The sequence below is a fragment of the Aphelocoma coerulescens genome, unplaced genomic scaffold, assembly GCF_041296385.1.
Source record: "Aphelocoma coerulescens isolate FSJ_1873_10779 unplaced genomic scaffold, UR_Acoe_1.0 HiC_scaffold_128, whole genome shotgun sequence".
In the NCBI taxonomy this organism is placed as follows: Eukaryota; Metazoa; Chordata; class Aves; order Passeriformes; family Corvidae; genus Aphelocoma; species Aphelocoma coerulescens.
The window spans coordinates 2,709-146,887 of NW_027183483.1; the positions used below are offsets into that span (position 1 = coordinate 2,709).

Consider the following 144,179-nt stretch of genomic DNA (forward strand, 5'->3'; position numbering starts at 1 on the left):
TGACTCAACTGACCTCCCTTTCATGTGCCTTAGCATGGCTTCTAGGAAGATCTGTTCCATGATCTTCCCAACCTCAGAGGTGAGGTTGACAGGTTGGTAGTTCCCAGGATCCTCCTTTCTACCTTTTTTAAAGATGAATACAATGTATCTCTTTTTCCAGTCAGCAGGGTCTTCACCTGACTACCACAACTTCTTGAATATCATGGAGAGTTGGCTTGGCAACTACATCAGCCAACTCTTGCAATGTGTCTCACTAGGTCCCATGGACTTAAGTACAATCAGGTTCCTCAGGTGGTCATGAACTTAGCAATCTTCATTTACAGTGGGAAATGCCTTCCTTCCCCAGTCCCCATCTAATAGTTCATCCACTCAAGAGATGTGGGAAGAGACATTGCCATTGCAGACTGAGACAATAAAGTTTTTGAGTGCCCCAGCCTTCACTTTGTCCACTGTTACCAGTTTGCCAACCTTGCTTACCTTCTTTGACTTTTCTTTTCTGGCTCTCATACCTGTAGAAGCTCTTCTTTTTATTCTTTACCTGGCCAAGTTCAGGTCCAGCTTCACCTTTAGCCTTCCTCACCTCATCCTTACAAAACTGGGCTGTATTCCCGTACTCTTCCCAGGATACCTGTCCTTGCTTTCCCTGCCTGTGCATATACTTCTTGCTGTTTAGTTGGACCAGCAGGTCCTGACTCAGCCATGCTGGTCTCTTGCCTTCCTTGCCCTATCTCTTGCACCTAATGATCAAGAGGTCTTGTGCTCTATGGAAGGCATCCTTAAAACATCTGCCAACTCTGTTCTGCTCCCTTTTCCATGAGGGCAGTTTCCCATGTGATCCTATTGACTAACTCCTTGAAGAGCTGTAAGTTTGCTTTCCTAAATTCCAGGGTCCTGACTTAACTCTTTGCCTGACCCATATCCCTCAGGACTGCAGACTTCACCAGCACACAATCACTGCAGCTGAGTGACTCCAATCTTGACATCCCCAATAACTCACTTGCATTGATGGCCATCAGGTACAGTATCACCATCCCACTGGTAAGACTGTCTATTACCTGACTTAAGAAGTTATGCCCTATGCATTCCAAGAATTTCCTGTGCTACTTTTCCAGCATATGTCAGAGTGGTTGAAGTCCCTCAGAAGGATGAGAGCCTGCGAGTACGATGCCTCCTGTTGCTGGAGCAAGAAGGCTCCATCAATAGAATTCCCTTGATCAGGTGGGCTATGGTAGACACCAACCACAAGGTTCCCTTTGTTGACTCAGTCTCTGATTTTTACTCATATGCTTTAGACCAGCTCATGGCTGTTCCTCAGAGAGAGCTCTTTATATTCCATCCATCCCTTGATGTAGATGGTAACACCTTTGCCCCTCCTTCCTCTCCAGTCCCTTCTGAACATCCTGCAGCCATGCTCCAGTCACAGGATTCATCCCATCAAATTTTAGTAATGACAATGAGGTCATGCCTTCTAGCAACATGCTCAAGCTCCAAGCTCCCTCGGTTTTTTTCATGCTGCATGCATTGGTACAGCCACATGTTTGAGGCTCATGGGCTGACTCCCAGCACATGGTGTTATGACTGAATTATCTTCACATTTGGAGCACTGCAGTATCACCTCTATGCTGTAGACCAAGTGGCCAGAAGCAAGAGTTTACATCACCCACAACCAAATCAGAAATACGGAAAGATTAGCTGCCAGTGAGATTTAAAACCATAAAGCAGAACAGAAGCTGATAAGAAAAGCAAAACAAACTGGAAACATAAACTTTGCAGCTGACATAGGAAAAGCAACTGTTAAGGTAAGCAGGGGTATTACAAGCCTCAAGTAAAAAACTGGAACTCTTTTGAAAGGCAAAAGAAATTAAGAACATATGCAAGTCTTGAGCTGAAAAACAGTCTGACCTTGAAGGAACTGAATCTGCCTTTCTGGCTCCAAGGTCTTATGGCCTTGGTAACAGACAATATGCATCACTTCCTGGTACAGCATAGCTGCATAGGTATCCAATAAGGCTTGTCTGGTGTAAGACAGAGGGTCTTTGCCTCACCTGCTGCCTGCTACCCTGATTTGTCACTAACATTGCCACCTCAAGGCCCCAAGTACTAGATATAGCCAACTGAACTGCTCCAAGATTCCAGACCAATTTTACCTGTCAACGCAGGCCGTGGACCAAGGACAGGGAGGCCACTCTGAACATTGTTTGGTTTTTTTACAGATCAGCATATTCATTCTGCCCTGGACATCTCAGTCAGCTTGTATCATGGTATCTTCTGTCACAAGATCCAGCACAGTCATCATATCCCATAAGCACCATCACAGTCATATATCTCAATGCAGCGTTCCAGGTCTCCAGACACAAAATAACACTGAATCTCTCCTACACATCAAAACAAGTCTAGGAGAAATCATAACATCTTGGGCATGTGAAATTTTCAGCTAAAGCAGTGCCATCCACTTGTGAACCTTTGAATCATCCAGGCAGTAGTCTGGTGACAAAAGCAGCAGTTTCTCTTGTATTGTCTAACACAAAGAGCTTGCATAAACATATAGGTGACATTTGCAGAACAGTACCCAAAACTGTTTTTTGTTTCTATGCTCCCCCTGGTGGTTGCCAGCCCAGCATTATCAAAATGCCTGCTTGGGTAGTGCTTCCAAGGACTAGCACACACCAGTTAAAGCAGCCTATACATTTGTTATACAGCCTCTTTAACCGCTGTTAATTCTTATCTATACTGCACATTACAGCGATCTAGCAGATCAAAAAGCAGATTTAGGAGGAGAGTTACAGACTTCAGTGTAGGTAACCACTGATATCTCCAGCCAATATCCAGATTACACAGCCCTGAGAAGTCCATATGAATATTTCTGGGCATCAATTCACAACCTTGCACAGCTGTTAAAATATTACAATGATCATAGCTCCTGTAGCAGTGAACTTGCGTATTTGTGCAAAGAAAATGATGTGTCAGATTGGTTGCATTAAGAGTGGACCAAGAGGCTAATCACTTCTACGTCTCCAATTACATTTTTTCCCTTGTCAAAAAGGGATAAACCACCACAATTCCACTGTATTTTCAAATATAATTCAAATTTGGACCTGTGCTGTCTTTAATAGACAAATAGACCAAATGCCAGTGAGAAGGGATTTTAAAATCTGTATTTTAAGCACTGCACTAGTATAACCAGTCAGGACAAAAAATTACTTGTAACTGCTAACTCAGTACATTATGGCAAACAAGTATATACTACAATCTCTTTCAGAAAAGAGATAGTAAAATAATTATACCAAAAAAAAATCAAGACCATCAGAACATTTCTAATTATTAAAAGACCATGCACCATGTGTATTTGGGATGTAAAAAGAAGGCTGATTTAATTTGGTTTTTGCTTTACATCTGGATTATAATGGATTCTTACTGCAGGAAAAGTATACCTGAAAGCATTGAAATAACCACATTCCTTCTTTTATGTTTAAATGTGCTTCAAGCTCATATCTGGATGTTGATAGAATCAAATATTGACCTCTTCATAATTTTCCAAGCTACAGAAGATAAATGCACAGTAGAAAACAAGATCTAATACAAGATGTGGCAACTGGGATTTCATGCTGCTTATATATAGTCATTTAAAGCATAGAAAATCACAAGAAAGTGTGACTCATTTTAACATTGGAGAGACATTTCCTTAACTGTGCATGAAAGGAGTAGTGTTGCCATATACTGCTTTAACAGCAGTGAATCAGATACAGTAAGGGAATTGCTACATTCCACAGTTTTTTGCAGTCATATTCAAAAACAAGCTTTGGTTCTTCTTTCTGTGAAAGTAGTTCATCTAAGCTCAACACCACCCCCATCCCTACCCCAAGATTCAGTCATCAGATTCCTAATTAAGACATGCTAGACTGGACAACTTGTAAAACACATTTATTTTCCCAAAAGGCACCAGGGCAGCAAGATCTTCCCCTAACGTCTAGTAAATAAGAAACAAGGAAAGCCCTTGCCTACCAGGCAATCACTGGCATTCATACACAACAGTCAAGGAAGCACTTAAAGATCATGACACACATAAGACCCCAGTGAATCAAACATACAACCCTTCATACCAAAGATGCTACTGCCTCCTAAGCCCCAATTAGCACCATAATATCAAGCTAACAAACCAAATAAAACCAAATAAAAACACTGTAGCATTTTTGGTTTTATTTAGACAGTAATTACAATGTACTCTTGCTGGAGGTTAGGATTTTTCCTTTTTTTTTTTTTTTTCTTTCTCTCAGGGAATTTTGTCCCATTTTTTGTTAAGAGACAATAATGATGGATACCTAAGAGACAAAAGACATGGCCAAGGTGGGGGGAGGGGTGCAGGTGGCTGCACTCTCATAGCTGAGGGGTATTCTCTTGGGAAGGGAGAGATACTGCAAGATTTTGGCAGGGGGGTGAGGGGCTGGGCTCAGCTCCTCTCTCTCTAGCTTTTGGGATCAAAGGGTAACAGGCTGCAGTTGCTGTGGAAAGAATTCACTACCACTGTGGGGTTCCACCTCCTGCTGTCTTCTACTACCATGAGTGAAGCTCTGCTCATAAGAGCCACTATTGGACTGGGATCTTATTAACACCCTATCTCACTGGAAAGGACCCTCAGCATCTGCTTGGGTGCCTCAGGGAAAAACAGAGACCCCGAGCCCCGCTCCGAGAGAGCCTCTCCCAGCTGTGTTCGGGAACCCAGCTGCTGCAACCCAACCCCACCACTTCTCAGCCGGGTTTTTTGCTACACTGTAACCCCACACCTCCTCCCGGCTGGGACACCCTTGAATCTCTTGCTACAGCTGCAGAGTTTTTGCTGCATCTACTTTTACTACCCCAGGTGTGCCCACCTCTGCTGTTCCAGCTGCTGCTCTGAGGTTCCTGCTACAGTCCATTTTGCCATCCGGAGGGACACCAGGATCGGCTGTCCCTATGGGTTTGTAAAGGAAGCCCATTTTCAATCTCTTCCACTGGCACACCTGCCATTAACCACGTGGAGAAGGTGGCTGAACTCGTGCCACAGCGCCCCCTGCAGCCGCGGGGGAATCATCGCACCTGCCCTGCCCATCCGGGAGCCACAAGCGCCCCTGCCGGCTGTGGCCGTGACTACAGCAAAGAGGAAAGGGCCTGACAGCCAAGAGAAGGCTGGTACTGGGTTTCTGGTTTGGTTTGTTGTTGCTCCTGTTGTTGTTTGTTTGCCTTGTTATACAGATATATAGATTAGTAAAGACCTGTTATTCCTTTTTCCATATCTTTGCCTGAAAGCTCCTTAATTTCAAACTTACAATTATTTGGAAAGAAGGGAGTCATGCCTTCCATTCCAAGGGAGGCTCCTGCCTTCCTTGGTAGACACCTTTCAAACCAAGACAACCCTCTTATCTTCCACTCCTCTGCAAAGCTATTAAGCAAACACAGGGCTTCATTTCTCTAGAAAACTAGGCATTTACTATTTATTTTGTAACAACAATTTATCTGGATTGCCATCTATAAAACTCCCCAAAATGCCACATTATACAGTAATATCTATATTGACACAATACGAAGCTTCTGTGATGTTTATAAAGCCTTTTAAACTGTATTAGCAAAACTGTTTTCCTAAATTACATTTTCCAATTCATTAGTCCTTATTATGCTATACAATTTGAAAAGCTGTGACACTATTTTGCTGCATTAAATGTTTAAAATTATATTGACAATGGCAAGGTAAGGAATGCTGCTACCCAGATATTGTTATGAGAAGTAAAACTGACAAATACATCTCTTGAAATTATAGATTTTAAGTATCAGAGATACAAAGTTTTTAAAGTCATTAAATACCACAGGCCATCATAAGTGGAGGATCCAGGTTCTGAGCCCCTTGTCCTGAATCATTTAAATGTGAATATTAAAGAATGAAAATCCACTATGAAATTACAGGGTTATTTATATAGACTGGCATAAACTCAATTTATGGTATTACGCTTTTAAACATCAAGCAGTATGAACAAATATCTGAAATTGCTACCTAATATAATGACTCAATCAAGTACTTCAAAATAATAATTATATGAAGAGTGAAGTAAGTTTCACAGACCAGGTATAATCAAAATCACTATAGTCATAAAAATTTATCCAAATCAAGGAATATTTTTTTAAAAAATTGGTACGTTTAATACAAAAGAAAAGTAGATCACAGTTTTTCAACAACCAAAAAATATTCTCAAAAACATTTTGAAAAACCACTTCTGCCACTCTCTTTGCTTTTTCTGGGTGCACCAATTTTCACATCTCAGTCAAAAATCCATTGTATGCCCTATGGGTTCTCTATTTTACCTCACTTTGAGAGAAACATTTTCAGAAAACATTTCCAAGAAACATATGGCAACTGTACATAGACAGCATTAAATAAAAGAGTGGGAAACACAGATAGACATATATATACACACACACATATGTATATATCACACTTCAAAAACATAGATATTTCACTACACAATAGCAGAAATCACTTTTTTGCAAGCCCCTGCTCAGAGTTCTTCCCCTTCATATATTAATGCTAGACAGTTCTCAAGACATTACATCAACAGGAAAAGCTCTAACTCACCCTTGCATCAATGAAGCACATCATCTGACCTAAAGTGCAATTTATTCATCATTAAATCGCTTTCAAATCAAACAATACCAACCATCAAATGAAACAATACCAACCTTCAAAGACATCTTCATATAATGAGCTGGTTTTGGTGATTATTTTGACCAGTTACAGACTTTCTGCCTAGTAAATAATCTTCTAGGGAGGGTAATGAAGTGTGAGAAATTAAAGGCAAATGCAGTCAATATTATTTATGGATTTCTTTTTCCATTCTTTTTCAGTACAAATATATGCAGCATTACAGAATCTTTCAGTACCAATTTCTGCCACCAAACCCACACTGCAGATTTAATCTTAAAAAGACATCCTCTCAAAGATAAACTAAGTAAACCCATATCGGTCAGACCTGAAAGATGTTTTCACCAGTGCCTCAGGACTGTCCACTGGCGGTAGTTCATCTGCTAAAATTTCTTCAGGAGGTCTAGGGTCATTGATAATGGCCAGCTTTCGCCTTTCCTTGAGGTTGCCAGTCAGCCCACCGATAATGGGGCTCCACGAGCATTTTTGTGATTTAGACCCTGAAAAATCAAGAGTGACAAGGAAAATAAATTCATAGGCTTATTGCCCAGTGTGTCAGAATTCTGAAAAAAAAAGGTGGTCCTCTATCATTTTACCTTTGCATGACCACAGTTTGGGAATAAGCCTGAAAACCTGAAAAAAAGTTTGAAGTGGAAAGAAGCATAAACATTAGGGTCATTCCAAATGCAAAACGGTAATGCTTCCCATAAAAATATTTTATTACAGAACATGAAGCTTTCATACCTCTACAAAAAACATCCTCTCCGTATCACGTTTAGGTTGTAGCTTAGTATGTGTTGGTGTGGCTCTTTAGCCAAAGATCTGGCTAAAAAACAAAGTACCAAATCAATACAATACTCATCATTGACATTCTTTTGACTACAGTTAATAGTGGTTAAACTACAGATAAAAGAGATCACTGCAGGATTAGTACCCAAAAATACAATTCTTTTCTGTCAAACCTTCAGCTTCTCACAGTAGATATTCAAATGCCAAAACATTTCTATGGATTTTTTTTTACATTTATTTAGAAGTGCCATCAAGTGGCTCTCGCATGTTACTCAGAGAATCCATCCTTATTTGTAAGCCTAGTTCCACCGACAAAGTACAAGTAGCATCCTTCAGTCAGATGTCCTCCCTGCCTCACGAGACTTACATAACTTAAATTTCGTAAAGAGTCTGTTTCACATTTTCAAATATTTCTAAAGAGTTTCTGAATAAATCAGGCACTTCTGAAAATCCCAGCAGTACTACCATACTGAACACCTCTGTCATAGTCTAATTTTCAAGTATCATAGAATGATACATGACTGAGCTAGCAGACCCAAATAAGAACAGCTAAGTACTGAAATTCTGATTATTATTTCACACACATAATTTCCCACAACAGATTTCACACATTATTATTTCACACATTATTTCCCACAACAGAGGTGCAGCACATATTAATCTTACCACGTTCCAAAATAGGAATACAAACCAACTCTGCTAGTAGTCTTTCTCCAAGGACTTTGTAGCAATACACAAAATCTTTTAAAAATCTGAAAAATGGGGTATCTCTGAAGTTAGCAACTGATTTTAATTAGGGACTATACAGGTAAAATTTTCTAATATTTTCCCAGCTTTCAGATCAATTATCCAGTGGACCTAATACATGGATTAAGGATTACTTTTTGAGGCAACACACACTAAATACACAAGACAAAACCAACCAGAAGAGCTGTTATCCCATGCCTCATGAGAATAAAACACAAAAAACTATCCTGTCAGAAGCAGCAATATCTGCTGCTATGGACAGGAGCCAGCAGCATTTTTTTGCTGATTGTCTTAAATATCTTATTTTCACACGGTCTAAATGGTACAAAGACAGAAGATCAGCAATAATCCTCATTTCCATTCCATAATTATTTTCAGACCGTGAGGATTTTTCCCAGGTAATCAGGAAAACTCCATACTCTTCTTTCCTCTTAAATGTCAGCAGCTACCTAATGTGCAAGAACTATATTTATCCAGAGTTACAGGTAGCCTTGAGATTCTGTGCCGAGCCCTGTGCTACAACAGCTAGAAATAAAACTTTTCACACCAGGTAGTCCAAAGCCAAGTAATGACTACACAACAACAGCAGAAATAAACACAACATCAATACAATTTTATTATTCAAGGGCCTGTAATGTTATGGCTGTTTCTGTTCTTTAGACAACTGTTTAGGAAACTTTTCTGCCTAACCATCCAGGAGCCACTACACTCCAACCATCCAAGACTTTCATTGTTGGGACTGAAGCCCCTTTGCAGAGGACAGCTCCTGTGAATTGACAGCACCCCACTTGACTCACTACATACATCACAATCAGTCAGAAACTATTTCCCTCACCAGCTTGTCCCAAGGTTTCCCATAGCACATCTGGCTCCCATGGTGGTCAACATTATGACAGCTGAAGCTGGGTGCCTCCAAGGAAGTATCCCAAGAAAGAAATCTGTGGGCTTTTATACCCTTACAGTCCATCCATTTCAACGCTGATATTTATTCTGAGGTTCTCATCCTTCATTGGCTTCTGCAAGAGTCTCTGGGTGACCAGCCACTCTGACCCTCCTCCCCTCATTGGACTATGGCCCAGGTCCCCATGCCCATTTTTATGCAAATGGTCTGCACCAGGTCATTTCTTGTTGCCTGGGGCTCTCTTTTTCCCCACACCCATGGCACAAGCTGTAAATTGCATGCCCCACTACCTGCACTAGGTATAATCCTTAACAGTCTTCACTTCCTTTTAATTAAGCATACCTGCTAATTCATGAAAAGGAAAAAGAAAAACCTTTCAAGATATTTAACCACTACCCTTACATACCACATTATCACAAGTAACAAACATAGCAGAATTAAGGCTAAGATGATTGTCATAGGGGAGAGTACAAGATTATTGATTCTTGTGCACAAGTCCTTAAATAATTACCAGTACAGAAAAGGATTCTCAGAAGTCAGTTATTGCCCAGCTGGTTGGTTATCCACTACTCATTTGATGTGAGAATGGTGTATCCAATTTTCCTAACCTAAAATTTTAACAGCAAAATAGGAACACCCTAAAACTGAAGGGCCATTTAGAATCATAGAATATCCTGAGTTGTCAGGCACCCATCAGGATTATTGAGTCCAATTCCTGGCCCTGTACAGGACAGTCCCAAGGATCATATCATCTGCCTTAGAGTATTGTTCAAATGCTTCTTGAACTCAGACAGGCTTGGGGCTGTGACCACTTTCCTAGGGAGCCTAAACCAGTGCCCAACCATCCTCTGGGTCAAAAACCTTTACCTGATATCTAACCTAAATCTCCCCGGACTCAGCTTCATGCCATTTCCTGAAGTCCTGTCACTGGTCATGAGTACCTGCCCCTCCACTTCCTTTGCAAGGATGTTGAAGACTGTTGGGGAAGATGAAACAGGAAAGCCTTATAAATATGATTGCCTAACAAAAGATTTTGGGAATATGAAAACTATAAGCGACATTGAAATGAAGGCCACCTTTGAAGATACCAAGTCTTAGTTACTGAACAACTGGAAAACAATGGTATGGCTGACTGAAGGTAATCCCCTTTTGATTGAACAATACCCTCTGCTTGCAGACAGGTCCAAAGGTCAGAGCAGACCCTACTAGCTCAGCAGAAGGGGTCCAAAGAGTAGTTTTTAGGAGTTAAAATGTAACACTCTATGGTAATGTAATAACTCTTATAGGCTGTATGTAAATGCTATAGGATTTGTATCTTGTACTAGATTGGCTAGTGAGAATTAGAATATTCAGTACAGAAGAGGATTTATTGTATTGTAACGAGGACTACGCTCTCTTGCTCTCACTTCTTTTTACTTACTCTCTCGCCCTCTCTCTCTCTTTCTTACTTACTTACTCTGCTCTTACCTTGGGCCTGCTCCGAGCTGCGGCTGGCAGCTCTAAGCAGTGCCACCTGTACCCACGCCCTTTGCAATAAACCGCATGTTCCAAGATCTGACTTCAGAGATCTCTCGTCTCCGTCCATCCCGACCGTCCAACCCACCCAAGCTCCTACAGAAGACTACAATGGGGTCTCTCCTCTGTTTCCTCTTCTCTAGGGTGAACAAACCAAGTGATCTCAGTTGCTTCCCATAACGCTTTCTCTCCAGACTTTTCACCATTCTTGTGGACCTCTCTGATACCTTTAATGTCTTTTTTATATTGTGGTTCCCAAAACTGCACACAGTACTGAGACCTCACCAGAGCACAGTAGAGCAGGACAACCACTTCCTTTGAATGGCTGGCAATTCTGCGCTTAATGCACCCCAGGACACTGTTGGCCCTCCTGCCCCCTAAAGCACAGTGTTGACTCATAGTCAACTCACCATCTTCCAAGGTCCCTTTCCGCAGCACTGCTCTCCAGACTGTCATCCCCCAGTATATACACAACCACTGTTGCCATGTGTGAGAGGCTGGAAGGACTGCTGTTGCCCAGAGAATGGTGAATCACGACATAGGTCCAGGTTAAAAGACATGGCCAAAGCAGAGCTAAGATCTCATTTAATGAATTTCTCCTCTTTTATAGTGTAGTTCGCAATAAAGAAATTACATGATTGGCTTATTCACTCACCACCTCTCAAGGTGACAAGCTGAGCAGTAAGACAGCCATTTCCAAATATTATTCTCACAAGACTGAAAACAATTCTACAGTTTCCACAACAACTTGCAAGTGCAAATGGTTTACATTCTTAAAAATGTTATCCATCCAGTTCTCATGAGAATGAAAGCTCTCACAGAGAAGCTGTGAGAAGCTGGATTTCTCTGTTTCTCAGCTAAAGCATGAGAAAGGAAAAACTTCACAAACTACAGAGCTGGAAAATTTCTCTGCTCCTGCCTTTTAGCATCCACAGACTGTGGGCTCAAAACATTTCAGGCGTGTGTCGAGGAAGGGGAAGGTTAGGCCTTGCTTTGATGAGGTGATGCCCTGCTCCACACACCCGACTCCTCTGGACCTGTGTTCCAGCCCCACAGTGGTTGCCAATACCTGGCACTCTGGAGGCAATGGGCTGCAACCTGCCCCTGGAGCCCCAGTCTAGGCCCAGAGTAGCCAGATGACCAGAAGCCCCACCTCGGGGAAGGGCCCAGGAAAGCCAAGGGGTACTTAACCCAGGACTTGAGGCAAGCACATGACTTGATCCTACCTCCTCTTGGAATTTCTCTCAGTGGAACACTGCTGGAATGAGTACTGGTAGCTATATTTGTTCTTTTCTGTATCTTTTCTCTCTCTCTCCTTCTTCTTCTAATTCCCTGTTCTCAGAGTTTTTAGTACATTAAAATCAGATAGGCTTGTAGTTTGCTAAGTTGAATGGGCTAAGTTACTGCTTGGTAAAATGTTTTATGTAGATTGAATGCTGCTCTAGACTTTTGCCAAAGTTCTCTGATTTTCTGAAGTTGCCAGTGAAGTTTTTTTGTTGTTTTGACCTCTTAAGAATACTTTGTTGGTACATCTCCCACACATTTAACTCTGAGTACTCAAAAAAAAGTAAGCCCTTTTAAGTAGCTCATCAAGCCAGTTTTGGGGGCCTTACACCATGTCCCAGGTGCAGAATCCAGCACTTGACTGGTTAAACTTCATATGGTTGCTGATTACTCAGCTCTTTAATTTGTCGAGGTCTCTCTGCAGGGCCTCTCTGCCCACAAGGCAGTCAATAGCTCCTCCCAGTTCAGGGTCATCAGCAAACTTACTTAAAATTCCCTCAAGTCCTGCATCCAAGTCCTTAATGAAGAGAACTGGGCTGGGGATTGAGCCCTGCAAAACCCCACTAGAGAGAGGCCACTAGTCTGATGCTACCTCCTTCCCTATAACTCTTTGTGTCTGACCTGTGAGCCAGTTTCTCATCCATTGCATAACATGATTATCCAGCTGTACAGTGGACATTTTGTCGAGAAGGCTCCTATGAGAGACAGTATCAAAAGCTATGCCGGGAACTGATATCCCAGATAAGACCAACTTATTGGGTAGAGATGATCACTTGATTCAGTATGTTTTATATATGAAGAAAGGGTCTGAAGAGCAGAGAAAGTATGCACAATGATATAATAGAATTTCCTGAGTTGGAAAGGACCCACTTGGATCATCAAAGTCCAACTCCTGGCCCTGCACAGGACAGTCCCAAGGATCATACCATGTGTCTGAGAGCATTCTTGAACTCGGGCAGGCTTGGTGCTATGACCACTTCCCTGGGGAGCTTGTTCCAGTGCCCAACCACCCTCTGGGTGAAAAACCTTTTCCTGACAGCTAACCTAAACCTCCACCTCATACCATTCCTTCAGGTCCTGTCACTGGTAACCAGAGAGAAGAGATCAGTGCTTGCCCCTCTGCTTTGTGTTGTGAGAAAGCTGTAGACAACTATGAGATCTCCCCTCCTTCTTCTAGGCTGAACAAGCCAAGTTACCTCAGCTGCTCCTCCTATGGCTTCCCCTCCGGACTCTTCACCATCTTAGTAGTGGTGTGGTATCAGCCCACACCACCTGAAAAACAGGTACATAATGTACAGCCCAGATGGAAGTTTAAAATAAGGTACTGTCTAGAAAATCCAAATTAGAATCCAAATAAGAGGAAAAGAAGGGTAGTTGTAATAGAAGACTCCTTTCTAAGGAGAACAGAGGGCCTGGTATGCAGACTGGACCCAACTCACAGGGATGCCTGCTGTCTCTCAGCAGGCAAGGATAAGGGACATTACTGGAAAACCCTCCAGTGTAGTAAGATCCTCTGATTACTATCCACTATTGGTTGTTCAAGCCAGCAGCAATGAAATAACAAAGACAAGCCTAAGGGCAATGAAAAGAGACTTCAATACCTTGGGATGATTAGTTGAGGAATTAAGAGCACAGGTAGTGATTTCCTTGATCCTTCTGGTAAGGAATAACATTGATAAGAATGCATCAGGTCAATGTGTGGTTCTGAGCCTAGTGTACCGGGAAAATTTTGGGGTTTTTTGACTGTGGGATGATCTATTAAACACCTGGTCTACTGCCACCTGATGGGATGCACCTTTCTCAGAAGAGGAGTTCTAGCACAGGAGCTAGTAGGTCTCGTTGATAGAGCTTTAAACAAGCTTGGAAGGGCGAAAGGGAAAATACCAGGCTTACCAGTGATGAGCAATGGGATGGTATGCCAAAAACCTGAAGCAACTGAGAACTAATAGGATCCCTCAATCACCCTACCTGGGACATGGACTATTATAGAATAATTCAGGATAAGGGGGCAGCTCTTCTCCAATATTGTTGCTGTTTCTGCCAGTGATTTGGTATAGGCTGGTGATCCCACTGCAACTGGATCTAGTTGAACTAAATAATATACAACTGCCTTATGGTGAGGTCCACTGGCTATACCTCACATTGATGTACTTACAGATTAAAGGGGTTTGATACAATCTGGGAGCCCAAGAGCTGAAGCAGATGCCAAAGCTCCAAAGCTCTTTTCATTGCTTTAGAATTTCTCACTGGGCCCCATGCAATAGGCTCTAACTCTTCACTGCTGGTTGTCACAGAGACTTAATCAATTCTCCTAATGCAGGAATTCACAGCCAACAAAGTCCCACAGCTCCAAGAAATTCTCATGCCTGCTTTTTCACAACCAGACATGGGAGTTTAATTATGGCCTCTATTCTTTCTGGGTCTGTGTGAGGAGGCAATTTAGTTTTGATTTAGCCAATTTAGTTTGTCTCAACCCTGGTTTTTCCATATTGTCAGAGGTATGTGGGGGAAGGGAACGTACACCTGCAATATGCAGGAAGCAGCCAGGAGTGGGGGAAGCCTCGTCTGTGGGAAGACTTCTCCTGGGAATACCTCAGATTAGGCAGTCAGTGGGAGACACTACAAAGGGGCTTCTCCAATCAGGTCGCGAAAGGTCTCCACCAATGGACAGCAAAGAAAGGTTGGATTGGACCAATGGTCTCCTATCAACGGGCGGACTTGGGGGGGGGGGGGGGGGGGGGGGGCAGGGGATATAAAAACTAACTGCGTGAGGGGCTTGCTGCTGTTCACTGGCGTTTGTTGTCTCGTATGCTCCTTCCCTCCCTCTTTGGCTCTGGCCCCAGCCTGCCTTTTGGCTCTCCTGCCCTCGCTGGCTCTTGCTCGCCCTCGCGCCTGTCCTGCATCCCTTTGTCCCTGACCGCCGCCCTGCCGCTTCCCCCCCGCGTCCTTGCCTGGGCTGCCTGCATCCAACCCTGCCGCGCTGATCCAGCCCACCCTGCCGCCCTGATCCAGCTGGTCGCGGCGATCCTGACCGTGACCCTGTCCAGAGTCCTGGACCTCCGATTACGAGAGCCTACTCACAGCATGTCAGGCGCCGTCACCGCAGGAGCCACGCCTGTGAAGCCGTGCCTCTTCGAGAGCCGCGCAGGCTCATTAAGACTCAGCCCGTCTATAGGCAGGTAGCGTGTACACTCCCCAACGGCACTTCCCTGACTTGCCGGTAGTAGCACCCTCTTTTCCTCTCTGTGTCCTCTCCTTCTCTCTCTCTCTCCCCGCTCTCCCCCCCTTTTCCATTTTCCTTCCTTCTTTTCTGTCCTTTCCAGCCCTCTTTCGTTTGGGCAACTCGTTTTTCCTTTTCTTTTTCGTTACCAATAACGGTTCTCAGAATACAGTGTTTGTCTCATTTGACTTAATTTCGTTCTTGACCATCTATTTTTAAAAGAACTCCTCGCAGTTCCCCACAGTAGAACGTGACAGTCTCTCATTCATTGTCCCTTTACAAAATAAAGATGCAATACTGTAACTTTATTTTGAGAGAGCTGAAGTTAGAGATGCAGGCTGTCCCTTCTTTGCTAGGGCAATATATAAAGGTATAGCATCTAGTATACAAACATTCTCACCCCTATTTGCTAATAAGAAGTCATCTGCATATTGTCCAACAACCAATAATGTTACATCTTAATTGCACTGCAGTAAGTGCCAAAATTCACTGCAGATCCAATAGCTTTACCTCTTGAAAACCACAACAGAAATTTAAAGCATTTTCTTATGGAATTTTTTTCCATTTTTTCTTGTAATTCTAATTCTTTCCTTAAATTCTTCTAAGAGCAAGAGTATTTTCCTTTCCTTTTCACTGAAGGAGAAATACAAAGCATTAGGCAATAGAACCACAGTTTCCTGGCAGTACTCTTTGCATATTATTTGCTCCTCCCTCTAGAAGAAAATAAAACAGTGTCTCCGAAGTTAATATAAGTAACACTATTTTGAAAAGTGAAAAGGTTTCCTGCTGCTGTGACCATGCTATTAAATTGGGTCACAGGTGATACCCTGCATTTAGGAATAGAACTAATCAAATCTCCCTGAGAGCAACTACGATTCTCCTTTTTCTGGAGGAAATCTTCAAATATTATTTGCATGTTTATTATTCTCTTACCTAATATAAATGTACATGTAGAAAAATTTGCTTTTATAAATATTTTGTAAAAGGATACATAAGATATTGTTATAAACAAGTACTAGCTCACAGAAAATCTCATATGTTGTTTCAGCTGATGTGCACCTTCTGAAAAACCTGGTCTTGATATAGTGTTTTAAGTTTACATCCCAACAATCATTCACAGATAATTAGATCTAAATCTGAATCCACACAAAAAGTTAAGACACAAAGACCACACATTTTGAAGATGAGTGTGCCTCTACAAGCAGGTTTCCCTGAATCCTCCATTCTGAAGAGGCTCCAGGTGCACAGAGTAGCAACAGAACAAAGTGAAAAAACACTTTAACTAGTATTTTGTGGGCTCTCCAGAAATGTTTCATCTGCATACCAATTGCTTATTTGTTAGTTGTGAAAGAAGAAAATCCTTTAAGAACCCAAAAGAAAAGTCAAATAAACTCTTATGCTAGACTCTTGAAGGAATCACTGTATATTAAAACACTGTCTACAGCTCATTATTTTGAAAAGTTTTGCACATAATCTTGTAAAATGCTTATGTGCTTACTGGCACAAAGCATTCCTAGAAGAAGTTGGGTTGTTTTGTTGATGGTATTTGGTTTTGCCAGTTTTTCTTAAGTATAAACAACTCAGACTTTTCTCTCTGAACCAAGTTCAGCCAAACCCACAAAACATCCTGGAGTGTTTGCAAGGAAATTTTCCTGTCTGACCATCCAGTATTCATTCTGGCAGTCATACTCCCACCACCCGAAACTTTCACTGCTGGGATCAAAGCCCCCTCACAGCAGCCAGCTCCAATAAACTGACAGCTGCCCTGCTTGACTCCCTACACGTACCACTTTCGTGCAGTTAGACAAGATTTCTTTACCGGGTTGGACACAGGTTTCCCATAGCAGTGTCAGACATCTGGACCCTTAAAAGAATTTGGTTTGGTACAGACACACAAAACAGCTTGAGCTGGGTGATGAGGAGGAGGGATCCTGAACCAAGCAATCTCTGGGCTTTTATACCTTTACAGTCTATGTGCTTGATCCTCTGGAGACTTTCTGCTGAGCCATAGGCTCCCGCACATCTCTTCGTGGCCAATCACCTGGCTAGTGCCAAGTCCCCATGCCCTTTGTTGTGCAAATGTTTTGTGCCAGGTCATGGCTTATTGTCTGGGGCTCCTGCTATTTCCTGACATCCAGAGCACAACCAGCAGCTTGCACTACAGCTGCCCACCAAGCTACCTGCACTAGGTGTAGACCTCAACAACTTTAATTTCAAATCCTTGTGAATAAGTTGAAACATTTGCAAAAATGCTTCCCCCTCATTTTATTGTATCCTGTGAAAGATGATTATAGCTGAGCTGGAGGCTCAGAATGGCATCCTCTAGCTGTGCAAAATACTGCACCATAGATGTAAATTATTTTAATGTTTTCAGCTGCACTGCCCATGATGATGACAAATCCTCCTTTCCATAATGAAAAGAGGGGTTTTCCCTGCTAAGTGATCACAAGTCACCATGAAACTGCATATATTATGATTTGAATGTCCTATCTTTATCCTCATTTCTACATATTCTATCATATGTTTCTAAAAGTTCATATGGTCACAGTCACAGTCAGTTGGTGTTACATTACCAAATACATCCCTCATTTTTATTCAAATTTGGGTCAGTTATTCCAAAACCCAAGCCATACCTTCAGTTTTTAATCTTTTTGTGTGAAGTAAAGTGATAAAGGAGATACCAGTAAGGTTTAATAACATTTTTCATAGGTTATTTCTAAGATTTGACACAAAGCTCTTTGTAAGCACTGTAGTGAACTTCAGTGGCTTTGAGACATTTATAACTTTTTATGCTTGAAATAATAGTAAGGCCACAAAGCCTTCCATTCATTTAAATTTGGATCAACTCTGTTCAGTAAAATTGAATTTCTGTAGGTGACTTTTCCAATCAAGTATTATGTATCCTCAATTTAGTACTGTAAATGACACATAATATAGGACAGACACAATATGAGATCAAAATAATTACTAAATGTTTTTATTTTTACAGTACGTATAAAAATCAACCGGTTAAAATTAAAAAGGCTACTTACAGGCAAATTGTAAAAGTGGTCGTGGATGTTTGTCACCTGTCTCATTTGCAACTGAAAGAAGAAAATACAGAGGAAAAAAGCATTAAATTTTAATGTTACATTAAGATTAATGATAATATGAATTTTCATGCATATATAGGTGTCTTGGTTTAAGACAATTTAAAGAGGTGAACACTCTAAAATTACTCCCTTTAGTTTCAACCAATCTGTTTCCACCATTAAGAAATTAATATGAGTAGATACAAGTGAAAAAATAAGTTTACTAACAAGCAAAACAGCAATAGCCAAAAAATAGCAGTAAATAATCACTAGATACAAAATCATTAAATTTCACAAACCCACAGAAATGAATGGTGAGGTAACCCCTCCTTCCAAGATGGCAGCCCCTACAGACTCCTGTGTGGCTTGAAAGACAAAGGGAAAATGGCACCCTGATCGACTGTACAGTCTGGGAGACAAAGGGGAAAAAAGATGATGGACAAAAAGAACCCTCCAATGAAGGTAGAGTTTACAAAGCAGTTCTAGTGTCAGATGGGAATTGCCAGCGTGTGTGGCGTCAGCTCTGCTGCCCAGCACTTCCTGCTGCCACCCACTCGACTCCACCAGTGTTGGTGCTACTGTCCTCCATGCTGTGCGTGTGTTAGGGGGAAGAACCAGTCTCCAGGCACCGACGTGGGTAGGTCCAGCCCCAGGTACCAGCTCAAGCTTCATGCTGCTCATAGATATTGCAAAGTTCACTCTGAAACAGTTTTTGATTGTGAAATGCAGTTTTTCCAGGTGGCTGCTGATGCCTAGGTTTTAACTTTTATATTTTCCTGATTCTGTACTGCTTAGAGTGTAACTCTGAGGTTTCTTGTAGCTTGCTAGTTTCTGCTCACTTGTGCTAGGTAGACATAACAAAGCCTCTCCAGGCCTGCTCTAAAAGGTCACCCAGACTGTCCTAGGCCCGAAAAGTATAATCCAAAGAGCTTCTAAGGGGGGCAAGTGGAGGGGAAATTACATCATTGATCTGCAGCTTTAATTGGAGAATTAACCCTGATATGCAAATGAACCAAACCTATAAAGGTGTGAAGAACTCATGACCTGTCGTCCATCTTGGGGTCCATTTTTGGCAATAGCCTGTGGCTCCCAGGGTGTACCTTTGAAGGCCTTTCAAATAAATACCTATTTTATTCTTTTATTCCTGTCCAGTCTCTGTGTCTAGGAGGCCTCTTAAGGCATCACTACTATTGCCAGCCCAAAGCAACCTGTTCCAAAGCAGAACCTCTGCCATCAGCAAACACTGCCGGGAGACAGAGGTGGCTCTGTGCTTCCACGCTCAGTCTTGAAAAGTGACCATGGCAACACCCCCACCCCCCCATCCTGGTTCCATTTTCTGGCTGCAGGCTCTTAAAGAGTCTAACAATTTTTGGGCACAGATAGATATGGAATACAGTAACATTTTGCATTACCCATGAGAATAGGAGAAAAGACTGTTCACAGTAACACCAGTTGCATTAACAAGTACGGTAAGAAAAAAGTAAGACTATTGCACCTATATAAATTAAATGTTCTGGTAATTTTGGAAGCCCAGAGGTTGATTTAATAGCAAATTAAATTAAATTCCTGTGCAAATGAATCCTCTGACCTTTGAAACCTCATATAGCTGTCACCTAGGATAAAAACAATTCTGTACAAATACTGCTTTTTTTTCTGCCTCAGATTCATATTGGCATAGATCAACATTGCTGTGACTCCACAGGTACACAGTTAGTCAAGAGCGTAAACAACTCTGTGGAATTCTCCCAATATTAAACTACAGCTGAAAAAGAGAGTTTTCAAGGACAGTAATTACTATCCATGGCACTTTTTTTTTGTAGCTAAAGTAGTAATGAGGAACAACACTAATAGGCATATAGGGAAGAGAACATAAGTGCACACAGAAACCTTGCAAATTCTTTCTTTCTTTAAAAATGCTGCTTTCTAGAGACAAGACCAACCAAGCTAAGAAAATCCATACAAGGATGCAAAAGATCAGAACGGAGAGTCACAGGTTCCTAGCAAGATAATGTCAACTAAATTGTAATGGACCTTTTGAAGTCAGAAAAGACTTTGATGAAATTTAATTCTTCTGTCAAGGCCTAAAGTGGTCAGTTTAAATTTGGCATTATTTAAGACCCATATCCACTGTCACTGCAGCTTTCTTACTTGCTCTTCAATCTCTACCTACCAATTAAAGTGAGTACCTAGTACTCACTTTCGTAAACAAAGGGACTTTTAACAAATCTCTGGCTCATTTTGCTCCCATCAGCCAGCAGATGGTAGCCTTAAGACACTGGATGCCTGAATCAGTCTAGGGAACTCACCAGGCTGGCCAGACCAAGGGCACTGAGGTCTCTCAAGTCCTACAAGACACCCTTCTTTGGATTATGTCCACCACTGTAACCTGAAGCACAATCCCAAACCAAATAAGCTCTCCAGGGACATTATATGCAGGCGTCAAACTGACTGTACAGAGTTACACTGCTCCAGAGTAGTTCCTAGTTCCAGCATCAAATCCGTCTCTGCTTCAGGTGATGGCACGATGAAGGAGATGCAGTACCATCCTCCATGGGGCTGGTATCAACACAGTTGGATCCAGTGACATCAAGAACCATGCCAGAAAATATTGCTGTAGCAAATATGTAAAGCTCAAGCAGATAGGTTTTCTCTTTAACTCAGAGACTACAGTTTGCAGTGGTTAGGCTGAGATATCACCAGCCAGACCAGTCTCTTCTGGGGTCCTAGGTATCTCTATCACAGCAGAGAATGGGCAAATTAATAATATGTACTGATGTCTTAATTGGAGTATCAAGTGAACTATTAGATGGGCCTGCTAAGGGCCTTTAAACTGTGCTATTATTTGCTTTAGAATAGTTCCTCCACTTCCGAGGCAGATGGCACTCCCTGATCACCAGGGCCTTCAGGTGCACAGGTCTTAACTTTGTGCCACCCTCCAGCTTGTTGCAACAAGAGCGCTTCACCAAGGATCTGTGTTTGGCAGCTCAGCTCCCAGATTCACAGCACCCAGCTCAACAGGTGTCATTAACCCCTAAAAAAATTAACGTTTTCCAGTTCCAGGATGCATAGTTTTGTTTTCAGTTGGCACTACTTTCCAATGACATCAAATGGTGTCGTATATAGAGTAAAGCTCTTCCATCCAGAATACAGCCATGCAGAGCAAAGATGCGATTAGAACAGCAAAGGAACGATCAGGACAGAAATACAGGGGATACTAAACCTGCATTACTAGCAATATTCCTGGTACATTTGAGATAACCTTTGCCTGGGAATTGTCCAGAGCCAATACTGTGTAAGGAAGGGAAAGGATTTAAAAGCAAAGAGCATTTCTGCATTTGCTCATTGTGAAAATCTTAGAAGATTTTACTTGATGCAGTTTCTACTGTGGAAATTCTGCCTATTTATCCTACATATATGTAAGTAAGAATTTTTCTCCAGATGGCCTGAAATCTTTTCAACACTTCATTTATTCAAGTTTATTAACAGTAATATAATAAAGTTGGGGAAAGAAGATTAATTTCTGAGAGAAAAGTCATAACCCACACCAAAGATGATTTCTAGTATTTTTCAAGATTTCTTGTACCACTGTCCCTTTAGATATGCCTATTCTTCAGCCACGCTCTACCTGTGTAGACTGAAGTCTAGGCTGATTTTCATCTTATTAGATGAGACTGTCAGCATGAAAAATGTGGATATTTACTTTATTCTCCTAAATCGGTGACACCTTCCAACTTCCATTGCACCATTTTCTAATTTCCTTTTTACTAACATGCACATTTTGAAGTTATTTTCCCTTCCAGCCTGGAAGCAAATAAATCTCAGCAATGGTATAGCAAAGTGCAAGTATTTTGTAAGTAACTGCTGTTCTTTCAGAAAGACATCCATTACAGGCAGGAGATATCATCCTGTAATCAATCCATTATGGGAAAATAGTCACATGCTCTCTGTAATTCTTGTCCAAGTAAACAAAAAAATACTAGGCCTAGCCAAATTTCTTCCTTTTCAAAAGTTGTATCTTGTATCATAACTACTTGGAAAGTTCAAAGCCCTCAAAATGCAATTATTAAAATATCTTCATCAGTTCTTTGATTAACATAGATTACTCATTTTCAAGTTCACTATATGCCCACCTTAACAGGCAGGTTCCATTTTTTAATGATTACACTATTAAACTATTTCCTACAGTTTACCACCTTTTTCTACAGAAGGTATCCATTTCACCAGTATGCCACCTCAGTCTATTTAGCTTTCAAATATCCTTTACCTAACTCCTAGTACAATGCAAAGGAAAACATACCTGTGGTGATGCGAGGTTTTTATTGTATTTTCACATGTCTTCTGTACCCCTGTGGTTCATCCCTACCTTCCCCACTCCTATTCCCAGTTGGTGTGCCCCAGACCCAAGCCACTCCCCCGGTGCTCCCTATATGGTTGTTCTCCTCCCCTTTCCCTATCAATCACCCAAACCCCTCCTGTTGTTCCCGAAGGTTCGATGTCCATCACCTGAGCCCTCCCTAATTACCCTTATATGGCCCCCATCAGTCCCCCGAGATCCTGCCCCCTCGGATACCTCCCCTCTTGGAAATCCCCTAAACCTCCACGCCCCATTGGGGCATGTGACCCCTCTCCCTCCACCCACCAAGACCATTGGACCAGATGTGAGTCCATCCCTTCAGCGTCCCTCCCTCCTAATCCACTTATTGGTCCCTGGTTGGTGTACTCCCCTTGTTCACCCCCCCTTTGTAAGGCATGGGGGCGTTGCAGGCGGGGCTTGTCCTCGGTGGATTCCTTTGAATAAAGTTGGATTACCTCCCGCGGGAAGCCCCTCGCTACTTTTTATCTCTCCCTTCGTCGGGGGCTGCTGACTGCTACAGTGTCTGGAGCTGGTGCTCCGCAAGGTAGAGCTGAAGCTTCAGAGGAGCAGCTTCAAAGCTCCGTGCCTCCGGCTGCTCCCCACTCCTGCCACACAACATTGGAGCTAGCCTGGGCTGTAGACAGCAGCGGTCAATGTGACACATACCACTTCATAACATTGATTCATCAACACTAACAGACAATAACAAATCATCTATGTTTTGCCATTAAGCAGCTGAGAGTCTGTGACAAGAATGTCAGGTATTTTTCACCCATCAGTAAAGACATTCTTTCAAGGAGACTTCTTTTTTTAAATCAGTCAAAGGGCAGACAAACAACTATATATTTCATGCTTTTAGTAAATTGGTGTGTTAAGAAGAGGAAAAATACATTAGATAAGGTGAGAACACAGATGCACAGATGAATTTACATTGGATACACAATCTGAATAAACACTTCAGTAATATAATCTCTGAAAACTCCAGCAGCTTTTTCTCTAAAAGACTATGACATTAGATGTTTTATAAGCTCTGGGAGTGTGTTAGCTTAGTTCAGTCCGGGTCTCCCCCCTATGTTCTGTAAGTTTGGTGTACCCCAGTTGCACCCCCCCGTTTTATTTAAATCACCCTGTCTGTCATTTTTATCTCCTCCCAGGACCCTGTCTGTCACTCTGCCACCCCTCCCAGGCTTCTGGAAAGTTCTAGCCAGGGGGCCAGGTGATTAGTCCTGGGAAAGGAGTCCCTCCCTTCCCCTGTTATAGTTGGTTCCCTTATGTGTCCCTCGTTCTGCTTGCCGCACCCTTCCCTTCCCTGGTTGGTTGTTCTGTACACGCCCCCCCCATATCCCCCTCCCGCCATAAAATGCCCTGGCGCACGATCTGCAGGGGCTCTGGGTTGGGCACCCCTGGTGGTTGAGGTCCCCTCGTTCGGAGGACCAATAAACTTTCTGGATTTAACCCAACTCTGAGCCTGCCCCTTTCCTCCGCCGTCTGCCTTTATCACCACGGTCCCTTGGAAGGACCCACGAGCCAGACCTTTGATCACTCCGATATCAGAGGCTGGCCCCCGCAGCCTGCTGTGTCCCGAGCTGACCGGGCTGAGTGGGAACTGTTCCCAGAAGACACAACAGCAATAAGCTTGTGAAAAACGAGGTTCACTCTCCTGTGAGAATTTAAAGGGCTTAATATAAAGACAATAAGAGACACATAAAATAAAGGAAAGGGGTAATGGCCGGGTGCCTTGGCGCTCTGCCAAGAGCACACCTGATGCTAGAGGTGAGTCCTTTTTATACCATTTTTACTGTCTGTTCTCTATTAATATTAAAACTTTTCCCGGAGCTGTTCTGCATGGCCACTCCTTGGTTCCGCCTTTTTAGTGCATGCGTAGTCTTCTGCCTTGCGGTTTTATTTCTTTTGATTCTTGGGGTTGGGCCCGCTAGGCAAGAGTCGATGGTAGGGTGGATCTCTTAATTCTCCAGATAGTCAGGGCTGATTGCAGCTTTGGGCCTTTTCGTCTCCCCGGGCAGAGTGATGATAACGGCTCTTGGACTCTCCTGGCCGCCCGTTCTCTGGGCGGAGTAGCCTTTAGGCCCTTTTGTTCCCTGGACAAAGTGTTGATTAGCAGCTTCTCAGGCCTCATCCTCTGTTCGCTTGGAGGTCATCTTACTTGCTCACACTTGCTAACATTCTTGCTAAAAAGAGAGAAAACTACATCCACACAGCAAAAAGCATTTCTAACATTATATAATATCTACCTTTTTACTTTGCGAGAAGCCAATATTATAATATATGTTTAAAACAAGCTTACCAAACACAATCATAAAAGTACATTTCTTTTCATGCTTACCCATCTTACATGATGAGACCTTGCCAAAATCTGATTGTAGTGTCAGTTATGGCCTATCATTTAATTTGTGTCACTTTTTATAAATCTGTTCTTGCACAAGAAATCTCTTTAAATTGAAGTTTTTTGGAAGTTTCTGCTGGTGATTAATCCTCCTCTAATTTGGTTATGGAAAAACTGAATTTTCTCCTTTCACCATTTTTCTGTGGACTGAGCACACCATGACCTTTCAGTCTTGCCTCAGAGAATAGGTATCTTCATATCCCCTTCCCGTCTTTATTGAACCTCTTCTGTGTCAATTCATTTTCTCACAGATACCATACGCAAACATCCAAGGTAACTTATTCTTGCCTGGACACATATTAGTGGATGGCTGTGACACATCCCTTGTATAAATAATAGACTCTCACATCACAGCAAATCCTTATCTACATGATCTTTCACTCCATATATTCCATAAACTGAGTATGTCCCAGCTCTCCAAGTTCACAGAACAAATGGCTCTGGTCACACAAGCTTTAGGCTGCTCTCATTTCCAACCTCTGCCACGCCAGTCTTCAGAGTGTGAACAGGACAACCGCTTTGTTTCTCTGGCCCTACACACACACACACACACACACACACACACGCACACCCCCAGTTGCCAGCAGCCTGTGATTGATCTATAATTGCTTGCTAAAATCCTGAGAATGGCCAGCAGAAAAGTTGTGAATCAGAAGATGACTGAAGAATAACTGTATAAATACATAGACATTCTCCACAGCAAGAGAAGTGGAAAAGTTCTTTTGGCTTCTGGAATACGACTTTTTTTCTTTCTATTTTTTCAACCTCGAAGTGTCCAGACTGATTTTCTACACTTATAGCTGTCCTGGTTGCAGCCAGGACAGAGAAAAATTTTTGCAGTAGGTGGGAGGGGGTATGGCTAGGACATGAAGGTTATTCTGTACCACCTCACATCATTGCCAGGGGTGGGGGGAAGGAACTTTCTTTTGGGAAGAAGAGGTTCCTTCTAGTCGAGCAGGTGTGGCAGCTGGAGCAGTGGGATAATGCTGATTCTCAGCTGGAGGGACTGGTTTGGATGGTGCCAGTCTGGGAGCTGAAGGGAGTGGTCAGGGTGACATGGTGTGGCTGTGGTAAGGTCACAAGCCCCATGGTGAGCATTTTTGTATGTGAATCACTCTCTCTTTTGTACCCTTTTCTTATTGATATTTTTGCTGTTACTGTTTGTTTTCTTGTGTCATTGCTGTTTCCAGTAAGTTGTTCTCATCTCAACCCACGAATTTTGCCTTGTGGGCCTCCAATTCCCATCTCCAGCCACGAGAGGGGGGAAGAGGGAGGGGGGAAGAGGGAGGGAGGGAGGAGCAAGTGAGTAGCACATGAGGTTTGGATAACCTCAGTGGGGGCACTGAATTGGAGGCTGTCATTTCTTAACCATGACAAAAGCAAACCCACTCACACATTTCTCCTGAGGATAAATATACATCTGGAAAAACAGGTCTAGGTCATATTTCTGTGCAGTGAATCTAAGCCACATGGATGGAAATAATAAACAATGGGATTTTTAGAACAGGAATCTTCCCATGTAGGCTACCATGGCTTCCAGCTCACTTCTATTAGAAAACACATCTTATAAACAATAGTATGGTGATTAGACACTTGAAAATTTTATCAGACTGTGGTAGCCTGCGTATCTTCTGACTGGCATACCCTTGAAAACCACCTTTGTGAGCTTCTTCACCCACTCCTCCATTTCTCATCATGTTCCCCTCAACTTGTAGCATTTGGGTGGAAGTACAGTCATTAAGTGTGTTTATATCTCTCTCACATTGCACCCCTTGCCCTTTTTTAGTTATACTTCCCCTCTACAAAGACCCAGGTACATTCCTGCATAGCTGAGATGTTAAAGAAGCTTTCCTGTCTGACCCCACCAGTCATGCTCCCACCATCCCAGGCTGTCACTACTGGGACTGAAGCCCCTTTGCAGCAGATGGCTCCAGTGAACTGACTTGACTCCCTACATACATCACACTCACACTGTCAGACAAATTTTCCTTACCTTCTCAATGCTAGGTTTCCCATAGCTAATTCCCTGATGTCTACTAATTTAGTAAAATAAGTAATTTAATCATGGTGCAGCAACACAATAAAAGCCTAAGGTAGGTGTCTCCAGGAAGGGATCTTGAACAAAGAAATCCTTGAGCTTTTATACTGTCAGAGGCTGGAAAAGTTAATCTGTTTCAAGACATCTTGGGAGCTTGGTATGTGTGGTAGGGGGTGGCTCAGACCTTGCCCTGGTGAGGTAGTGCCCTGCCCCCCATACCCCTCAGCCCCACAGTGTCTATCAATCATGCACACTGGAGGCAGTCCCAGTTTTGCCTAACCTAGTCCCTGAGTGGCTGAGAGACCATAAGTGCCACCTGGGAAGAAGGTCCCGGATGGGCCAAGGCTTTAAGAAGCCTGACCACAAGGCAAGCACGTTGTCCTTTAACCCTGCCTTCATCCTGGAGCTTTACATCACTGGAACCCAGGAGCTGATAGCTATGTCTGTTTTTCTATATCTTTCCTGTCTTTCTGTTTTTCTCCCTTTCTTCTTCTTCTAACACTCTTCTCATGGAACATAACATCAAATAGGTTACAAATATGTTCAATGGGCTGTCTATAAATGGGCTGTGATAAATGATGTTATGTAGTATTTACTCTTTTGCCAATGTTCCTTAATTTTCTATAGCTTGCCAGTAAACTTCTGTGTATGTTTATCTCTTGAGAATATTTGGTTGTAATTTTCTCCTTTGTGTCTACCCAGAGCAAAAGAACCTTGGTTTAGCACTAGGTTTGAGTGACCGGGATGTAACATTATAGTCTGTGAACATTATAGTCTGCAACATTATAGTCTTCCCTTCCCTTCCCTTCCCTTCCCTTCCCTTCCCTTCCCTTCCCTTCCCTTCCCTTCCCTTCCCTTCCCTTCCCTTCCCTTCCCTTCCCTTCCCTTCCCTTCCCTTCCCTTCCCTTCCCTTCCCTTCCCTTCCCTTCCCTTCCCTTCCCTCTCAAGGCTCTAAAAAATAAGCTCATCATCCTGTACTTCTTGGCCACCATCTGAGGCAGACCACTTGTCATGGGTTAGCAAAGCATAGTCCCAGAAGTGATGTTCTTGCAAAGGAGCGCTTACAGCTCCTCTATTACCTGACAGAACCTATCAGCTGGCCAGTTTGAATATGGACAATTTTTTAAGCCACCTAAATTCTGACTGCCTCTGTGATCCACAGTTAAGAATAGACAAACCCCGGGCAGAGCTCTGTCTTGTTTCTGGCGCTGGGACAGGTAGCTGCAGGGCCCCATACGGGGACCCGGCAGGCCTGGCCCAGGCCCTGCTTGGGCCAGGCCAGGCCAGGGCCATAGCCATCCTGGAGCCAATGGGCCCTGTTCCACCCCCACCCCCACCCCCACCCTGCTACGTGCAGACGGAGCGGCCCAGCTCCCCCTCTCCAGCGCGGCCAAGATTCAGCTGAAGCTGCCCTGCTCTCTGGCACAGATCATGTGACCGACAGCGATAAGGGAAATTCCAGCTGCAAGGCCTAGGTGAGATTAACCCTTTTAGTGCTGTGAAGAGCTGAAAACCTGAAGGAAGAGAAAGAAGATATGCTTAAAGCTGAAATTCTGTTGTAAAGCTATGATGTATCAGAGTACCCGTTGTAATTTCATGAGGGCATGGGGGGTGGAGCATTCAACTTGTACTTGTGAGCAAAAGCACCTGCGCTGAGATAAGCAGATGCTGACGCAGCTGTAATTTGATGAGAAGTTTGAACAGGGAGAGATGAAAGTGATGAGGACTTTCGCTCCAAATGGAAAGGAGAAGACCTCTGTTCCTAGAGATGCTCCCAGAGATAGTCCTAGAGATTAAGATGAGGAGGACCCTTTGCTCCCAGGGAAGGAGAAGGGCCTCTATTCTTAGAGATGAAATGCTCCCAGAGATGGGTGAAGAGAACTTTTGTTTCTGAACAGCTCAACCTTAAAATGGTACCCCAGTAACTCAAGAGTGGACCCTCGAAAGCAGTTGTGGGAAAAGCTGCAAGTCGTGGGAAGGGACTTTCACACGATGCGAGCAGAGAACCAACCCAGGCGGCTGTCGCGTTGTGATAATTTCTCCATAGCATGGGCAAGAGAGACTCCTCTTCCTAAATGAACTGAACAAGGCTATTACAGAAGTGGTAAACAGACTGAACATCTCTTTTTACCTTGTCAGTGGGAGAAGGGAGAAAGGTGGGAGGAGGAGAAGAGTTCTGAAGGTGTTGTATGATTTTATTTTTTCTTTTTCCCTCTTTTAGGTCTGTTAATAAACTTCTTTATATTCTTTCAAGTTTGGTGCCTGCTTTGCTTTTCTCCTAGTTCTTATCTCACAGAAGGTAAATAGTAATGAGTATTTTGGACCAAACCACTACACTAAATTGCCATTTCTGCCCGGTTACAAACCGAACCCGCTACACCACTGAACTGCCTTAGTCTGGTTCAGATCAACAACACATCTGTTTCTTAAATACTGGCTTGTCTATCACATATAGCCCTTATATATAGTCACCAATTATGATGTAGTCATACGTATGTAGACATCAAGTCATATGACTCCAAACTAGCCCCCTTGTGCAGGGGTGGCTTGGGGTGGCTTTGTGATGTGTATCCCCTATTGCTGCCCCATGCCCAGAAATTAATTTTGTGCCTTTCTGTGCTTTTAAACTGAGCCTGAGAGGGGGGAGGAAAACCTGAGCAAAACTTCTTCAAAGCAGTTTGCAGCTTGTTCAAGGTCACACATAGATAGAGACTATTTTTTTCCAGCTGCGGCAACAAAGCAAGAGTGGGGAAAGCACCCTGCTTGCTTTCGGCCAGTTTTTCAGCTCCTTTTTCTTTCTCCAGAGAGAGACGGAGAGTTGAACTTTTGTTTTCCTAGGACTTTGGTTTTTTGGTTTTTTCCTCTGCTGGACTGTTTCAACATCAGAATACATCAAGAGGAATTCCCACTGAGGCCTTGGCCCTGGAGGTGGGCCCACTGCCCCGTCCCAGCTCCAAGGAGGGGGAGAGAGACTATGGAAGGACTCTGAAATTTTCCCAGGTTTCTCTCTGCAGAGCGAGAGGTTTTATTATTTAGCATTATTATCCTATTCCCATGTGTTTGTTAAAGAAATAGTTTTTATGTCTTTCACTTTCCTTTGAGGAAAATTAATTTTTTCCCAAACCTGGTGGGGGAGGGGTGGTTGTGGCCTGCCTTCTCTCAGAGGATATATTTCTGAGTTTGGCCAAACCAGAACAAGGGATATGAGAGCCACCTCCATGAAGCATGAGCTGCTGGCATCTGGTCAAAATGGCCCAAAGGAGCCCTGGCAAGTGGCTGTGCTCAGTGGTATGGAGGAAGGCAAAAAAACCTGAAAACGCTTGCTCACCTTGAGGGGATAAAAAATGTTCCTCCCCAAAGCTCCAGGTCACAACAGACCATCTTCCTGGTGCATGAGCAGCAGGCAGCAACCTAGCCAAAAGGGATTGGAGAAGGCCTTACCAGTAGTCATTCTCAGTGCTGCAGAGGAGGGCAAAAACCCCTGAGGACCAGTGCCAATCTGCCCAGAGGGGAAATTCCTTTCTAATCCCAGCTCTAGTGACCAGCTGTTTCCTCAGCATGTGAGCAAGACCTGCCTCATCATCATCCCACAGACTGGCCACACCTCCCTGGAGATGCCCAAGCCCTATTCTATGTCAACCTAGGGCCATCTCAAGGACTTCTGAGAGTGGCCAAATGCCCTCAGTCTGATCACATTTGGGAGCAAGAACCCTTTCCTTGCCTAGCAGGGTGTTCCAAAGCATTGGGAACCCTGGCAACATCTCTGCATCCCATTTCTTATGACTGCTGCACCAGATTCCAGAGGGGATGAGGATGGAGAGCTCTGTAACGTTCCTTGGGAAGGCATTCCCTTGGTTTCACCAGTGTTCTCCAGATGAAAAAGCTTTGGACACCTCCAGGGACTGGTGATTCTTCTCATCTCCAGCAGCCTCGTCCAGCCTTCTCCAGTCTTCCTCCCTCAGGCCGTCCAAGTAATTCCACCAGCTCCTCAAGGACTTCCTTTCAGACTGGCTCACCCCAGTCCAGCTTTGACACTGGGACAGGGGAGGATGCTCCCTTTTGTCCTGCCCCAGGCAAGCCAGTGACTGCTGTATTGCAGGGTGATGGCACTGAGATATGGGGGTGATGGGGCCCCCCATGCCCAGCCCTATCTGCAGCAGCCTCACCCACTGTCTCTCTACCCAGTGTCCTTTAGAGCCTTTGGGGAAGCTCAGGGAAGCCCAGGATGCTGTCCCTGCCCTTGGTTGCCATGCACTGGGCACAGCTGCGGGGCAGCCCTGATGCATCCTCTGCCACTTGGTTCTCAAGCACCAACCCATGCTGTTACTCATCTCTCACGGCACAGCAGAACCCAACCCTGCAGTCTAGAAACCACCCATAATAGCAGACCCCTCTCTGCATCAGAGCTAACCTCCCCAAGACCATGCCACAAATTACTTGATCTGTCTGGACACAAACCCTTTTCCTGGAGCACAAGGGGACTGATTTTGGCAACTGCAGTTTGGTGGAAAGCCAAAGTCTAACCAGAGCCATAGGTGTGGATGTATGCTGACAATGGACCACCAATGGAAATTGCACAGGTTTGAAAAACAAGTGAGAGGAGATAACACTGGTGAGGTGAAAATGTCAGTCATTTTTCAGACCTTGAACACCAGTTCACAAGGAACTTTTTCACTTGATTGTCTGATTTACAAAATCTAAACATGCATGTAAAGCTCAGTTTGAATTCCATCCCAACCTTAAAAACACTTGTTTTACCCATGCTCTTATGCTTCATGAAATAAGCTTGCATAAGTCCTACCAACTCTAAATCAGCACCAATTCCTTTGATAAAAATGACCTTCTGTGATGGCTGAGCAATCACAGTTAAATTATACCACCACTTACATACAGTAAGTGCCATTGTAAGTGCCATTTGCAAAAGCTGCAGGATGCTTTGCGGTCCATGTGCAAGGAAACAGCTTAGATGCAAAGAGGGTGCAGACCCACCACCCAATGCTACAAGCTGCGTTTTGAGACAGATAAGGAAGAAGGACAATAAGAAGCAGACCCTGCAGAGGTGGGGTGATGCTTTTCATCATGCCAATTTCCTCCCTTACACAACTTGCTCAGGTGTAAATTTTCCCCCCTGCCCCCACGGAAGTATCAGGATATTCAAATTTACACATAGGCCTGAAGATATTCATCCCTTCCAATGGGGCATAACTGGTTCAAGTACCCTGATATGAGAGCAGCTGTCATGTCTTAGAAGGTGTAATAAACCATCAAAGACCCCAAAGTGCCCCCAGACTAATTTCTGGGTCCTTCCACCAGAGGACTGCACATGATCCAGAGTTTTACTTCAGACAGTGTAAAACTTCCCCCTCTAGGTGAGATACCTGGGCATTCCCACCTGAACCTGAGTGTATATTAATCCATTAAACTTCGTGTTTTCCAGGCTTCCCCCAACCCTGACAAATCAAGACTGCAACCTTCACTTTGACCAACAGACATCAAAATTCCAAAAATCAAGTCTCATCACTGGATCCACATGTGATGATATTTTTCTACTCTTACCTTTTCTTTCTCTTTCTTTCTTTTCCTTTGTCCTGGTTTCAAGGCAAAATGTCAGCCAAGGAAGGCATGAACCTTCCTGGAATTGAAGGAAAATCCATCCATCTAACTTATTGTAACTTTGAAATTATGGAGCTTCCAAGCAAAAATGTAGGAAAAAGAATAACAGCTCTTTATTATTTATATATATATAACAGAACAGAACAAACTCAGTAACAGAAGCGCCCCCACTCATCAAGCACTGTTTCACCATTAGTGTAATTATGACCACGGCTGGCAGGGGGCGCTGTTGACTCTGGCAAGGCAGAAGGCTTTACTGACTGCCCCAGGACCAGTAGGGGGTGCTTCGATGAGAGCTCGGCAACCTCCTTAGGTGTCTTGGGCAAAGGGGAAGAGGGGAAATTGCTCCTTTTGTAAACTTACGAGCAGCAATTGGTCTTGGGATCACCACCAGCAGCTGGCAGAAGCGGTGAAAACAGGCAGATCTGATCCTAGTGCCAAGTCACAACGTAACATTATCCCAGGCCACGTACACACCCTCCACAACACATGCAACCACTCCCCCTGATCCCAAAGGGAAGGAAACCAGCCTCAGCCCCACCCCTGAAGCATCCCCAGCCGAGCTTACACCTCTTGCAATATTCCCCAAACTGCAAGAATTGGGGGGAACAGTGACAATTTCCAGCACAAATTATCATGGGATACCCCATTGCCATGAGTCACCCCCCACGACATCCTTATACATTTTCTTAAGTGTTATTTTTATAATATATACTGCTATATTTCTACAGCTAGTAACCAGAAGGGTACATCCCTCCTTTCCATTGCAACCAAATTTTTCTAAAATAAGCCCTATGGATATAGTTACAGATATAGATAGATATAAACAATAGTCATTCAGTGTCGCTTCACTCTAATTTGCCCCAAGGGATCTATTAATAAGAACCTCAGTTACCCTGCCTTCAGGGATGAGTTGTAACAGGCTCAACACACATAAATCTATGGGCCTGGCAGAGCGGTAAGAGAAGTGGCCAACCTTGTTGCAAGGCCACCGTCTAGAATATTTGAAAAATCATGGAGATCATGGGATATCCCTGAAGACTGGAAGAGAGCAAATGATATACCTCCTTTAAGAAGGGCCCCAAAGAGGAAACTACAGGCCCATTATTATTAATTTGCTCCTGGGAAGGTAACGGAACAAGTCCTGCTAGAAACTACTACAAAACAAATGAAGCAGTGAATTGGGAAAAGCAAGCACAGGCTGGCTGAAGGCAAATTATACCAGACTAACGTAACCTGATCACCTGCTACAACAAAATGACCTTTTTCACCATGACACTACATGGTGGAAGCAGTGGCTGTTGTTTACCTAGACTTCAGCAAGATGTTCAGTGCTGTTTGCCATCCCACAGCCTTCTGGTAGAACTGGCAAGATACAGATTACATGGGTGGTCTGCAAAATGGATAAGAAATTTGCTCACAGGCCGTACTCAGCTGGTGGTGACCAATAGTTTTTACTCAGGCTGGCAGCCTGTCACCAGGGAGGTCCTCCAGGTATCAATACTGGCCCCATGCTGTTCTGCATCATAATAAATTATCCATATGATAGGACTGAAAGCACACGCACCAAGTTTGCTGATGACACTAAACTAGGTAATGATGTGGACATGTTAGAAGAAGGAGCCATCTTACAGAGACATGTGGACTGGCTGGAAATTGGGCTAGCAAGACCAAGTTTAACAAAGACAAGTGCAAAATTGTTCACCTGGGACATCATAACCAGAGCCCAGTATGGGCTAGGATCTGTGTGGCTGGGAAGTAGTCTTGCTAAAAGGGACCTGGGCATCCTTGTGGACAAGCTGAACATGGGTCAGCAGTGTGCCACTGCAGCAATAAAAGCACATCTGATCCTGGGCTGCATCTGTAGAGACATTACTAGTAGAGATAGGCATACAATCATCCCATTCACCACTCCACCTGTAGTATTGTGTCCAGCTGTGTCTCCACAATTCAAAAATGCAGACATACTGGAGAGATTCCAAAGGAGGGCCGTGAAGATGATCAAAAGGCTGGTGAGACTACTGTAGGAGGAAAAATGAGGAGTTAAGTCTTTTCTCCTTGAAGAAGAGAAGGCTCAGGGGAGACCTCATCACAGTATTCCAGTACTTAAATGGCAGCTCTTAAGAGGATGGAGGGTCTCTCTTCACAAGGAGCCTCATGAGGGAGAAGAGGGACAACAGGTACGGGTTGAACAGGAGATGTTTCATCTTGGTATAAGAAATCTTTTACAGTAAGCAAAATCAAATCACAACCTTCCCATGGACACTGTAGATTCCCCATCACTGGAAGTTTTCAAGATGCAACAGCACAAGGTGTTAGATAATGCTGTCTAGGCTTACTTTCCCACAAAATATTGGATGAGATTATCCAGCCTGGGCTGAAAAAAAAACCATAAATCACTATGCCTGCAGAAACAGCCTTACTGTACCCACAGCACAGCCAAGGAAATGTCAGGCCTTTCCCACGGTCCTAGTTTCAGCCAAGGGCAGGATTAATTTTTTGTGGTAGCTATGAAGGGGCAGAGCCTGGGGCTGTGTGGTCATGGCCAAGACCCTAAGGTTAATCGACACTATCTCACATCATTTGCAGGGGCAGGGGGGGCGGGGAGAAAAGGACTCTTTCTCTTTCTTTCTCCCCCTCTCTCTTCTAAAAAGAAAGGCATTCCTTTCCAGGGGAACAAGAAGTTTCCAGTAAATTGCTCTTCTCTCAACCCTCAACCCATGATTTTCACCTTTTGTGCCCCCAGTTCTCAACTCCATCTCCAGAACAAGAAGGGGAAGTGAAGAGGGGGAGCAAGCAAGCAGTATCTGTTTTGGGAGAGTCTCGGTGGGGCACTGAATTGGGCAGTACCACTCCTAAACCATGACAGTCACCCACCTAACTCTTTGTATTTTACAAAGTCACATTCTTCACAGGAAAACAGTTAGAGGGATGATAATATTATTATTAATAATAATAATAATAGTAATAATTTTTCAAGCCTGTAAAAGAAGGATTTTAATCTCTTGAGGATTTTCTAAAGAATACTATTTGTGGAATAAGCAGTACCCCTGGATTCAGGCCAGAACATAAGCACAATATATTCAGAAAGAAAAACTAAAATCTTTAAACTTGACACAATTATAAAATTTCAAAGAACAGTTCCAAACTGTCCATATCAAGATTTCCTGAACTATCATCAGTTTCAGCTGCAGCTATAACCAGACACAGTAGGATTTGGTCTCTCAGAATAGAACTGCAGATATAACTGATTATTACCTGAATACACACAGTGTCCTTTCAGTGTCAAATAAGAAGGTTTTAATGTACTCAGCTTTAATATATAGATTTTTGAAATGCACCTTAAGATGCAGAAATTTCATCAAGAGCTGAATAAGAAAAACTGAAAAAATTAAATATGCACAACTGAAGCAAATAATTTTTTATTTCTTTAGATGTCTTATTAAAGAATCAAGGGATACAACCTTATTGAGTAATCACTGAGTAGTTTGTAGATTCTTTTTAAAAGGAAATCTATGTCCCCCGTTATTGAAATTTGATGTGACAGCATAATGTAGTATCACAAGAAAATATAGTCTCATATTCCTAAATATAATCAGCCTGTTCATTCAATATAAAGAGTCACATGAGCTAGTTTCTGATGGCAAGGTTTTAAAAGCAAAGTCAATAGAAATCGTGAATCTCAGTGAAGTATACTGCAACCTGGATTTACATTGATCTGTGCATATATATGGACACTAATGTACACATTGAACAGATTTAGTGTACAATGAAAACAACTCAAGATCCAATAGTCTTTACAGTGCTTTTGTCTCTTTCAAAACAGCACAATTTAATAAAAGTTTTAAAAGTCCTGTTTTAAGAAATATATTTGTAAAACTAGTAAGTATTCAGAAAGTGTTATTAGTTTGAGTACAACAGAGTGATAACATAATGAGAAGATAACTTCCAAGCTGAAGCCAGCTGGGGTCCATCCACTTCACAGCTAGCTTGAGTAAGTTGTGTATGCAACGTTTTAGACATTCACTAAGATATAATCCATGTCATGGTTTGACACTGGCCAAATGCCAGGCACCCACAAAAACTGCTCACTCACCCTCCCCTGCTGCAGCTGAGCAGGCGAGAGAAAAAATTTAAACAAAGGGTTCATGAGTTAAGGACAGGGAGAAAATACTCCAAGGGCAAAACAGCCTCATCTTAGAGATACAAAGTGAGTCTATTACTGACAAAAGCGAAGGATAATTAGGAGTAAAATAAGCCCTTAAAATACTTTTTTCTCCCTCCTTCCCAACGACAGCACAGGGAGACAGGGCATGGGGGTTTTGGTCAGTTTGTCACCCAAGGTTTTCTTCCACTGCTCCGAAAGAGGAGTCCTTCCCCTGCTACGCCATGGGGTCCCTTCCCACAGGAGACAGTTCTCTGTGAACTTCTCCAATGTGGTTCCACTCTCACAAGCAACAGTTCTCCTAAAAGTGCTGCAACATGGGTCCCTCCCATGGGGAACAGTCCTCCCAAAACTGTTGTGACATGGGTCACTCTTCCACGGGTGCAGTCCTCTAAGGACAGGCTGCTCCAGCTTGGAAGCAGGGGCCCCCTCTCTCCACGGGGTCTTCCACTGGATCACAGCCTCCTCCAGGCATCCACCCACTCTGGCATGAGCACCTCCCTCATGGGCTGTGGGTGGATCTCTGCATTCCCCATGGACCCCCGTGGGCTGCAGGGGGACAGCCTGCCTCACTATGGTCATCACCACATCCTGCAGAGGAATCTCAGCTCCAGCACCTGGAGCATCTCCTGCCCCTCCTTCTCCACTGACCTAGGTGTCTCCATGTTGTTTTCCCTCACATGTTCTCATCCCTTCTCTAGCTGGAATTCAAACGTCCCCCCACTTTGTTTTGATTTTCTTCTTAAATATGTTATCACAGAGGCATTACCATAATTTCTAATTGGCCCAGACTTGGCCAGTGGCATGTCCATCTTCAGAGCCATCAGGGATGGCCCCCTCCCACTTTGTTTCCTCTGCAAGGAGGATCCAGATTATAAAGCTTTGCTCCATCTGATGTTCTAAATGCTGATGCATAATAGCTGTGAATTTTAGAGGATATAAAACTGTTGAGGCAAGAAAAGTACTCAGAAAGGGTAAAGGTCAGAAAGTCTCAAATTACATAGTATAACTTTCAAAGTATTTCAGAATATATGCTATTGGATTTTGCACTCACCCCCTTTTGCTCTCAGACTCAGGCTCTGAATTGAAAAAGGAGTTTGAAAGCTTAAACATTTTAAGAAAATAAAATTATGTCACATTGACTAAGGCTTGCACCAACTCACAGTAAATTTTGGGCTAGCAATCCAGAAATCAGAGGTTAATCTCTGAGGAAACTTTAGTATTGCAGCAATGAGGATGTCCTCATCACGACCAAGTTGTGCAACTGATCTCTGGGTCAAACAGAAAAATAATAGAGGACAATGACCAAATTGGAATTACATTTTCATGGCTTTGAACATACCCGCTTTGTTTCGAAAAAGCACGCTGGAAAATAAAGCTTAAGAGAAACAATGTCAGAACTTGGCTGTCAAAAACAAAATCACAGTATTTATGACCTACACTTTTGTAAGCAAGGTAATATTTTTTCTTTCAAGAAGAAATTCAGCTGTATTTGTAATGCTAAAAATTACAGTCTGAAGTAGCTCTGTACACAATAGAGTAGTTGCTCCATGTTTGTCATCCCAGTTGCTAAATTTCCTTTAAGTGAGTCAACTAGCTAATGGCTTCCTCTCCAAATAACAGGAGGTCATTTCAATGAATCTAAATACTACTTCATCTGTAAGCACATGGAAGACAAGAGATGGCAAGCGTACATGTATTAGTTAGACTCATTTAGCAATTTCACAGGAGCAGGTCTAGACTGCCACCACCACTCTAAAATCATTTAAAGAATGTCAAGTGTCCTTGGTTTTCAGATGATGCCTTGATAAAAACAAAGGAAGATCAAAATGTACTTTCTTTTTATCATATCCTTTGCTCCCTAAATTATACTTTGTAATTAGAAGAATGATATTTAAACTGCACCCTTGGCAAAGTTAATAAAATATGTCAACTACTGCCCAAGGCAGCAACTACTGACCACAGAGTAGTCAAAATAAACAAGTATCATTCAACTGAATTCCTGCTTTCACCATTTGATGTTAGTGACCAAAAGAGGCAATCCTGTCCTTTCATCTTGCATTTATTTCCTTATCTGCACCAAGATGACACTGAAAGAAAAGCAAAGACACTGATTTTATCCAGGATCAATTCCTAGTTTTGGTGCTTTTCCCAGACACAGTACCATCTACAGTGCCTGAAGGTGATGAGAAAGCAGAAACATATTGAAGGGAAATGGCAAAATTACTTGTTTCAATGAATGAAACCAGTGGTTTGAAATACCTTGAACTGCTCAAAAAATTTTTGTCTGACTGACTCGCTTCTACCAGTAAAAAGGGACTAAAACAGCAATACACAGAGTAAGAACATCCACTATCACATTTCTAATTAATATTCCTATTACTACAACTGGTACACCAGAGGAATGAGAAAGACATTTAAAACTTATTTTTAATAGCACTATTGCTGATTGCTTTGAACCATCTGAAATCTCCCCTGTGGAAAGCTGGCTGGGGGTAGAATTAGAGGAAACTGAGAAGTTATATTTGCATCCTAACAGAAGTTTAAAAGTTATGGAAATTATAGGGTAAAATATAGTTGTTGCTCCCAGGATGGAAGGCAGCTGGCATGCTCAAAACCTATTCCATGATGATTCCCTATACACATGATCTGCAACGCGAAGCTCCTGCTAAGCAGGATGGAATGGAGGGTGGAGTGGAGACACCAAGGCCAGTCTCTGTTGAAATCCTTGCAGGGAAAGGAACTCAATGGTACTTTGTGGCTAATAAACCATGTAACACCTGTCAGCCAGGGGAGATGGGGGAAGATGTCCTGCTGCTGAGCCAACAGCTGTGGGGAAATCACTCTGGTTAGATGAACATGGTTCATTAAAGCCTAATTGTAATGTTAACAATCCCAAAGTTCCTCACCTCCAAGGTACAACTGCACCTCACTGGGCACATGCTCTATATTCTTTTTGACTGTATCTTTAAAAGCAAAGCAAGATAGTTTTACACCAATCAGTAACAAAAGTATGCATGACTAGAGTCACTCAAGCTCAACCTGAACACAAAGAAATAGTATAAAAGTAAGGCAAGAATGAGGGAAAAATACAAAAAATAGTATAAAAGTAGGTTGAGAATGAGGGGAAAGTTAGGGAAGACTCCATCATAACTGCTAGGATCAGTTGCCGGGCTGAACCTGTCTTCTCCCCTATAGGGTAAGAATCATACTCTATGCATGCTGAATACTTTTGTTGGGGATTAGAGCTTGTCTGTGTGTTGTTTTGAATATATTTTTGTAGTCAGATACTATCACTGACAATCCTCGAACCTTTAACCTGTCACAATTTTGTATTAATAAAGAGTGTTATTCCACAAACTGTTAGTGTGAGTCCTTCATGGGCACTAGCATTTGCCTGCAGTGAATAACAGATAAAGAGGAAGACCCACTGAGGAGTCTCCCGTATGCTATTGGTATATTTCTCTAAGTCAGTTAAACCACCCTCCAATCCAGCAGGACTGCTCACTGAAGGGTTCCCCTAACAGGATGCTGACAGACTGGTCAGGCACAAGGTTCTCAACTTCCCTGGGGCACTGACAGCCAAATTAAACACTAAGGGTCAAGTATATCTCCCCATTAAAGGTCAAGGAAACATTTCTTTTTCATGTGACATCCCCCTAATGTCCAATGAGGCAGTTAAGTTTGTAGATACTAAATACACATTTTTTATTGCTTTTCTGATGTTTTAACTATTTTCTTCAGATTATATTTCCATTCAAATACTGTATTACACTTCTTGTATTCTAGGTGGACATAAATCTTTGGCAGCCACTTCCTCAGAAAACTCCAACACAAAAGCCCTTGCTTAAAAAATCCCTTTACAATGAAGGGGCGGGGGGGGGGGGGGGGGGGGGAAGAAAAAGAAAGAAAAAAAGGTAAAAGAACAAGAAAAAAAACCTGTTTGTTTGGGTTTTTTTTACATTCTTGAGAAACAAAGTGAGGGCATACAAGCATGTGTGGTCATGGCAACAGAAAAAAATCAGTAAGTAACTTTCTGTTAAAGAAGGCTGGAACTTGCAGAGTTCTGGAAAATGAAACAAACTGTGGAATGTTTCAAAATAAAAATTAGATAGTAACTCTCCGTGAAACATCAGTGTCTCACTATCGTTATGATTAGAAGTGTTCAACCCACTTCTTTTGTCCACTTTGATCATTTTTCCCTTCTTCTCAAACAACTTATGTATTTGAAAACTGTTGCATGCATGTCCCTCATTTTATCTTTGACAGACTATTTAATTACTCATTCTACCTTCTTTTTTCTAAAAGCATTTTTTCTAGACCTCTAGATTACAAAAGCATATGAGGAGTGAGAGGAGCGTTTCTCCAGATACAGATATTGACAAGTGCGATACAGTTATCCAGGCTCCCTTTATAGACAATAGAAAGAAAATGTCACTTCTAGGGCATGATTCAGCTCAGCCTAAGATTGATGTCTAAAATAAGTCAGATGAACAACACCTTAAAAGAATCTATTTCTCTTCATTGATTATAAAGGAAGCCAACATGATTACCTCAGTCAATGATGCCTTAAATTAAGTGTAATCCTGCCCTGACTGGGTATTGTGTGCTGCTTGTACAGATCATGTTTGAGATTCTCTCCTTGCAAATAGTTGGGCTGTGTAGAAACTACCAGTAATACCACATGCAGTGGTAGCTACAGCATAGGAGCTTGACCTCACAAATGTCTAATCTGATGAGGAAAAGCTCTTCTTGGAAAGGTTCTCAAGCAGATTCATTGGAAAGTTACTGTGGAAATTTTTTTCTCCATTGGTAGAGCACAGTTTGACAATAAGCTCTTGTGGCCGTGACCCTTTGGATCTGAATTTTCTAATAGCAGCTAATTTCTCACAGGCACCTTTATCCCCTTGCTGAACATACACAAAAAAAAGGAAACAATGTGTGCTGCAGGGATGAAATAGGGTGATCCTTAAAAAAAGAAAATTAAAACAAAACTCACTGACCTGGGCACAGCTAAAAGAATGCTAGACCAGAAGTTCAGCTTCTGATATGGGTGAGGTTTGGAGTTTCCTGTTCGTCAAAGGAACTGGCTTTCAAAATAAAGGATCCCTTAACCATCACAGAGCAACAAACCTTAACCTCAAGTACCTGCCAGCTCTAATACAACATCAAATCAAATTATTCTCTAGCATGGGGAAAATGCATTAACTCCAGAGCAGTTTATTAATAGGTACTTAAATTGACAGTGATACAATTGCATCCTCACTTAGCCGAACAAACACTTCTGTTACCTGGAAATACAAGACTGATACAGGCATTACTCTACATCAGTAGTAAGATACTAAGATGCAAAAGTAGGTGGTGCTTTGGGAGGGCAAGTCTTAAGGGTCACAGAGACATAAGTTAAGTGCTTGTATTCACACATGACAGCAGAGCCTTGGCTGCCACTTCGTTACAGAAAGGTTCTGATAACTATCAACAACAGCATACCTCTTTATGATCTTAGTGCAGTGTCCTGGGTTGAAGTGTATTCTATTACCATCCTCATGAGCAGTGGAAATCAGGTGGGGCAGTGTTTCCTTGCCTCCGCCCCCCAGACTATCTTGCTGTTAATGGCCCATCATTGTCCTGCTGCATGACTCAGAGATAACTCCCTCTGGACTATCTTCTGTTAATGAGCCTAATCAACACTTGGCCTCATGACTCATTACCCTATTGTGAGATGCTCCACCCAGAGGGAGGAACCAAGCATCCCATCGTGGATATAATCTGGGACTCTGCGCACCAGAGACACTCTTCCCATTGGATTTCCAGAGGACAGGAGCCCCACAGCCACCACTGGACTTTCTGAGGAAGAGCAGACCCCTTCTACTACAGGATCACTGCTTCAGAGGACTGCTACCACCACCCTGCCTAACAGGGACTCAGGTTGTATCTTGACTCTGTCAGTGTTTTCTTTTACTTTCTTTTCCTTTTCTTTAATTTCCATTAAATTGTTATTCTGACTTGGTGCCTCCCACTGGTTTGTTTTCAAACTAGCACATGCCGCCAGGTGTAAACAAGTTGTTTCTGCAGAATTAAGAGAGCTAGAGCCTTTGTATCCATAGTAAAATTATCTTTGGCTACGTTGTCAGTGACAGGAACATTCAGAGGATAAAAAACCTAACCACAGTACTTTGCATTTACCTTTTACCCTCATTGCCCTGGATTGTTTTCAACTGCCCTGATTCTGCCCAATATGTGCCACAAAACGGAACACAAGAGGTCATGCAGTACTAGATTGATACCCTCAACAGCAGTTATAGCACAGATGTGCCCACCTTCTGTCCAGCAGCCCTGTTTCCACTGCATAAACCAATGTCATGATAAGTTTCAAGCCTGGAGAGGATCTACAGGAGTGCAGCCTGAAAATACATTTTCCAGCTGGGACACCTGAAGGGAACTGGTACACTGTGCGGTCCCACAATTACTCTCTTCCCTGGCCTAGAGGTTCATAAAGGAGAGGAGATATCACACTAGTGTGATGCCGAAGGGCAAAGCCAGGCTACGCTGATGGGTAGGATGGCTAACTGGGCTTGAACATGACCAGCAACTTTCCTTAGCATCAAAAGCAGTTAACAGTGTCCTGGGCTTCATTAAGTGTTGCCAGCAGGTCAGTGGAGGTGATACTTCCCTACTGCGCAGCATTGATCAGGTCACACTTGGAGTGCTGGGTCTAGTTCTGCACTTCCCAGTGCAGGAGAGAGATGCAGACACCAAAGAGAGTCCAGAAAAAGCCAACAAAGATAATTAAAGCACCTCATGGATAAGCAAAGTCAAAGAGATGAGACTGTTCAGCATGGAGAAGAGAAAGCTTAGGGGGATCTCTCAGTGTAGATATATCTGTAGGATGGGGGTGCAGAGAGGACAGAGATGGGCTCTTTCCAGTGGTGCCCAGTGACAGGACCAAAGGCAATTATGCACACACTGAAAAACGGGAGGTTCCCTCTGAACATAAAAAACACCTTTTTTTTCTTACTGTGACATTGTCCAAGTACTGGCACAAGTTGCTCAGGAGCTTTTGGAGCCTCCATCCTTGAAGATATTAAAAAGCCATCTGGACATGGTCTTAGGGAATCCTGGTATAGGTGAGTATGCTTGAGCAGGGGGATTGAACAGGATGGCCTCCAGAGGTCTTTTCCGTACTTACCCGCTCTGTGATTCTGTATGCTTTCACGTTTTGCCACAGCTACAAGATGCACTGAGCAGAGAGACCTCGCTGGGAGTTTGGAGGCTCTAAAAAAGACTATCAGCTCTTATGCTCTTCCTCTAAATTGTCTCTTCTATATATATGCGGTGAATAGGACATACTTTTGGGACACACATCATCTTTCATGCTCCCCCCATGCAAAGACTGCAATAATACCCAGCCTGGACTGATTTCTATGGCAGTTCATAAAGACAAGCATTTCAGGCTAGTTGATTTACTAAAAAAGAAACATGGCTAACCTGACAGAAAAATTTTCATTCCTTTAGTTAGATATAATTCTGTACTACAATGAACAGATTGTGTAAATGCTGAGCTACTATTTGTATTAACTATTGCTATTTTCCTGTAATAAAGTGAGCTTTGAACACACTTTCAGGTACCAGGAAGCATGGCTGAGATAGTTAACTATAAGTCAAATCCACATTTCTGGTAGCAGGCTCTGTCTACATTTTCTCTCTCTGGGTCTATTGCAAAAGCCAAAAAGAAAAGAATACCCACTGTCTCTGATTTCAATTGTTTGTATCAGACAAAGAGATGACTGGGAAAGGAAATAGGCACTTCTGAGTTTTCTTTCTCAAGAGATGAACTCACTATTTTCATACTTACATAATTTGCATATGATTTGCATCTTTTTTCCCAGCATCCTAGTTTAATTTTTATTCTGTATGCACCCCTGGGATCATCACTTTGTCCGCTCAGGTTTTCATCAGATATCTTCTTATATGCAGACAGGTCCTACTCTGCAGAACAGAAGCATGCTGCGAGCTCTGTCTCTCAGCTCCTAGGAGAGTTCACTTTAAAGGAACTTCAAAACATGCAGTCTCTGGAAGTTTTATTTACAAAATACTTGTGTTTACAAGGCAATAATCCCATTGTTTTCAATAGGGACTAATTATACACCATTTCCTTTGCCCTTCTATTTCATTCTGCAGTCCCAGGGGATCCAGATTTAGCCTCATGGCTGTGAGCAGGACTTCTCAGGAAGTTCCTCTGATGCCTGCTCTCCCTCCTTTCCTGGACAGGAAGGGGCCTCAGGCATTATCCAAGCCCAGAGGTGACCCAGAGCACACCTAGATAACACTTGAGGAAGCATCTGCCAGGAAGCCCACACCTTGTTCTGTGTTTCCCTTGGAGGAAACATGTCTATTTCTGAACACATAATTTTTCCCATTCCTTTTTTCCTACATATCACTCCTAATGTTTCCCCATGGCATTCAAAAAGCGAAGGGAACAAACGAATTAAACAAGGAAGGCAATTAAGTGTGAATGATGCCTTTACAAATCCTCTGTTTGGATCTTCTATAAATACCAGGTCTGAATTTTACCCTTGGGCATTTGTAATTCTCCTAAATTTTTGTACAATTGCTGCATAGTTTCTTTATCCTTCTGTTCCCATAAAGTCAAACAAATATACACATGCCATATAGGAGAACTGCAAGGGCCTTAGCTACCCACATACATGTGGAAGAAACAAGTAAAATTTGATTTTTGAATGCTTTGACTCCTAATAATGATTGACTCTCAATACTAAAAGAGAAAGGATATGCAACATGAATCCAGTGTCCTTATCCTCATCTTCAATGGCTATAAATCTACTTTAAGTCCTTGAATTAAGAACTGAGTTAAGTGGTACTGAGTGAGCAAGTTGTCTACCCTCTCCCCTTTCCCAATACACTTGGCAGGTTTCATCACTCTGCACAACAGTGAGGAGGAGTGGGGTGATTGGAAAGGGTACTAAATCAACAGACATAAAACATATCATCATGCAGAAGTAGCAGCAAGATACCAACCATGCACTGCCATTTAATGGAAAGAGATGATGTTTGCACCTAAGGAAAATCTTCAGGGGACTGATTGCAGCTGCTATGACAACAAGAGGGAGGATGTGACATAATGACCTAATGACTTTCATGTTGTTCCAGTGAACCACTCTACTCAGCAGCTGGGAAGCCAGTAGAGACTTCATTAAGTGCATCTGTTCAGTAATTACTGCAACCTTCCCTGCACCACGACTCTAACGTTCCATGCAGTCATAGCACAGAGCTGTTGGATGTAATCATAAGGGTTCGTTTCTCAGTCCTAAAAATTTCAAGCCTGTAGCTATTAGAAATTTGTCATTGAGTTTCAGCAGGTCTGTTAGACACAAGCTCTGTCACCTGGCAAGGAGAAATAAGGAGCAAAATCATATCAGCATAACCTTGATGAAGTCTTGCAAGCAAGCCATGGAAAACCTGAATGATTTGCCTGCCTTTGTATGTAGGGCAGTTCCTTTTCTAACATACAGCAACTTTAACTGGAAAAGACCAGGACAGATCCTTTGCTCATTTAAATCACTGCAGTTCTCCTGACTGCAATAGAATGATGAATATTTACTGCTGGTCAGGATTCTGCCTCTTGATTTGATTTGCACTAGTACACAAATAAGTGAATGTTATGTCAAAGGAGCCTTTTGCTTTCTTAATCATGCAAAGCTACAGAACTAGGAAAAATGAACTTGTATTTACACTACATCAAGACAATGGACCAATTACTAGAGCACAAGGGTTTAAAACAGAAAATTTGCAGCAAAAACAAAAAACCTTAAAGACAGTTTGACAGCTCCTAGACTTTGATCCTCAGCAGGAGGAGGAGGAGGCAGACCTCTGGCTTTTGACATGGGAGAAGGAACTGTCTTGAGAGAAGGTTCTCCCTGTCAGAGCCTGCCTGCTCAGTAACAGGCCTGGCTGCCTGGCTACCTGCCTGCAACTGAACTCAAAAGGCGCAGAAGAAGTCATGCCTCTATTTCTTTTGAAATGTAGGGATTCTAGAAAATCTGAATTTTGCAATTAATATCTTTGTATCAATTCAGAAGGCACTGGAAGCAGGAATAATTGGCCAAAGATCAGAAAGAAAAAATACCAGAGGCAATGTTATTTCTCACCACGGTAAAAATGGGCCCCTCCTTGTAGGGAGTAATCATCATTTGTCCTCCGTGAAAGAGGTCTGACTGCATTTCCTTTCCTTTCTTTCCAGCACAAAGAGAATAGGTGACCTCGTCTCCAGCCAGGTGTCTCCACCTTCTGCCCTATTTGCACCTTCTGTTTGAGGTTCTGCTGACTCACAAGCCCAGTTTTCATAGCCACTTCACATTAGTGAATCTAATTCCCAACACATTGAGGAATTCAGACCATTCAGTGACAAAGTCCTGCAGATAGATTCAGAGGTGACAAAGCACCAAAACCTGGACACATGTAATTTGCCAATCTTACCAAAAAAAAAAAAAAAAAAAAAAAAAAAAAAACCACAAGTAAATAATTAAAGGAACACTTCCTTACAGTAATGATAGTGAGTTTATCCATTAACATCTCTTCTTACCCAGAACTGCCATGTATGGAGCTTAATTTCAGAGAATGGGGATGCCCATTCACTCAAATCAAAACATGCAGCAAAGGTTTTACTTTTAGCAGCTTCCCTGAAATATAAAATCAAGGGGAGGAAGGGAAATAGCACTTTTGATGTGACCCTGTCACAGGGCCCTGCAATCTTTTGGGAGCTGCTTCTGAGCCTGTTGTGTAACTCTGCCTGGTAACCTCTTGAAACAACTGACAGTTAAGGGAATAACCCCAAATGCCGTGTTTCTGGATGCCAAGATACAGGCAGCAGAGCACAGATGTGAACAGCAGGTAGCAGTGATAAGGCAGAACATCCACAGAGGCAAATGGGCAGAGGTCCAAAACACATTGCCAGACTTTTAGCCACACTACAGCAGACTGCAAGAACTATTACTATGTTACAGCAGTAACCTGTGGCAGTCTCTACTTAGGTTACAGCAATACACCCCAGCAAAATCAAAGATGTAAGTTTAGTATCAAGACCCTGTAGATGCCATAGTATCACCATAGAATCAAAAAAGCATAGGAGCTGGAATGGGCCTTAAAAATCATGTAGTCCCAAACTCCCCTGCCATGGGCAGGGACACCTGTCACTAGACCAGGCCACTCAAGGCCCTATCCAACCTGGCTTTGAACAATGCCAGGGTTGGGGCATCCACAACCTCCCTGGGCAACCTGTTTCAGTGTGTGACCATTCTCACCTTTTATAAAATCTGCTACAGTTTAAGTACCAACAGCCAGAATTAATATTACCCATCACTGTGGCAGTGACCATCCACCCCAGACAAAGGGCCAGCTGGCTAACTCACCCATAGGCATGCCAACCTATGCAGATGCCTTTCAGGTGTTTTTTCAGACAAAGCAGACAGAGACAAAACTGGTTAAAACTAAAATACCAATCTGAAGTGAAGGGACCGGGAAAATACTCATACAACTTTAGAGCTTTAGTCCACAACCTATTTGCTGCCAGCTTCAGGGATAGGGCTATGCTGGAAGTTAATTTTAATTCTTTATAGTCTTACAACTACATCAGAATTCCTTAAACTACATCAAAAAGCGCACATCCTATTGCAAGCTTAGTATTTGTATTATAATAATAAACCCAGATTTTCCCATTACAAGCTTTCAGACTACACTCTTTACACAGAAATCATCAGTGCTTCCTATCAGCTCTTACTGAGAAAAAATGCTCTCACTAAGGTTTATCAGGAGAAAAGAAAATTCTAAAACACCAATGGTTTTGGAGTTTCGTTGTTTTGTGAACCTTTTGATTTATGTCAACAAAAAAAATTACAGAGTTTAGGTACAATGACAAGGAGAGGCTACAGCCCACAAGACAAGTGGTGGCTAGGCATTCTCCCTTCACCTTTTTGGCCAAGGACATTGTTTGTGTGCAGGCAGAGATAACTCCCCCTCTCCCTGAAAGTGGACAGACCACACAGACAGATATTTCTCCCAGCCTTCCTTTGAAGTCTGAAAGCTATGACACATATGCAGAATAAGAGATTTGTCAGCACCTTCTAATTACACTATGATTTCATTCAAAATGACATTTTTATTATAAGCAACTGAGGGCAGAATTGAAGTATATCTCCATGAAAATGCAGTGTGTGTGCCTGCAGGTGTCTTCTGATACCTGCCTCATTTGTGGGTTTGCAAAGGTGTCCTTGACAAAAAGGTGCTTCTAAAGTTATCTGTCAGGGCTGTTCTACATGTGACATTGAAATGGATGTTGAAATGGGTTCCAAGTAGGGAACTGCAACATGAGAAAATTCCTGACACATTAAGAAAACTACATTTTTAAAGAATTATTTCAAAATAGGGCCAAAATCACCACAAAACAAAACTCAGGGCTTCCATAGTAACTGGAGGGAAAGCTTTTACATGCAAAATGTGTAACAGAGTGTTTTCATGAAGAAAGTTACCTACAAGATTAATAAAGAACTGCTGTGAGCCAGACTAAGTGTTTCAGAGTCACTTCGTTCCTCTCCAACACCTACGTTACAGAACTCTGTAACTCCTCACCACTTCATTCCATAAATCTATTTTTAAAAATTTATTTTATACATTGGATAGGACAAACAGTGTTGCCAGCTGTTTCTGGATATAAAAAGCAGAAAGTTGAAGTTTTACTGAAGTTAAGCTCTTAGTCATAGAAATTTAATAAATGCAGAAGGAAAACATCTTCTTGTTAATACTTGTGTTTATCGTTTTCCCAGGTTTAAAGACAGTGGACCAGCCCCTAGTAAGTCAATTACAACAGCAAGTAACACTTACTGGCATTCTGAGTTAATAGTCTTTCATTTGCACAGCAATGATGAGACAATCCACAGGGGAAAAAAAGGCCTTAACTTCATCTCTGCTATATTTTAGTGGAGGAAAAAGCCAAAGTCAAACAAGAGCTCAAATACAGTATCTTGTTTATATAAAACTTAATGTACTCTGAAATTTGGTGACATAAACCATTTCAAATAAAGATCTTGAAGTCTTCATCTGAGATAGATTGAACTTTCTAGAGCAAACTAAATTGTATGATTCCTGTTCTTGAATAGTCCCACTAAATGGCTCACACTGTGGGTCCAATATAGACCCTTTACATCAACTACCAGTGCAAGAAGACTGTAAAAGTGGAATACTCAAAATCTTTAGTGGGCCAGTGCACCTCAATCCTCCTCAGAGTCTCTGTCGAAACAGTTGTATCTAGAGGAAAAGGATTTGCAACTACCTTGTTTCTTCATACAGAAGAAAGCTATGTGGTGTTGTCATACATTTGCCCTTCTGGTATGGTACAACCCTCTCTTCTGCATGGATCTGTAAAGCCCTTGGGAAGTGTGGAGTTCCTACAGCCCTCGTGTCCCAACACCAATGTGGTAAGCAGCTAAGGTGAAATTTAGAGCAGTTGAGAAGCTGCTCTAGGTTGCTCTGCTCTGCAAGCAGATGGTGGCCAACTCCAGAGACACAAGGGTATCTAACTACAGGCCTTCAGTAAGCTTCTCTTCTTGCACCAAGCTTCTTCTTTGCCCTTATACTTTCATGATCGATGTTAGGCCCAGGTCTTTCATTAATTTTCATTAAAATTTTCATTAAGTCTCATTGTCAGTAATCAGTTTTCAAAACATTGTGAAGATCATAATTTCTTAGCAGTTAGTATAAATGTGAATCAATGCAAAATATTTTCTCTTCATAGTGCCATTTAGGTTGGAAAAGACCTTTAAGATCATTGAGACCAATTGCAAACTGCACAATGCCAAGCACACCAAAAGAAGCAGTGGAATGACCAAACATCCTTCTTTAGTGCTCTCAATCATGCAGTTGGAGGTGACGATAGTGAAGATGAATGTTACAGTTATTACCATGCTTCCCTTCTAATAGTACAGATATTTCATCATGGATCTAACCAAACTCCCAGTCTGTTGTTCCCACTCTGTCTAGAACAGAGTTGGACAACAATTTGAAAATGTTGCATGATAACTGGTATGATTCATTTTGCACCTAAAAGGAAGATATTTTCTCTCAAACTAATATTTCTTTGTTGTCGAGGGTATCAGCCTTCTCTCTCAGATAGTACTACAGTAGCAGATGCAGCAGCTCAACATTTCCCAAGAATTTCTTAAAAATCGTCAGAATACAAAAAACAGAATTCTCATCTGATGGGAAAAAAAGACATTTAAGCCCATACCTGACACACTAATGTCGCTGTGGGATTTCTTGGATAGATTTATCTTCTTCAGTATAATGATTAATAAATACATGAATCATTTAGGACTGTCCAACATACAGTGCTGGTAATACTACATAGCATGTTTACAAAGTTTTTACAGTTATGTGATTCAGTACAATGCACACTTGCCCAGATATAGAAATAAATGTTATATAATACCCAGATCATAGAATCAATACACTGTGTGCATCAAATACAGATGCACATCAAAGAAGATACCACAGGAGCTGCAATGCAACAACTGTCCTAAGAAGCAGAAAAAACCTGAGTCTTGCTTTAAGACAATTTAAAATTAAAGGACGCTCTAAAATGAGTTCTCCTCCTTTGTTTTAACCAATCCCTTTCCACCAATAAGGAGAAATGAAATACAAGTAGATATAAGTGAAAAAATAACAGTTTACTAACAAGCAAAACTCGGAGCCACTGGTGTGTTGTGGGTGGAGAGAAACAGTCTCCCAGAATCCACACAGAGTGGCCCAGTGAGGGACCAGCTCAAGCTTTGCACTGCCAATAAAGTTTGCCAAGTTCACTCTGAAACAGTTTTGATTGCAGAAATGCAGTTTTTCTGGGTGGCTACTGTTGCAAGCCAAGAACTCCTTCCCCCTCCCCCTGAAACAACTTCTGCCTTAAGCGACAGGCCACCACACAAAAGAGAACCCAAAAGGGAAGCCTCTGCCCACGCTATCTCAGCTTTAAGGCAAAAGCCAAGAAGTGAGGGAAGAGACAAAAAAACAAGCCAAAAGGTGAAAAAGCGGACTCTGCCTGTGTGCTCCAATCTTTTTAAGTGTACCACACCTGCCTGCCCTGTGATTCCAGTTCCAGACATGCCACTGAACCTTAAAGAGATAGTAACAATTTTTGGGCATGGATTGATATGAAATACAATAACATTTTTGATTACCCAAGACAACCTTCAGTTCTAAACCCTGAGTCATTTGATCCTAAAATTGGTCCAGTTGTCTTGTGAGCATGAGTAGCATAAAAACAGAAGAGCAACAAACTCATCAATCCTGTTGGTTTGTTCCTGAATAAAAATAAAAACTAAAAAAAAAAAAATTTAAAAATTAATTTAAAAAAAACACTAAAGAAAATGTTCATCCACCAGGCTGACACAAACTGATAAAAACCCACTACTAGTAATTATGGTGACAGGGGGTGCAAAAGAGAGCATATTGCAAGAACCTGTGGAGGGCTTTCCCATTAGAGAAAGAAATTTCAAAAGTAGCACTTGCCCGGCAGTTTTGCCTTTAAAGTGCTATATGAACATTCACAGATAGTTAAGATACCTTAACTATGTAAATATATTTTAATGAAACATATATTTCCATCTCCAATTTTTTTCAGCAAGCTTAATGTTTGCATAATGTTAATGATTGCAAAACAAATTCTCTGTGAATCAGAGGACTAAACAGGTATGTCCTTCTACACCAATAAAAGCTTGTGTCCCTCATTATTAGATGAGATTCTGGCCCAATTATGCTAGTATCATCTAGGAAAACCTTTCCTGATTTCACAATGGCAAGGAAGTGGAATCTCGGTCTTCTTAAAGGTATTCAACAAGATTTTGTATTGATTATTACAAGTAAGTTATCCATCTATTTTTACTTGGATTGAATCTAAAAATGCAAATGGGATGTAAGCTTGCTTTGCTTCTAAGTTCTATATGGATTTGTATAGGGGTACATATATATACACATACCCTAGTAAGATAAGCAATTGTAACAAAGCAGTCTACTCAGAGAATCCTCAAATTTTGTGTACCAAGTCTATTGGAAAAAGCCCTTTCACTTTCAGAAGCCTCACTTTTCCCTAAGACAGCAAACATAAACATGAAACAGCACTCTCCAAACAACTACAGCAATCCATCCTAAAATTCCTAATCTTTCCTCACATTTCTCATTGCCTCAGCAATTTACTTCTTGTGTTTGAGAGCTGTTACATATATCTTCGTGCAAAACAAGAAATTACAAAAGATTATAGAATTTGAAAACACTGGCTAAGTAAACAATATAATATTGCAAAGAAAGCCAAGGCTCCCAAGGATGACATTCTGGGCTCGTAGGAAGGAAATGCAGCTGGCAAGCTGGAAACCTGCAATCCTGGAGCCCAGGTTTTACTGAGGTAAGGTTCCAAAACAAAAGTACTGCAAACATCTTGGTGAACTTGTGCCAAAACCCAGCAAAAACATGTAGAGTGGCTGTGTATCAAAGGCAAGTTTCTTAGGCAGAAGAAAATACAGAAGATGGACTGCAAAACCAATGTAGGCAAAAATTGCAGGTCATCTGTACATTTTAGAGGCATCTATTGACAAAAAGCAGTTGACAACAGCTGTCTTTTACCTGTACTTACTGGAACTACTAAGAAAGACAGGAAAGAAAGAGAAGAAAGAAAATAAATGAAAGAAGACATTAAATCAGGCTTACCAATTGTAAAGCTATAGCCATCAATACTGAATGTAGCACTCCGGCATTTTTTAAATGCTTCCTTTCTGCTACGTGGGTCTGTCATGATCCTGCCAGCTTGTACTTTCAGCAGCTGCCCTTCTCTCCCTCGTGGAAACAGAGCACTCGAGCTCACCCTTAGCTGCCTGTGACAGCACACACACCAAACCTCACATCTTCTTACAGGGAGCCAGATCTGAGCGGCATGCACCCAAGAATTTTCTCCTCCCCACTCTTCTCAACTCTCATTGGTAAGTTACCTACCTGCCTGCTCAGAGTTTAACTGGTTAGAGGCTCCCCTATCAAAACCAGCAGTCAATTAGTGCAAGACTACCAAGTCAATAAGCCAGCTGTAGATGTCAAATCTCTGTGTAGGAGGTAGCATACAAAAAAAAAAAGGTAAAGAGTTAGATTTTGCTGTTATCTACCCACTGACGCTCCCTGTATTCCCTGCTATGCTGTAACCAGTTTCCGTGGCTCCTCTTACTCATGGGAATTTGACTTGCAGCAAATTGTGCTCAGATTTCAGCTCTTCAAATAGAAGCAGCCTGTTTTAATAATTCAAAATATAATGAATCAACCCAAATACAGTACACCATCAGTCATCTGCTACTTATGTAAACAGCAAGTCTCTAGAAACCCAACTGGGAGCAAAGAACTAGAGATTATCAGTAAAGAAGAACATGGGAAAACAACATGTAATTTAGCAGTAATGTTGATAAGTTGAGCAAAATTTTCACGTATGCGGACACACACAAAACCATCTTCCAAACTCTTCCTCCTCCATTTTATCACATGGTTTGCAAACTCATCTCTGTAGTTTTTTTACCTAGTAATGTTTGGAAATGTTGACTCAGAGCACGTGCAAGCAATCCACTGAAAAAGGCAGACAAATCCTAAGAACAGACAAAATTTAGAGTCAAGGCTGGCAAAGTTTTCACAGAAGGCCAGCAGCAAGCTGAAGTTTTATGAGTAGGCATCTAAGAAAACACTGTCAACATCTTAATGATTCCAGTACACATAAATCTGTGCAATTCTTTCTTCTCTTGTAACATATGTTAAAACTATAACTGTGCTATTGAAATGTTCAAATTTTTTATGTTCCCAAGAATAAACATAAATTCCACATAAATGCATCAAGTTTTGCATTGGTCTGGATAGAAACCCCTTGGAAACACTAAGTTTCAAGAAGACTACCACCAAAATAATAGCCAGGACACAGTTTACTAAAAGCTTGCTCAATGCACACCTAAAGGTTTACAAAATACCAGCAAATGTGGTCATGTTTAAAGTACAAACCTCCGCCCTACCTTGGTTTCTCAACAAAAGCTGAAGTCAGATAGAAATGCTGCACTTTTAAAATCCCCTCTCTTCAAAGGATGGAAGAGAATCACTACTGAACTCCAGCTGTTAATTTAAATTCCACTTAGTTCTACCATAGTGGAGAGCCTAAGCCAAACAGAGCTTTTTTTTTGTTAACTTTTTTTATTATTTATTTGGATGTTCAATAATATAAGACAAGTTCATTAAGAAAACAGCTTCTAGCAATGAGGGTTTGTTGGGCTTTTTTAATACGTCATTGTTTTGAAACAAAAACAACTACTTACATATAACATTTCCAACACCTGCACCTGCAATTATTTTTGACATCAAAAGTGTAGGTAATAGTTCCAGAATTTAAAAGAGTTGCTGCTCTTTATGGACACTTTATAGCTACTGCAGTGAAGATTGCTCATGCAGTTTACTGAAATCCATCATGGAGGTTCCTCTCCAAAACAATGTAGGAAAATAATCCAAGTATAAAATATTTCTAAGGAATTATTTTATCTGGCACTGGTCTTATAGATCATATAAGACAGCAAAAGCATAGAGAATGATTCATACTATATTTAGAAAGCAGAAAGTTAAATGTTACCTAAATGAAAGTGAAGGAACCCTAACAGTTTCAATATTTTGGAAATACCAGGTGTGGGGGTTTTTTTAATTTAATTATTTGCTGACACCATTTTTCTTCTTATACCATAGAACATTTATTCATAAAGAAAAATTGTGGGAAGATACCAGAAATGATTTGATGAAGTTTCAGTCAAGTTTCTAAGCTGGAGGAGAAATGTTCTTCCAAAAATAGGCAGGTGGAGACAGTCCTGCTTCCTCCTTGGCTTTGGACCATGTACTCACGCAGGAAGCAGGAGAACTATATTAGCATTTCTCTTCTCAGGAGAGTATCCAGACCACCAAGCTACTGCTGCGCTGCTCATTTCTGAGCTCCATCACTGGTGTTTCAGCCACTTTGTACAGATTGCCAGAGAGAAAATGACCTGGCCATTCAGTGGCTGAGCACTCTGGAGCTACCTTACAATACTTGTTCAAGGCCCAACTAATACTAATTCAAACAATTGGAGTAGTTTGATAAGCTCATTTAGGTCAAAGTGAATATTTACACCACAAAGAATAAAGACAATGACTCAGGAGGGTAAAGTGATCAAATAAGCTTAGAAGCCAGATTTTCTATACCGCTAGAGAGGGCCCTTAACTGGCTGGTTGCAGAGGGATTCAAATCTCCAGAGGTAATCACATTGGGGTGAAAAGATAAAGGTTTTGACCTGCAAGTTTTCCAATAAGAAAACAGTTTCTTCCCAACTCTAGTTAAAATTTAATCCAGCTGCTCAAAGAATTACCAAGTTGTATCAGAAACTTGATACCTGATCCTATCTGATTCTTTGCATTTTGCTGTTCAGGTCTTGGCTAGATTTCAAGTCTGCATTTACATCCTGCTATGTCAAACAATTCCTACGGATTCATTCAGCGTATAGTACATTTTTTTACCTTCCACTGCCAGGAAGTACCAATATAGATCACCAGACTAGTCTTGTGGCTGCAGTTCACTGCCATGTAGACCAATAGATGTGTCATTTGTAAACCACCTGGACATCCTTTGAGGTAGAAAACACAGTGTAAATTATTATTATTGCTGAAAAAGACCACAGTATATAAACTTTTGATTTGGCAGCCCATAAAACAGCAGTTACTTTGATATTTTGCCTTTACTTTCCTATGTGTAGAAGAGTTTGCATGTTTTCAGGAAGTCTATTTTAACCAAAGATCATCTCAAACCAAATACCCATCCAAATCTCCAAAATACATGCTGGAGAAAGTAGTGGAAAAACAACCACCTATAACAAATAGGAAACACGTCCTATTTCTAAGCAGTCCTTTTCTGCCCTTCAATATGAAAAGGCATACTATTTATGTGAAATTGCCTCAGCAAGACTAAAAGACTTTTAATTGCAGTTTACACTTTACAAATATAATCTAAAATAATCAGTTCCATGGAGAAATACTTCTTTGTATTAACTAAAGGCATAATTTTTTCTTTCAGTCTTGTATCCTCTGGCTCACAGAGTGTGAGAAATGGAAAATGAGAGCATTAAATAAAATTCTAGCTCCACAAATGTCAAGGAAAAAATTCCCACTCACTTCAACAGGGCTGAAACTCTATCCTCCTGTTTTTTCATACCTGTGCTCCTCTTTACTTAGTTCCTAACACAAGCAAATTTCACAGGAACAGTGATAAATTTAAGTCTCAGGTACCCATATGACTTTTATAGCCACTAAAGTTATCAGAACTAGGAAGTCTGAATTTTCATCTTTTCAGAAATGTGTCTGGTATCCTAAATCAATGGACAACTCAACTTTGAATACTAAGAAAAAACAAATACAGCCATCCTGGATAAGACCAAAGGTCCACTGAAAACAGTGCCCTATATCCAGCTCTGTATCATATCTCCATCAGTGCCCAGAAGTAAATGCTTAAAAAATTATAAAGATGTTAAAAATTATCAAGAACAAGGCAGACTTTGGTGATACTCGGTGTCCAATCACCACCGGTTTGGGTACGTCATGGACTATCTGTGTATTCTGTGTGTTCATAAACAGTCCAAAGTTTTCTGTTTAATCAGGTTAAACTTTACCACCCTCAGCATCCTCCATCAGAGAGGTCTACAGCTTAACTAAATATCGCATGAACACTTACTGCTATTGTTTGTGTTGAACCATTCTCCTTCTCACTACCTTGCTCTTTAGCCTAATACTCAATATCAATTCTGAAGCCTTCTGGCTATGAATCCAAAGGTGAGGAGTGATCACATGGGTGGCAGACGTATCCCCCTCATGCAGGATTTCTAGTGGTAAGGAACCCCTGAGACAGTGGGATTCCAGTGAGAGAGACCACAGAAGCAAAAGGAAGCTCCTGCCTTTGAAAATATTGATTCCACCACTAAATTTCCACAAACTTCAATTTAATAATTTTAAAAGCATATATTTTTCAGAGAAGTTTTAGAGGGCTGTCTCACCACTAGTATCAATGTCACCTGAAAACATTTAATATCCCAAAGAAGAGTTATGCGACTGGGCATGATGCACTGAAAATTGATAAATTTTTAAGAAAATTTCAAATTTCAGAAAAGAAATTCAGCTGAAATCCCCTGAGGCATTTGGTGTATTTCTCACAATCAACAATGAACTTAGGTATTACAGGTTGCATAAACAACCTGTAATACCTAAAATGCTATTCTTCCCTGAAAGATTTTACCGTTTCCTAGAAGCACTCCATCTGCATGCTGTGAAGATATTATCAGAGGTTGTCATTGTCAGGACTATTCACCACATATAAGTTATTTTTAGGGGAGGCAGGGGAGGCAGCCAGGAGGCAATATGACTTTTTAATAAAAGCTGTTTAGCATCAGCTGTTCTGATGTTTTCTGCTTGCTTCGGGCTTTACCATTTTCTCCCTTATCACAAGCTGAAAAAAGGAACAGTCTTCAGTTTGCTGGAATATTTTCTTGGTTTATGCTAATTTATATTTCCCAATAAACACACATTTTGTCCTATTTAAAGTGATTTCAAACCATGGGTGAAAATCCAAGTGCATCCCGGATATACCAGGCACAGGAAAGGAAAAAAATATTGTAATTATTTTGAGCTTGGACTTCACCTTAACTATTTCAAGCAGATCTGCAACTCAGAGAAAATTCATTATTCTCTTTAGAAACACAGGAGGCATCTACATCATCTAATTTCAGGCACTTGGCTGAGTTACCTAAATGAGGAACACTGAGGCTCCCACTGCAGTGAGCAGGGAGCCACAAAGGTGAGTTTGAGCTTCTAAAATCCGAATCACTCTCTGGAGAAGCTCTTTCTTAGGTACCCAGAGAGAGTGAGGCATCTGAGAGCTGGAAGAGGTAGTTTAGTGAAGAGGCTTTAGCTGAGCATTGGGATCATTTGCAATAACTTATGCTTTCTTTAGATTGCTTGCCAATAGTAATATGGTAAGTCTGATCCTCTTCCTACTAGATGCAATTTGCTAGCAGCAGTAATGCCCATCTTCTGTACTGTGTCCAGTAAAAATGCAATATTAGCAGCTACTACAATCATATAGCTTTCCAGTGCACTTGCAATCAGGAAAAACAAAGTGGTGAAGGAGCATCTGGTCTGGATATTTGCAAAGGTAAACAATGGGAAAGAAGCTCTAGCAGGAAAAGAGAACAATAAGGCTTTAAAGATCCCCATAAATACACTTATCCCTATATATTTCCTTCACACACTAACTTGTAGTCCCTAGTACCACAAAGGCCAAAAGCAGCCCTGCCTCCAGGTGTAGTTTCACTTTTTAAATGAAAATTTTCTCCTTGCTTGGGATGGGGGGTAGGGGGGGAGAGGGTTTTAAAAAATAATAGAGTTTCAACAGCAAAATATTTTCAGTGCTCTAATTCCAGTCTTGTCTAAACAGTGCTGCTTGAGCAGATTTCATTTGTCTTTATGTTTTCATTTTATTTCTTTGGTCTTGTTCAGCACATTACTTAAGTATGATTCTCCAGTGTAATGTGATTCTCTATTACAGCAAGCAGCTGTTCAAAGCAAGTCAACCAAAATCAGAACCAATAAAACTTATACCATTACTCAGCAAAATAAAACTTGAGGTAACAGTGTTAAAAACAGGTTGCAAAAGAATTAACACTACATGATTTTGTCATATACATGTGGTAAAGATAGGCTTCTGCTTCCAACAATATTCGTGGGACTATACTGCAATTAAAGCGATACTGAAAGATTTCATTTCTATCTTGCCAGAGAGATTTCTGGTCCTCATGGTACTTGCACCATGTTTACTTTGTTCATGGTTTTGCCTTCATTCCTTCCAGTTAGCCCTCCTGAAAAGTCACCACACAGGGGGACAGCAATGGCCAGTTAGTTATTGCATGCCATTTGATCCCCCAGTAGGTATCATTCTCCCTGATGTTTTGGACTGTAGCCAGTTGTGCTGATTTTGACTGGTGTAGAGTTAATTTTCTTCACAGTAGCTAGTATGGAGCTGTGTTTCGAATTTATGCTGGTAATATACAGATGTTTTAATCATTGCGGAGGAGTGCTGACACAGCCTTTTCTGCTTCACATGTTGCCATGCTGGCAAAGGGACTGGGGATGCGTGGGAAGTTGACAAAAGACACAGCCAGGACAGCTGACCCCAACTGACCAAAAGGATAGTCCATATCATATGACATCATATATATAAAGTATATAAAGTGGCAGGGAAGAAGGAAGAGGCAGGAGATATCTGGCATTATGATATTTGTCTTCCCAACTAACCATTATGTGTGATGGAGCCCTGCTTTCCTGGGAAAAGCTGAACACTTGTCTCCCCAATAGAAGTGGTAAATGAATTCCTTGTTTTGCTTTGCTTGTGTGCATGGCTTTTTCTTTACCTATTAAACTTTGTCACAATGCAGGAGTTTTCTCATTTTCTTCCAATTGTCTCACCCATCCCACTGGTGGAGGAGTGAGTGAGCAGCTGCATGCTGGGGCTAAACCACAACAGCAGCCAAATACTGAAAAATAAGTTGCTTTCCAATTCACACATTATACCACTACTGTGTGTCCTCTCATTCAACCCTGAATTGTTCTCTTCTTCTGTCCTCCCTATTCTACAAATCTAGTTTTAAATGTATTTCATTTCACTAAAGGAATTCACTGACATGATTTATCTATGATGTGAAAATCTTGAGTGCATGCTACAATAGACAGAGTAAGAAAGCAGATCTTTTGACAGTACAAATCAGTGCAAGTTCACCAGATTCAGAAAAGCTTCCTTAGCTCTTAGAATCACGAACTGCTTCTTTTCTTCCAGCCTGGAGGAAAAACTGAACTGTGGTGCTTCTTAGCCACTGTCCTGAATGCCGGCCTACTCATGTCTGTATTTGGCTTTTAACATACCGTTGTTCCACATGGTAAATTAATTACATATCCTTCCTCCCAAAGGAGTTGAGAGCATTGCTTTTCTCTATTTTCATATACACTAAGCATATACTTGTTTTTACCTGAACTGCAGATGTTACTTTTGACTAGATTTTTACACTTGATCCATTCCAAAACACAATTTGAATAAATGTGTTTGAGTTACTATGAAAACCATGCCCTTCAAGTTATCTAGAAAAATTAAGAAGTATCCAGGTAACATGAACAACCTAATTCCCTACATGTCCTCCAAGCCATTCCCTCCCTAAGCCAGCTGCTCCTTCTTCAATCATACAAACAAAAGTAAGTAAAACAAGACACAACTCCAACTTTTAAAAGGTATTAAAAACTAGACTGCCTGCTACAGCTACCCAGTTACTAGACCTAAGGGTTTTGACCAGATCTTCATGCTACATGAATGTAGCCTATATCCTATTTGCAGAGCTATCTGTTTTCTGTGTTGATACAGATCTACTTGATTAAATGGAAATTAAGCCTCAGAAAGATGATTTTAAATATACGCATAGCACAACCCCATACACCATAGTAGCACACACACCTTTGTATAGCATGTGCAATACACTGGTCATTGTTCTACCCCATCTCTTGAGAGAAGGTCAGTGCAAAGCTGCCTTGTCCACAGAAGAATTAAATCACAAATACTACTCTGAAAGAAAAGAGACGAGAAAGAGGGAGAGAAGAGAAGAGAAGAGAAGAGAAGAGAAGAGAAGAGAAGAGAAGAGAAGAGAAGAGAAGAGAAGAGAAGAGAAGAGAAGAGAAGAGAAGAGAAGAGAAGAGAAGAGAAGAGAAGAGAAGAGAAGAGAAGAGAAGAGAAGAGAAGAGAAGAGAAGAGAAGAGAAGAGAAGAGAAGAGAAGAGAAGAGAAGAGAAGAGAAGAGGAAAGAGAAAGAGAAGAGAAGAGAAGAGAAGAGAAGAGAAGAGAGAAGAGAAGGAGAAGAGAAGAAGAAGAGAAGAGAAGGAGAAGAGAAGAGAAGAGAAGAGAAGAGAAAGAGAAGAGAAGAGAAGAGAAGAGAAGAGAAGAGAAGAGAAGAGAAGAGAAGAGAAAAGAGAAGAGAAGAGAAGAGAAGAGAAGAGAAGAGAAGAGAAGGTTTCCACACTATCTGCTTAAGGTATATAATTGTCTCGGTTTTGAAAGACAGGTGTCTGCTAAGGAAGGCAGAAACCTCCCTTGAAGTGGCAGATATAACCCCTTTCCCTCTGAGTTATTATAATTTTGAAATCAAGGGCCTTTAGGCAAAGATGTGGGAAACAGGAATAACAGTTCTTTACTATATATAGATATATAACCAGTCAAACAAAACAACAACAACTATGACAGTAACAGCAAACACAAACCCAGTCCCAGCCTTCTCGGCTGTCAGGCTATTTCCCCTTGGGTGCAGCTCCGCTCGCAGCCGGTAGGGGCGCTGGCGGCTCCCAGTGAGCAGGGCAGGTGCGATGGTTCCCCCGCGGCTGCAGGGGGCGCTCCAGAGCGAGCTCGGGGAGCACGCGGCACCGGTGCCCTGGGATCCCGGGGAAGGATGGAACAAAGGCTTCACAAACCACTGGGCAGCCGATCCCAGACTCTCAGGAACAGCAGGCTGGAATGGCAGGCTGGAGCGGCAGGGACAAACACAAATCCCGGGTGGCAGACAACATGTATCCAAAAGGGGAACCCCCCGGAGGTCCAGGCAGGCAGGGCGAGCACGGCTACAACGCAGCAAAGGCTCGAAGCAGCAGCGGGGCAGGGCAGCCACAGCCCAGCCTCCAGCAGGGCAGGGAAAGCAGCTTTGGGATTCTGGCGTTGTTTCCAGCAGAAAGAAAAAACGGCCGAAAACAGGAACCAGCAGCTCCTTTCTCCGTAGCTTCTCTCTCCGGGTGCTGAGAGCGAACTGAACTCACACCCACGTGAAAACAAAAGCCTGGCCAGGCCCTTTTGTCTTCTCTTAAGTACGGCCATTTGTCCCCTAGCAACATGCATATAGGAAAAAATTCCTTTAACAGGAAAAAAACTAGGACTAAACTAAAAACCGCAACAGTAATAGTAAGTGCTGAATTTAAGAGCAGTCACTCTGGCTTCCCTGTATAGTTAGTAGCAGTTTGGAGGCCATGCTACAGGAAATGAGCAACAGGTATCAGACCTACCATCAACATGTACATAGCAGATTTACTTCCATTTAAATATTAACTAATTGTATTGCTCTGATGAAACCACTGAATCATTAAAAACTAGGTTCCCATAATGAAGGCTTTAATCGTTAGCATACTCAAGCTACTGAAGCTTCCCTTGAATTATATACAGTGTAAGGTAATATCTTACTGTTACCAAAAAGTCAGAGATTCAACGAGCATATTTTTCATAAAGAGAATTCCATTGTTGTCAAAGATTTCCATTTATCTTATTCCTTTAATCTGATTTTTAAGTTATTTGAAAAGCAAGTGTATCAAGAATTTCCAGATAGATTTTTTTAATATATCTATAAAACCCCACATCTTCCTAAAACATCTGATGCAACAAAACTAGTTAAATATGTTGTATACTATTTCAAGTATAAGAGACCCTGTACGAAATATAATTCCATTTGCCTGCCATCTACTTCTTTCTACCCTACTCTGGGCTAAGCAACTGGAAGCTGTCATCCCAGGACTTTGAACTACCTTTGCAGAAAGTTGGAAGCCTAGAAAGCAATTAATTTCATTTAAATACCAGCCATCTGAAAAGCCATCTGAAAATTCAGCCTAACTTAATCAGGTAGACAGCCTCTGTAATCAAGGAAGAAGCATAGGTACCTCCAGAGATGGGATCATACTACACTGTTTTTCTTTGCATGCAGGAAGGGCCTATCTGACTAATTCATCTGTTTGCCTAAAAATTCAGTCTATGGCTGTACAGGAACTGAATCCTGCCCTGCATTGTTAAGTACCAGGAGAAATAAGAGTAATTTCTTCACTAGAAGGTTGGAAATAGTAAGCACTGGCTCTTCAGAACTGCTGCATCTGTGACCAGGTAGGGGTTTGGAGTTGTCCATACCCATACAGCAAGGACTCTTCCATGCCACCTTGCCTGTCCAAAGTCTGGCAATGTCAAGGGGACAGCTGGTCCCCATAAACCTACCTTTGATGGACATCATGTTCTCAGCCTACTCAGAAGGGCCAAGAGCAGAAGAGGCATTGCCTGAAAACCACCTAAATCCCCAAATACTTTCAGCCATGCAAATTTTTCTCTGACTTATACCAATGGCAGAAAAAAACAGAAGAGGTCCCCAGTTGTTCACAGTAAAACGCAGATACTAAGTTGTGGTAAAACAGAACAACTATCCATGAGACTGCCACTACAGTATGCTATGTGCAAACAAGCTATCAGACAACCTCATCCTGATAACCTGAATGATTTCAGGAGAGACAAGGGAATACAGAAGAATGTATGGACAGAGAAATAAACATCTTGGACTGCAGAGGGAGCAATGTGTCAGGAGAACTCTTTATTCATTGTACCTACACACACTAACACACAGTGGTATTGCTAGAGTTGGGGGAAGGGGAGCAAGGAAGTAGGTTATTTTTTAAAATCTGTTTGGTTTCATTCTCTTTATGGACATAATAGGACAGTCTGGCTCCTTCATGCAACTCCAACACAATTTGTTCTTTACTAAAATTATTTAGCTTTACCATTTTTCTTCTCACAAGATGTCCTGGTTTTGGCAAGGACAGAATTAATTTTTTCCCATTAGCCGTGAGGCAGCAGAGTCTGGAGCCATGTGGATGTGTCTAGGTTTTTATTCTATACCACCTCACGTCATCATCAGCAGGTAGAACTAAGGGACTCTTCCTCCCAAGAAGAAGGTGGGCATGGTTTCAGGTCAGGGGAAAGCATGGCAGGTGGAGGGTCTGTCCACCATTGGTTTTCATTGATTCAGTCCTGGTGAGCATTTTTCATGTAAATCACCCTCTCTCTTTGTACATTTTTGTAATTGTTGCTGCTACAGTTTGTTTTCTTATCTTATTGCTACTTCCACTAACTTGTCCTTATCTCAACCTGTAATCTTTGTCTTTTGTGCTTCCAACTGGAAGCAAGGGGGAAGCAAGTGCCAGTGGAATTTTGGTAAGTGCACTAAATTGGGGGATACCATTCCTAAACCACTTCACAAGATCAATTTTAGTGTTCTGAGTACCCCAACCACATAGTAGCACAGTAATATGACAACAGGTATCATGGGATCCACAAACTCACAATCATAGGCAGCAAAAATAAAGATATTTAGCTCAAGACATTTCTGCCTCTATAACTCTGCATTCCTCAGGTCACTAGACAATCTCACATGCCAAACTGAGCTGCAGGCCTTGAATGTACAATGGTCCAGAGAACAGTGACAGAGATCAAGGGCAGTACACCCAAGGCAGCAGTGATACTTTAGGTCCCTGCATTGGTAGGAGCCTTGATACATGAAAATTCTCAAAACTTTCAAGAAAGCAGGTCCCAGTCCCCTTTTCAAGGGATAGCAAAAAAATCAAGAGTCAAGCAAGAAAACACACATAGTAGTCACTAATCCCACCCAAGCGAAAAATTCTTCCTGACCCCTGACTCTGGATACAGGTTTAAAACAGAACTTAAAGCAGCAGAGAAATTTTTCCATTATTGTTAAGAAACTGTTATTTTCATTTAATTACATATTTACAGCAAGAATTCACAAATTCATTACTTAAGTAGAATACATAGTAACTAAATACACATTTCAGGGAGGTGATACATTAGGCAATTAGCTTTAGTGATAAGCTAAATATATTTTTGTGTTGTTATGCTGATATAAATACTTTGCACATATTTCTGATTAGAAGACAAACTCTTGAGCAATCTCAATACTATCTGATAACCAATACCAAGTGCTCACACAGAACCAGCAGACTACGAAAAGTAATGCAGGAAGAAATTAGTTTCCTTTAGATTCATGCAGCCTTTGTACACCTTTATTAAAACAGGCAACTTGGACCAAGAAAATAGTTACAGGTGGTGCATGGAAAAAACAACAAAATTCTCAGGAGGTTCAATAACAAACTATTTTACTTGCAAACTCTAAAACCTTCAGATAGAAGAAGGCACTTAACAAGGCATTGACTGGATTTTTTGGTCTGGCTTAAAATATATTTTGAGAAGAAGAAGCTAGGAGAAGGAAAAGAAAGAGAAATAAATAAAATAGAGAAAGAAAGGTAGATGGTTACCACCCTAGGATCTAGCATGGTCTCAGCAGCTTTTAAATCCAGGGTAGTGGAGCGCACCACTCAACATGTCTCACTATCCTTTTATCTGTTCTGGTCCACTGAGGCCCTCCTCCAGGTGAGCTTATGCTAATTTCAGCTCTTAAGTCTCGCATCTGTGCTTTACACAAAGCCAGAATGTTCCCAGAAGTCCCATGCGGTTGATTGGTCCCCATTACAGTGCAGACCACCAGCTGACATTTCAAACGTTCATGCAGGCAGGCTCAAGGGGATAGGGGTGCTGTGCACCACCCCACCTATGGAGACCCTCTCCATGTTCCCCAATCACTTCCCACCTGGTTGTTTTGAGCCTGTTGAATGTTCCTCCAGTTTTCTACAAGAGTAAAATCCTGAAAGTTAGGGGAATCTAGTCTGATATTTCTGTATCTGCCCTTTAAATGTAGCCTGCCAAAACTTTGCAGTGATTCAAGAAAAACATCTTTATTTAAGAGACATCCTGGTCTTTTTGATGATTTTCATATTAAGTAATTACTCTGTGAAACTCTGCTCCAAACAGAAAGCAAAATCTCCCAGAAAGAACAATATATATCCTTCAACTAGTCATAAATAAAATAGAATACAATTTTCAGTGTTTACCAAGTCCAGACTCCTAACAAAATTCCTTTCTAGCCCAATAGTTCAGAATCTTTGAAACAAGCAGTAAATTAATTTCTTTCAAGTTTCTTCCCAACATCCTCCTGTTGGGTTTCATGGACTCCCTAGTGCATCAGGTCATGTGTGGAGAGAGATTATGTGGGATGCAGCTTCCAGTGACAAGTGCCTGCCAGCACCATCATTTTATGTTCTGGGCCTGCTAAGCAAGGAGGCCCTGGGACAGTCACTCCTCCTGTACAACTCCAGGCAACAGCTGCAGCTGGTCACAGATCCTCCTTCTTTCTGATGCATGAGCAAAGAATAAGGAGCAAAGAAAGGCTGAGGTGTTGGGCTGCAGGTACAAGAGGAGTAGTCCCTCCTTGCAAGGAACATGATGCAAGAAATTTGACAGATTTTTAGTTTGCCACAACATCAGAATTTTTTTTTTTTTTTTTTTTTTGCAATAGTACACTAATAACCCTTAACACATAAAGGTCAATGACTATGCTTCATTAAATGTAAAAATTGTATCTGCTCACCTGTATGTCACAAAGCTATGTGAATAATGGTGAAGTAATTTTCCTTATAGTTTAAACAGTAATTAATAATCTTCAGGGCTTGTACTGTGGATTTACTGCATTTTCTTCATTAATTCTACTGCACGTCTTTTAACCAGGTCTGTACAGCTGAAAAATCATAGTTCCCTCTCTTGCGACCCAGCAACTCCTCAGGACAAAGAAGTACATGGTAAAGTGAGCTGACAAAGTTATTTATCTGACAAGTGTCACAATCTTTGCCTTAGTTTCACCAAACTTGCAGAACCAGAAGAACAGTCATGGACTCCTGAATTTCAGAGGTGTTGTCCATTATGCAAAAAGCAGCAGGCAGACATCATTTGCCACAGATTGATAGCAGTATGAACATTTCTTATTATTAATACCCTGTCAGCCAGAACCTTGCACTCTTGTCTGCTGAAGCTCTCCCTGATTGTCAAGTCAGCTTGTTCAGCTCTGAGATCTCCAGAACAGAGAATATTGAATGATTGCTACTTCAAGGAGTCAAAATTTAAGACCAGTAGGACCAGCATACAGTGTTTAAGGAACAGAATCAGCAATCACAGGCTCAACAGTGTATGTCATCTGCAAAAGGCTGCATTTGGTATCTCAGGTACATATTCTCCATATCTCAGGTAGATATTCTCCAAGCAGAATTCAACACTCAAAGTGATTCTTAGACCATCCGACATGCAGATGTCTGACCTGGACCAGATTAAAAAAAAAAATTACACTGCGAGCACATATTTCCAGGACAGCATGGAAGCGTGAAACTAAAGGAAAAAACGACCTGTTGCAGTGCAGGCAACAATGATGTACTAGTTTGAAAACAAACCAGTGGGAGGCATCAAGTCAGAATAACAATTTAATGGAAATTAAAGAAAAGGAAAAAACAGTAAAAGAAAACACTGGTTCAAACCGACAGAGTCAAGATACAACCTGAGTCCCTGTTAGGCAGGGTGGTGGTAGCCTCCTGGTAGAATGGTGGCTGCAGTCCTCTGAAGCAGTGATCCTGTAGTAAAGGAGTCTGCTCTTCCTCAGAAAGTCCAGTGGTGGCTGTGTAGCTCCTGTCCTCTGGAAATCCAGCGGAAAGGGTGTCTCTGGTGTTCAGAGTCCCAGATTATATCCACAACGGGATGCTTAGTTCCTCCCTCTGGGTGGAGCATCTCACAATGGGGTAATGAGTCATGAGACCAAGTGTTGATAAGGCTCATTAACAGAAGATAGTCCAGAGGGAGTTATCTCTGAGTCATGTGGCAGGACAATGATGGGCCATTAACAGCAAGATAGTCTGGGGGGAGAAGGCAAGGAAACATTGCCCCACCTGATTTCAACAGCTCATGAGGATGGTAATAGAATACACTGCAACCCAGGACAAATGGCCACTGCAGCAGAGCATTCAGAGAACTTGTGAACAGGCCTCCAGAACACAGAGGTCTGATTCTCACCCATTGGTTACAGCGAGTTCCCATGTTCCTAGCGGTTCTTAGTTTATACGTTTTAAGTTTATTGGTTCAGGAATTCTCCACCCAGTTTCATGTATAAGTTCATGTTTATGCATTTCCACTAGTTGCTTATGTATTAGTTCTGGAAAGTTCACCCTTCTTCGATGCCCCATTGGTCTACTCATGTAATTCCCTCCCCTAAGTTATCCCAGTTGGCTATTCCCCTGTTATCTCCTACTCCTCACTCGATCCCCATTGGTTGTTTCCCTTTGTTCCACCCCCGTATAAAATGCTGTGCTTTCCCCTTTTTCCCGGTCTTTGTCCCTGGATTTTCCACTGGCTAGAAAGCAGCTGGAACCTACATAGAGACCTCTCTTTCGTCCTTTGGCTCTGCCAACGCTTTTACACCACCTTTGTTTGGGGCTCCCTCCTTGTGAAGGAGCCAGCTTTCCCTCCTTGCTGCAGCTGACAGCTTTCCCTGCAAGCTGCAGCTGACCATTGCCTGCAGCAGCAGAAGCCAAGGACGTCTGCAGCTGGATGCTGTGCTGCCTCGGGCAGCTCCAACCGTGTCAGTGAGCTTTAGATCAATTTCATGCAGGTGCATATACACAGGTGGGCCACCCACATGAAACTATCACAGCACCAGAGAAAGGCCACCATCTCCAGTACAAGGCAGGAGCTAGAGGTCAGGCTTTGAAATAGTATTGTGGTGGACGTGCTATGTGGGTTGCTGTGAGACACACACTTCACTAGTGGTGGAAGAGATGGGCAAAATACAGTTTGAAAAATGTTGATAGTCAAAAGACGATGAATTGCTTGGAGTGCTGTTCTGGGTTTGGGGTTTTCGGGGAGTTTTCTCCCATCTCTTACCTGAAAGGAAGAGGCTGTAAGGGGAGGGGTTGTCCAGGAGATGTATAGGGGGCAATTAAGAAGCAAAAGAAATGTCCAAGCACTCTCACATACCACTGTAATGGGTCGGCCAGGGGAACAAGAGTTTGGAAATTTTGGCTGGGGAGCGAGCTCTCTGGCTGGGGGGATTTTTTCTCGGGAATTGCAGTATAATGCCAGGAGAGGTTTTGGGGCTGACCGAGACTTAGCTGGGTGATGGGGGCTGGCCTCTCCCTGTTTCGGCTCGGTGGTGGAGGAGAATGGTCATGTGTGTTACAGAGGGAGTTTGGCTGCTCTGGGGACATTGCTACAGTTTAGCTCACTACCCTGGGTCTGCCCATCTCCCCGATTCCAGCCCATTTCCACTGTTCCAGCCCACTGTTCCTGGGACATTGCTACAGTTCAGCTTGCTGCCTGGAGTGGTACCGAGACCAGCTGCTCCCTGTGAGTTTTGCACAGGGAGCCTCTTCTATCTTTCTCCGCGCCCGAGCTCCCACCACCACCTCAGGAGGCTCCCGAGCCCACGTCTGAGTGCCCCTGAGGCCGTGGGGGAACCATCGCAGCTCCTCTGCCTCACTGGGAGCCAAAAGCAGCCCCTGAAGCTGTGGGGGAGTCACCTCAGCCTCTCTGCCTCGCCAGGAGCCAGCAGCGCACCCTGCCAGTTGTAACTATGCCAAAAGGGAAAAAATTCACTTAACGGGTCGGAGGAATCCTGTTACTGTTTTTCTGTTTTGTTGTTGTTTGTGGTTTGCTCTGTTTCTATATATATGTGTGTGTGTATATATATACACAAATCTATTTTCTAGTAAACAACTGTTACTCCTTTTGGAAGGATTAATTTTGTTATTCCTTTCAGGCAAATATCTTTGCCTGAAAGCCCCATAATTTCAAAGTTATAATAATTTGGAGGGAGGGGTAATCTTTTCCATTCCAGGAAGGTTCCTGCCTTTCTTGGAAGACACCTGTCTTTTAAACCAGGACAGGTGCCCACCAGTATCCTCAAGCAAGAGCTGGCTGAATAGACTGCACAGCAGGAGGTGGCAGATGGACATGAGGCAATGCCTGATCCAGGCAGCTCACTGCAATGATGCTAGAGAGCTACTCAGCTCACCAGTCTCCCATAATTTTGGGCAGATGGCAGTGTTCAGGAAGAAAACACAGCCTTCAAATGTCTTGCAAGTGTTCTGGATTTGAAGATAAAAGTTAAATCACCTTATCTCAAGTGAGTTCACTGTCACCAAACAGCCCGCCTCATCTCTGCAGAGACCACCTGGGAAGTTCCTAACCTGCCCAAGGTATCAGTCATTAATTACATTTGGACAATATATAGGCACAGCCCTGACAAAATTTTAATTTTAGTAGAAGCTTGAATTTCATCCTGATATCAAAATTATAATGTAAAGAGCACTGATTTTGCCACACTAGGAATGCTAGGCTTCTTATAGAGTAAGTCATAGAAGAAGACACTCACTCAAACTTTGGTAGAGAAAAGTTTGCTACATGCACTAACCACTTCACATACTGATGATAAAACCAGAACAGCCAATAGAAAAATATATATCTAGGACAAGATTCCAAATAGACCTCATTAATTCATTACCTAAGACAAGAAGAGGAATAAATATTTTAAGGTGATAGTAGATCTTTCATAAAGGCATTTGCTGTCAAAAACAGTTCTACAGAGATGAAAACTTGTCCAGAGTTCAGTAGTGCATCCTTCTGGTGTGAAAACCTTATATTAAAGAGGTCTCCTACTATGAGAAGTATATTTAAGAAATAATTTTAGTAATTAAAAAATTATTTTACACATCTGGACACTCCATAAGCTCACAGCAACTACAGAGGGTTAATCAGATATAAGAGTTAACAAAACACAAGGAGAATGGGATGAAAAATTCTCCATCATTGTAATGATTCAGTGCTTTTTTCCTGCTCCACCTGGAAAGTTTTTTCATGTAGCAATGACAACCTCAACAGTGGTGGGTTGACACTGAAATACCAATTAATGGCCAGCTGGAATATAAACAAGGCTGGTGTTTGCATACATGATAGTACTGTGTTTAGATTTGAGTGCTGCCATTAAGACTCCAAATCCTGCTGCAGGCCACTAGACAAAGATGTAAGTGAAGACTCAACTTGATGCCTGACCCTAATGGAGTCAATGGTGTTAATGATCTAAAGAAATTAAATCGTAAAAGAGGAGAACTGTAGCTCATAGCCCAGACTTTTGAGATTCATTTAACTGTGGCCTGAGACTTGTCTTGACCTTGTCAAGACCTTGGAAGGACCTTAGCAGATCCAAGAGACCTTGACTTGACTTCGGCAAAAAAAAATTCTTGTAAATGGAGGATAAAATAAGGTCAGCAAAATAAGCAAATGGGGGAAAAAATCAAGGAATTGTATAATCAGAAATAGTCACTCAAGGACTTAAAAATAACAAGAAAAGTTATAAAACCTTCAGAGAAGAGGGTCAGAAGAGGGACACCTAGTAAGATCAAGAATTGTCCCTGTCTGAGACAACAGTGAGCTGCACCTCACTGCCAGACTAACAACTGCCTGGCCAACATGGACTCACCTCATACCTGCACTGAGCTGGTGAGCACATTAATGTTTAGTCCAATAGCATGTTACTCTCAGCTATCCACTCTGCATCTTACCCAGTACAAAGTTAATAGCCACATGATCATATACTGTGTACACTCCTGCTGTAGGGTGTCTATACACCATTAAAGATGTCCATTAAAAATTACCTGAAGAGCTGAGGTTTCCTGTTGTGGATAAGCAAAACCTTACAAAATGAGGGCCTTGTTACCCTTGTGAAATTATGGCTCAATCCCGTTACTTCAGCTAAGTAGAAAAGGATTCTGGGAATGACTCAGCTGAATTAGAGGTAGAAAACAAGTTACATAACCATGGAAAAAAAAGTTATATAGCCATCCCATGTTCACATGATTTATGGTGGTTGGTTGAATTATGTTTGTTGTGCTTTACAAGAATGTAACTGATAAAGGGCTAATTGGTTAAAAAGGCCTGAGTTTTGCAATAAAGCGATTCCTCTTTGCACCTGCTGGGAGAGTCCTTGTCTTTTTACATTGCTGCAGTTTCCAATGATAAAGTATTCCCACTTTCACAGGTCTTTCCTACCTCTGTCAGGGTCATGGTTCTTATCTATTTTTCCAGTAGGACCAGCATACAGAATAGGGAAGCAAACCAACAGCAGTAACCACTGGTTAAACTTTAGAATATGGTCACTTCTATCAGTCTATAAGATGTGACCACAAAGGTCTATCTATTCTGGACTCCTGCTCCTACAGGCAGTAGTGGAAGAAGAATACTACACTGAAATCACAATTCAGTTTGTGAGCAGAAGTTTATAACCTTTCCTATAATGCTTTCCTTAATTTCTCCTTCAATCCCTACATTCTGCTGAAGGCATTCTAAAGTCAGACAGCAAAATTTTGTATTTTAGAGAGGGTGATCATGATATATTTAAGAGTTTCAAATCTTCAAATTAGTTTGCTGTTTGCTTCGTTGTTTCTTCCACCAGAAGGGCATAGTATTTTAAAGCTGGCAAAGAATTTTTTATACTTCAGCTGCAGGCTGTAACAGTCTACAGCACACTAAGAAAGGGTCAGTGGCAGGGTTGTGTGTGGCACTGAAGGGAAAAAAATAAAATTTTCAGGACTGCTTCAGGGACTTCTGGGACCTACTCATTCAAATGCAACTCATTTTGATGGACAATAGGTTTGCAAAAATTAATTATTAGAGGTAAAAGAAGTGAAACATCCAGTTCCCATTAACTTTTCCAGGACTTGAACACTTATCTGTTCTGCCCATCATTGAGCGTCTACTGCAAATACCTAACAGCTGGAGGAGGTTTTGTTTGCTGTTTGGTGGTGGGTTTTGGTTTTGATTTGGGGAAGAGGGTTGTGGGGGTTTTTTATAAGTGCCTCAGCTTCTCTACTCCCTAAAAACTCAAACTAATTTTCCATAGTGTCCAAACAAGGAACATGCATTTAAACTTTTTTATGCAAGTAGTTCTAAGCTTTAAGCTTACCCACCAAGGTTTGTTAGACAAAATGTCCACAGCAGCATTTCTTTCCTTCTCTATAAACTGCTCTCATTATAAGAAAATGAACATTGAGCTTGACAAAATCTGCTACTTAAGTTGTCTTATATAATAAATATAAATACCCAGTATTGCTTTAATAATATTTTAAGTGAATACATAGTTTAATTTAAGTAAATACCCAATATTACTTTAACATATGCAACTCTAAAGTGGTTCTGGTGTCCTAGACATTCACTGTCAGTATTAATTTGCATCCTCAGAGTTTAAACACTTCGCAGTTCCACTTCCCCACCATTCTTCAAGCTTTATCTCTAGAATCACGTTAACAGATGAAAAACACATCTCACTGCAACATGAGCTAGCCTTTTTGTCCTACAAGTGTGTAACATAACAACAGGATCCAAAAGCACTTGCACAATGCAGATATTGTTAAGGTATAAGAGCCTTGGGAAACCACAACAAGCAAATAAGGTAATGTTGAATAAAAGGTTAAAAGTGATTTTTTTTTTTCAAACACAGAAGAGTAAGAGACACTGGCATTTTACTTTACCTTCACACACAAAGAAAGGATTATCTGAAAAAATCACAACTAAGTTACTTTATTTTCTTTGTTTGGCATGTGGTTTTCACCCTGCAGGTGAAATTGTAAATTAAAAAGGAAAAGAAACTATGCGTTACTCACCTCTCTTTGAAACATCGATTTCATAATTTCTTCCAGTTCCATTTAAAAGCCCACATTACATCCCAACAGTCTTCCAAAGATGGATCTATGTCCAGCTTTTATCACACTGAAATATGTCAAAGTATTTTCTAAAGGAGAAGAAGGAAAAAAGAGGGAGGAATTAAGGGGGGGGGGGGGGAAGACAAAAACCAAATGATGTCACTCTTCTTAAAATTTGTCTCTTGAAAAAAAAATACCATGGGCAACTATATCTGCTTCAACTACTTTTTTCCATCTTAAATTCTGGGGTTTTTTTAAGATTGTGCAGGAGCTGCCTACATCTACCAAATATTTGTGCTGGATTTTGCTGTGGAATAAAGATATAAAAAAGATTTGTAGCTACTTACAACAGGGCAAATGGCTAGACTGTTTTGGCAGCTATGGAGTCCAGAGCTTGTCTGGCAAACAGGCTGTGCAGGGATGTAGGGAATGACCTTGAAGTCATATTAGTAAATAAGTACCATAAGTAAGTAGTGGCCACTGTTTTATTACAGAACAGGTATGGTGGCCACTTAATTTTAAAAACCACTGTTCTCAAAAGAGAAGAAAACAGGTGTTAGGGGAATAAACTGGAGGAATACGACCAACTCGATGCAGGGAATAAGAGGCAATAATATGCAAGATTTTAAATGCTTTCATTGTTTAAACTACTTCTACGACAAAGGTTCAGCCTTGGACATACTTCAGTCCAAAGTCTTTACATTGTCAATGCTGGACTTAAGACCCAATTCCTTGTCCAGGCTTCTCTTCATCAAACTAATATCCCAGCTTTAAGTAGTGCTAATGTTGCTGTATCACTGCCAAAGCGTTACCATCAACCTCCATAAACATGTATGGCCACCACTTTAGCATAGACCAATGCATAGAATTCCTCATTTATTTTGCTCATGACAAAGTAGCTTTCAAGAGATCTGTCAAGACTTCACCTCCCTCTAAAGAGAACAGGTGAACCTGTTTGATTTGGTGAATCAGCACACAGGAAAAATAACCACTCGTGCAGTAGCAAAGCATTAGCAGCTGTCAGTGGTTTGGTATATTTTACATAATGTATGTTCATATAGGACAATTTTCTGGTGTCCTTTCTTCTGCCCTCAATAGTCATCTTAATCCCATAAGGCAGTAACTATTATAGAAGTATTATTCAGTCCTCAGTGCACAAAAGAGCAATCACACTTGTGTATATTGTGGACAACAAAATTCTTATCTGTGATAACTACCTGGAATGAGGCAGCTTGGGATAACTTCTGAGTCCATCACTGGTTTTAGTGCCTGCAGAGTTGTAGCCACTAACCAGTGGCTTGCCATTCCTCATTCCTACCACACTGGTGAGGATCACAATGCCTCCTTTCTTCCTACAATTCCTCATTTTTCTGTTCTCCATGGCAAGAGCACTGTTGTGTGCTATCCTCTTATTAGCTTCTTTCACGCCTTCATCCTACACAATCTTGTCCTCACATTTCTTTCTACTTGGGATAGAAATCACTGGGGTACCAAAATCAGGGCTCTATGAAGAGTTTATTTTCAGCCATTTTGTCCCATGTCTCCCCCTGACAATTTTTTTTCCTTCAATAAACCGGTCTCTGGGCTGCAAGAATTCAGCTGCTTATCAAACAACAAAAGAAAAGAGAAAAGCAAGAAAATTACCTGGGTTTTATTTCAGGTCATTTCACAGACAGAAATCCCTAACATCCAAATTTCAAGTTTTCAGTAGCTTTCTGCCCCCGGTCAAAGTACTTACTAGTAGAGAAATGTTAATACCTAGTTACATGCTTTCTCCATATCACAGGCCTTCAGCAGAAAGTACCACTATATACCTGTTTTTTACACAGTAACCTCCAGTTCTGACAATTTTTGTATATATGCTACTATTGCTCCCCACCCCTGATAAATCGATCCTTCATTGTAGTAGTTTAAGATTAAAGTCTCTTTGCAGCTAATCTTTAGCATCTGGAAGAGATATGCATTTTTTTTTCTTAATTCCCTTTCTTTTTGCCAATATCCATTTTTGGAGATTTGCAGTGGTGCAGAATGGAAACAGGTCCACTGTCTGAGTATCTTACACTGGGCCTCAAACTCCATCAGCAACAGCCAGTCTGGAGAAAAGCTTGAAAAATAAATTCCGAAAGCTAAGATACAAATCGGACAAGAGGAGCCACTGGGTTTTGAATTTCATCTCTAAACCAGCCTTGTTATTTTGGGTACTGTTTTCTAGCTGTTGCTTAGATGAAGGTGATGTGAAGTGGTAGCAGCAGGAACCAGCAGCACCGCCACTGTGCAGTGCTTCAAGAGACAATCCTGATGCTGTGCAACATCAACAGCACATCAGACGGATCTATGGTGCAAGACATACAATTACAGACAGAACAATCCTAAAATGGCTAGCTTGCAAAACACTAGGTAAAGATCACATGCTGTTTTCCATTACATAGTAAGTAACTGTGGAAGAGCCTACACTGACAAACATCTGAGCTTTATCAGTCAAGTCTACTGGACCCTAGGCCATTGACATGAACTATGTTTTAGCTGTTGAGCATTTGGAGGAAATTACTGAAGAACTGGTTACGTTTTCTGTTTCTTCTGAACTATGATGCTAGTGATATGAAAAACAGAACAAAACAAAAACCCAGCCCAAAGAAAAACATGAGAAAGTCTCCAAAATCCAGAACTTCTTTAAACATAAAAAAGTCCGTTTTTTTCTTTTCCACTATCGTAGTTGCTGTAGTTTGAGTCCTTGTCTCAGCTATAGTATCCTCAAATGCAGTTTGGGTTCCTGCCTCAACTACAGTCCTCTGAGAGTGCTGAATTGTGGCCCAAAAGGCACTGTGGCCAAGCCCCAGTACAGGGTGAGAAGCTGCGGATTTTCATTGCAGTTGGCAAGGCACCTTTCTATCTGTTTGCCAGGGTTGATCACCTGTTCAGGTGTAAAGTCTCAGATAAAAGGAGGGCCTTTCACTTCTTGTCCAATATTTCAACAGTTGGGGATTACTTAATAGTTTAGCGTAATAGAGGTAAATTAAATCTTAGAGAATAAGAACAAGAAAATATTCTCCATTTAAATAAAATCCAGAAAGGAGAGACAAAAGAAATATGCATTTAAAAGCCTATCAAATGGTGCAGGAGGTTCAGCAACATCCTTCTAATGAAAAATACCTTCTGATCAAATAGACAAATTACCTAATCATTGAAGAAAGAAGTAGTAATATAAAGACTTAAGTTAGTAAGCAAACAGTAAAACTCCATAAACATTTATATATATAACCCATAGTGTGATATATTTATTTCATTTGTATTCATCAACACACAACCATCAAGCCAGATTTTGCCTTTATAAGAAAAATAGACTACAGGAAACCATACCTAGACATACATAACCATCATTTAACAAAATACATTGTCCTTAGATGCCCTGGTAGAGTTCAGTACTCAGCCATCTCATTGTTATTGTTGCCTTGGATACAAGAACTGCTTTGAATCAATTTGTTAATTAAGGATTTGAACTTGGAAGGCTCTTTGTGTTCTGGCTTCAATCCAGCAAAGCACTTAATGCACCTGCACTCTTTAAACACTAAAACGGTTTCAATAAAGTAGGACAACTTATGGCTTTAGAGCTCAATTGCATGCCTAAGTCTTGCTGGATTACAGCCAGAGCATTCAATACCTTGCAATAACAGACCCCAAGCAAAAATTATCATTATGAAAGTAAGAAGGATAAATGTGATATCATTTTTTGCTAAGTTTTTGTAACAGAAAAAAAAGCATAAAGTGTTTGTTTCTTAATTTACAGAACATTTTATCTGATTAGAAACTTTAATACATGACTGTTCATCTAATGCATAAAATCAGCTTTATGGGGTCCAACAGCATATGAAGTAAATAAACTAAGCTAACCATATATGTTATTGCCCCATGACCCACATAAAAACATACAGCATTAACAGGAACACACACTGTCTGGGCTCTGCACAGTAAATTTGCAGTCTTCAGATTCACAGTATGTTGAAGGACTACTGAGTTTAACAACCAACATTATAAATTAAAAGATTCATTGCAAATTAATTGCAGATTTTAATGTGAAACAGAACCTTTCTCCAATACCCTTGTCTTCAGATTGTTTGACCCTTATCCCTTTAAGTTGAAGCTGAACAACAATGATCCATTGTTACCAACGTAGAAGAGCAAGTGTAATTATGGGGCTTTTTTTGCTGAACAGAATTACAGTGTAACCATGGCAATGAGGTGTTGCTGTGGGTCTCCTGCAACATGCATTAGACAGCGAGGCCCGTGGAAAGACATAGGGACCGATTCTTGATAGATGTTTCAGAGACCTTTATTTTCCAGCCACATGGCCGGGGGACTGCCGAAGAACTGAGCAATCACAGGGCAACCAGGATCCTTCCCAGGCAGGGGAACACAAAATAACCAACAGGGAACAGGATTAGGGTACATGTGACCAGGGAGCAAGGAGACCCCATGCCTCTACCCCAGGGTCCCCTCTCCCAGGACCCCATGGCAGGGGGGAGGAACCCCGACATGAGGGAAGAAAAAAACTCAGAGTAGTAGAGAACTATAATTAGAAGCTCTTAGACCGCTCTGCAGAAGAGCAACCAGGTTGGGTTCTATAGTGCTCACACTCCCCATTTCTTTGAATCCAGGGCTGATGTTGCCTTCCCAGCAGACATGGCTTCACTCTGCCCAAGGGCTTTCACTGGTACAAAAGATAATGAGTAACCAGCTGGAGGAGCTTGGGGCAGTACTGGGAATGAAGCTCAGGTATGTCACCTGCTGAATTTTCCACTATGAACACAATCAATCCACCCTTCATGGGCAATAGGCCTTGCTTCCCACCTAGGGTGGACCATTACGATATAGAGTGTTCAGGCCCCTGGGGTTTCTCCTCAGTTGAGCTGGACACACAGTCTAAAAGCAGAGTCAGTGGAAGAAGGAATTAGGATTTCATCACATTTGTCACACCAACACAGCAAATCCCCCTACCACACTCCATGCTCATGGCCAAATGAAAGAATATCCTCTGCCCAGCCTCTTTCTTCCTCACTCCTTTAAATAATGATTGAATTAGCCAGACAAGCTTTTTGAGTCCAATTATACTCTGCCTTGAACCATATAGTTGACTTTCTGAAAGTGTTGCTGTTCTGCATGAAAGCATTCCAAATGAAGTGGCACAAGTGAAAGTGCTCTGTAGCCCTCAGGGGAGCAAAAATTCAAGCCTGGATAGCAGAGACTTGGAGAGTCTATTCTGACATCTAGCCTTTACCTATACAATGGAGATATCAATGCTTTCCTAGTGAGGAGGGATGCCATGGGTATTTGGAATACAATCCAAGATCCCAGCAAGAGAAATTTTTTAAAAAAGGTATTTATAGACAAAGAAAGAATCATTTTTCATTTCTCTCTTAATCTCTGCAAAACCAGATTTCAAACACAGTTCCCTTACTCTGTCCTTGCATTTTTTTAAGTTCAATGTTCTCTGAAGAGCATAGAAAATGCTGATATATGGGAAAAATCAAGAACATAATAGGAAGTATCCCATCTAACTTCTCCCTCTCTCTTCCCTAAAACTAAATAAAACCAAGAGAATAACATCTACAGAGCAATTAAATTCAATAGGTTGAAGCTACTCACAAGGGAGCAGTCATATTTTAAGCAAACAAATCCTGTTTAACACTCTGGAGGACCATCAGCAAAAGGCTGCATTCAATTTTTACCATTCTCTTTTCAGCTGCTTAATTGCCATACACTGAAATACTCTTAAGAAAGGAATTCAGACAGATCAAACTGGAGTTTACTAATTAATTTACAGATGGGGGTTATGGGGGTGTACAAAGTTGTTGTCTGAAGCCAGATAAGGAATCACCTGCCTTTGCTCGGTCTCACAGAGAATATGGCCTGAGCACTCAGCTCTGCTGGCCCCTTACTTCTCCTCAGGATCTCTTGGGGTTCATTCAGGAAGCCCGAATTATTCCTGGGATGTGTCCAAACATCTTTTAAATGCTCAGCCTCACTCACCTACACAAAATAACTTCAGCTGTTTTCTCTGCTCACACACTGGCCATATCCCTCCTCCTTAGACTCTGCCCAGTGTGTTGCCAGTCCTCACATCCCAAGGATGGGGAGACTTGGGCCCTACTGACAGACACAGCCCCAGTTTGTGGCCACTGACTTGCTATGTGCCAGCATTGCTCCCTTCACTGGCTTCACCCCCAAGAACTGGCCAAACCACATGCTGCCCCTTGTCTGTTAAGCAGGCACAACACTCTCTAGAGCACCAGGAGTCTGCCCACAAGTTTCTTGTACGTAGCTACCACAAAAAAGGTACATAACAACGGAAGAGGATAGAGGAGGTAAGACATAGACAAGGCTGCATAGAGAAACTTTAGAAATTCTATCCTATTCTATTTTCTGCAATGTTTATTGCTTCTCAGTGCTGAAAAATCTTCCTGTAACCTTTTTACTACTTCATTCTGTACAGGAGAAAAAGAGAGAAAAACTGCTAGCAAACAGTACTATTCAGAGCACTAGATGTTCTGCAAGTTCTGATTTCTTCATTAATGACTAGTGTATTCAGGTAGTAACAAACTAACAACATTTTTGCTTTCTGAGAAAAAAAGATAGTTAAAGGATATTTAATACATCAGAAAATCTTTCCTGGTTATGTGTACCAATAGGAAGAAAAACAGTAGAACACCAGGTGTTGGGGGAAGAATTCATTATTTACTTGGTTTATTAATTCAATTATTAGTCTTTTCAAAGAGAGGAGCTGACTACAGTGAATGACTGGGGGGCAGGGAAAAAACAGCAAAATGGTAGTTTAAATCATTCTTATGATATCTTCTATTGAAGTCACTTGCATGTGAGACATGAGTGACAAACTGATCGGAGATCTCTACCAGTTCCTACCTGGTCTGCTTTGAAACAAAAACCATGCTCTGAAGAGTAGTGCACTGGGACAAGAAAAGAATTGTAATTGACCTGGGTTTTATTTAAAAGATTAAAGATCACTGTTTCACAAGACTGTCAATAAAGACAGTACAGTTGCTGAAATTGCTTGAGGGAAAGCCTCAAGAAAATGTAGTTTCAGTAGAATAAAAAATCATGTATTGAATCAGACGATATTTTTGAACAGACAACTACTTTCTGTTTAATGAAAGTCTATATCTATCATTCCTGTGCATTTCAAACAGAAAGCTTGTGTGAAGCTATGTACTTCCCAAATAATCCTTTCCTAAACCAAAAAAAGAACCATTGTGTACTAAAAGAAGGCACAGCTTCTACATATAGAAGTTAACAGGTGGAAAAGACATGGAAAGTTTCGCGCGTTTTCACCTGCTACAACGTCCCTGACAGTGAAACCAAAGCAAAGAAGGGTTTAAAACTTCAGCCCAGTGTGTTTAAACAGAGAAGTATTACCTAACATAGTAATTAGTATTACCATACCTAAATAGTTCTCAGTAACTACTGTGAGACTAGTACTGATTCTCTTATTGGTAGTTTTAAATCCTAGGCAATTGCCCAAAAATCAAAATTAATTTCCCCACTGTTTAAAGAAGTGTACAAGAATCACATAATTAGGTCTCACCTGCTCAGAAAAGTAGTGTTTGAAGATAGTAGATTGTAGCAGTGAATAAGCCAAGCCATTAAGAATAATCCTCTTTAAGTATATGAAGTGTAAAGCTCTGTTAATATGAGGATGATCACATACTTCAGATCTTGTAAGAATCCGTAAGCCTACATTTATTTTTTAATTTATGTTTAAAAAATTAGATGTTTAAGGCAATACAAGAAGCAGCAATGGGTCATATATGGCAGAATGCTGTGATGCCACAATATGAAACATTCACAACTCCACATTGGCCTTCTTTATATGTGAATCACATGATTGTACAGCTTGCATTAATGACCATATTGCTAAGGAGACCTGAGACTTCTTGGTTATAGCCATCTATAATAACAAAGACAACCAACTTATACAAGACAAAATTGCTGGGGAGAGAGAAGTAACAACAAAAAGTGTGCCAAACATGCACTTATTGCGAAGAAACATGACAGAAAGAACATGATGCTGTCCATAATGAATCAGAGAGGAAACTCTAGCGGATGCTTTGCTAATACAAATGGTCCCCAAGGACCATTTGTATTAACCTAATCTATTTTGTAAGCCTTAAGAATAATTTTATATTCTCTGTATATGTATGTACTGGTGTATATATAAGAAATTAGCAAAACAAGAATGCTAAAGAACACTGAAAATAGAAAGAAAGGCTGGCCAGGGGTAATACAGGCAAGACCATTTTATGCTGGCACCTTTTGTCTCAAGAGAAAAACTTGGAGGTGTTGAATTTTGGAAGAGGAATGAAAATTTTGATGGTGGACTCCTGAAAGAGAAGGACTAAGTTCTTTTGCCTAGGAAGGAAAGAACACAGACCCAGTATTAAAGGTACTGTTGAGAGGCTGCTCAATAACAACTGGCGCTCTCTGGGAGCAATCCTTGTATGTACAGAATTTTGGAGGTGGAATTGAAATTTCAGAGGAAACCCTGGCTCCTGATTCTCTGAGACTTGAGGATTATGTACTTCATAGATCTCAGGAGGAAAGTGAAGATAAAAGGGTGTGTGCTGCAGTTCAGTATAGGCAGTTGGAGGTGGAGCCAGCAAGAGCTTTCTCACCAAGCACTTGAATGAGCTGTATTTTTGTCAGATACTTGCATTTTGGTTGCTGGTCTCGCCGAGAGCTAAAAAACTTCTTTAGCACATATAACTGGCCGTTTGAGTGTGGTGCACTTAAGACTCTACTCATGGAACAGGAAGGTCAGAAAAACATATATGCATTTCATTTGAGTGACTGGACGTTTTCACATTTGGAGCTGCCCATTTGGGGATTATATGTTTACACAGCGCCATCTAGTGCCGATGTTGAATTACAACATAAGAAAACTTTATGTCCTTAATAAACAAAATATACCCTGCTTAGCGGCAAACAACTAAATGTAAAGCTCTTAAGTCCAGGTCTTTCAAAAAAACTGTGCCCAAATACAGAGATCTCACTAACCTCCAATTTACAAATTTGTATCTGCAAAAAAAGGGTGGCATTTATGTTTCAATAAAGCCTCTACTATGTAAAAACCAGCATGATGCACTGAAAACTAAATCTCACCTAAAAGTAGGATCAGGAACTGTGTATCCCTTGGAGTCCAAAACACCCATCAGTTTAAAAGAGGTATCCTGGAGAGCTTGGAGAGAGAAAGACTGGGACATTTTTCTGTGCGAGAAGCACATTGGACTCTCTTCAAGCTCGCATAGAGTACCACGGAGCCAAGGGGGACTGGGGGAGGGGTAATGTGGGGAGCGCGAGGGGGAAGGGGGGACGGTGGGCAGTATGAGTGAAGTTTGCAGGATGTAAAGGGAAGGAAGCTGTGCTTTGATTGTCGAGCAAATGGATGTTTCTGAACATAAGGGGAAAAGTCTGAGCCAACTTTTTTCCCGGCACAGTTATCCATGTGAGACATAGCCAGAAACTTTTCGGTGTCAATTGTGCCGGCACAACAGAGAATGGTATGATATGAAGAGCTGAGAAGGAAAGCGCAGAGCATCAGCATGTTTTGACAGAAGCAGTTTGTCCATCCTGACACATTTTCTGTGCGAGAAGGAGATGGCCATATCGGACTCTGAGAATACGACAAGGCACTCAGCTGAGAAGCCAAGTGCATAGCTTCAGTGCTTGCTCTGAAGATGAAAGGCTGTGAGAAAAATGCAAGAGGGCAGGTTAGCAAAAGCTTTCTGTCCTGGCACATTTAGCTTTTCCAAGTGGAAAAGCTGTGAGGTTTTGCTCTGGAGTCGGCGACATTGAGAGGGCAGAAGGAAAGCGCAGTAGTGTAGAAGGAGTGCACTCAGTGCATCTGAGTGGTGCAGAAGGAAAGGGAGAATCACCTGCGTGCCTGGCAGAGTCCATGGAACTTGTTGTGTGGAAGCAGTTGCTGGATGTTTTAAGCTTTTGGGGATCTGCAAGAGTGAGAAACTCCGCTGGTACCTAAAGCTTGAGGGAAGGCACACTTTTCCAGGTTGTGTGAAGGAGTTCAGCGGGCGCCAGGTTGAGCAAGAAAGATCATTCTCAGCTGACACCGCTGCCAGTCCTACAAGAGACTGGTGCTATGCGCTTTCCATCACAGCTCTACCTACTTTGGCGTTCGGGCACTCCGGCAGCCTGAATCTAAACCAAAGGGTCTCCAGCCATGGCTCACACAGAGAAATGTGCTGAGAGAGAGAGACTGCATTCGCTGACCTTGCTGTCTTCCTGACATTTGAAAACTTCTATTGGCACCACAAAGAGGTTCCACTCACTGTCCTCTTAAGAACCTGCAAACCACACACGTAGCGTGATGGTCTGCACTTTAACGCACCTCAGTCTTTTGTGGAGGGCTGGGAGCCCTTGGCAAAAGAGCCCTCTGCTCTCCTTTGGAGAAGAGAGACCTGAGGGCAAAAAGACTATGCCCAGAGATAAGCAACCTTCCTCGGGTCATGGCGAGAAAGTGAACCATCCCCCAGCATGCCTTGTTTCTATATGGTAATAGCCTGTACCCAGTTGGCTAGTTGGTTTTTACCCCAGCCCCTGCCTTCCCCATATAACCTCTGCCCCCTAGCCCTGATGGGAGGGAGCCTTGTCCCTGGCTTCCCTTCACAGGGACTGCTGGACAATAAAAGCTACCCCCGTGGAATCACCATATGAGGCTCCTCACTGTCCCCGAGTTCGCCTTGGGTGATTTCACAAAGAGCTGATTTCACAAGAGCTGGAATCACTTGTAGCTGAGAAATCACTACGCTTGCTAAAATCACTCGCTTCCCAGGAGAGGCCTGCCACCGCCCCTGGAAGAGTCATTCCTTGCAGGACATTCTCTCTAGGAAGGTTGTGGCACACCGGGTTGTCCACCCCCAGCTTCCAAAGGGAAGCAAACAGTCTTTAACCTCAGTCTAGCAGAGGTCCAGCTCGTGGCGCTTTGCTGAAAGTTTGGAGACAAGAGGACTAGTGCAGTGACCGTTTCTGTGCTGGCATGTTTCTCTAAGCGAGAGCCAGACGGCCACTTCAGACTGCGTGAAACTGAAAGGATATTGGGGTCTCATACATAGCCGAGGGGAAAAGTGAAGTGCAGAACTCACCCGGGGTGAGTGCAGAATACAGGCTATGAAGGGCAAGGTGAATGCCATCAGTGGGCTTCTGTTCTTAGCCCTGTTGCATGGGAGCAGCTGCCAGCGGTTTTAAGATTTGGAACTGGGCTCTGTGAGAGTGAAACAAGGTGACGGTCCATACTGCTTGGAGGGAACGTGCCTTCAACCAAAAGACTGCCGTGGGAAGGGGTAACAGAGGAAGTTCTCTCCTGGAGCCTTTCTCTGTGACACAGGGACACTGTAACCACTGCTGGACTGAAAGTGCAGGAACGGTACAGAGAGCTGACAGACAACGAACATGCAGAGCACCATGGAATGATCGCAGGTCACAGGCTGCAAGAGGAGCGTGACTGCCACCTGAATGCAGTCTGAACGCAAGGTATTGGTTGTAAAGGGGAAGGCCAGCAAAAGCTATCTGTGGTGGATAGTTTTCCCAGCAGAGCTGTACACTGGAAACAGTTCGGTTTCGCTTCAGACTCCACATGCTTAATCATGGTGTGATGGCTGAGAGGAAGCATAGCAGCAGCTTGTTCGGTGTGGTTTATAGGCTGCAAGGTGAATGTGCTGGCCAGTGATGGGATTTTGTTCTTAGACCATTGGCATGGGAGCAGCAGCTGGGTGTGTTTTAATGTTAGAAGCTAGGCTCTGCGAGTGTGAAGAACTGGGACAGTCCATATATCTGAGAAGGAAGGGGCATAGCCCCGGTGCATGGTATATTTCATTGCTGCCATGAGAAAGAAGGATCCAGCAAGTGCTTCTGTCCTGGCACATGGTTGTCGTGTTCAGAGTTACGGGAACATGTTGGTCTCTGCCTAAGTGAAAATTCGTGACGGGTGCTCCCTTTGCATTCCTGCGATCCTTTATGTAGTCACAAACAGTTAGAACTGGCTGAAAGGCAATTTAAAAAATAAAAATTTATTTTGAGACATTTAGAAATGAAAGGAAACTCTGCTCCCATCAGGAGCCTAACAGCCAGGAAAATGTTCTGCTGAGCCTGGTGAGAGACAGGAACGTTGCTTCTCCTCACGCAGGCATGGGACGTGCTGACAGGCAGCAAAAGGATTCTACACGTGCATGGTGCTATGCAGGTGTCTTCAGCTCTGTCTTGTGAATTACAAATCATATTCTAAAAAGTGTATTGCTGCAGTAGGGCTGCTGCTCTTTTTTAATGTTTAGAATCTCAGCAGAAATTTTTGCACTTTGAATTAAAAAGATATTATAGGGTTATGCGTTTATATACTGCAAGAGTACTCCTAGATGTAGTTTTGAAATGGTTCTCAAATACTAAGTTGTGTGTTAATTCTTAATTACAACTATTCACAAATTGTTATAATGCTCTTTATCATTCAAGCTATCTCAGTCTCTTTTACTGCTTCTCTGGATTAATATGAAGTCGCATTAGTCATCTTTTTGTCAGCAATCTCTCACAGGTATTTGTCTTATTTATTGTGATCTCTCATGTCTATAAGGTACTAGTGTTCTAAGGGGTAGCTGCGTTGCTCAATGAAACAAGCAAAAGTAATAAGGAATTTAAGCCCAAAATTTGTAAACCCGCAACACGCAAAAAGCTCATACCATATCTCATTAAAATATAGCACTAATACCTAAGAATAACAAATTTTTGTGTCAGTTCAACAGAAAGAATGCTGGTAACATTTTTATTCTCATAGACACAATCTCACTTTTAATTAAAATTTATCTGTGTGGTTATTAATTTCTAGACTATCTCGTTAACTGTCAAAATACTTTATAGCTGTTTGTTAGGAATCCGGGATTAAATTCCATTTAGTCTCAGTTCTGGGTGACTGTGGATATTGCAGATCTCAATTTATTCTCTGTAAAATATAAAAATACGCTTTTTTGAGGCAGCTAAAGGTAAAATTCAGTCTATAAAAGTAATTCAACATAACAAAATGTTCACATTTTTATCTTAACTCTAGAAACAGCATTTTCTGCTGAAAACCAGCTTTTGCTCCAGTGGCAGTCATTCTTGTATTCTTACTGACTTGTTCTGCCAGAACAGGGAGGGGGGGTCAGGGTACATAGGGGAAGGAAAAGGCCAGGTGGGGGTAGCGGGAGGGTGGACAGGAGGGGTAGAAGAGGAATAGAGGGTTTGGGTAGCAGAGTAGGGACAGAGGAAGAAGAAGGGTTAGGGGGATCAGGTCGTGTGGGGAGAGAAGGCGACTTCTGCTTTAAATTAAAAACACGAGGAAAATAAATCTGTGTAGGAATGTCTCATTTCCTGTCCTGGATGTGTTTTTGTGTGATCAGTTCCGATTCCAACTGCCCCCAGGGGATTTTCATCTTGTGGGGTTATAAAGAGCTTCCAGGGTCTGAGCATATCAGAAAAAAATGGGAAAACTACCTGGACCAGGCATTGGAGCCTCTCTGGGACATCCCAAAGGTCTGGCAGCACCCAGCATTCCTGGCTGGAATTTGGGGGGTCCCAGCACAGCCCCTCCATAATGTCCCTGTGAAGCTGGCACTGCCCAGCATCCCTGAAAGGGATTTGGGGTATCCTGCACAGGCCCCTCAGCACATTTTACTGCTTCCCCAAGTCTCCTTTAACCAGGATCATTTTTTGAGCTGGGGGCACACAAACCCAGCAGAATTGGCTTTAAACACTGTACTAGTTTGAAAACAAACCTGTGGGTTCTGACTCCAAGTTAGAACTACAATTTAATAGGAAAATTAAAAATAAAGGCAGAAAACACTGGCTTAAACTGACAGACTCAGGATACAGCCTAACACCTTGTTGGTCCGCATGGTGGCAGCAGTCTGATTAAATGATGGCTGCAGACCTCCTGAAGAGACAGATGTGGTTCTCTTGAAGCAGTGATCCTGTAGAAGGGTCTGGTCTTCTTCTGAAGGTCCAGTGGTGTTCATGTTGCTCTCGTCCTCTGGGAATCCAGTAGGAAAGACTGGCTGTGGTGTTCCAAACCTCAGATTATATCCAGGTAGGGATGCTTGGTTCCTCCCCCTGGGCAGAGCATCTCACAATGGGATGATGTAATTTATGAGCCATGCAGTAAAGCGTTGATGGCCCATTAGCAGAAGGTATCTCCTGGAGGGAGTTATCAGGGATGAGTCATGAAGGAGATAAGGAACACTGCTCCACCCACTTTAACAGTTTATGAAGATGGTGACAGAATACATACTTTTGGTTACACCTTACATTGTAACCTAAAACAAACACCTCTTCAGAGGGAAATCTCCCCTCTCCCCTCCCCACTGAATTCCCACTGCCAAAACCCAGCCTGAGTCCCAGCTCCCCTTCCCCTCACTCAGTCTCTTCAAGGAACTGGACTTGAATTTTCCAGTCCAGCAGGGTAGTAATGCTGTTCTCCTTACTGTACATTAATTACAGTAACTGCTTTAGAAATAATTAAAAGGAATTAAAAGAATGAAGAGACGATAAAGAAGAGCTGCCAGCTTGAACCAAGGGATACAATTTGCTTCAAGTGACCAACTTTAAAATGCACCAACTAAAACCACAATGATACTGCATTATCCTTTTAGATCAAGTTAAATATTGAAGAATACAAAAGAATCTTTTGAACCCCAAAAACTCTTTTAAGATATATACAGGGCAGGGCTGTACTGCACCCCCAAACCAAGAAGAATTGGGAGAAAAGACAAAGCCAGACTGAGATTCCTGGGAGATTGGTGCAGCTTTAGCGAGACAAAACAATCCTTGGTCTGAACACACACCTGTGAATCCCAGGAACCTGTGACATCATCAATACCCTCATGTTTTATTAAAAGCAGATTTCCATGAAGAATTAATGAAATACAGAGAATTCACCTGAAATGTAAAGGAACAGTTCCCCCAACACAGCAGGTTGCAGCATCCAAAAGAAAATGAACAGAAAGATTATGGACTGGGATCATCACCAATCCCAAATTATTCATGTGAAATACCATTCTGCTTTATTTTATCAATCACCACTTCTCTACAAACCTTTCAATTTTACTTCAAATTCATCAAGTTCCAAACTGCAGCTACCAAGATTTTACTACACCACATCCACAAAGGGATACAGGAAAACACAAAGGGTGTGGTCCTCTGGGAATGTGTCTTGGTTTTGGAGACAAAATTTTAGGAGGAAGTGCTCCAGAATGAGCGCCTCCTCCAAAGGTAAAAGGGCCTCCCCTTCTCCTCCACCAATGGGACAAATTGGTAACAACAAGTGAAAGTGGGAAAAAACCCAAACTGTCTATTAACACAAAACAAAACAGGGTAGAACAGAATAAAACAAAACTCAAAATACAGCAAATTCCCAGAGAAGGAACAGACACTCGGGCTCAGACCAGCCAGGGCCACCCTGTGGGCCCACCGGGACCACCCCGCAGGCTCCCATGACCAGAGGGAAGGGAAGGGAGGCATGAGGCAAGGGGAGGGAAGGGAAAAAGAACAAAAAAATAAACCAACACAACCTTTTTCCAGCTGGCCGGAACAAAAAAAAACAAAGAGCAGCACAGCGCTCCCAGCGCACTCTCCCGAGCCCCCACTGAGCCCCTGAGCCCCCAAGCCCGTTGGGCTGAGCCATTGAACTGATCCACATGCGGGTGCCGTGGCTCCAGTCTCGCCCCCTGGATCCATCTTAGAGTGTCCTTGGCATTAAGCAGACAGTTAAGGAATAAAGCGGCCTCATAACATCACCCCAGGACAGAATACTCCTGAGGAAGCACACTGACCTAATCTGTGACTACTGCCCAAAGAGAGATCTCTTCCAAACGCCTCCGCTCAGTGTGTCCTGACGGTTCCCATGTTGACACACCACATCTTCCTCTGCCTGATGCCTTGAGAAGTATCCCTAAGGTGCCACCAAGAAAGGAGCCTCTTATGGACACAGAGTCTTGGGACTCGGGAAAAAAAGGAGTTTTCAGTATTTAGGATCTCCCACTCCATCAGCACTGATAGCAAACACAGCAGCCTCAGCAAGACACGGTGAGTCAGATCCTGTCTCACCTCGGCCTTTCCGCAGGTACAGTGTGACAGAGGGAGGAAAGACAATGGGCTAGAATGGACAGCCTACTTCCAGAAAATCATCATAATCCACAAACCATTAAGTAGAGCTGTAAGAACTGCCTGAGATGTTAATTTCCCTGCAGACTGAGAGCCCAGAGCACCACTAAGGTGAAGTACCATGAACAGACTATGGAAATCCCAGAAGTACAAGCTACTCGGCCAGTTCTATAAAACTGGGATATGACCATCTTTTGTCTCAGCTGGTGGAGGAAGCATGAGCGATGATACTCCTTCCGATGGGTTTTTTGGGATCTGCAGCAAATGTGGCAGCTCCATCTACCTGTGCCACCACCCAGTTTGTGGAAATGATTGCCATACAGGAGAAACAACCAAAACCCAGTTATTTTTCACAATCAGAACAGAAAAGCAGGGAAAAAGGACACAGGGACACTCCTGGTGTCCATTACTGTGGGAGCAAGCCTCTCCAAACCAATGGGAGCAGAGACTGAGCAACAAAGCCCTTGGGACCAAATCGCTGGGCTTTGTAAGAAAAACAGTGAGTTTTACCTTGGCAATAAAGCCCAGTTGATGTTCACCTCATCAGCCAGGTGCAGCACCATCCACAGGAAGCTGGCCAGGTGTACCTGCCTGGCAGAGAGCTCCCCCCCTTTCCTAATCCATGCAGTACAGGGCCACGGCACTAGCCACGATCAGCAGTGTGTACCTGGTAAAGAGCCGGCAGGGCTGTAAGTCTTGGTTCCAGTCCCAAGTTGCCTCCACAGGTCTCCTGGGAGCTTGGAAATCATCAGCACTGTTTCTACAGTTATAAACTGAGCTTCAAAGTTGCTCCTCAGGCTGGCACTGAGGAACCATTAATTCCCTGTGTTTGTACAGCCACATCAGCTGGAGCCAGTCACTGGCACCCAGAATTCCAGCAGGAAGACGCGCTGCTGACACCTGACTGTCCATGGAACAAGCTGCTTCCCTGGAGAAGCCACAGGCTAATCCTATGTGGGAACAAAGTCCATGAAATCAGTGTAATTACTGTGACTCAGCCATCATGGCCAAGGCCTGATCCAGCACCTGGGTCTGGTGATCAGTGTTAAAGTCCTGGCAGAGGCTGCATTGTCTAGGACATCACTGCCAGACAGACCATACCTGCAAAATCAGGGAAAATAAAGGGATGAAACTTGAGTGACAACTTCATCCACATGAGTTAGCCAGGAGCTTTGCCAAAAGACTGGAATAAAAACTCACATCCCTGGGAGAGATAAAAACCAATGGAAAAAATGCAACGTGGTGATGAAGAGAAAATGGAATGACTGGAACCATTTTAAATGGATAAGAAGAAACAGCCTCATGTGATACTAGGGGAGGTTTAGATTAGATACTAGGAAGTCTCTTAGTGGAAAGGCTGTCCATCCCTGGCACAGCTGCCCAGGGCAGTGGGGGAGGTCCCATCCCTGGAGGGATTTAAAGCAGTGTTGATGTGGCACTTGGGGACACGTGACAGTGGCGGCCTTGGCAGTGCTGGGGGAATGGCTGGGCACCGTGATCTCAGAGGGTTTCTCCAACCTGAACAATTCCATGATTCCAAGGACACTGTATGTGGCCAGCACAGACACACCTGTGCCTGCTGCAAACATCATTTCACTTCCTTTCCTCTGCTTGCTTGCCAAATATGCCCTGGTGACATGTAACATGGGAGCACTCCTTGCTGCAGGAGAAGCCAGCAGGATTAGATGAAATTCCTTTCAGAAAGAGCTAACAGGATCCAGCCAGTACTGTCCCCAACTGCTTGGGAACCACCCATTCCCTTCCAGTAGCAAAAGAGAGGGAAATCACCTCGTGCTGAGGAACAATGACATGAGAGCTGTGGGGACAGACTGGCAGAGATGGGAGAAAAAGATCAACACCAGTGGTATGCAAAGGGAGCACCTGCCAAATCAACCTCCAGGAACTGTGGAAAACATCTTCCAACTGAGTAGTGAGTCAATATATTCCTGTCCTCCAATCACAGACCTTTCAGCCACAGCCAGGAGCTGCTCTGGATGGAAGCTCCCCTCCAAGTCCATGGATGTGGCTTTTCCCTCGCCACCCTCGCTGTCCATGGGGAGCTAAAGGAGAAGGAAAGGAATGAAAAGGGAATAAAGTATCCATAAATACAGCAGATATTGCCACATGCCCTTACAAAAAATAATATCCCAAGTTATTATGATTAAAGTCCCATTTAGCAGGCAAAAGCAAGAGGAAAGATTCCTGGTTCCCATCTCCACCACCTTCTTTGTAGTACCTGTCACCCCAGAGTGCCAGGACAAGGAGAAATGGCTTCCCACTGACAGAGGGCAGGAATAGATGGGGTATTGGGAAGAAATTATTCCCTATGAAGGTGCTGAGGCCCTGGCAGAAGCTGCCCAGAGAAGCTGTGGCTGCCCCATCCCTGGCAGTGCTCAAGGCCAGGTTGGATGGGGCTTGGAGCAACCAGGTCTAGTGGAAGGTGTCCCTGCCCATGGAACTGTATGGTCCCTTCTAACCCAAACTATCCCAGGATTCCATGATTCCACACAAGAGAACAGGTGCTCAGCTTTGAGCTAGGAAGTTTAGGGAGTCAACAAAATTATCAAATTAAGTCCAAGCCTCTAATATTTTATGGAATAGCAACCTCTGGAGAGTAAACACTTTGAAAGTCAAGGAAAGTGCCCAAATTAGCAAATATCCCAAGGCTGTGGTTTCTGAATACTGGATTGTAATGAAGTGAACCACCCACCTGACAGGCGACTGCCTGGCTGTGACACAGCTGAGTCTTCCCAGTATAGAATTCCCTGCATAACTTTGTTATGGACCCCGTTTCTGTTTTTCCTGAGGAGAAAATAACAATAATGACTAATAATAAAAATTAAAAGGTCGCATGCTAAAGGTATAGATAGATAGATAGATAGATAGATAGATACATACATACATACATACATACATGTATATATACACCACATATAAAATATTACATTTATAGTTAAACACTTAATTTGACTGAAAGTTTCAAAACTGACTGGGAAAAGTGGTTGTCATCCTGAGGGTTGTTCAAGCTGTAGATAAAAAGTTCAGGTATGTTTCTGAAGATGCTGAAGAGCTGAAATTACTTGTTTTAATTTTTGGATTACCACAGCACTGGGGAGATGGTGATACCTGGTTTTGTTTTCCCTAAATATGTCAGGGACTTAAATAAACCAGAAACATCCAAAAATGGACAGCTCTTGGTCTTGCATCATAACTAAAAGGGTTAAAACTATTTCTGCAGCTTTTAAAATAAAAGCAGTTATTCAAGAGAGTCCTAGAGGTCTTTCATCCAACCACAACTTGTCTTATGTTGTTCCATGCAAGGATCATGTTCATGGGAAAACCCCACCCAAATAACTGAGCTTCAGCAGGAAAGAGAAATAATAAAATGCTGACCTTCAAGCAGTTTATCAAGCTCTTTGGAGCCAGTGGTGATCTGGATGATCTCTGACCATTGCTGGTGGAATTCTGGGGCTGTGAAACCTGTGGGAATTAGTTTGGCTGCCTCAGCCTGAGGGAAAACCAAACTCATCATTGCCAGGAGAGTTCATGCCATTCATTAACCCCCCCTGTAATTATTATTTCCTACCTTGTGGAGAGGCACCTGTATCATTCCATGCAGATTTTACTTTATAGACCTTCCTTGAGTAGGTACCTCTGAACATAACTGAAATTCTGCTCTGAGAAAAAGCTCCAATATCCCTTTTGTCTGTTTTATGGAAATACTCTTCCCTTGAACTCATCTCTTCTCTTCCCTGAGCTTCAGGGACTTGCTGGTCCTGGGATTTCGTCAGGAGAGCACTGAGTGGGTGGGATACCCAGCCTGAATAACTGTAGAAATGCATGTCCAACCCTGGAGCAGACAGGCTGGAATGTTGTCTGAGTACCAAATACCACAGCCCCAAGCACCAGCTGTCTGGAGATGCTCTGGATTGCACTTCATAGCCTCAGTCAATCCCCACATGGGACAGCCAAGTGTTTTTTCCTCCTCTGAGAGAGGAAAACACACGATAGCAAGGGGTCTCCCAGCTGACCTGGTACTCATGGCCAGCTGTATCACTGAACAGGATCTTCCATTGTGTCTCTCAGTGCTACTGGAAAATACTGCAAGCCTTGTGGGTCTGGGGTTTAAAAGCTACTTTTGGGTCAGCAAAAAGGTCTCTGGCTGGGATAATTCACTGAATTCACTGATAGATCCTGAAATCTGTTTCAAAGTGCATAAAAACCCAAAGGAAAACGTGCTGAGCACACAGGAGTTCAAAGTGCTTCGGGCACAGGCTCCCTGAACCACATGGAAATGGTCGCAAGCCTGGCTTTGGGCTGCCCCCCCTGCACATTGCATTCTCAGAGCAGCCCCAGAAGGCCAGGGAGAAAGGAATGAGTGTTGGAGGCCCTCTGGGAACCCCCAGCCCTACTTCCAGTGAGCAATGACACTGTCGGTGCCTGCAGCCCTGTGCTGGTTTGGCCAAATTTAGAAATATATCCTCTGAGAGAAGGCAGGTTACAAACCACCCCTCCCCCACCAGGTTTGGGGAAAAAAGAAACTTTTTCCTCAAAGGAAAGAGAAAGAGATAAAAACTATTTATTTAACAAACACATGGGAGAAGGACAATACTGCTAAATAATAAAATCTTTCACTGTGGAGAAAAACCTGGAAAAATGTTTGAGTCCTCCCTTTGGTCTCCCTCCTCCTCAGAGCTGGGACTTGGCCCAGGGCCAGGCCTTCTGTGCTCAGTGGAAAGTCCTTCCAATGTGTTCTGATATTGAAGCAGTCCAGCAGGGAAGAAGGGGAAAAAAATTGGAGTCCCAGGAAAACAAAGTTCAACTCTCTGGAGGAAAAGGAGCTGAAAAACTGGCTGAAAGCTGGCTGGAAAGAAAGCAAGCCAGGTGATTCCCTCCGCTCTGGCTCTCCTGCCACCACTGAATGCAGAGAGCCATCTCTGTCTCTGTGTCCTCGAAAAACATGAAAACAAACTGCAAAACTGCTTTGAAAGTTTGTTGGGTTTTTTCTCTCCCCCCTCTCGGGCTCAGTTTAAAGGCATAGAAAGGCATAAAGCTAATTTCTGGGCATAGAGCAGTGATAGGGAATACAACATCAAGTCACCCCAAGAAAAGCCCTCACCCCATTTCATGTCACTCAGTGGGTGGTTCTTGATGTGGCACCTGGGGACATGAGTTGGGGGTGGCCCAGCAGTGCTGGGGCAGCAGTTGGACCTGATGGTCTCATAGAGCTTCCCCAGCCTCAGGGATTCCATGGGACGCCCAGCGACTGTCCCAGCTGCACAGGCAGGCACAGGAATCTCTTACATACAGAATAAATTGCCATGAGCCAGAGCACTCCAGGCCATCCTTGAGAGAGTGCAGAGAGCAGGAAAAGACACGGTTACAGCACTGATCCTGCTCCACACTTTGCCTGTGGGGCATGAACACCATTTCATCCTGATCCTGAGAGCTCCAAGGAAAAGAATTATTGAGGCGGCACTGAAGATGCCATTTTCCTGACACTCCTGTCCCAGAACCACAGCCAAGCAGGTTTCTGTGGGAACCTTTATTATTTGTGTAATTCAGAAGCTGCACATCCCTAAAGCATTCCCTTGGGAACATGACGCTTCCCACAGGCATTTTGTACTTCAATGTGCACTTTCAGCACATTGAGACAGTTTAAATCAGAATGAGGTCACTTGGTGACAGCACAGCTTAACATCAGGAACATCAGGAGACTCACCAGACAACATTCACTCTCCATTCCCATCGCTCCAGCTGCAGCATCTTCATTTCTCACAGTTCTGTTTCAAGGACTCCTCTCAGGAAATGGATCTCACTGATCACTGCTCAATACCCTTGAGCAAATCCTTAAGGAAATTTTAACTCCCTACAGACAGCAGGACTGACCAAGGACAGCTGCTGTCATAGGAAAAGCAGAGGACTGTGATGATCAGACACCTTTCCCTGTGAAGGCTTCAGTTCCCACCTCCATCCCTGAGCAGCTCTGCCTCAGTCCCATCCACTCACTCCAAAATGGCTCCATGGGGTTTAACTCCAGTTCTTTGGATCTGCCCATCCCCACCACTCTGGCAGGCAGCACTGACAGCACAGCAGGGGAACACATGAACAGGTACAGGCAGGGGCATACCAAGGCCACCAGGTCCTGCAGCACAGCTTCTTCTGCTTCAGGGCCTCCATTTTTTGGTACAGATTCACTGGAATTTAACCTCTGTGAGAGCCTAATAATAAGAGAAAGGCTGAAAAAAGTGCTTCAACGTTATGACTGCTCAACACCTGAAAGGCTTCAAAAGTGCTTTTTCATTATGACTGCTTTAAACCTGAAAAATTCCAAAAATGCCTCGTCATTTTGTCTGCTTATCATTATACGGGCAGTTTGGACTGTGGGTAGCCCACCTTGAGGCCCATAAAAAGGAAGGCAAAACTGGTGCAAGTCGGAGGGAAAAGCGAGGGGCAGAGTCCCTGACCTTTGCCTTTCCCCCCCACCACCACCATCGCCTGCTGCAAGACACTCTGAGGCCTCCTGGAGCTGACACTGCCCCCCTGAGGAGAACCCCCCTGGACCAGAGTCACGAGTCACAAGTGAGTTGTGGAACCCCTACCCTGCTCCTGCGTCCCGTGGTGAGAGCACTGCGAGTGGACCAAGACTCGGCTGCAACGACCAGGCACCACGCCTGCAACTCGGTAGGACAGGCGGCCGCATTTATGCCAAACTGCTCCTGAGATCGGAGAAGGCAGATAAGGCACTTCAAACGACAGAAGAAAAAAAAGGGCAAAAACTGCTTCACTCCCCCCACTCCATCTTGGCAGCACTAAAGGTAGCACAGTGTGGTGGTGACCTATCCTATGCTTTTCTTTTTAAGTAACCTTGGCTTTTTCTAACTTTTCTAACTTTTCTCTTTCCTTCTCTTTGCCCCTTTTACTATTAAATAAAATACATCAATTTTTTGGCATCAACATTTAATCTTGCTTGGTTTTAATCTCGTTTCTGGGAATATTTTGAACCTTCTAAGTTCTTTCCAGTTTATGCACAGAGAGTTAGCTTTCTTTGCTTTTCGGGGTTTAAACTGGATCATAACAACCTCATAAAAAGCATCTGGCAAGACTTAAAATGAACCCAGAAGTTCCAGTGCATCACTGCATCACTGGGATTCCAGCTACTGAATGAGCTATGAGAAGCAGTGAAGAAACTGGGACATCACAGGTCTTATGAATGGGAGGGGCTGCAAAGGTTGGCTTTTGTATGGTTAAAAGTGGGTTAGTTGTTAATGGATTATTATACTGTTGATCAATGTTAATGAAGTTGTAAATCAGTTTAAATAGTTATTAGGTGTAATGAGTTGGGGTGGGAATTTTCTAGAATATGGGTGTAAACCTCATTATCATAAAGGAATAAGTCCAGGAACACCATTGGGCAATTGACGATCCAGTAAGAAGACCCCCGGATGACATTGAGCCAACCAGTGAGCCAGTGAGCAGGCCCTAGAAACCAGCGAGTCAACCATGATACCTCCAGAAGGCGGGGCCATGGGAGGGAATTCTCTGAACTTTGGGGTATAAAATGTAACCTCCCCAGCTGCAGGGTGTGCCTCTGACCAAACTGATCTCTGATCACGTGCCCAGTGCTGTTACCCTTTACTTTGTGTTTGGGGTAGACTGCCCATTTGAGGTCTCTAATTGTTATTCTTTTGTGCAATAAATTTTCAAAAAGTTTCATCTGTGAGCAGCATTTCTCACACAGGTAAATCAGGGGCAGCTGTTCAGCCAACAGCAGCGGCAATAAAGGTACTGAGTCAGGATCTCACCAAAACTACATTAAAAGAAATGCCAACACCTTGAGAATCATCTTGCTCAGCCCAGAGTCCATCCAGTACTCACAGAGAGCTGCTGGGAGGCAAAATTCTCCCTGCTCCTCCTGCCGGGGAAACCCTGCTTGCACCTCCTGCCCCCCCCACCTCTCACCTGCATCATTATCCTTTTCCTGTGTCTTTGTTAAGTAAATAGTTCTTATCTCTTTCACTTTCCATCGAGGAAAAATTTTTTTTCCCGAACCTGGTGGGGGAGGGATGGTTGTAACCTGCCTTCTCTCAGAGGATACATTTCTAAATTTGGCCAAACCGAAACAGAGGGTTAAAAAAACTTTCTGTAAAGTGGCCATCTTTGGTGTGGCATCATGAGACTTCCACCCTTTTTTGCCATCTTGGATTCTGACAGAAACTATTTCTGCGTAAGCCACCATATCTTGAATGGTACTATAAAATACACCCACTCCTCAGAAGGGCGTCTATTCCATTGCTTGAACCAAAGTCCGACTCCAAAAATAACCATGCCTTTGCACCATCCATGTCTCCAAACTGTAAATTGCCCCTTGCAATCGTGCTGAATTCAGGGTTACAGTTGCAGTTGTGGTTATGGTTAGATTACGGTTAGATTAGGGTTTGGGTTGGGTTAGGGTTAGAGTTAAGTTTAGGGTTTGGGTTAGGGTTGGGGTTATGGGTTAGGGTTAGGGTTTGTTGGCTGTTAGTTTGTTAGTTAGTTGTCACATAAATAAAAACAGGACTTTGGTTAAAGTCTACACTCGAGTTTCTGAAGAGGGTTTTCTCCGTGTACTAATTTATCTCTTTAAGTCTTGTTGTCATGCTTGTGAATCAGGTGCCTGAATTACTAATTTTTTTCTTTGAAGTTTCCTTCCCGTATTCTTGCAACAACATGATGAGAACTGAAGCCCACGATTTTCATGTCAGATTTTTTTTTTTTTCTCTTTATGCATGTCACAAATTCCATCCACCCTTCTTTTACAGCCTCCAAGGGGGTTCTTCATGCAAATGCAGGTTCCTGCGAGCAGCTCCATGTTCCTGCGTGGCTGTGCCTTGGGCAGAGACCTACTGATAATTGAGAGTTTATTCCCTGTGTAATATTTATAAAGTAGGGTAAATAATTTGCATGGCTTGTGCATGCCAGCCACATGCTTAAGTAAGCTACACTATTGCTACTTATAGCAAAAGCAGAATTGATCTACGTTGTCATTATAGTGAGTGGTTAGGAAAATCACACAGGCTGTCGCTGAGTTATTTGATTTCTGTTGTCTACGTCAGGCAGGAGACCTGAATTTTAACCCTTTGTTTTTCCTTTTCAAGATGACTGCCCTTAGTGTTGGACCATTTTTGTTTGGATGTCTGAATCCCTCTCTGTCTCTTACTCTTCTTCATTTTTCCTTCCTTGAATAATTTTTGATTAAAAAAAGCTTAGTAACTGTACATTTTGCCCGATGCAGGAAGGTGGAAAGTACTTTGAGATTTTGGAAGCAGGAAGACAATTTCTTGCCCTTTGTTGTTATGATAAAGTGTAGAGCAAAAAAAACCTGTTAGGAAAATTCAGTTCTATTAATTTAAACAACTGCATGGGTCAACCAACACATATTAAAGGGCCAGATTTATACACAGCTTTAAACTTTTGAAGCCATTTTAAATACACCGTTGAAAATATAATCATATAATTTTATTATATTGAAAGCCTAGATGGATTTGAGGGATCAGGAAGACAAGAATATGGGTCACTGTATATTGTATATTGCAGTAGAAGTATGGTTTTAGTTTCACTCACAGCCTTACATCTGTTCCTTCTGGAGGTGCTTTCGTTTCGTTAGAGTGGAATGTGTTGAAATTCTGAAAAGTCATGATTGAAAAGTCATTCAGTCCTTTTACGGGCTAATCAGATTTATTGATGTATTCAGCAACCTGGTCCTGTGGTTGGGCGTCCAGACCAATAGGACCAGGCTGTTTCCACTCAACCAAATAAATGGTCAAGCTTCTGCTGATGGCAGTAGGAAGACAACCAGATCCAAAAATTGGATTAGTTATTTTTTTCTGTATAAATGTGGAAAATTGATTTTATTTTTTTGTCTATGGAAAAAGGCAGGGATTAAACAATTCCTTAAACGGTCAATAATGTTTGAGCACCCATCTGACCTACACAATATTATTTCCAAACTTTCTGGTACATGCTCATATAAGACCCCATGCTTGCTTGCTTGCTTGCTTGCTTGGGGTTTTTTACTTATTTTACACTTTTTTAAAGTTCTTTGTCAGGTTTCAGTATGGAAATCTTAGAAAAATTATTAGACCATTTCAGCTCAGTATAAATATGTAAATAGAACTGCTAGCTAAAAAAAGAAAGGGTTGGTCTACGCTTGTGTGGGTGAAGGGAAAAAACGTGATGCTTACTCCTCTCCTTTGTTTGTATTTAGTCTTGGATGTTATTATTTGTTGAAATCTTTGCTTAAATGTGATGTTTTAATTTTCTCTTAACTCCTGTTTTTACTTGTAGTAAAATGTGTTTTAGCTTGACTTTATAAAGCTCAGTCGCATACTTCTGCTATAGAAGTAAGCAAGCATCTGTGGTCTGCAAATACTGGTTTTGTTAGCAAGTGGAGCACTTAATGGTTCTTTGAGCTTCTCTCTTTACTTCTATTTCAATATGATAAAACCAAAATATATGCTTCAAGGTTTCCATTTGTGGAGGTACTTTTTATGTACTTCCAGTTAATATACCTGAAGACCCAGTTTGTGATATTCACCCTATCTTGTGTGACCTCTGTAGAAGCACCTGCTTCTGGTGGACCTTAACAAGCACCTTTTTCCCATGAGAAAGTGCATACCAAAGATCATCTGCAGCCATAAATACCTACGTGAGAATGTTTCAATTAAGCATCTCAGAACACTGTGCCGCTAAGGCTGTGTGGGATATGTGAGAGTGTCCGAGATAGAAGTGCAAGAAACATCTGCTCTACCATTTATTTGCATGGCTGGTTAGTCTCCTAATCACTGGCTGCATAGTTTGATCCTAAAGTTGTACACCAAAAAAACATACAAATACTGGTGTATGCTTAATAAAGCAATTCTGACGACTTAGAAGAGGGTCCATGTTTTTTCCAATCACTACAACCTCAAGGGGCAGCTCCAGAAAATGGGAGTGTCCTTGGAGTTCTGTGGTACATGTGGCAGCCTGTGAAGGTCCTTCAGATACTTCAGTGTCTGAAACAGTGCTTGGAACATGGACTTTGTAACATCAATAATTTCCTGGGTTTCATGAGAAAAGAACAAGTTTGTAAACACCCAAATGCCTTTTAGGAACTTTAACATTTTTGTAAGTACTGTTGCAATTAATTTTTTTTTGTAGTGGACAACAGGGATCGTATTAAGTTATGACTTAGACATTCCAAATAAATACAGGTTCAAGGATGGTATGTGCCTGTTCCAACATATTGAAGAACCTTTACTATTACTACATCTAATTTTGTTCTTCTGGGGATTGAAAAAAAATTACTCACTTGGTGATTTTTTGTTTGCCTTTCTGCATGGAAGTGGCTCTGGCTTCCTTTTGAACATTTGAAAATAGTGGTACTCTCATTGTTGTGACTCCTAGAATTACGTTCCATTTCCTTGTACACAGAATCATGATTTCCTGTGCCAGTGTTTCTGGTTTCATCTTGTATTCCAGGAACTTGCAGTGTTCAATGTTTGCAGTATTTCATTCTTACATGACATCTTGAGATGCATATGTTGCAATACATAGAAGCCATTTTATAAACTAATTATCACCTGCCTTAAAAAACAAAGGTGTTAGGAAAAATGTTCTCTTGGCTTGTTCCTCTCTTCATATTGGTGATAAATTTCAACAATGCAGATAGATTTAATCCTGAAGGTTCTTTATGTCTTCTTTTGGGTTTTGATGGGGTTTTTCCCTTCTTCTGTCCTCATAGTGCTTAAAACAATTCTCCAAAATTAGTGTTGCTACTACTGGATTATTAAAAAGACTATGCAAAGAATTGTGCTAATTATTTAACTGTGACACATTGGTGGTTTTATAGCAAGAAATTTGTGCCTTTAAAATTGTCTTATTTACTAAATATCCTTTGAAACTCCTGGTCCTATGGTTAACCTAGCCATATCACTACAGATTGCTTAGCAACTTTTGTTTTGTGCACTGCAATTGAACTGTATTTGCCTTTGATCTAAATTTTTCTCCTCTTCAAGAAAAATTCTGGCCTTTTTTCTGTAGGGTTTTTTTCCCTCCTTTCATTTTTGCCAACCAGCTAAATGTACCAGAAGTAGCTGTTTCAGGAACCCTAGTCCATCTCAGTAGGGTTGTCTTCTGATTTTGAGGTTGAAGAACTCCTTGCTCAGTGACTGATTCTACTTAGGATATAGATCCATTGGGTGATAGATGCAAAGTGGGCTTTTTGTTTGCTTGTTTGGTTGGTGTTCTGAATGCTTAAAGTACTAGAACTCAACACATATCATCTTGTTACAAAGCAGTTTCTTAACTGTGTATGACAGACCAAAGGAGAGACTGTGTAATTTGACGAACTGGCAAAAGGTATGCCTCACTGGAGGCATATGCTGGAGGAGAGTTTTGAAAAAAAAATCTCATACACTTCAGATTTGTCCTACACATCCTTCCTAATTTGAAGCCGGGTCAGATTTGAACATTTCAATTTTCAATTTATGTTGCTTCTGGTGTTTTTGGGAATTTCTCATTCTGTAGTCCTTGGTGGCTTTATATACTTTTGATGAGTCCTTCCTAGCTGTGGTGAATCTCCAATTCTCTTCCGTACAGTAGGCCAGGACTGACCCGTTCCCTGAGTGGTTTGGAAACTTCAGTGTGTAACATGTTACATATATCAAACTAGGAACATTCTTCAGGAGTCCAGGTCTAGGTCAAAGATGGAAGAATCTGTGTTACCCAGACTCAGGGGTCAGAATGAGGTGTTATTGGGGTTTTAGTTTAGTCCTAGGTCTTTTTTTTTTCTGATAAAGGAATTTCCCCCCCTACACATATTGCTAAAGGAACTAATCGCTGAGTGCTTGAGAAAAAACAAAGGACCTGGCTGCTCTTTTTGTTTCACCTGAGGGTGTGGGAAGTTCGCTCTCGGCGTTCGGAGAGAGAAGCTGCTGGTTCTTTTTCGGCCGTTTTTTATTTCTGCGGAGAAAGATCCCAGGATCCCCGAGCCACCTTCCCTGCCCCGCTGGAGGCCAGGCTGGGGCCGCCCTGCCCCGCCATTTCTTCGAGCCTTCGCTACATTGTAGCCATGCTCGCCCTGCCTCCTAGACCTCGGGGGGTTCCCCGCTTAGATACATCGCATCTGCCACCTGAGATTTGTGCTCGTCCCTGCCGCTCCAGCCTGCCACTCCAGCCTGCCACTCCCGAGGGTACGGCCGGGCACCAGGGCCAGCTGCCCAGGGATTTGTGAAGCCTTTGTTCCATCCTTCCCCAGGACCCCAGGCCACCGGTGCTGCGTGCTCCCCGAGCTCGCTCCGGAGCACTCCCTGCAGCCACGGGGAAACCATCACACCTGCCCTGCTCACCGGGAGTCGCCAGCATCCCTGCCGGCTGCAACCGGAACTGCACACAAGGGGAAAGGGCCCGACAGCCAAGAAGGCTGGGACTGGGTTTGTGATTGTTTGCTGTTACTGCCATAGTTATTGTTGTTTGTTTGACTGGTTATATATATAATAGTAAAGAACTGTTATTCCTGTTTCCCACATCTTTGCCTAAAAGCCACCTTGATTTCAAAATTATAGTAACTCGGAGAGAAGGGGGTTGCATCTGCCATTCCAAGGGAGGCTTCTGCCTTCCTTAGCAGACACCTGTCTTTCAAACCAAGACAGGTGCCTCCCAATGAAATTGGCAACAGCACCTAACAGAAGAGACATCAGCCTAAGTGACTGAAAGCTGCTATTTAGAAGCTTCCAACTGAAACAGTCAAACAAAAACTACTCCTCTTCCCTTTTGAGTGCCTGACTGCAGCTCTGAGGCAAAAGAAGTGGGATTACTGGCCAGAAGCTACTTTCTGAGCTCTAATGGGTTAAAGCACTGTGGTTGTAATGGTGCTTCACGTGCTATGCTGATCTGCCACCTTTCAGCTGGAGCAGTCTAGAAACAAATGAGAGAGTCTAGAAACAAGTGAGAGACTCTGGGAGCTCAGAGCATGATAGAGAAGAGGAGCCGACTTTCTGCCTTATCTTTGGAACAAGTTTGGGACAGGGTGAGAAGGTTATTTTTAAACACGTGAGAAGAGAAGCAGTTATACAGTCAGGTCTTCTTTTCTCTGGGATGTACTAACCTTAGAATTTCTCATTACATTGAAGTGCTTCATTTTAATTTATACTATTAGACCTGCAGTTTTGAACTTGATATTGTAGCAGAAAAGACTTTTTTTGCCTCCCTTAGGAATTGAAAGGTGGGTTTTTTTCATCAGTTGCGTATTATGCTGGAGGCACAATTGGTAAGATCTGCTGTCTATATATTTTAGGTGGCTGTTAAGGCTGTTTGTATTTTAAGTTGCACTGGCTACATTCACCATGGTACTTGCTATTCCCGTGGGTCTAGCCACTTCATTGTTTTTAGATTCCATTCAGGGTAGGGCGTTTAATCTCTAGAGGTCTGCATATGTTTAGTTCTGTTTCTATGTGGGTAACGATTTCTTCTTATTTAGCCGTTAAGACAGCTACATTTATGGACATTTAAGCTAACAGGCGCTAACTTTATAGGTTAGAAAAATGTCAGCAGGATGTTTTCTACAACAAATGTGGAACTTTCAATATACTTTTCATGATTTGTCAGACAGTCTGTTTCATCCAAAGTATTTGTTGAAGGAGGTTTTGTTGGAAAATGAGAAAAGGAATTACTTTTAGTAATTTTATTTTCCTTTTGGTCATCAGGTAAAATAAGATTACCTTGCTTTCTTTTCTTTATAATCTTCATTTTGGGAGTGATTAATTGATGTCATGGTCCATTTCTATGAAGGAGAAAGTAGGAGATAGCAATAAAGCACTCTGATCTTTTTTCTTGCCTTTTGTGGATTAGTGAGCACAAAGAATGGAAGTTCAATTTAGCGTAAAGTGCATAAGAAAAATACGTTTCTATCACCCTTTAGAGGCACATAATATGTGTTCTATACTAGGCTGATTTTTCATTTCCTGCAGAAACAAGAAGGAACATTTCAAGGAAAAACATGCTTACGAATAAATAAAACAGTCTTGTCAAGAGCTGGCTTATTCATGCATAGGATGAAAAGTGAGCGATTTAAACCTGCAAGTCAGAATAATAGTATGAATAACTGTAGTGCTATGCTGTTGAATAGCAAACGAGGGCATCGAGAGAGAAATGAACAAAACAGCCTTGTTCTGGTATGCCTGTCCCTTTTTACAGACAATGAAATAATAGGGATCACAAAATATTATGCAGCCCTTAGGAACAGGTTTGCTAGCTTTTTCTTCAAAATGTCTATTCAACTGCTGTAACTTGCTCTGACAGCTACTATGGAGCTGAATCCTGAAGGGTCCCGTGTACCTGAGCATGCCAGCAGGAGTTATCTAGAATTGCAAAAGGTCAGCTGAACTGCGATTCACAGGACTTGCACTAACCTGACTGCAGTTCATCCCATTTGTAACTTGCTCAGATAAGTATGAAAACCAAAATAGATGGAGGATATTTGGTACTTGAAATTAAGAATAAACATTCTACAGAGTTTACGCATGATTGAATTCAAGAATGAGTCTTCTATTACTAAATTACTACAGCTGATGTCAGGCAGAGGCTGTAGTTCTAAATTTTTGGTGATCTCAGCTGGATGCCAGTACACACAACCATTTTGTCTTCTGTGTGTCTGGATTTCCTTCCCACACAGATTGGTGTTTTTGAAGGGATAGTCAGTGCTCTGTTACCCTCCCAAATGTCAGCAAGAACTCCTGTCCAGACCACAGGTGCTCTGCAGGGCTCCTGGGTCTGCTGAGCACAGGTAGTCAAAACTGAGTAGAACGTACATTCATTAGAAACATGCCATTTGCTTAGGTAGCAGTACTAGAAGCTCTGAATGATTAATTTGGAGTACATCAGCTGCTTGGCCTTAAGAAACTATAAATAGTAAAAAACTATTGGAATTCTGACAGTTTTCAAGATGGAAATTCTGTGGAACCGTTGCTCATTCTTCAATGCAAATATGCTTCTGCAGATTATTTGAAAACACGATGTAAAAGAAGCCTTGTTGAACAAAATAATCTAGAGTGAAGATCAGCATATGCATTCCTTCCTGTCCTTAAAATTATTCCTCCTGACGTTCACTATCTTTAGCCATATATCTTCCCTCATAGTGACTGTCATGGAATTTTTATTTTTTTGAGAAATGGTTAATTTTAATCACACCTAGTTCTAATTCATAGTAAGTTGTAATTCCATTTTTTAAAAGGAATGATTTCAATTAAATCATCAGCATTGTGGTTGAGTTTTCTGATAAAATGGTAGGTAGCAGTTAGTGATTCTGTTGCAATTATTAAAGGATCAGGGGCATGGATCATTGATAGAATTATAGGATCAATAGAAGAACAGTAGAAGCAATAGGCCTAGAAGCAAAAGGCCTGTGTATGAGAAAAAACTCTCCATGGGAAAGTCCCTGTGTGAAAAATAACAAGCAGGGCTGGGAACAAAGAGGGAGTTTTTGAAACGGTGCAGCTGTCCTGATAAGCTGTGCTAACCGGGAGTGAAGGAGGGGAGACACTGAATTATTTTAATCATGACTATGGAAGCTTGCCAATGTAAGTCCAATTATGTAGAAGTAGAAATGTGTTTTGATAAGCTTTAGGCCACTTAGGAGTTAACAAGCTGGTATGCTATATAAGTGCCTTTGGATTGCTAATAAATGGAGGTTTGCTCTTATCAACCATATTGGTTGGACTGCTTCTCTCCCCCCCGCCGGGGCCCGGGCTTCTCGTCTTTTTACACTTCTAACATGATTCCTCTAAAGTAACACCTTGATGGTATTTCTTTCAATCTTCTAAATTATTTTCACAAACTTTTTAACAGCAAGTGAAACAAAGCAAACCAAAATGTCTCTCTCCAGGAAATATGTAGCTGTATACCATCCTGGGGTGATGATAATCTACAACAATTTAAGATTCAAGCAACACACAGAGCACAGAGTGGCTTTTTTGTTCATCTTTTGTGCATGGTCTAGAAAATGTACACAAGACGGATTTTTTCCTTTTTTTTTCCAATGACAATTGAAGCTCAAAATGTAGTGGTTTATTTTTTAATTTCTAATTTCATGTTTTGAAATTTGGGAAGATAGTAATTTAGCCAAAGCTTAACCTTTAGTCATTTTATGACTGAAAACTTGATTGTGACATTGGAGAAAAGAGCTCTTTTTCTTGCTACCAGGACTTGAGACTTGCTTCTTCTCTCAAGTTGCAAGCGATTGAGTTAAGAGTAGGGAGAGCTGTCAATTTAAAACAATTAATGAATGTGTTGTGTATTGAGAAGGGGTTGAGATTTATTGTAACTCTTGATGTTTTCTAGTTTTGGAGTCATTCAAAATGGAAGTTATTTTTAGAAGTGTAAGAATAAACAAAGAATTCTGCTTGACGATTTGTGAAGCCAATTTTCAATGGCATAGAAAAGAATATTTGTCACAAAAGAATATGTCATAGTGATTAAAAAATTCTTATTACTTGATACGGTATAAAGTTTTAGTGAATAATAGTAGTAGTAGTAGTAGTAGTAGTAATAATAATAATAATAATAATAATAATAATAATAATAATAATAATGTAGGTTATCTCCTTAGCATGAGTTATTTCAGCTTTAAATAAACTCTCTGAATATTTATTTTTCAACTTGCTAGTAATCTTCTCTGACTTGTGGTAATGCCCTATAACTTGCTGTCATCCAGTGTGCTTATATCCTTAGTTACTTCAGCTGTACCAGCACTCCAGGTTTGGACCTATGTCTGTTAGCCAGAGACAATGCCCAGGCATGGTTTAGGGAAACTGGAGTCCAGGACCTGTTTGCAGTAGGCAATTGGATTTGGCCACCATTTTTCTAAGGGAAGGGTGATTGGCTGTTTGAATGGAAGTTTCCCAGCCAGGGGCTGTGAGGATGGGCAACGCACTAGGACTCATCTTATTTGCTGTATCACTCTTGCATTCACTATTTTGGGACATCAGGGACTTGCCTGGCATATTGTAGATGACTTCCAATCTGTCTTTGTGCTTTATGTCATGCTCCTGTGATTTTGCGTATTCCCCCAATAGAAGAGCTGATTTTTCAGAAGTCCATTCCAGGCACGAGAGAATGGGGGCATGTGTTCGGAGTGCATCCATTTGGAATTCTTCTTTGCATAGGAGAACCAGTGGGGAAAGCCTTGTCAGCATGACAGAATTAAGGACAGACTTGAGTTCTCACCAGTGTTCCAGATTTCCTGCCATCCACTCTGGGAATTATGAATACCCAAGAGAGCTGTCAGAAGTGTCTTTTTTTACCATTCTCCTTGTACGACTTAGCCTTTGCTCTGGAATATTTGATAATACGAACCAATGAATGTGTTTGGTAATGACCTTTGTGCAAAAGAATATATCAAACACAAAGCAAGTGCTAATAACTTGCTTTACATTGAACTTAACAGAAGAAAATCTCCAGGGAAAGGTGTAACATTGCTTTCCTAGTAATCTACTAAAATCTTTTATTCTGGTTGCCAATGGTCTCTGCGGTTTCATGTTGCATTAATTCTCAGGTTTGCTAGTTTCTAAACAATTGGACTAAAATGAAGAAAAAGGATAAAAAAGCAGTTGCTGTGTGTAGTGGTTTGGTCCAAAATACTCATTACTGTATATCTTCTGTGAGATAAGAATTAGGAGAAACGCAAAGCAGGCACCAAACTTGAAAGAATATAAAGAAGTTTATTAACAGACCTAAAAGAAGGAAAAAAAAATTATACCACCTTCAGAACTCTCCTCCTCCCCCCCCCACCTTCCTCCCGTCTCCCACTGACAATGTAAAAAGACAACCATTAAGATGTTCAGTCTGTTTACCACTTCCCTAATAACCTTGTTCAGTCCTTTTAGAAAGAGAAGTCCTTCTTGCTCGTGCTATGAAAACAGTATCAAAACGAGACAGCCACCCACTTCCAAATATTGTTCAGTCCATTTAGGAAGAGGAGTCTCTCTGCTCACATGTGAGTCCCTTCCCCCAACTTGCAGCTTTTCCCACAACTGCTTTTGGGGGTCCACTCTTGAAGTTTTTGGGGTACAATTTTAAGGTTGAGCCATTCAGAAACAAAAAACAGAGGCCCTTTTCCTTCCCTGGGAGCAAAGGGTCTTCTTCATCTTCATCGTTAGGACTATCTCTGGGAGCATCTCTAGGAGCTGAGGTTTTCTCCTTTCCCATTTGGAGCAAAAGTCCTCATCTGGTCCATCTCTCCCTGTCCAAACGTCTCATGAAATTACAGCTGCGTCAGCATCTGCCTATCTCAGCACAGGTGCTTTTGCTTACGAGTTGAACACTCCACTCCCCATATCTTCATGAAATTACAACGGGATACTCTGTATCATAGCTTCACAACAGAATTTCAGCTTTAAGCATCTCCTCTCTCTTTTCCCTCAGGTTTTCAGCTCTTCACAGCAATAAAAGGGTTAATCTCACCTCGGCCTTGCAGCTGTGTGGCTTATCGCTGTTGGCCACCTGACCTCTGCCGAGGGCGGGGGGGGGGGTGGGTTCCGAGCTGCTCTGGCTGCCCACAGCCCTGCTGGGGGGGGTCATCCTGGAGCCGTGGCCCAGCCCAGCCTGGCCCAAGCAGGCCCACTGGGGCTCGGGCCCCATTTCCCAGTGCCGGAAACGAGAGAGAGCTTGGGGGGGGGAGTTTGTCTATTCTTAAGTGTGTATCACAGAGGCGGTCACAACTTTAAGTGGCTTAAAGAATTGTCCATATTCAAACTGGCCAGCTGATAGGTTCTATCAGGTCCCAGAGGAAACTGTAAGCACCCCTTAGCAAGGACATCCCTTCCGGGACTATGCTTGCTAACCTATGACACTGTGCTATCAAGAAAACTCCATGCACATTTCTGACAAACAATTCTGAATGTACTGGGATGCATCCTTCAGGGAAACGAGTGCATTTTTTTCCTATGCTGTTCTGGAATTCTTGTTAATAATAACTTCTGGCAATGCGTTAGAGTGGTATTACAAAGCCCAGAGCCTATTTCAGATGTTCATGCTGCCAAGTTCAATCCATGTGAAAGTTATAGACATGATAGTTCATTAACAGAAGTGAAATTTTTGATATAAGAAATTGATTGTTTTACTGGGTCTAATTTAGTCCTGAACATGAACAGTAGTATTTGCGTTATTCTGGAGTTCTGTTTTAACTGTCCCAGTGGTGTGTAATTCTAGTGTGGGATTTGATATTTCCCTCGAAGAAGGAACATAAACTGGACTGAAGAGAGGCTTTTTGCTACCAAGCTACAGTTTGAGGGCTTACTAGTCTCAGTCCTTCATTTACAATAGGGTCAATAGGGTCTGGTAGGTTTCAAAATGCCTTGCAATTCTTTGAAGACTGACCCTTTTTTCAAACGGTAGGCAAGTGTATAGGTGCAGAATGGAAATTTAACTCTTATGTGTCCTCTCTGATGGAGAAGAGTCACACTAAGATGCACAAAAAATGGAAAAATCTGTTTTTTTTCTGGCATATATGTTTTAAGCAGCTGTAAATTCATATACATATTCTAAGAATATTCATAAATGCTATTTAATACTAAATTTCTGGGTGGTGATACTAGAAGGGCTTACATTTTAATGATAGAATTACTGCCTATTTGATGACTAATGGGAATAGTTCTTTATAATCCTTCCCTTGCTGACATGAGGAACTTTCAGATTTTCCTGGTTGTACTGGTGACTATACATTAGTTATGAATATAAGGGAATAAGTTTTATGGATATGTTGCTTTCGTACTGGTTTCAGTTCAGCAACTTGGGCTAACAGTGCAAAAAAGTTCTCCTGGAGGAATGGATCTGCATATAAATTGACCAAGACACATGGTTCAAGTGTCTTGTAAAGGTTCAAAATTTCTCTACCACTCTCTGGCAGTCTGTCTTCACAGTAAGAGTTGATGAGGTATTTGGCTAGCATTTATCTGACAGAAGATAGCAGCAAAATGTACATTATCCCCTCTGTTATTTATCATTGTCTAAACAAATTTATTCTTGCTGTGTTACAAAAAATATCTTAGTAGAGCCAAACACTATAAAAATGCAACTTTGTTCTGGATTAATTAAAACCAAATCTATCTGTGGACAGAACTGCCCTGCATGATGCTGTGAACTCATAGCTGTATAGAGTCACTGGTTTCAGTGAGCTGTCTGGAGAACTGCATTTTCAGTAGGCTTTACTTGTGTGTCTGTAAGATGGGGAGTTATGTGGAGCCTTGATCCCCAAGAGTATCATGGTGTTAAGATCCGGTTCTTACAGTTCTTAGAAATGCCTCTGCCTGAGTTAAGGTGCAAACGAGACCATATGCCAAAGTCACTAGTATGGATTTTATTTGATAGTAAATACAAGTGAGGGAGGGGAAAAGAGAGAGAGGGAGAAATAGAAGAGAGGTAGGAGGACAGAAAGAGAGTGACAGAGACTGAATAAGAAGAGCATCACAGCTCTGTGGATCCCACTGGCGTCCTGATGGTCCTCTCCAGTTGGCCTTTCTGGTGGTGAAGGTCCCCCCGAAAATCATAGAATCTGTTGGGTTAATATACTCTCAGGCTAAGTAGGAAAACCCAGGCACCTCCCTGGGGCAGCGGAAGTTTGCCATTGTCTCTTACAATAGACTCTGTGTTTGTGGCATCACATGCAGTCCTGTGGTGCAAGGCTTCAGGAATGACTCTGGGGAAGACTTCGGGGCATCTTTGATGGATTATGACACCCCCTCAGCTGCCTCTGACATGAATGTCCTGTGGATGTGGCCTGTGGGGTTGGGGGTTCCACAGCTAGGCCAGTTTGTGCAACGGAGGATGGGTGCTCACTGCCTCTAACCAGAGGTTGCACCCAAAATGTTAGAAGTTTAGCAAGACAAGGAGCCCGGGCCCCCCGTGGGGGGGGGAGAGTGAAGCAAGCCAGCCAATATGGTTGATAGAGCAAACTCCTCAAAACTCCATTTATTAGCAATCCAAAGGCACTTATATAGTATACCAGCTTGTTAACTCCTAAGTGGCTTAAAGCTTATCAAAACACATTTCTATTTCTACATAATTGGACTTACATTGGCAAGCTTCCATCATCTGTGTCTCCTTGGCCCGCCTGCACCCTGCCCCCTGGATCGGGTGTCTGTGCTTCCGCGTTCGCAGCCATTTCTCCCTTGGCCGTCAGAGAGTTAACATCCGGCTCTGCCGAGTTTAGCAGCTCCTGCAGTGAGCGGACGCATGGGGCCGCATTTTTAATCGGTTTTCTTGCGGCCAGCCCGAAGGACCTTGCTACCCCGGATTCCACCGCGGTCTCTGGCCACTGCTCTGTAAGTCCCGCGTCTGTTTCTTTTTCGGAGCTGCTACAGCCCGTGCTGCCACTTTCTAAAGTCTCTATGGCAGCTGCGGCAACTGTCTGTTCTGTTTTTATTTCTGCAAGAGTGCTAGTTACTGCTCTCCAGGTGAATTTGAGAGCTCTTGTTTCTGTAGCTTTCATTTTAAATGATCTTGGATCAGCTAGTTCCTTATAAAGGTGTACTTAAGTCCCCGCTTTTCTAAAAAGCATAAAAGTAAACCAAAGGCCACCTCCGTTTCTGTAACCGTGTCTCCACCGCCAACCGCGTCTCCACCACAAATTGCGTACCAAACCGTAAACTGCGTACCAGACCGTAAACTGCGTACCAAACCGCACTAACTGTATCTTCCCATAAGCTGCATCTTTTCCGCACTAATTGTGTCTTGCCACAAGCCGCGTCTTTCCGCTGTCCCTGCTGTCAGGGTTGTGCAGACTCCAGGTTTAGCCTTTGTCAGCCAAGCGGCGAACCCCTGATGTCAGGTCAGTCCAGGCTGGGACGGGGCAGGCCCTGATTCATATGCCCGCCGGCGCTGCCCTGGCACCGCAGTAGGCTCCCGCCAGGTCGAGCGGAGCCAGTCCGAGGCCGATCTCCGAGCTCCGAGATCGAATCCCGGGTTCCGTGTTCCAAGTTCGTGTTCCGTGTCCCTGTTCGGGCGCCAGATGTTAGAAGTTTAGCGAGACAAGGAGTCCGGGCCCCCGGCGGGGGGAGAGAGTGAAGCAAGCCAGCCAATATGGTTGATAGAGCAAACTCCGCAAAACTCCGTTTATTAGCAATCCAAAGGATAGTATACCAGCTTGTTAACTCCTAAGTGCTAGGACACGCTCCTTAAAGCTTATCAAAACACATTTCTATTTCTACATAATTGGACTTACATTGGCAAACTTCCATAGTTTTGTTATGATTAAAAGGATTCAGTCCCTATCTCCCTCGTTCACTCCCGGATAGTACAGCTGGACCATCTCAAGACTCCCTCTTTGTTCCCAGCCCTGCTTGTTATCTTTCACACAGGGACTTTCCCATGGAAAGTTTTTTCACACACAAGCCTAAAACTTCCAGGTCTATTGCTTGCACAGTTCTTTTATTGATCCCAATAATTCTATTTCCCAACACCAAAACATCTTCCCTCTCCTCATTTCGGGGGGAGTAAACCCGGCTTCTGTGGACTGTGGTCTCCCCCACTCCAAATGCAGCCAGGGAAGAATCTCTGCTGTGATTGGCTTTCTTGTGGCTGCATTCCTCTCCCTCAGCCTTGTTCGGTTTTCCCTAGGCTGAGATGATTGAACAATAGCGTTATCTAGGCGGCTTAACTTACAGTACAAAGTTCCAGTCAGATATCCTCAGGGAGGCTTCTTTGGTTGTAGCTTCTTCTCTTGGGGTGACTTTGTGATGTGTATCCCATAGCGCTGCCCTATGCCCAGAAATTAATTCTTGTGCCTTTCTATGCCTCTAAACTGAGCCTGAGAGGGGGAAGGAAAATGGAGCAAAACTTTCTCAAAGCAGTTTTCAGCTTATTCAAGGTCACATAGAGATAGGGACTTTTTTTTTCAGCTGCAGCAGGGGAGGGAGGAAGCACCTGGCTGGCTGCTCCCAGGACAGTTTTTTTTTTTTTTGGTCAGTGGTTCAGCTGCTTTTTCTCCAGAGAGAGACTGAGAGTTGAATTTTTCCTTCCCTGCAATTTTGGGTTTTCTCCCTTTTCTACTGGACTGCTCAATTGCTTTAACATCAGAGCACATCGGGAGGACTTTCCACCGGGCACAGAGAGCCTGGCCCCGGCCCAAGCCCCAGCCCCGAGGAGACCAAAGGGAGGACTCTAACATTTTCCCAGGTTTTTTCCTCCACAGCGAATGATTTTATGATTTAGCATTATTTTCCTCTCCTGTGTGTTTGTTAAATAAATAGTTTTATCTCCTTCACTTTCCTTCGAGGAAAATTTATTTTTCAAGACCCCTTTTCTCCTGGCATTTCCCAGCCTTTCCCTGCCCTGTCTGCTCCCCTGAGGACTCCCAAAACTCTCATGTATCACCAGTGTTTCAGAAGCAGGTGAGAAGAAGCCCAGAGGAGATCCCATTCAGCCAAACCCATCTTTCTGGGATTTCTTTTGTCTGGGACCAGTGCTTGCATGTGTTGAATTTTGGACAAGCAATCCATGTTTCACCCTTGGGCTCCACAACCAGAATGACAGCTCTTTTGCATACAGGTAGACCAAGTGTTTTAGGTGCAGATTAGAGACTGCCCATGTGGGATCAAGGACAGACAGAGAAGTAGGCCCTGGCCACTTTTGCATCCCAGAAATCCTTGAATGTACCCCGCACCTCCCTTACCTTGGGAACACAACAGTTTCTTTGCCTTGCCCTGCTAACCCTCCTTTGCCTTACATTCCCTTGCCTGCCTGTGCCCCGCCCTTGACCTGCCTACTGCTTTCCTCCAGGGCCTTGCCTTGCCTAGCCCTTCCTGTTTCTGCCTGGCCTACCCATCACTGGACTTACCTTCCTATACCCAGCCTTGCCTATAACTTCTGGGCCTTCTCTTGCCTACCACTCCATTTGCTTTCTTCTCACTGCTCTGACCTTGCCTACCTCTCCCTTGACTTGCCCAGAGTTGCCTACACTTGGTTTGCGTTTCCTTGCCTGCACAGAAGGCAAAGTAAAGAGTGGTAGGCAGGGCAAAACAAAACAAGGAAGTTGTCAGTAAGGTGAGGCAAAGCAGATGTAGGCAAGGGAAGCAAAGCAAGGGTAGGCTAGGAAAATCTGGGCACAGTACTGAAGGCAAGACAAAACCAAGTGACTCGGACTACCTTTTCTTGGGAAGCAAAGGACATAGTGCCAGTGTTGGTGGAACAGATGTTAAGGTACCATGGGAAGGAATAGTCCAACAAGATATTTCTGTCCTGGCACCTTCTGTGTGAGAGCAATTGTTGGACATAGGCAATATGGGAGGTGGTATGCAACTTTGGCTGGGAAAGTTCCTGAACGAGAATGGCAATGCTTTTTCATGGGAAGGAAAGCACATAGCCCCAGATTTGGAGGTGCTGATAAGAAGCTGCCTTGTGGAGGTCAAGGGTGGCAGCAACTTTCTGTCCTGGTATATTTGGTATGGAAGCATTGCCTCAATTTGTGCAATTATAGCATTGGCATCCATCTTTGGAAAGTGGTCTCCTGAAAGATTCAATTTTGCATGTGGTTTCCACTTCTCAGAGGTGGTCTTCTGAAATTCTGGCAGCACACATCTTTTGGACAAGGTAAACAGCTACACTGAGTCTTGGTGTGCAGCTGATCTAGTGCCCTGGGCAGGTAATGCCCAGTAACAGTGTACTGGCACTTCTGTAGGGGATCAAGCACTGGATGTTTTGTACTTTGGAGGAGGGGATGCAATTTCTTTTGAGATTAGTTCCTCTTAGGCAAAGAAAGCAAGTTTGGATCTGCACATTGGGTGCTCTTAGTGAATTTAAAGGCTTTTCCCATTTGCCAGTTCTCTGGGTTAGAGCTGTTGAACTGTCTGTGGGAATGCAAACGCCAAACTGTTGAGCTTTTTGTACTGGTACCTTTAGTGTGTTAGCAGTCCCTGGTGCCGTTCTGGTCGGATCCTGACTCTGTGAGACTGAAGGCTTAGGATGGTACCTAGAGCTGAGAAGGAAAGTGCCGATATCAGGGTGTGTGCGGTTGAATTGATGGGTGCAGTTGAAGTTGCAGACAGCAAGAGCTTTCTCAGCAGGCGCTTCTGTGAGCTCTGTTTTTGCCAGATGTTTTCAAGTTTGTGGCCAGACTGGGAGAGAGTGAAAAGATTTGTTAGGGCACAGGAGTTCATGCTGCAGTTTGAGTGTGGTGCAAAGAAGAGTTTGCACTTGGAAGAGGAAGAATAGCAAAATCTTTTTATCCTGACAGAGCTTATTTGAGGGCAGGGACGTTTCCAACTTGGCTCTGCCCTTGGGGTGGTTTCCTTCTTTTGCAGGTCAACAGCGACATCATGTGGTTGCTTTTATGAGCGCTGACATTGTCCCAGAAAAAGCCAAGCTCTTTTCTGGCCAGGACCCATTCATGTGGGAGCAGCTCGTGGAAGAGCTCTGCTGTAGATTCTAGCTCTTGGAGACTTGAAAGAATGTGATCTTGCATCTAGCAAGAGCAACTTTTCATTGTTGGCTGTTCATAGGTTGCAAAAGAAAATACAATTCCAGCACGGCCTCTTTCTTTTAGAACCTTTTCTGTGTGATCAGCTGCTCAACATGTAACTCACGCACACTGTTACTGCATCAGACTCCCTAGACACATGCACTTTCTCCCGAGCTCTATGTACCATCTTTCTCACTCATGGAGACCCCAAACCCCTTAAAACATCCAGGACATGCTCCCAAAGAAAAACTCCTAGAACAAAAAGCCAAGGCTGGCCTTTGTATTCCCTTTGCAGTTTGCAAACTAGACGAAGCACACTTGTGACTCGCAATTTCCTTCTCAACTATATATATATTATCAACATATTCTCTCAAGGTGGCAGAGTCCATCATTACAGGAAAGCATTTCCAGCTGCAGTTCGGACTGAGAGTGTACCAGAACAGAAAGCATTTATGGACCTTACCCTTTCTCTGAGAAACCTGATGCCCAGGGCAATCACTTTCACTCATCTTCAGTGTGGCCGAGTAGAAACAGAGAGAGCTGACACAGACAGAACAGTAAGGACAGGAGAAATTCCTAAACTAGCCATTTTTCCTAGCAGCATTTAAATTAAGCAAAACGTACCAGGACTACACACCTTCCTTCTCAGATATATGAACTGTCCTTTTTATCCATTCTCACAGATCCATTGGAAACCTCCAGCATTGACCCCCATAAATATGATCTAGAAGTAGAAACCAGTGGCGGGCAGCACCTTCCCCTGGCGCTTCCCTTCAGTATCCAAGTTTCAGAGAACATGACGGCAGGATGCAGCAGAGAAGGGAAGTACATAGAGAGCGCACCGCTGAGCTTGCTGCTGCTTACGTGCAGAAGGCAATGCTGCAGCCCGGCACTGGCTTCTACCTCTACAGCCATTCTCCGTGAGAGCAGCTGCTGGAGGTCGGCAACGGAGCAGCAAGAGTGACAAAGAAGGCGGACGTCTGTCTCAGGAGAAAGGCACGGAGCCTCTGAGTGCTGTGCACTTTTTGAAGGCTGCTCAAAAAAGGGGTGCTTCGGGAATGGCTTCTGCTTTTGATGCCTGCTTCTGGGTGAGCTCTAGCTGCATGGACCCTGCAATGCGGAGCGATGAAGAAAGTGCTTCTCTGCACGCTGTGGGATGAAGCCCGACGGCTGCGCGTTCCTTTCCGCAGCAGCAAGAACAAGTCTCGGATGAGTGCAATTGGGAAGGAGTGCTTGCTGGACTTCTGCAATTCAGTGCGCTGCACACACAAGCCCGGTGCTCTGCGGCTTCATTCTTCGCCTTGCTTTGTCTGGACGCAAGAGAAGCCCAGCCATGGCATTCTACTTTGTCGCTTCTCAGCGTGCACGCTGCAGGCAGAGCCACCGTGTGCTGTGCATGGTTTTTCCTCAGCTTGAGGTCCAAGGATAAAGCCTTTCGGTTTCGCAGAGTACACGCTGTCCGTGTAGCTCTCGCTCAGCGAACTTTGCCTGGGGAGAAGCCCTTGCTTGGAGGAGTCTTTCAAAATGCAAGACATTTAACGCAGCAGCCACAGGCTGGGCCACGAGCAGGGGTGGTGAAGAACGTGCTTTTGTCCTGGCACCTTCTTCTGTGCGAGACGTCCATCGGGATCTTTGCTCCTTACGAGACTTGCAGTGTGTGCCGTGCTGCTTGGAGCTGCTGCCAAGGACCAGGCAGGAAAGAGGACTGGCCCCGGCAGGTGGTGCAAGGGCAAGTTGCCACGGGTGCCCGGGGCAAACTCCTGGCAACCCGGTTGTCCTGGCACGGTTCTCTGTGCGATAAGCAGGCGAGAAGCTTTCCCTTTAGAGTCACAGCAGCAGAGAGGTGGAATGCAGTGGTAAGTAGCTCTCCGAAGGAGAGGTGCAGGGGCCCAGGCGTGTTTCAGCACAAGCAGTGCGCTGGAGCGCTCGGCTGCAGGTACGGTGTTCCGTGCGAGGGAACCAGGCAACTCTTCGCATCCGGGGCAGCGAAGGTCCGCAAAGTGCTAGAAAAGGCGAAGAACGAAGTAGCGCAGCACTGGGCTTGTGTGCCCATCGTTCTTCACCTTGCTTTGTCTGGACACAAGAGAAGACCAGCTAAGGCATTCCAATTTCACAGCAGTTACCCGTGCTGCTGCTGTCCAGTCCTCTTGCAGCTCTCTGTGGAAGCAATTGCCCTTCCCTTAAGTCTCTGTCTTTTAGAGAACACGATGGTAGTAACATGCAGTGGAGGAGGGAAGAACTGAGTGCACCGGTGAGTCTGGGGGTGCTTATGTGCGGAAGGCGAAGGTGCAGCCCAGCACTGGTTTCTACTTCTCAGGCTGTTCTCCCAGAGAGCAGCTGCTGGAGGCTGCCAAGGGAGCTGCGAGAGTGAAAGCAAGGCAGGCGTCTGCCTTAGAAGAAAGGCACAGAGCCACGGTGCGATTTGCGATTTCTGAAGGCTGCTTGGAGAGGGGTGCTTTAGGAAGGCCTTCTGCTTTGACACCTGCTCCTTGTCAGACTGCAGTGTGCACCAGCGTACACTCTGGCCGAGAAGGAGCGGGCAGACAGCACCACCATCTGATGGGCACTATGCAGGTTGTGATGGAAAGCAAACTGCCCCTGGAAGGCACTGGATGCCACGAGTTCCCGCAAGTGTCAGGGGTAAACGCCGGGCGAGCTTGCTGTCCTGGCACGGTTCTCTGTGCTCTGTGGCTTCGTTCTTCACCTTTTCAAATACACCATACCTTCATTCTCCCAGAGGCAGACGGTCGTCTGCTTCATGCCCTGAGTACTGTGCCCAGCAGCAAAGCGCTGCAGCCCACTGCTTCTGCCGAAACTCGCCTGCGCCGTGCCCCTTTGCTTCTAAGCGCTACGTACCACCACCTTCTGCCTCTCTGGTCGTCTGAATGGAACGGGAAAACTTCTCGCCTGTGTCTCGCACAGAGAACCATGCCAGGAGAACAAGCTCACCCGGCATTTGCCCCGACACTTGCGGGAACTCGTAGCATCCAGCACCTTCCAGGGGCAGTTTGCTTTCCGTCACAACCTGCACAGTGCCCATCAGATGGTGGTGCTGTCTGCCCGCTCCTTCTCGGCCAGAGTGTACGCTGGTGCACACTGCAGTCTGGCAAGGAGCAAGGATGTTCGGTAGACGTCTCACACAGGAGAAAGGTGCCAGGACAGAACCACGTTCTTCATCAGCCCGATTGTGGTGCTGCATTCAAAGCTTTGCACATTGAAAGACTTCTTCAGCAAGTGCTCCCCTGGCGCACTTCACTGAGCAAGAGCTGCATGGGCAGCGTGGACTCAGCAAAACGGAAAGGGTGTCCTTGTAGCTCGAGCTGAGCAAAGAAACCGTGCACGGTGCACCGTGGGTGGGTGCAGCATGCACGCAGAAAAGCGGCAAAGTTCACTGCCATCGCTGGGCTTCTCCAGTCCAGACTACTTAATGCAAAGAATGAAGCCGCAGAGCACCAGGCTTGCGTGTGCAGTGCACCAAATTGCCCAAGTCATGCAAGGGCTCGTTCACAATCCAAGTCAGCTGAGAGCGTTCTTGCTGCTCCAGAAATGACCTACCTAACCAGGGGTTTTGAAGGTACACTCTGACCCAATCTTTTCCAAACACCCTTAATGATTCCCTTTATCTCACTAGCTGTATAGGTGGGACGAGGTATCCCCTAGTGCATTGTTTTACTTCATACCACCCAGATAGTTGTTTATGAACCTTCCCATCTGTGCACAGCCACCAAAAGCCATCTGTCAAGCCACAACTAGTATGTTGTAAGTCTTCATCACACAAAAACCGATGCCACTGGAGAGGAGCGGTGATGGCTGTGGTCCAACTGGTATTGGAAAACTGGATGCAACCTGGAACTCCTGCCTTAACATAAATCACAGATTGATTAACAAGAGACAAATGATAAGGAGGTGTCCCTAAGGGTGAACTGGAAGGTCGGCATCGTGCACTAGCATTGTGTATAGTATATGGGTTTCTCTCTGTCTAATTACTGGCAGGTATGCCTAGTAATGGTAGGCATACTGCAGCTGCTGCATTTCCCTACACAGCCAACAGTTCCGTATTCCAGTATAATTTGCAATTGTGCCTACTATGGATACATAGTTGTTTATATGGAAGGTCCCTGCACCTTGCCAAAAAACAACAAAACACAACCCATTATTCATGATTTACGGCTAAGTTTCAGCTTGAGTCCATCTGGTGACTGGTCAGACACGACCCATCAATCTTCAGGTGCTTTCTTCCCTCTGGTGTAATGAAGCCAGGTTGACTTTCCTTGTACCTTTACAGCTGTATGAGTTGTCAGCAGGGTCAAGTACGGTCCTTCCCATTTCTCCTTCAGAGGATCACCTGTAACAGACTTAACATACACCCACTCTCCTGGATTTCTATCACGGAATGACTTATTAGGTTGTGGTGGCTGCCAATTTACAACTTTAGTTTGTATTGATTGCAATTTCCTGCACAATTGCTTAACATAATCAATCAAGTAGTTCTGCCCCACCAGAGCCACGCTATCATTGTGAACCACGTTTGTCCCATAAGGTCTCCCATACAGAATTTCAAAGGGACTTAATTTCTCTTTGAGTCATGGTTTCACTGTAATTCTCAGCAAAGCCATGAGTAAAGCCTGATACCAGTATAAGTTAGTTTCTTGACAAATTTTGGCCAATTGTTGCTTTATTAAGTGGTTCATTTTTTCTACTTGCCCACTTGCCTGAGGCCTGTATGGTGTACGTAGCTGCCATTGTATTCCTAATAGATGACTCACCCCCTGCACTACCTGGGCTACAAAGTGTGATCCCCTATCAGAATTAATTTCCCTGGGTACCCCAAATCATGGAATAATTTCCTGTACTACAGATTTAACAACTTCTCTAGCCTTATTTGTTCTACAAGGCAAAGCTTCTGGCCAGCCTGAAAAAGTGTCTGTGAGGACTAAAAGGTACCTGTATCCCCCTTTTCCAGGTAATTCCGAAAAGTCAATTTGCCACACATCCCCAGGTAAAGCTCCTTTGGGAATAGTCCCTGTGTTTAGCCTAATAGTGATACTAGGGCTGGTTTTGAGACAAATTTCACAAGTGGAAGATACGTCCTTGATTGTTTCCTTTAATTCTGATGTTATCGCTTTGTCCTTTAAATGGTTATGTAAAGCATCAACCCTCCAGTGCATTTCAGAATGTTGGCTTTGGATAAATAATTTTAACAGTTTTCTGGGGATGACTATAAGATCCTTTATCCTAGCCCACCCATCTGCTCCTATTTGTTCTTGTATCCAATTTAAATCATCAGTGTCCTACGGTGGGGGTTTTTCACCCATAAGGATGTTAGAAGGGACTAAAGCTATGGCTTGAACCTGAACCCCACTAGCCACTGCCTTCACTGTTTTGTCTGCCATAGCATTTCCTGGTTCAGGGATGCTGCTACCCTGGGAGTGTCCTTTACAATACATTACAGCTACCTTTCAGGGTTTAAAAATTGCTTCCAGCACCTGTCAGTGTTGGGGTGACCCAGCCCACTGCTGGGCTGGGGCAGGGGAATGTCAATCAATTCAGGATTCTCACGTGGGTAGAATTCCCCACCCAGGACAGTGACAATGAGGGAGTGTCCATGGGCGACACAGAGACCTAAGCCACGTCCCCCTGGGCTACGCCCAGGTCCAATCAGCGTCCCCCTGTTGGAGAAAATTCTCTCTTACTCGGTTGCTCATGGGTTCTTTGTTGTATCTCCCACCTCCCGGTTTCCCTCATTGGTTCTTGTTGAATTGTATCCTCCCCCTGGCTCGTAACTCATTGGTTGTTTTCCCCTTTCCCCACGGTTTTCAAACTACCTATAAAACTGAGGGCAAAAGCCTCCCGGCGCCATTATGATTATTGACATGTTCTGGTTGCTAAACTTCTGACAATAAACCTGTTAGAAGCCAGACCAGAAGCCCCTCTCTTTTCCTGTGCCTCCGGAGTAACACAAGCCAAGACCATCGGATCCCTGGAAGTGCCTCCTCCTTGGAGGAACCAGCACGCGCACGCAGCCAACGCTTTTCTGCTAAGCCGGTCCAGAAAGACATCACAGAAATAACGCTGCATCTCCTGTGACTGAGGATGTTTCAGAGCTCGTGGAAATGAGCCAGAGACAGCATTATGTAAGATTTCAGTAGCTTGCTTAATTTCTTTCTTCTGTGAGGTTAATAAGCCCCTTTCTTTCCAATCAGCCCTGTGAGCGGGTCGTGGTTTAGCATAGCCTGGTTTTTAGTTAAGGAGAACTCCACCAGCCACAGAAGTGATTATTTTACAAGGGGCTGCAGACAGCTTCCTCTACACCCAACAGAACCAATCAACTGGCTAGTTTGAATATTGACGACTCTGTTAACAAAGAAGCTTGACACGCCTCTGTGATCCACACTGAAGACCGAACAAACGCCCAGGAAAACGCTCTTGCTTCTGGCTTTTGGACAGGTAACGGGTGTCTGCGCAGCCCAGCAGGGCCAGGCCGAACCCTGGCTCGGCACGGCCCAGCCAGGTCAGCCAAGGTGAGGCAGCGTGGCTAAGATCCCAGACGCTTCTGCTTCGCTGGGCACCAGGCGCAGCCCCCCAGAGTGTGGCTGCTGAAATGAAATTCTACACAGCGAGAGTTCCGGCCACCGCCTCGCAAAGATCACGTGACCAACAGCAAGAGGCAAACTCCCGATGCAAGGCCCGGGTGAGATTTACTCTTCTAATGCTGTAAAATTCTCCAGAACAGATGAAACCTACAGACATCAATCCTCTCCCGAGTCAGAGGAAAAGGGAAGGTGAAGGCACGTAAAGAAAACACCATAGAGATACCGCAGGCAGTGAAGAAGGAAGAGCTGAAGCTCAGAGACAGGAGGAACAGGAGATGCTTCAAACCTAGAAGCTGAAATTCTTTTGTAAAGCTATAGCAATGAACTGTGGTACATCAGAGTAGCCTTTGTAATTTCATGAAAGGCATAGGGGGGTGGAGCATTCAAACCGCAACCATGAGCAAAGGTACTTGTGCTGAAATAAGCAAATGTTGAAGTAGCTGTGATCTAAGGAGAAGCTTCAACAGAGAGAGAGATTAGTGATGACAACCCTTGCTCCCAGGGAAGAAGAGGACCTCTGTTCGCAGGGATGAGGATGATCCCAGAGCTAGATGAAGAGGACCTTTGCTTCTGAACAGCTCATCCTTAAAATGGTACCCCATTAGCTAAAGATTGAACAGTTGAAAACAGTTGTGGGGAAAGCTGTAAGTCGAGGGAAGGGACTTTCACACGCGAGCAGAGAACCATGCCGGGCGGCTACCTTGCTGTGACACTGAAGCCACGAGAGAACTGTTTCTTGTGGAGATGTCTCCATAGCATGAGCAAGAGAGACTCCTCTCCCTAAGTGAACTGAAGAAAGACTAGTACAGGGGTGGTAAACTGACTGGAAAAATCCCAAGTTTTGTCTCTACGTTGTCAGTAGGAGAAGAGAAGAGAGGTGGAGGGAGGAGAAGTGTTCTGAAGGTTTATTCTGACTCTTTATTTTTTCATTTAGTTCTGTTAATAAATTTCTTTATATTCTTTGAAGTCCTGTGCCTGCTTTGCTTTCTCCTAATTCTCATCTCACAGAAAGAAAATAAGTAATGGATTTCAAACTAAACCACTACACTTAATTGGTGTTTCTGCCTGGTTTACTAACAGAACCCACTACACACCCCAAAAGCATGCCTCGAATCAGTCCAAATGTTGATAGGTTTACCCTCGGCTAATATCAAAGGTCAGGTCAAGGCTATTTATTTCAGCTTTTTGAGCAGATGTCCCCACAGGTTGGCTTCGATGACAGCATCTGTGGTTGTAATTGCACACCCAGCGAGCCGCTTACCATCCTTGATGTAAATGCTCCCATCAGCGAACCAGTTTTCCGCGTTTTCTAGTCCTTTAGGTCTGGGCGGCTAGAGTAAACTGCCTCCATGGTTTCAATGCAGTCATGCTGTACAGGTTCCTCAGTAGCTTTGCCTTGGAGGTATTTCAAATCCTTGCTGGATTTAAAATGTTAGTTACTTCAATACTCGCATCCTCCAATTCTGCTAGAACAGCCTGGTATTTGAGAAAGTGGGATGGGATTAACCAGTGCTATCCTTTCTGTGTCAGCACTGCCAACACTGTATGAGAGACAAAAACAGTTGTCTGCTGGCCCATTGGGAAACTGCAAGCTTCCTCTACATTCAGGATGACAGCTGCCACTGCACGCAGGCAGGCAGGCCGGCAGGCCATCCTCGGTGACCACATCCAGCTGCTTGGAGAAATAAGCCACTGGTCTTTTGTACAGTCCCAGCTTCTGCGCTAAAAGTCCCAGCGCCAGTCCTTGCCTCTAATGTGAAAACAACAGAAAAGGTTTAGTAACATCTGGTATGCCCAATGCCAGGGCTCGCATTAACTCACGTTTCAGAGTTACAAATGCATTATTAGTCTCTCGTGTCCAGCATAGGTGAGTACCCCGGTCTCTTTTAGGAGTTGTTATAAAGGTTTTGCTGTTGGGAAAGATGGAAGTTTGGTAAGAAAGTTTCACAGATATGTAGGCTTGGCAGAAAGATCTCTGAACGTAGAAACTGAGGATGAGATAGAAATGAAAGCAAGTTTTGATATAGAGTAAAAGATGTTTTGCTGAAACACTGACCACTGAATAACTGAGAAGGCAAAGGTGGGAGATGAGTTGGAAGGAGATTTTTATGATTAGGGCAAAGGTATGTGACTACAAAGACATGTTTTTCACCAAGTAAATAAGTCTCAAGAAGAACATAAGTAAATACAAAACATGTTTTTACCAAAAAGAGAGCTATCGCAGGCAAACAATAAATGTCAATGTAGCAAGAAGAAGAGAGGTCTGAGAATTTTCCATTGTAAGCTTAAATTGTAACTTACTTACTGTCACGATCCGCTGATACAAGCAGGGGTCGTGATGGTTCATTTTATAGCTCTCAGAGTGTAAAAGGACACAAGAGATTTCAGTTTTAATCAGAACAGTGCACCTTTATTAAGTGCTCACAACACAATAATGCGATAGAGGAGAGACAGAGAGGGAGGTAAAGAAAAACAAAGTAAAAGAGTAGAGAGGAAGAAAAAGGGGGGTAATAGCTACCAACGGATGAGAGGAAGTCCTCGTGTATTACCGCAGGCCTGGTTCCTACGGTATATCACCGTGCCCCGCAGCCATAGGGAGGAGGAGGAGGAGAAGATCCAGCAGGAAGGAATTGTGCAGCAAGATTGATTGATTTATTTATTTTACAAACTCTTTTATAGACTTTTTTCTTCATAGTCTAATTGGACAAAGGACCAGTCACCCCTTGGGGGTGATTGGCTAAAATCCTAAAACATCCATTGTCAAAATATTTTTCTACTATACCATAAACAAGACTTTTCAAGGTTGCAGGTGGCTTGGTTGTTTACATTCCCTGCCACCTCTTCTGTGAGAGAGAAAAGTCTCTCACGGACTTAGAAAATAGCAAGAAAATCCTCGCTAACAGCATTTTTGTACCTATACTCGTGATCTTCTGCCAATAGATTCGTCTTCTTTCCGTGGGGAGATCTCAGGCTCAGTTATTTCAGAAAGTCCCTTTATAGTCCTTTTCAGAAGCGAGGGCACCTGGCCAAGAGGCGGGGGAAACATACAGCTGTTGTTACGGGACCCGTTGCTTTAGGAAAACAGGTACAGGACAGGTGTACAGGACAGGTCATTCCTTTCCGCTTCAGCGCAGTCCTTCCCGCCTGGGCAGCAAGAACAGCACAGTCCATTGTGACCTGCACTAATTTTCCTCAGGAATGCGTACCAGTTCCCAGCGGGCACACCTGCACGCAACACTTGGCAGACATCCCACCTCAGCCAGGCCAGGACTCCTGTGTTCAGTCTTTGTCCTCAGCGATGATTGTGAGGCAGATGACGGATCTTCAGACCGTCTCTTACACCACCCCGTGACTCACGATTCTTGTCAAGCGAGCTCCATCAGCACGATTTCATAGTGTCATTGTGAAGTCTTCAGGACTCATCAATGTTGGTAGCATATCCCGGAAAAGGGTAGAGAAAATAAGAAAGGAAGAAAAAAGGGAAGGGGAAGGGGAAGGGGAAGGGGAAGGGGAAGGGGAAGGGGAAGGGGAAGGGGAAGGGGAGGGGAAAAAGGAAAGGAAAAGGAAAAGGAAAAGGAAAAGGAAAAGGAAAAGGAAAAGGAAAAGGAAAAGGAAAAGGAAAAGGAAAAGGAAAAGGAAAAGGAAAAGGAAAAGGAAAAGGAAAAGGAAAAGGAAAAGGAAAAGGAAAAGGAAAAGGAAAAGGAAAAGGAAAAGGAAAAGGAAAAGGAAAAGGAGGAATAAGTAATTTTTTTAGTAGAACGCACATGTAATAATATTTTTAATCAAAATACACCTCTAATTTCTTATCACATCTTATTTTAATACTTGTGTAGTTCGTCTCGTGTCAATAACTTTAGGTGTGTCCACAGTGGATGGGATATAGACCAAATTGTGCACATCTATTATAGATGTCAATTGTGTTAACCGTTCCATCATTCTGCAATTCATGATGTGTAAGACTGCTGATAAAACAAAACCAGTCAAAACTAAAATCAAGAGAACAAGGATGGGATGGCACAATTTGTTCAGGATACCTGTAGCAGTAGGTGACCACCCAAAAAGAGTATCCCACCACCCATGTTCAGCATCTTTCTTTACTCTTTCTAGAACACAATGTATTTCTTTCACATTGTGATGAAGAGCTACCAAGGTTTTCTGTCCATTTTTCTTGATCTTTTCTAAAATTTAGATTAAATCTTGGTGAAGCAACAATTGCTTTACCAAAGTAAGGTTCATCCCAGTGGGGGTAGGCAATAATTGGTGGATCAGTGTGTAACTGGACTCTAAAGGTGATGAGAAGTAAGTGGGGCTAAATAGGAAAAATCACATCCTATGATTTTAGTAAAGTTACAAAAATTTGATTTCTAGTATCTACTACTAAATTTTCTATAAATACCTTATCACAAGCAGTTCTTAAGCATGCACATCCATTACCTATATACACAAGCACTGTTTCAGGCATCTTGTTAGGATGAATTTCAAAAGGACAGATATTTTGTTCTGTGTCTAAATAAATATCTTGAGCTCTAATTGCATTACTTTCACAGATAAACCCTTGTAGTTCCTGGAAAATGCAAGTTTCCAAATTAACATTTTGCCACTTCTCACCAATTTGACGGGCCCATTCTCTATGCTCGAAAGGATAGAAAACAGCTCCATCATGGTTTTCCCACCTGGTTTTAGAAAATTCCCAACAATTGCAATGGGGAAGCTTTCTCATAGAGAGATCCTTCTACTTTTCTGCATCCTACCTTGTTGGGGGTCTCCCCCCCTGCCATGGAGCCCTGGGAGAGGGGCCCTGGGGGGGAGACACGGGATTTACGTCCCGCTGGTCAGCCTCATTCCCGATTGGTTGGTTTGTGTTCCCCTGTGTGGCCAAGGACCGTCGGGTCCCGTGACTGCTAGTTCCTGAGTAGAGCCCCGGCCATGCAGCTGGAGAAATAAACATCTCTGAAACATCTACCAATAATATGTCCATATATATTTCCTTTCCACGGGACTCCTGGTTTGATATATGCGTGTTACAGTAATCCCTGCTGCAACAAACTGATGGAGACTGAGGGCCGACACCAATCCCTGAGGAAAATTCGTGAGTAAAAAAAACCACTCTAGACCACTCTCTTCTCATCTTGGTTTGGATATTCTCTCTGGACTATAGAAGAATCATGGGAAATGGGGCTCTCTGAGCCACAGAAAAAATGTATATAGAAGTAAAAGGAATCCTTGAACAAACAAATAAAAATAAATTGGAACAGGGGGATCTAGAACATTTTTTAAACTAGATTTTTTGGAATCAGGCATCTTAATATGGTCTGAAGAGGTTAGCTTATCAGGTGGGACACGTCATACCTCCTTTCCAAAAAATTCCCAAAAATCTTACTATAAAAAGAGAAGTGGGGAATGAAAATTAGATTCAGAAAAACATAAAGATTTTAGTTATAGACCAGCTGTGGTGAGATTAGATGGAATAAGAAGAACTTGGGCCCACAGAGATTTAATTGAAATAGTTAGGAGAGCTCGACCTGAAATGGGTTTAAAGAGGTCTGGAGCCTTTTGCTTTGGTAGCAGCAGCTGCTGCAAGTGGGCGACGGAGCTGCGAGAGTGTACATAGCGTGACGGTACGTCTATCTGAGAAGGAAGCCGGCGAGCCGCAGTGTGTTGTGCTCAGTTTCGAGGCTGCTTGGAGGAGGGGGGTCCCAGAAGAAAGCCTTCTTTCTGGACGCGTCCTTCTGGGCGTGCTCAAGCTGCACGGACGTTGCAGCCCTGAAGGTTGAAGAACCTGTTTCTGGCCAGGTTGTGTGCTGGAGTGCAAGGGCTGCGCCTTACTTTGTGAAGCAGGCAGATCATTCTCAGCTGAATCGGCTTGTGAAGCAGCTCTTGGCTGGACATTTGAAATTCGCTCCACTGAGTACATTAGCCCGGTGCCCAGCTGCTTCGTTCTTCGCCTTCTGTGGTCCGGACAGAACCGAAGCGCAGCGATGGCTTGGAGCTTTGCCGCTCTTCAGCGTGAACACTGCAACGCAGCCACAGTGTGCTGTGCACGGATTTCCCTCAGCTCGACGTACAGTCGTTGTCTTGCCGTTTCCCAGCGTCGAAAGTGTCCGTGGAGCTCTCGCTCAGCGAAATGCGTCAGGAGAGAAACACTTGCTGGATTAGCTTTTCGCTGGCCGAGACTTTCCACGCAGCACGGCAATTCGGGCAAGGAGGAGGAGAAAGGCAGAACATCTTTGCGTCCTGGCACCTTCTTCTTTGCGAGACGCCTATCTGCGTCTTCCCTCCCTGCAAGGCTGTAAGGTTCGCCGTGCTACTTGGACCCGAGAAGGAAGGTGCAGAGAGCACCGCGATCTGACGGCGCTGTGCGGGCTGTAAAAGAGAGAGGGCTGCCGCCGGAAGGTGGTGCAAATCTACAGCTTTCCACGCGTCCAGGGCAAGCTCCGGCTGAGCTTGTTGACCTAAAGCTGTTCTCTGTGCCAGACGCAGCTGAGACCCTTTACATTTGGACGACAGGAAAGACCCCATGTGCTGGTGTACGTCGCTGCGAGGGAAAGTGCATAGGCCAGGCGTGTTACGGCAGAAGCAGTCGGCTGCAGCGTTTGGCTGCCGGCGCAGTGCTCTGTGCGACAAGTGAGACGACGGCTCGACTCCGGCAGAAAGGAAAGCGCGACATCGTGGTACGAAGAGCATAAGAATGACGGCAGGGCACCGAGCTGCTGTGCGCATCACACAGGCTGCCAGAGGAAGCGTGGCTGGCACTCGCTTCTTTGCGGATTCACGTTAGCAGCTGGAAACAGAAAGTTCAACTTGCAGCTACTGGTGCTGCTACCCATTTCTCTTCCGGCTTTCCCTGGAAAGAGTCGTGCCCAGCTTCGTGCTTGGAGATGCAGAGGTGACCAGTGGTAGATGCGGCAGAGACTGGAAATACCGAGTGCAGCGGACAGTTTCTGCTGCTTCACGTGAGGCAAGGCGAAAGTGCAGCCCAGCAGTGGCTGTTACTTCTGAAGCCTTTTGCTTTGGTAGCAGCAGCTGCTGCAAGTGGGCGACGGAGCTGCGAGAGTGTACATAGCGTGACGGTACGTCTATCTGAGAAGGAAGCCGGCGAGCCGCAGTGTGTTGTGCTCAGTTTCGAGGCTGCTTGGAGGAGGGGGGTCCCAGAAGAAAGCCTTCTTTCTGGACGCGTCCTTCTGGGCGTGCTCAAGCTGCACGGACGTTGCAGCCCTGAAGGTTGAAGAACCTGTTTCTGGCCAGGTTGTGTGCTGGAGTGCAAGGGCTGCGCCTTACTTTGTGAAGCAGGCAGAGCATTCTCAGCTGAATCGGCTTGTGAAGCAGCTCTTGGCTGGACATTTGAAATTCGCTCCACTGAGTACATTAGCCCGGTGCCCAGCTGCTTCGTTCTTCGCCTTCTGTGGTCCGGACAGAACCGAAGCGCCGCGATGGCTTGGAGCTTTGCCGCTCTTCAGCGTGAACACTGCAACGCAGCCACAGTGTGCTGTGCACGGATTTCCCTCAGCTCCACGTACAGTCGTTGTCTTGCCGTTTCCCAGCGTCGAAAGTGTCCGTGGAGCTCTCGCTCAGCGAAATGCGTCAGGAGAGAAACACTTGCTGGATTAGCTTTTCGCTGGCCGAGACTTTCCACGCAGCACGGCAATTCGGGCAAGGAGGAGGAGAAAGGCAGAACATCTTTGCGTCCTGGCACCTTCTTCTTTGCGAGACGCCTATCCGCGTCTTCCCTCCCTGCAAGGCTGTAAGGTTCGCCGTGCTACTTGGACCCGAGAAGGAAGGTGCAGAGAGCACCGCGATCTGACGGCGCTGTGCGGGCTGTAAAAGAGAGAGGGCTGCCGCCGGAAGGTGGTGCAAATCTACAGCTTTCCACGCGTCCAGGGCAAGCTCCGGCTGAGCTTGTTGACCTAAAGCTGTTCTCTGTGCCAGACGCAGCTGAGACCCTTTACATTTGGACGACAGGAAAGACCCCATGTGCTGGTGTACGTCGCTGCGAGGGAAAGTGCATAAGCCAGGCGTGTTACGGCAGAAGCAGTCGGCTGCAGCGTTTGGCTGCCGGCGCAGTGCTCTGTGTGACAAGTGAGACGACGGCTCGACTCCGGCAGAAAGGAAAGCGCGACATCGTGGTACGAAGAGCATAAGAATGACGGCAGGGCACCGAGCTGCTGTGCGCATCGCACAGGCTGCCAGAGGAAGCGTGGCTGGCACTCGCTTCTTTGCGGATTCACGTTAGCAGCTGGAAACAGAAAGTTCAACTTGCAGCTACTGGTGCTGCTACCCATTTCTCTTCCGGCTTTCCCTGGAAAGAGTCGTGCCCAGCTTCGTGCTTGGAGATGCAGAGGTGACCAGTGGTAGATGCGGCAGAGACTGGAAATACCGAGTGCAGCGGACAGTTTCTGCTGCTTCACGTGAGGCAAGGCGAAAGTGCAGCCCAGCAGTGGCTGTTACTTCTGAAGCCTTTTGCTTTGGTAGCAGCAGCTGCTGCAAGTGGGCGACGGAGCTGCGAGAGTGTACATAGCGTGACGGTACGTCTATCTGAGAAGGAAGCCGGCGAGCCGCAGTGTGTTGTGCTCAGTTTCGAGGCTGCTTGGAGGAGGGGGGTCCCAGAAGAAAGCCTTCTTTCTGGACGCGTCCTTCTGGGCGTGCTCAAGCTGCACGGACGTTGCAGCCCTGAAGGTTGAAGAACCTGTTTCTGGCCAGGTTGTGTGCTGGAGTGCAAGGGCTGCGCCTTACTTTGTGAAGCAGGCAGAGCATTCTCAGCTGAATCGGCTTGTGAAGCAGCTCTTGGATGGACATTTGAAATTCGCTCCACTGAGTACATTAGCCCGGTGCCCAGCTGCTTCGTTCTTCGCCTTCTGTGGTCCGGACAGAACCGAAGCGCAGCGATGGCTTGGAGCTTTGCCGCTCTTCAGCGTGAACACTGCAACGCAGCCACAGTGTGCTGTGCACGGATTTCCCTCAGCTCGACGTACAGTCGTTGTCTTGCCGTTTCCCAGCGTCGAAAGTGTCCGTGGAGCTCTCGCTCAGCGAAATGCGTCAGGAGAGAAACACTTGCTGGATTAGCTTTTCGCTGGCCGAGACTTTCCACGCAGCACGGCAATTCGGGCAAGGAGGAGGAGAAAGGCAGAACATCTTTGCGTCCTGGCACCTTCTTCTTTGCGAGACGCCTATCCGCGTCTTCCCTCCCTGCAAGGCTGTAAGGTTCGCCGTGCTACTTGGACCCGAGAAGGAAGGTGCAGAGAGCACCGCGATCTGACGGCGCTGTGCGGGCTGTAAAAGAGAGAGGGCTGCCGCCGGAAGGTGGTGCAAATCTACAGCTTTCCACGCGTCCAGGGCAAGCTCCGGCTGAGCTTGTTGACCTAAAGCTGTTCTCTGTGCCAGACACAGCTGAGACCCTTTACATTTGGACGACAGGAAAGACCCCATGTGCTGGTGTACGTCGCTGCGAGGGAAAGTGCATAGGCCAGGCGTGTTACGGCAGAAGCAGTAGGCTGCAGCATTTCGCTGCCGGCAATGTGCTCTGTGGAAGTCGTGGACGACGGCTCGACTCCGGCAGAATGAATGTGCCACATGGTTACTTAAGAGGCCGAACGAAGGAGCAGAGCGCTGGGCTCTTGTCCGCAGCATACAAACTGAGAAAGGAGAGTAGGTGGCACTCACCTCTGCCAAATTCACCATAGCATTGAGAAGGAGGGAGTTCAACGACTGCTACTTACTTGTGCTTCTGCTTTCTCTTCTTCCAACCACCCCTGGAAGCACTGGCGCTTTCATTTAGGTTCCGAGATGCACAGAACACATGCCAAGGAGTCTATGCCAAGGAGTGGGGAAGTCGAGCGTGCCACGGTTTGTTTAGGTGGCATTACGTGAGGCAAGGGGAAGACGCAGCCCAGGATTGGCTTTTTCTTCTAGTTCTTTTCTTCAGGAGAGCAGCTAGCAACTGGGATGCGAGAGCCAACAATGGGATGGCACATCTGTCGGAGAAGGAAGCTACAGTGCTGCAGACTGCTGTGCACAGTTTTAATGCTTCTGTAAGTACACGGTACTTTTGGAACGTGTTCTGTCCTCACTCTCCCATCTCTGTGAGCTCTAGCTGCTTGAACTTGGCCACACTGAAGGTGTGTGGACTTGATTGCGCTGTGAGTATCAAGTGTTCCGGAGAAGAGAGATAGTCAACAAATGCTTTGTCACCTGGCCCATCTCTCAGTCCGAACTTTGGCTGGAAACTCTGTGCTGCAAGGGTGGACTTACCCACTTGGAGAGATTGTGATGATGCTCTATATATAGTTGCGAAGGAAAGTGCTGGTCACTGGAATGTTTCGCCTAGTTTACGGACTTTAAAAGGAGTATGAATGCCAACACCTTGTTCTAGCACTTGTTCTTTGTGTGCTGCTGCTGAATGTTTGGAAGGGCTTTGGGATCCGCGAGAGGTGGAGGGTAGGATGCTACATAGAGCTTGAAGGAAAGTGCCTATCTCCAGGGCCTTTGATGCAGTTCAGTGGGTGCGAGTTACATGTTGGGCATGTTCATGATGGCCCAGAAAAGGTTCTGAAAGAAAGAGGCCGTGCTGGAACTGCCTTTACTTTTGCCGCTTAGAAACTGCACGGCCAACAGTGAAAAGATTCCTCTTGCTTCCCCGCTACGCCCGGGATCACATTCTTTTATGTCTCCAAGAGGCAGGATGCACAGCGAAGCTCTTCCACCAACTGCTCCCACACGACTGGGGCCGCGCCAGCCAAGCGCTTGGCTTTTTGCCGGGCACTGTCAGCGCTCATCGAAACAACCACACGATGGCGCTGACGACTTGCAAAAGAAGGCCAAGCACCTGGCGCAGCTCGAAACCACCCCAAGGGCAGAGGCAACTTGCAAACGGCCCTGCACACAAATCAACGGTGTCAGGACAAAAAGATTGCCCTCATCTTCCCCTTCCAAGAGCACACTCTTCTTTACACCACACTCCAAGAGGCAGACAAACCTCTTTGGCCTAAACAAATCTTTTCCCTCTCGCAGATTCTGCCCACCAACTTGAAACCATCTGGCAAAAACAGAGCTCAAAACAGTGCCAGCTTGAGGAAGCTCTTGCTGCCTACAACTTCACCTGCACCCCTCAAACTAGCAGCACACACGCTGTTCTCAGCACTTTCCTTCTCAGCTCTAGGTACCATCCTAAGCCTTCCCTCTCCCAGAGTCAGGATCCAAAGACACCGGCACCAGGGACTGCTCACACACTGAAGGCACCAGGACAAAAGGCTCACGAGCTTGGCCTTTGCATTCCCACCGACAGCTCAACAGCTCTAACCCAGAGAGAGCTCTGCCTGTTGGGAAAAGCCTTTAAAATCCCTAAGAGCACCTGATGTGCACATGCAAACCTGCTTTCCTTGCCAAAGAGAGCAACTAAAAGCCCATCTCCAAAGAAACGGCATCCCCTCCTCCAAAATACAACACATCCAGCGACTGATCCACCTCCAGTATTGAGTATGTCCAACAATTGCCCCTACACGCACAGGGGCCAGAAGAGAAATGTCTTGCTGGACTGTTCCTCCCCATGGTACCTTAACATCTGCTCCAGCAACACTGGCACTATGTCCTTGCCTTCCCAAGGAAAGGCACTCTGAGTCTCTTGGCTTTGCCTTGCCTTCAGTACCTTGTCTAGTTCTTCTTAAGCTATCCTTGCTCTGCTTCCTTTGCCTACGTCTGCCTTGCCTCACACTACCTCCAACTTGCTGGCTTTGCTTTGCCCTGCCTACCACTCTTTCCCTTGCCTTCTATGCAGGCAAGGTGCTGCAAACCAAGTGCATGCAATTGTGGGTAAGTCAAGGGAGAGGTAGGCAAGGCCAGGGCAGCGAGGGGAAAGCAAATGGAGTGGTAGGCAAGAGAAGGTCCAGAAGTTAGAGGCAAGGCTGGCCGTGGGAAGGAAAGTCCACTGATGGTTAGGCCAGGCAGAACAAGAAGGGCTCGGCAAGCCAAGGCCCTGGAGGAAAGCAGCAGGCAGGTCAAGGGCGGGGCATGGCCGTGCAAAGGAATGCAAGGCTACAGAGAGCCAGCAGGGCAAGGCAAGGAAACTGTTACGTTGCCAAGGCCAGGCAAGGCAGGTGAGAAGTACATTCAAGGACTGCTGGTACACAAAAGTGGCCCGGACCAAGTGCTCTGTGTGGCCTTGATCCCGCGTGGGTCATCTCTCCTCTGCACCTAAAAGACTTGAGCTACCTGCTTTCCTTTGTATGCAAAAGAACTCTCATTCTGATCCTGGAGCTCAAGGGCAAAATGTGAATTGCCCTTCCAAGATTCAAGACATGCAAGGATTGCTCCCAGAAAAAGGCTGCCTATAGAGATGAGTGTGGCAACATGCGTCCTCCCCTGGTCTTCCTCTCATGGGATCCTGAAACACCGGAGATTGCTTGAGAGCGTTGAGATTCCTAGGAGGAGCAGAAAGGGCAGGGCAAGGCCAGGAAATGTCATTGAAAAGGGGTCTTGCATTCCAGGTGGGGGAGAGGTGAGCAAGGTCATGCAAGGCAAGGGAGGGGTTCAAGGGCAAGGCAAGGCAAGTGGTGGCTTTGCGAGGCAAGGCAAAGCAAGGCAATGAGGGTCCTAGAAGGAAAAGGAAAGGTGAGGCCAGGCCTAGATGAATGTGAAAGGAAGTCAGATGGGGGATGGGTGAGATGGTCAATGCAAGGCAGGGGAGAAAAGGCAGGTTGAGGGAAGGCTACAGAGGGGGCAGCAAGGAAATGCAAGGCATGGGGAAGCATGCGAGGAGTGGGTGCTGCCAGCCAGCCTGGATGGCAGGGGCGGGGCCACTGCAAATAGCATGGTGGGGATGTGGAGGGGGGTGTTAGTGTGCGGGGGAGTGTGTGTGCAGCGGAGTGCAGGGTAAGTGCAGGTGTGTGTGTGTGTGAGGTGTGTGTGCATACGGGGGTTTTGTGCCAGGTGCTGTGCCGGGGGGAGCCGTCCCACCACCAAGAAGGTGTGGGAGTGAAAGGAGTAAGATAGATGTGTCTTTACAAAGAGACCGTGGGAATCTGTCCTTAGACAAGGCTAGGAATTTACAGGGAGGGAAGTAACAGAAGAAAGTATTAGTTCTAGAAACTGTTACTAATCAACAGAGACTGTTGCTCAGCCAAGGCCCTACTAAATTCCTGAACCCAGAGCAAGGCAGCAAAGACTTCATAGCATTAGGAATAGCTTCATTTTCTTCCTTTTCCATACCAAAAGGGGGGTGCATATTAGAGGGGAGCATAGAGTAGGCAGTTCCGGAAGTCTGTAATTCCCGAGTACCTCAGAGGGTGCTGTAGCCAGGAACTTAGCATAAAAAGGGGGCTGCATCCCGCAATCACTTGAGAGACTCCATGGCAAAAGCCCCATGGCCTCTCCCTGGAGTTGAAGAATGTTACAGGACGCCTCTGTCTCCTTTTTGGTGGATGAAGAAACTCAGAAAGCAACACTTTTGCCAGAACTCTCCACGATGCCCCCTTTGCTCCCAGTGACTCCATCACTGCCCGGGAAGCTGTCTTTTCTACAAGAGGAGTTTGAGATACAGTTAGAAGTCATGTGGCAGAGAAAAAAGGCAATAATTGGTTTACAAAGGATGGCAAACAAGAGATACCAGAACCTTTGGCCATACCAATATTAAAACAACTCCGTGAAGAGAGTCCTTTCACTTCCTGAGTATTGGCAGAAGCCTTCCTCATGATACATGTTGCTGTGGGTCTTTTTAGACTGGCAAAATGAGCTTCGAAGGTTGCTTGATCTGTGCTAGAGCAAACAGCCAAGTTACAAAGTAACTTGCCAGGGGAGGGAGGCCTTGGGCTGCATGTCCCTTCCAAAGATGCCAGGAGGATTTTCCTGAGATGCCTCAAGTGGGAAGGCTTAATATCTTCCGGTAAGTCAGCTAGCAAGGTGGCCAGAAGCATTTCCAACTGCTTCAGCAAGGACAGGATCAGTTATTAAGGCATTTTTGGAACAAATAATTCCACGATACGGCATTGTAGAAGCAATAGACTCAGATAGGGGAACTCATTTTACAGGAAAGATCCTTCAAGGGGTTTTGGCTTCTTTAGGAATACAATGGAACCTCCATAGGCCCTGGCACCCCCAGAGCTCGGCTCGGGTAGAAAACAATGAAGAGAGAAATAAACACCTTTTGAAGCTGGTAATAGAAACCAAGATGCCATGGGTAGGGCTTTGGCCATTGGCTTTGGCGAGTATGAGGGCCCGACTTAGAAGAGAGATTCAGTTATCTCCTTTGCAGTTGTTGTTATGAATTACCCTGGTAAATCTCAACCTAGTTGGGGGGTAGAGGTAAGTGATGTATATTTAAAACCATCTGTGGCCAGGATGCTGCTTCTTGTGAAACCCCTTCAACAGGAAGCTCAGCTGGCACAAGCCCCGCCTTTGGACTTTGCTGCTTGTAACATCCAACCAGGAGATTGAGTCCTAGTTAAGGAGTAGAAAGAAGCGCCAGTGGCAGTGAAATGGCGTGGCCCATTCCAAGCGTCACTGACGACAGAAACAGCCATCAAGACAGCTGAACACTTGGGTCAAGGTCTCTGAAGCCTCGGAGATTTGGACATCTCAGCTGGAGGAGAAGGCTGGGAGGCTGTAACTGACACTCTGCAAGAGTGGGCCGGAGCAGTAGCCAGTGCTTCGACATCCATGGAAGCCCTGCGTGCCTACCCACAAACCATCTGCTGAAATAGTCTCTGTGGGCATCCCTCCTCTAGAATCTCCACTCACTGGGGGGCTAATACTTGCTGGATTATTTTATGTTAAGTAGTTTCTGTGTCTTCAATTGCCACAGGTGGTGCAGAAGACAATGGGAAAATTAGACTAGCTAATTAGATCACATTATTAAAATATTTTCCTTAATAGTTCTACTTTTATATGGTCAGCTAAGTTTAGGCCAGGAGTGGGAGAATCAATTTGCGGCCTTAGGAGAAGAAGTAGCAAAAGTTTTTAACCTTAGCAATTGCTGGCTCTGTGGAGGGCCAGGAGGATCTGAAGAGTGGCTATGGTTGGCTAGCCCAGCTGAACCTAAGTGGTGGGTCAACACCCGACGTGAGGTCCATAATAGGACGGGATTTTGGGCCAAAGAAGGAAGTCTATGGCTGGCTCTGGATACCCACTCCCTGAAATGCTGTAACTTCTCCTATGCAATAAGCAGCTTTCAAGAGAGCCGCCTGAAGTCCAGACATGCTTCGTGAAACTTTCTCCTATACAGATCAAATAAAAAGAGGAGGGATTAAAAGGAATGAGATGGATGAGTCTTTGCAAACAGACTGTATGAATCTGCCTGTAGACAAGGCTAGGAACTTATGGGTAGTGAAGTAACAGAAGAAACTATTAGTTCTCTAGAACTGTTACTAATCATCAGAGACTGTTGATTAATCAAGGCCGTGTTAAATTCCTGAGCCTAGAGCAAGGCAACAAAGACTTAATAGAATTAGGAATGGTTTCTTTTTCTTTCTTTTTGATGCCAAAAGAGGGGTGCATATTAGAGGCGGGCATAGAGTAGGCAGTTCGGGAAGTGTGTACCTCCCGAATACCTCAGCCAGTGGGAAAAGGAAGAGGGCGTTTTGGCCAGGTACTTGGCATCAAAAGGGGGCTGTATCCCACAACTGTTTGAGAGACCCCATGGGAAAAGCCCCATGGACTCTCCCTGTAGTCGAAGAATGTTGCAGGACTCTTCTGTCTCCTTTTCGGACATAAACCTGAGGCATTGTGGATTAATTTTTCGTAACGGCAGCGACCTGCTGCGTGGTCTCCGTGCGCCTCCCCAGCCCCCCGGGAGGTGTAAAATAGTTCCCGGCGGCTCCCAGCGCACGTTACAGATGGCTGCACAGCCCTGGGGCTGCCTGCGGGCTGCAGAGCCACCTCGCCACCAGCGCGGCCAGGGCCGGGGCCCTTCTCGACAGCAAATAGCTCCGGGAGTGTGTACTACTCCAAAAGCATATTTTGAATCAGTCCAAATGTTGATAGGTTTTCCTTCAGCTGATACTAAGGCTCCAGTTAGGGCTATTATTTCAGCCTTATGAGCTGATGTCCGCACAGGTAACAGATTTGCTTCAATGACAACGTCTGTGCTTGTAATTGCATGGCCAGCAAACGGCTTACCATTCTTGACATAGCTGCTTTCATCAGTGAACCAGTTGTCTGTGTTTTCTAGTGGAGAGTCCTTCAAGTCTGGGCAGCTAAACTGCCTCCATGGTTTCAACGCAGTCATGCTGTACAGGCTCCTCAGCGGCCTTGCCTTGGAGTTAAGCTGCTGGATTGAAGATGTTAGTTACTTGGATACTCACATCCTCTGTTTCTGTTGGACAGCTTGGTGTTTGAGAAAGTGAGATGGGGTCAACCAGTGATTTCCTTTCTGTGTGAGCACTGCTGACATTGTATGTGAGACAAAAACGGTTATCTGCTGGCCCATTGTGAACTTGAGGGCTTCCTCTATGTTCAGGGTCCCAGCTGCCACTGCACACAGGCAGGCAGACTGTCTTTGGCTGACCACATCCAGCTGCTTGGAGAAATAAGCCACTGGCCTTTTGTACGGTCCTAGCTTCTGTGCCAAAAGTCCCAACACCGGTCCTTGCCTTTCATGTGAAAACAACAGAAAAGATTTAATGACATCCAGTATGCCCAATGTCAGAGCTTGCATTAACTCACGTTTCAGAGTTACAAATGCATTATTAGTCTCTGGTGTCCAGCATAGGTGGGTCCCCTCAGTTTCTTTTAGGGGAGTTTCACAATTAGTCCATAGCTGTAGATCCATAACTTACACTGTCTTGTCATTCCCAGAAAAGTTCTTAGTTTTGGTTTTTTTTATTGTAGTTGTCTGGGGCATCTGACAAATTGTCTCTTTCTTGTTATTTTCCAAGGCTCTCTCTCCTCCTGCCAGTTCATATTTTACTTTTTGGAGGACTAGCTGAGCCTTTTCAGGGGAGAGCCTATATCCACTTAGTCCCAGAACATTTAAAAGACTTACAGCTCATTCTTTGCAGTCTTCATGGGTTCTTGTTGTTATTAGTAGGTCATCAATGTACTGCAGAAGTGTACCTTCCCAGAGTGGCGGTGTCCAGGCTTCCAGTTCTTTAGCTAATGATCTCCAATTCTTGTGGGGCTATTTTTGGAATCCTTGTGGCAATAGGGTCCATGTAAGCTGGCTTTTTTCCCTGTTTTGGGGTTTTTCCCATTCAAAGGCATAAATTTCCTGACTGCTTTCAACTAATGGCAGACAAAAGAAAGCACCTTTTAAATCTAGAACTGAAAACCACACCCAGTCACTTTGTAATTTTGTAAGTAAAGTGCAAAGATTGGCTAGTACAGGATACAGTGTTCTTGATATTGTATTTATCATTCTCAGGTCTTGAGCTAATTGATAATTTCCATTTGGCTTTTGTATTGGTAGAATTGGGGTATTGTAGGGAGACCTAGACTCTCTTAACAACTCTTGATCAATAAATGTGGCAATTACTGGTTTTATTTCTACTGGTGCTTCATGCTTGAGAGGATATTGCTTAACTGACTCTGGTTGTGCCCCTTCCAGGCGTTCAATAATCAGTGGGGAAGCCCATTTTGATTTCTTTGGAATTTCAACATCTCCTACTTGATCTGTTATTTCATTACCTATGGGTATTTCTCCTCTTTCAGCCTTGTTTGTTTGTTTGTTTGTTTTCCTAGGCCTGAGATGATTAAGGAATGGGTTTTCTTTTTATCCAATCTTAGTGGTTTAACTTAAACTTTCAAGTCTTAGTCAGGTATCTTCGGGGAGGCTTCTTTGGTTGTAGCTCCTTTAGACAGTTTTTGTTTACATTAATATTTTTACTCTGCTGGATAATTTTATCCATTATGAAGGATTAGTTTTTAGGATACAAATCAACACACAAAACATTTCCATACAAAATGTTCTCATGCAAACATATCTTTACATCAGGGCTATGCTCTGTTTTCTAGGAGACAGATTACAGCACTGTTGTAATGTAATCTTGACACACACTAGAAACTGGGGCTTTACTGTTGGTGGGATTAAAAAGAAATTAATTCTCTTTCAAAATTAGTTCCATTAATCCAAGTAGCCTTTTTTTTTTCTTTGAATTTTAGTGACTAAATTGCCTTCATCACATTCTGCACCCCCGTCTGAGATTGCAGAATGTGCTATAAATAGGTGGAGTGAGGCAAAGATAAAATACCTTCTTAAGACATATGGCATGAGATTGAGCAGCACTTTAGTTTGAGAGCTGGTAGAGGGCTTTTCTGCATTTTATTCATGTCCTATTTGCAGTCTATGGCTGCAAAAACCCCTCCTGGTTTAGGAAGGGGGATTTAATAATTCCTTATGTAGCATTTGCTTGTGTTTTGTCAACATTCTTTAATTCACTAAATAGTAAATAAAAAAAATAGCTGAATTATAATAATTTTGAAGTCTTCTGAGGCAGAACTGGGAAGGTTAGAACATATTTGTATGATTTCAAATATGTATAAATTCTTAAATTACAAATGTTAAGAAACTGACAATGCAGTGGTACGTAGCGCTTAGAAGCAAAGGGGCATGGCCCACGCAAGTTTCGACAGAAGCAGTGCACTGCAGCCCTTCGCTGCTGGGCACAGTGCTTGGGGCGAGAAGCAGATGACCATCCGCCTCCGGGAGAATGAAGGTACAGCGTGTTCGAAAAGGCAAAGAACGAAGCTGCAGAGCGCCAGGCTCGCGTGCTCGTCGTACAGGCTGCAAGATAAGCGTGGCTGCCACTCTCCTGCCTGCAGAATTCACGTTATAGCCTTGGGAAGGAGGAAGTTCCACGGCAGTTACCCGTGCTGCTGCTGCTGTCCAGTCCTCTTGCAGCTCTCTGTGGAAGCAATTGCACTTCCCTTCAGTCTCCGAGTTTCGGAGAACACGATGGTAGCGTGCAGTGGAGGAGGGAAGAACAGAGTGTACCGGTGAGTCTGGGGGTGCTTACGTGCGGAAGGCGAAGGTGCAGCCCAGCACTGGCTTCTACTTCTCAGGCCGTTCTCCAGGACAGCAGCTGCTGGAGCCTGCCAAGGGAGCTGCGAGAGTGAAAGCAAGGCGGGTGTCTGTCTTAGAAGAAAGTCACGGAGCCACAGTGTGATTTGAGATTTCCGAAGGCTGCTTGGAGAGGCGTGCTTTAGGAAAGCCTTCTGCTTTGGCGCCTGCTCCTGGGTGAGCTCTAGCTGCAGGGACTCTGCAATGCTGAACAACTAGGAAAGTGCCTATGTCCATGCTGTGGGATGAAGAGTTACGGCTGTGCCTTCCTTTCTGGAGCAGTGAGAATGCTCTCAGCTGACTCGGATTGTGAACGAGCCCTTGCTGGACTTGGGCAATTCGGTGCACTGCACACGCAAGCCCGGTGCTCTGCGGCTTCATTCTTTGCCTTAAGTAGTCTGGACTGAAGAGAAGCCCAGCGACGGCAGTGAACTTTGCTGCCTTTCCGCATGTATGCTGCACCCACCCACGGTGCACCGTGCACGGTTTCTTTGCTCAGCTCGAGCTACAAGGACACCCTTTCCTTTTCGCTGGACTTCTGCAATTCGGTGCGCTGCACACACAAGCCCGGTGCTCTGCGGCTTCGTTCTTTGCCTTGCTTTGTGTGGACGCAAGAGAAGCCCAGCCACGGCAATCCACTTTGCCGCTTCTCAGCGTGCACACTGCACACAGAGCCACCGTGTGCTGTGCATGGTTTTTCCTCAGCTCAAGGTCCAGGGATAAAGCCTTTTGGTTTCGCAGAGTGCACGCTGTCCGTGTAGCTCTTGCTCAGCGAACTTTGCCCGGGGAGAAGCCCTTGCTTGGAGGAGTCTTTCAAAGTGCAAGACGTTTAACGCAGCAGCCACAGGCTGGGCCACGAGCAGGGGTGGTGAAGAGCATGCTTTTGTGCTGGCACCTTCTTCTGTGCGAGACGTCCATTGGGATCTTTGCTCCTTGCGAGACTTGCAGTGCACGCCGTGGTGCTTGGAGCTGCCGCCAGGACTGGGCAGACAGCACCGCCATCTGACAGCGCTTTGCAGCTTCGTAAAGGAAAGAGGACTGGCCCTGGCAGGTGGTGCAAGGGCAAGTTGCCACGAGTGTTCGGCACGGTTCTCTGTCCGAGACATGTCAGGAAACTTCGGTATAGATAGTGTCAGAAAGTGCGACAGAGTATAGTGTGGTACGATGGACTGTGAAGGAATGCGCAGTGCATCGGCATGTTTCGACAGACACATTTTGTTTTTTCTGACACATTTTTTTTTGTGAAGCGGTGACCATATCAGGCTCTGAGAATATGCCAAGGCATTTGGCTTAGAATCAAAGTTCGTAGATTCAGGGCTTGCTCCAAAGATGAAAAGCTGAGAGGAAAACCCAAGGAGGCTTGTTAGCTAATGCTTTCTGCCTTGGCGTGTTTTGCTTTTCCAAGTGGAAATGTGCCATTTTGCTGTGGTCTCTGCGGCATTGAGATGACGTGTGGTGCAGCAGAAAAGGGAGAATCACCTGCGCGCCTTGCAGAGTCCGTAGGACTTATTGCGTGGATGCAGCTGCTGAATGTTTTAAGCTTTTGGGGATTTGCGAGAGTGAGAGACTGC

General features: G+C 43.6%; 2 protein-coding genes across 7 annotated transcripts; both read right to left on the bottom strand.

Moving 5' to 3' along the window:
- Positions 1-5,462: 5,462 nt before the first annotated feature.
- LOC138100675 (dual specificity calcium/calmodulin-dependent 3',5'-cyclic nucleotide phosphodiesterase 1C-like) lies at positions 5,463-53,872 on the bottom strand. 6 transcript variants are annotated; one of them, XM_068998559.1, is made up of 5 exons: positions 53,533-53,872; positions 18,156-18,206; positions 7,412-7,493; positions 7,264-7,300; positions 5,463-7,167 (listed from the first exon to the last, which is right to left on the bottom strand). In XM_068998559.1, exons 3-5 carry the CDS (start codon positions 7,424-7,426, stop codon positions 6,971-6,973), a joined length of 249 nt encoding a protein of 82 aa, XP_068854660.1. In that variant the 5' UTR covers positions 7,427-7,493; positions 18,156-18,206; positions 53,533-53,872; the 3' UTR covers positions 5,463-6,970. The 6 variants fall into 6 exon arrangements, 4 of the variants coding, with proteins under 4 accessions (XP_068854660.1, XP_068854661.1, XP_068854658.1 ...); XM_068998560.1 differs by lacking the exon at positions 53,533-53,872 and adding an exon at positions 22,492-22,591 and having other exon boundaries at positions 7,412-7,489; XM_068998557.1 differs by lacking the exon at positions 53,533-53,872 and adding an exon at positions 22,492-22,591.
- A 36,554-nt stretch (positions 53,873-90,426) lies between these two features.
- LOC138100669 (DNA repair protein RAD51 homolog A-like) lies at positions 90,427-113,070 on the bottom strand. Its single transcript, XM_068998550.1, is given in 11 exon segments — positions 90,427-90,535; positions 90,773-90,885; positions 91,100-91,187; positions 91,189-91,236; positions 91,558-91,621; positions 91,624-91,670; positions 92,535-92,629; positions 93,280-93,371; positions 93,963-94,077; positions 96,700-96,790; positions 112,655-113,070. Coding segments are annotated over 11 exon segments (1,278 nt in total).
- Between the last annotated feature and the right edge of the window lie 31,109 nt (positions 113,071-144,179).

Coding starts and splice junctions, on each gene's coding strand:
- LOC138100675 (XM_068998556.1), bottom strand. CDS start 53,617: ATGACAGACCCACGTAGCAGAAAGGAAGCATTTAAAAAATGCCGGAGT. Junction 18,207..53,532: donor TGGCTATAGCTTTACAATTG/GTAAGCCTGATT, acceptor TTCTTCTTTCAG/TTGCAAATGAGACAGGTGAC. Junction 7,168..18,155: donor ACCACTTTTACAATTTGCCT/GTAAGTAGCCTT, acceptor TTGATTTTTCAG/GGTCTAAATCACAAAAATGC.